Source organism: Dromiciops gliroides, chromosome 1 (assembly GCF_019393635.1).
Source record: "Dromiciops gliroides isolate mDroGli1 chromosome 1, mDroGli1.pri, whole genome shotgun sequence".
In the NCBI taxonomy this organism is placed as follows: domain Eukaryota; kingdom Metazoa; phylum Chordata; class Mammalia; order Microbiotheria; family Microbiotheriidae; genus Dromiciops; species Dromiciops gliroides.
This window is the reverse complement of record NC_057861.1, coordinates 347,505,409-347,649,587: the sequence shown is the minus strand read 5'-3', so window position 1 is coordinate 347,649,587 and position 144,179 is coordinate 347,505,409. Positions and strand designations below refer to the sequence as shown.

Here is a 144,179-nt window from a genome sequence, read left to right as displayed (position 1 = left end):
ACTACTAGAACCTTGGGAGGGAAGATATAGCCAATCTAGCTCTAAGAACACAACTCAATTAGAGTGGGAGTGAGGATAAGATGCCTTTTTTAACCTATAATGAACTATCCCCATTTTTTTTGTTTTGGTGAGGCAGTTGGGGTTAAGTGACTTGCCCAGGGTCACACAGCTAGTAAGTGTTAAGTGTCTGAGGCCGGATTTGAACTCAGATCCTCCTGAATCCAGGGCTGGTGCTCTATCCACTGGGACACCTAGCTGCGCGCCCCCCCCCCCCATTTATTTTTTTCTGTGCTTTTCTTGCAAGTCATTATTAATTTCTCCTGGACATAGGAAGAAAATCTCCCCACTTCTCACTTCCCCCAAAGAAACATCCCCTCTTCTATGCCCTTGCCTGTAAATCCATGGGAGAAAGTGAAAGCAAAGCTTGTCCATCTTGCTTTTGAAGACCACAGACTCTTCTAACAAGGGTCCATCCCTCTCATTCTTATTCATTAACCACTTTGGAGAAAGCTCCAATCCCTGGGAACCAGAGAGACTTCCTGTGTTCTCTCAAGGTACTAGGGTATATACTTACCTTCCATGAAAAGAGACTACTCAAATGATTCCAAACAAAGGGCCATGCCCTATAATTGCCTCAAAATGATTTGGGAATTCTTTGATCAATCTCTCTCATAGGAACCTCTCTCTAAGGAAAGGAAGGGATTTTGTTTCTGTGTTTGTGAAAATCTTGAGTTCCACGGGGGCCATCTTGAGTCTTTGATGCTGGCAAGATATGCTGATAGAGATGTCCACCAGAGAGTGAGAAGCATGATGATGGATATATAAATTTGAAACTTTTCTATATACAGATGACCATTGAAGACACAGATGTGGCTGAGATCCATGGGAAAGAGTATAGTAACTGTCTCAATAGGAAATATTAATTTGGCATGATGGGTTCTTTTGGAGCCTATGTTTCTCCTAGGGATCACTTCATTCTTTTCTAAATGTTCACAAACTACATGTTTAATGACCTTCTTTCCAGAATTGTACTACAAATAAGTGTTAAGCTCAATGGTCTTTAGTTTTCTAAATCTAATATAGCAACGAGAGGAGTCAGCTACAGGTCTGAGTCCCCTTCTCTTTTCCAAAGGTTTCCAAAAGAACCACTGGGATATTCTAGAAACTGGGGCCCATGATTCCAGGTAAAGGTGGGAGACAGAAAAATAACTGGAGAGACAGTGAGGTGCTTCCCATGAGCCCTGGGGCTAGGGGTTCTTCACCATTTTTATTATCATGGACTCTTTGGGCAGTCTAGTAAAGCCCATAGACTACTTTGTGGAATGTTTTTAAGAGCACAAAATGAAAAAGATAGGACCATAAAGGAAATCAGCTATTTTGAAATTCAGTTCTTAAAATGTTCACAAACCCCAGGTTAAGAACTCCTGCTTTAGCCCCAGTAGGATACATTAATGTGAGTGGGACATGTGCTCTCTGGTGCTAGCAGAGAAAGGAAATAAAGCATTATAAACAAGAGAGTGTTGAAGACAGAAATCCATTTGTGAGGTACAAGAGCTTTCTTCATATAAACTCAAGATGTCATACATGTGAAGTCTGAATCCATGGGAACTGACATGCAAAGAAGCCTTAGTGACTGAGGTAATATTTTTGAGCTGTAAAACTTGCCTAAAGTTCTCTTCTCATGAGAGCCAGCTGCTAAAAAGGAAGTTTCCTGGAAAAGACAGTGAGTAACTACTTGTTAGAGTCTGTAGGGAATGACAGAATGGAGGGGTGCAAATAGATACAATGAGGAAACCACAATTTCTGCTAGAAGTTAGAACTGGAGGGAAGGCAAATGGTGAGATGTGGGGGCTGGAAAGGAGATTAAATGAGGCTGCCAATATAATGGACACCACCTCGCTGGGAGCTGAGAACAGGAGGAGGAAAATCTGTTCAAGAAAGTTTCAGAGAATACTGATAGAGATAAGGGACCAGGATAAGCTTTTGGAAACAGACCAAAAAAAAAATGCTACACAGGTGGAGTAGCTATGGAAGGAAGCACCAATATGGAAGAGCAAACTCTAACTATCCCCTGATAGAGCCCTTCTCAAGTTAGTATCATAAGTTATTGATACTCCACAGGTTTCTGGAAAGGGGTTACACATTGGTACCTATCATTACTTCGATGGGCTCATAGGTGACTCCCTTGTGTTTCCATTAAGAGATAAATGAAATTTTGGGCTAAGCTATAAAGGGAAGTATCAAACACATTTTGGTAATGTTGCATCCCGAAGATCCAAGATCACCTGGAATGGGGCAATGAGCCAGAAAAGTGGGGGGAAAATTCCCCCTGAGTGTATCTGAGTTAGCTCTTTGTGTCAAGAGGGATACTGGCACAATGGTGACACCCATGCCTTGTCTTCTGACACCTCTTCATTCTCCAGATTTCTCAAGGACTAGTGAGAATTACTCTGAGGTTAAATATACAAGTTATTTTAGAGTAACATCAAATACCTTTACCTCCAAACCAGGGGTACAAGATTGTCCTGAGGCCATTTGGAATCTTATGCAAAGCCCTAAGGAAAAGTAACTTGTGGTAGGTTGCAGTCAGAATTGGCAGAGGTTATAGGGAATCTCTAGCCTACAATCAGTTGTATCTTCTTCAGGATAATGGGAGTGCTCTTGTTAATGTGGAGAACCTTCTTGGGAAAATTTTATTCTCATCTCTCATTTATTCTATATTATACCAGGGGGAATGATTCCCCAGGAGAATTTTTGAAAGGGCTTCAGGGTGGTTTTATCTTCTGGATATCCAGCATGGTTCTGTTCTTAGTTAATGCTTACTGTAACAATTGGAATGACGCCATCTGCTGGAGACTTACTGTAGAAAAGCTCTGCCATGAGGTGAAAGTCTCTGAGGGCAAGACCATGCGTCTTTTCTTTGGCATCAGGAAGTAACGTTTGCTTATGGGAGGAAGAAGGGGGAGCCTGGCACTCTCTCTTTTTTTCCTGTGGACTCTGGTGGAGAGCAGAGCTAGGAATGCTCTCTCCCTTTAATAGATAGATGAATGTAGGCCTTTTTCTCTTTACCAAATTCTTATTCTCCTTAATAAATGCTTAAAAGTCTAACTCTTGCTAAAGCTTATAATTTATTGGTGACCACTCATTAGATATTCTAGAAAGATTAGCTAGAATTTTAGCATTAACATTATTAATACATTCAATGTGTGGATGTGTGTTTTGGGGGATCCTAAATGAAAAAGAACACTTGAAAAGATTATGGAAGAAAGTAACTCTCTTGAGAAACTAGAAAGAGACATTAATCCAACCATTTTGGAGAGAAATTTTGAACTATGCCCAAAGGGCTATAAAACTACTTATCCCTTGACCCAGCAATACCACTACTAGGTCTGTATGCCAAAGAGATAAAAAAAAAAAAAAGGAAAAGGAACTATCTGTACAAAAATATTTATAGCAGATCTTTTATTTGTGGTGGCAAAAAATTGGAAATTGAAAGGATGTCAATCAATTGGGGAATAGCTGAAAAAGTTGTAGTATATGATTGTGATGGGATACTATTGTAAAATAAGAAATGATGACCAGAATGCTCTCAGAAAAACCTGGAAATACTTACATGAACTGATACAAAGTGAAATGAGCAGGGATCAGGGAAACATACACAATAACAGCAATATTGTATGATGATCTACTGTGAATTGATTTAGCTCTTCTCAGCAATCCAACAATCCAAAAAAATTTCAAAGGACTTATAATGAAAAATGCTATCTACCTCCAGAGGAAGAACTAATGGAGTCTAAATGCAGTTTGAAGCATATTTAAATTTTTTAAAGTTATTTTTGTTTTTCTGGTCTCTTTTGAAACATGACTAATGTGGAAATGTTTTGCATGACTGCACACATATAATCTATATCAAATTGCTTGACTTCTCAAGGAGTAGGAAGGGGAATGGAGGAAGTAGGGAGAGAATTTGTAACAACATTTTTTTTAAATGTTAAAATTTTTTGTTTACATGTAATTGAAAAAAATTAAATGTAAAAAAGAAAGATGCACTAGAAATATCTGTTTTCTTGAAATCCAAGTTCTTTTTGAGTATCAGAATAACAAATACTAAAGTGTTTGTTTTAATGTCAAAGACCTAGAAAACTTCAGTTGGGTTTAATCCCTTGCTGTTGAGCAAGTCAGTGATGATCTGAGGAAAAGTTATATAGAAGAGAGGAGAGAAAGATGAGAACTCTTTCTATATTTTCTTTGTCCACTTTCTGGACTGGAGCTAGGTAGAAATTGATAGAAAAGATAAGTGTGTGAAGGAGGTTAATTAAAGGAATTCTAGGTTCTACTCTATGAGGGTTTTTTTTTTTTTTGCTTTTGGTGAGGCAATTGGGGTTAAGTGACTTGCCCAGGGTCACACAGCTAGTAAGTGTCAAGTGTCTGAAGCTGGATTTGAACTCGGGTCTTCTTGAATCCAGGACTGGTGCTCTATCCACTACACCACCTAGTTGCCCCTTGCAGACTATTGTCTTTTTTTTTTGTAGGGCAATGAGGGTTAAGTGACTTGTCCAGGGTCACACAGCTAGTAAGTGTCAAGTGTCTGAGGCCGGATTTGAGCTCAGGTCCTCCTGAATCCAGGGCCAGTGCTTTATCCACTGCACAACTTAGCTACCCCTACTCTATGAGTTTTTATAGTGGTGAGCCTCTGGGACTTTGAGGTCATCTCTTCTGTGAATATGTCCATTGATTGGCGCCTTATTGAGATGCCACTGGAGTGATATTTATTGATTGGCAGGTCCACCCAATGAAGATTCCCATCCCACAAGAATCTAAGCCTACCTATTCATTCCCAGTCAATGAAAATCAGAGGATGTCTAGTTCTGTCAATGACCTGGAAATTGTCATGTCCCTATTCTCTATAGAAATATTCTCTCGGGGTAGCTAGGTGGTACAGTGAATAAAGCACTGGCCCTGGATTCAGGAGGACCTGAGTTCAAATCCAGCCTCGGACACTTGACACTTACTAGCTGTGTGACCCTGAGCAAGTCACTTAACCCTCATTGCCCTGCAAAAAAAAAAAAAAAGAAAAGAAAAATATCTTCTCAAAGTCCTACAAAAAGACTCATTATTCTGTAAATTAATCAGTTTTGCTCTCTTGATTATCTCCACTCTATCAACATAATGAAGAAAGGACAGTATTTGGAGGCATGAGCCTTTAGGGGAAGTGTCAATTCAGTCACTGTGTCCCAGTCACTGTGTTAAGCCCTAGTTATATAAAGAAAGGCAAGAACACTGATCCTCTCCTCAAGGAACTCACAATATAATGGGGAAGACAACATATAAATAAGCACACATAAGCTATAGACAGAGTAGATGTAAGGTAATCTTAGAGGGAAAGCATTGGCAACCATGGGGACTGGAAAAGACCTCGTGCAGAAGGTGGAATTTAAACTAAACCTTGAAGGAAGCCAAGGAGGCTAAGAGATAGTGAGGAAGATGAAAATTCTAGCATTCCAGTGCAAAAGCACAGAGTCTGTAGATGAGGTATTGTGTCTAAAGAACAGAAAACATTCCAATGAAGCTGGGAACCCTTCCTGGATAATAAAGTTTTGTTTATAATTCTTTGCTTTTAGAAAAGTCTCAGGGACTTTCCCAAGACCTGTTTGCCCTCCTTAGGAACAAGTTGATTATTCTCTTTAGTATTTGATTTCGCTGGGGAATTAGTTGGCTTGCAAAAAGCTTTATGGAGGTGAGCTAGGGGACAGTCTTGTTTTTGCTCTGTGTAGGACCACTTTTCCTATAGAGAAGAGACCTGAGGTGAGAGAGGACAGATGAAAGAGTGTAAGATGCCCAGGCAAGAATGGTCACAATTGTTGTGTCTGCCCAGAAATGCTTTTGAATGAGCTGTGTGTGGGCAGAAAAGAGACTGACTGCACCCTGTGTACCACGATATGTGAAGAAGTTCTCTGGCCAGAGCACATGATGTCTCTTGGATGTTTCTTCTACTCTGACAGACTAATAAACTGGAGCTCTGACAAGGATCATTTCCCAGGAATTTGCACATTAGAACAGAGAAACAAAATGCCAATGGTATGACATGTGTCCACCTGTTCTGGGTCTAACCCAATCAGATTCCTCCCCCATCTCTCTCATCAGGAAGTGCTGGCTCACATTTGAAATAAAAAAAAAGTGTCTTTGAGGAATTGGCAGAAAGACTAGGGGTGAGGGGGGAAGTACCTGAAGGCTGTGACCCCATGTAGGCAGGAAACACTGATTTATTGTTGCAGCCTAAGAGGAAGAAGATGCTCCCTGAGAAAGAGAGAGCCACTCTGTTGTCAAGGAATTGCCTTGGAAAAGGAGACAGACCATCCAGTTTTCCCTAAGGGTGATGGGAGCTCAGCTTGGTGGAGACTACTGGGTCAGAAACAACTGTAGCCTACAATCAAAGGATGTTTATGGTTGCCATGGAAAGAAATCCCTCTTTCCTTTCATCTTAACTACTCTCTGCACCCCACCTGTCAGAGGCATGGATACTAATGCCCTTCAATTAGGAAGGACAAGAAGTCATAGAAATAATTCACTGTCCTTTCTTGCCTAAGGAAAGGATTTATTAACAGAGGCTAGAGGTTGACATGAATTTTTATAAAGAAAAAAATTTATAAAGAAAATCAATCAATCACACACACACACATATGAATTTTTCCTCAATCTGCTGCTAGGCAGCTGCTTGATTTATTAGTCATCTCACCAGTTCTGGTATATAAAACTCTAACTCTCACTGTTCTTCAACTCTTTAATAGCTTTTCAGTCAGTGAACTGGAGAAAGTTCTGCCAACAGTTGGCCACAGCTGCTGAAGGTCAGAATGGAGAGATTCTACCACGATATGGTTGGTATATAAGTTAACTCCAACTCTAAGCCATGGTTTTGAAATTTCAAAGGTTGATATTTATGATGTGGCACAGAGTGACTCTTTTCCTTGCCCCTTCCCCTTTCAAATCTAATCTACACACAACTATTAAGGAGTTAGCATGTGCAAAACTTTGAAAGTGATACAGACCCCCCCCCCCCCCAAGATAATGGTTAAACTACTGTCTTATAGCCTGGGTGGAGAGATGAAATAATACATATAAAACAACAGGGTTAAGGTAGTGGAAAGAGTGTTGTGTCAGGACTCAAGAAACCTGTGATCTTATTCATTTTTTGGCTGTATGATCTTGGACAAACTCACTTTACTGTTCTGAGCCTCAGACACCATATTTGTAAAATAAAGGGACTGGATAAGATGACCCCCCTAACTAAATTCTCTGCCAGTTCCAAGAGTCTGTGATTCTAGGAATCATGTACTCAGTTGTGTGCTAGCAGCTCAAAATACAGTAAGATTTTGGAGCATATAACACATACTCTCATGGGGTGATTGGATCTGATGATTTCCTAATGTCCCTTTGAGGAGGTTCTACCTTTGGGGATGGACTACTAGCACTCAATTAGCTTTAGTAACAAAATATAATTAGCATTATATTAATTATCAGAGGCGTTAATATAGTTTGCAAAGTCTATGGATTTTTACTTTAGGGTTTTAGAAAAAAGTTGGAAGTCTGTGACCTTAAGGGATTCAAGCTGTGGGGGTCCCCATCTTCTTTAGAATCTAATATAGGATGAAGTATAAGATCAGCCAAGTCATTTTCTCTCAGTATCTAATGATGTGTTGAAAATTGCTACTATGTCACTTTTCTGAGGCTCTCTCCTAATATCAATAGCCCCTTACCACCCACCTGGGGAAGCACAAAACCTGCAGGATTTTAAGCAGTTTCTTCCTCCTTGCCCCCCCCATCCTGAATAATGATAGGTTTATCAGAAAAGAAGTGCTGTGCTGGGTATTTGATGTCATACTCATATTCAGGAACAAGAAGATGGATTGACAGGGTCCCAATCCAGAGAATTTGGTATTTCTGGCAAACAACTTAACAATTGGTGTAGAGTTAGGGAATTGAAAGAATTCCCTTTTAATCCTACTTCTAACATACTTGTGAACTTTCTGTGATAAACATGGAGAAGGTATTTCTTTCCTCCATTTAACCTTTTATCAGACCATCTATCTACCCATTCATTAACAAGAATGATTAACTGATTTTTGAAGTAACCAGATATCAGATTCTTAAATGCAGGTCCTGAGGGCTGTGGTGGATGGTATTGGGGAGAGGGGGCACTGTGAAATCTTGTGTCTGTGGAACCCACGCAAAATTACCCTTTTGGGTTTTTCCCTTTGTAGCTGGCAAAGCAGAGTGCTGGACTTGGAATCAGGAAGGCCTGAGTTCAAATCCCATCTTAGATACTGTTTGAGACTGTGTTTGAGATACTAGCAATATGACCATGGGTACGTCACTTTAACCTCTCTGTGCCTCAGTTTCCTTATCTATTAAATGGAGGAGTTTGATTTAATAATCTCCAAAGTTCCTTCCATCTCTAAATCTATGATCCTATAATCCTTACCCCTCACCTTCATTGATTCAGCTGTTCATTAGTAGGGTTAAAAGTTGGGGAAGGATGAAATTAAGTGTAGACAAGAGGAATAGAGCTAGAGACAAAATAGAGCTTGACCAGGGTGTTCTGATAAATGTTTAACAACTGGCTGTGCAGAAAAATTGTACCTTCAACACTATTCAGTTTAATCTGCATTATTAACATTTTCCATTACTTTCTTAAATGTAATCAACAAATAATAAATCACGGCCTGATTTATAGCATTCACCCATTTCCAAGATGTAAATTCCTTCACTGAAAATTTAACAGTAGGTTCTTGAGGCAGCAAACCCCCAACTGACTCAAACCAAAGAAGGGAAGCTGAATTAGGTGATACAGATGCAAACATCTGCAAAGCATCCCTCTTAAGCCTGGCTAGACTGCCAGTGTTCATCTGGACTAAACATTGTTTTTCTTTGCTGTCCAATGGAAAAGGGATTAATCTAGCACTAGAAACACATGTTTCCATGGTTATGCAGCAAATGCTAAAGTAAGTTGCTTGAGGGTAAAGATGGTTTAATTTTTGTCTTTGCATCCATGTGCCTGGCACATGTTAACTTGTTGATTGATTGATCAAGACATTAAAGGTTTCCAATCTTTTCAAAACCTGCTATCTCGTTCTTTTTAAGATGCATCATCTGATTGGCCCTTTAATAGCATTCAAACTTTTCTAAATGTTTTTTATAAACAACAATGCATCTTTGCCTCATCAAGCAGTGATTGGGGTGGAAGGTACTATGGGCCTTTCCAGGAAGATGGTTAACTCCAAGGATTCATTTCTCTTTCCTCAATATCAAAAATAAGACCAGAGTTGAGTCAGAGCCAATGGAAACCCTAAATCTCCTTGCTAGTTAGCAAATTATGAAATCAAAGTAGACAAAAGATAGTACAACATAGCAGGTTTGGCTGTAAGTGGTGGAGTTAGAAGCTTTTTATTTTAAAATTGCTTCACTACAACTAATTCATCGACTTATCATGAGTAAATAGACTGTTCTTCGCTCATGAAAATGTCCCAAATGACCCAGCATCATTAGGATATGGGCTTTGAGTGTGGCTTTTTTATGGTTGTTGTTATTGTTTTTGTTCAATTTGTTTTGTTTTGCTTTTGCCAGTGGTGTTGAATTTGCATTGAGTCATTCATCTTTTTTTGCCTTGAACATACTTAGAGATATTCAGATACAGGCACAGAAAGAAAGAGCCTGGCTAAGATAAAGTCAGTGTTTTTTAGTAGAGTGAAAATTTAGAGACAACCTTAGTGGATAGAGGACTGGCTTCAGCAGAAAAACTTGAGTTTGAATCTTGGGGTTTTTTTTGGTTTTTTTTTTTGTGGGGCAATGAGGATTAAGTGACTTGCCCAGGGTCACACAGCTAGTAAGTGTCAAGTGTCTGAAGCTGGATTTGAACTCAGGTCCTCCTGAATCCAAGGCCAGTGCTTTATCCACTGCACCACCTAGTTGCCCCTTGAGTTTGAATCTTGCTTCTGACATATGTCAATTAACCTTTTGGTGACCCAGGCAACTCTATAAGACAATGAGTTGCATTGGTAGAGGGCTTTCTCACCCTCTCCCCATCATGCAGCTCTTTACACCAAAAGTGATTCCTTGCCACATCAATACTCAATATGAGTAAATAGCAAACATGTGAGGCAACAAGACTGACATCACATCAATTAGCAATAAGACATGAGGTATACTGAGGAAGGTGATAATTGATGTTTACAAACAACTTTAAGGTTAAAAAAATGATTTACATACAATATTTTACCTTTCCCCTAAAAGTCCTGTGAAGTTAGGGCTAAATTTATTAACCTCTACTTTACAGATACCTGGAGCTCAGAGGGGTTAAAAGATTGCTCATGGTCACATGGCTAGTAAGAATTGGGTTAAATTTGAATTCTGAATCTTTCCTCTCTGCTTTTCTGGTGATAGTCCTAGTATATGCTGGCTGGATCATCTATACTATATGATATTAAGGGTTGGGCAGCATATTTTTTTGAGGGGGGGCATTGACAAGCTGAAATATATCTTGACAAGGGTGATCAGAGTATCAAGAAGCCTGGAGACCAGGCTTCAAGACAAGGTTCATATGAAGGATTCAGACATGTTCAGCCTGGAAAAAAGATTTGGAGTGGAGATAGAAGGCATTATAACTGCCCTAAAAGATGTGAAAGGCTGTCAGATGGCAGAGGGAGAAGGTAAACTCTTTTTGGATCCAGAGAACAGATAACTCAGAAGCAAAGAGTGAAAGTTGCAGAGAGGTAAATTTCATATGCATAGAAAAATGATTCTTAAGAAGCAATTAGAGGAGGTGGAACCAAGATGGCTAATTAGAGGCAGAAACCCAGCTGAGCTCTCCTGGAATTTTCTCCAAACAGCTTTAAGATAAAGTCTCATCAAATTTTGGAGTGGCATGCCCAACAAAAAGTCAGGGTGAGACATTTTTTCCAGCCTAAGATAACTTAGGAGATCCATAGGAGAGGGCTGTGACACCAAGGTAATGGCTGACCTGAGCACATGGACCCAGTGGCAACACTAGCTGTAGGCCTTGGAGCCAGCTATGATTGGGACAGTGGCAGCAGCTTCAGAAACTCTCAGGATAGAGGTTTTGAGGGGGTTGGACAAATGGTCAGAAAGTGATTGTAGGGAGCCCTTTTCTGGCACTAGGTGCAGGTGGCACTGATTGGTAACTCTATTGACCATAAGCAGTTTTGGGTCACAGTTATAGGGCAGAGAGGAGTGTTTGTGGTCAGTTACAAGGAAGCAGAGGACCTGGTCACAATTCCAGGGTGGAGAGAAGCACTAGTGCTTGTGGCTGTAGGGGAGCAGGAGCCCTTTCTGGATAAAGACCAGAACACAGACCAGGAAAATGGTAGCCACAGTTCTTCCTGGATCACACCATCTTGGAAGCAATGTAAATTATCAGACTTCTAGAACTAGTTCCAAAAGCAGCAGCACAAAAAAGCTTGAAGATTGGAACAGAGATTCCCTATCCCCAGGTTAGCAGAGCCCAACTTTAACATAAGGTTCAAAGTCAAGAAAAAGGAGCAAACAACAACAAAAATAAGAACTTGAACATAAAAAGCTACTACCATGGCCTGGAAGATCAAGACATAAACTCAAAAGCAAACAATAATGTAAACACAGTACAAGAAAGCCTCAGAGAGAAATGTTAATTGGACACAAGCTCAACAAGGATTCCTGAAAGTGTTTAAGAAAGAGATGAGTGATAGAAGAAAAAAAGTGGTAAGGAAAAAATTAGCATGATGCAAGAAAATTATGAAAAGAGAATTAACAACTTGATAAGAAAGGCACAAAAATACGGAAGAAAATAACACCTTCAAAACCAGAATTGGCCAAATGGTAAAAGGGGCACAAAAATCACTGAAGTAAAGAACTCCTTAAAAAGCAGAATAGGCCAAATGGAAAAAGAGGTACAAAAGTTCACTGAAGAAAATAATTCCATACAATGAGAATTGGGCAGATGGAAGCTGATGATTCCACAAGACATCAAGAAAAAATAAAACAAAGTCAAAAGAAGGGAAAAAAAGAAGAAAGTGTAATATCTCATCAGAAAAACAACTGACCTAGAAAATAGATTGAGGAGAAATAATTTAAGAATTATTGGAGAGTAGCTGCACAGTGGATAAAGCACAGGCACTGGATTCAGGAGGATTCAGGAGGACCAGAGTTCAAATCCAGCCTCAGACACTTGACACTTACTAGCTGTGTGACCCTGTGCAAGTCACTTAACCCCCATTGCCCCATTTTAAAAAAAAGAATTATTGGATTACCTGAAAGCCATGATCAAAGATCATCATAGACAGTAACAGCAATGTTGTAAAGATGATCAGTTGTGAAAGACTTGGCTCCTTCAATAGATGAAAAAAATGTTACCTCCAGAGAGAGAAATGATGAACTCTGAGTACAAATTGAAGTATAATGTTCTTACTTTCTTTATTTTTCTTGCTTTTTTTGCAATATGGCTAATATAGAAATATGTTTTGCATGCTTTCACATATATAAATGATATCCTATTGCTTACCTTCTCAGTGTGGGTGAGGGTTGGTAGGTAGAGAATTTGGAACTCAAAATTTAAAAAGAAAAGAATGTTAAAAAATAAATTGGGGGCAGCTAGGTGGCATAGGGGCAGCTAGGTGGCAAAGTGGATAAAGCACTGGCCATGAATTCAGGAGTACCTGAGTTCAAATCTGGCCTCAGACACTTGACACTTACTAGCTGTGTGAGCCTTAAGTCACTTAACCCCCATTGCCCTGCCCCACCAAAATTTTTTAAATTTAAAAAGATTTTTAAAAAGCAGTTGGAATAGTGACTCAACTGGGGATCTGTAAACTCAAACACATTTTTTCCATTTATTTTGAATTTAATTTTTTCCCTAAATTACATGTAAAATTTTTTTAATGTAAATTTTTAAAACTTTGTGTTCCAAATTCTCTTCCTCCCCCCATTCCCCCTTAAGAATGCAAACAATTCAATATAAGTTATACATGTGTAGTCATGCAAAACATTTTCACATTACTCAGGTTGTGAAAGAAAACAGACAAAAACCTTAAGAAAAAGGAACTAAAAATTATGCTTCAATCTGTATTCAGACACCATCAGTTCTTTCTCTGGAGATGGATTGCATTTGTCATGTCTTTCATTGTTGCCTTGGATCATTGTATTGCTGAAAATTGCTAACTCATTCACAACTGATCATCTTACAATATTGCTGTTACTTTGTATACAGTACATTTCACTTTGCATCAGCTCATGTAAGTGTTTCCAGGTTTTTCTGATAGCATCCTGCTCATCATTTCGTATAGCACAATAGTGTTCCATCATAATCTCATCCCAAAATTTGTTCAGCTGTTCCCCAATTGATGGGCATCTCCTCAATTTCAAATTCAACTTTTTGGTTTTTTATCTCTTTTTCGATACATACCTAGTAGTGGTATTACTAGGTCAAAGTGTATGCATGGTTTTATAATCCTTTGGCCATAGTTCCAAATTGCCACACAGAATGAATCAGTTTACAACTTCACCAAGAGTGCATTAATGTCTCATTTTCCTCATATCCTCTATAACATTTGTCATTTTCCTCTTCTGTCTTATTATCCAATTCAGTAGGTATAAGGTGGTACCCCTGAAATATTTTGACTGGCATCTCTCCTATCAATAGTGAGTTAGAGTATTTTTTCCCATATGGCTATAAGTAGTGTGATGAAATAATGGGATTTCACAGATACTCAAAGACCCACCTGAAGATTAATCTAGACTGATTGAATCAAATGAGAGTGATTAACTGCTGATTAGCCTACTTCAAGTTAATTGGATTGTAATCACACCTGGCTATCCCTTAAGAAGGTATTGTTCTCAGAAGCTAGACTGTGAACTCAACTTGAGAACTCCTTCAAAACCAATGGATTTGGATGACACCAACCAATCAGCTTGAAGCAGTGTGTAAGGACCACCTCTGTTCCAGACCTATAAAAAGCTTCCACAATCAGCTTGCTGGAGAGTTCCTGATTAAAGCAGGCTCTTGGAGGAAGACTTGAGGAAGAACCCAACCAGGCTGGAACTCTAGGCTAGATTGACCTTTTCTTAACTTTCTGAACTCCATGTTAATACCTGTATGCTTTAATAAATGTTTAATACCCAAAGACTGGTGCTGAAGCTTCTAATTTAAGGCGATCACACAATATAGATTTTAAACATCACAATTGCTTTAATTATTTCATTTGAAAATTTCATCTTTTGATCACCTATCAATTGGGGAATGCTCTTATTTTAACAAATTTGGCTCAGTTCTTTATGTGTTTGAGAAATGAGGCCTGTCAGACAAACTTGCTTCAATTTTTTTCCTAGTTGCTATTGCTAACTGTATTTCCCTACCCATGACACTCTTTTTTATCTTCTTTCACCCTGTTTCTCCTCAAAAGTATTTTGCTTCTAACTGTCCCCTCTCCCAATCTGCCCTCCCTTTTATCACCCCCCCCCATCACCTTCCCCATATACTTTTCTGCAGGGTAAGATATATTACCATACCAAATTGAATGTGTATGTTATTCCCTCTTTGAGCCACTTCTGATGAGTAAGGTTAACTTACACCCCACCACCTCCACCATCTTTCCCTCTACTGTATAAGCTTTTTCTTGTTTCTTTTATGTGGGATACTTTACTCCATTCCACCTCTCCTTTTCCCTTTCTCCCAGTGCATTCCTCTAACCCCTAAATTTTATTGTTTTAAAGATACCCCTTCCTATTCAACTCACAATTGTGCCTTCTGTCTAAATATACTCCATTCAGCTGCCCTAATAATGAGAAAGTTCTTATGAATTACAAGTATCATCTTCCAATGTAGAAATGTTAACCTTTTAATATCCCTTATGATTTCTTTTTTTCCTGTTTACTTTTTTATGCTTCTCTGGGGTCTTGTATTTGAAAGTCAAATTTTCTATTCAGCTCAGGTCTTTTCATCAAGAATGCCTAAAAGTCATCTCTTTTATTGAATTCCCATTTTCCCCCCTAAAGGATTATACACAGTTTTGCCGAGTAGGTAATCTCAGTTCCTTTGCTCTCTGAAATAGCATGTTCCAAGCCCTCCAATCCTTTAATGTAGAAGCTACTAGATCTTATGTTATCTTGACTGTGGTACCACAATATTTGAATTGCTTCCCTCTGACTGTGTGCAATATTTTCTCCTTGACCTGAGAGCTGTGGAATTTGGCTATAATATTCCTGGAAGTTTTCATTTTGGGATCTTTCTCAGGATGTGATTGGTGGATTCTTTCAATTTCTATTTTACCTTATGGGTCTAGAATATCAGGGAAGATTTCCCTGATAATTTCTTGAAAGATGATGTCTTGGCTCTTTTTTTGATCATGGCTTTTGGGTAGTCCAATAATTTTCAAATTATCTCTCCTGGATCTATTTTTCCAACGAGATAGTTCACATTGCCTTCTATTTTTTATTCTTTTGGTTTTGCTTTATTTTTTCTTGATTTCTCATAAAGTCATTAGCTTCCACTTGCTCAATCCTAATTTTTAAAGAATTACTTTCTTCAGAGAGCTTTTGTACCTCCTTTTCCATTTGGCCAATTTGGCTTTTCAAGAAATTCTTTTCCTTCTTGGCATTTTTTTTTGTTTTTTTGGTGAGGCAGTTGGGGTTAAGTGACTTGAAAGGGTCATCCTCATTGGCTTTTTGTACCTCTTTTACCATTTCGTCCAGTCTGTTTTTTAAGGCATTATTTTCTTCAGTATATTTTTGTGTCTCCTTTACCAAGCGGTTGACTTTTCTTTCATGATTTTCTTGCATCTCTTTCTTTTCTCTTTCCATTTTTTCCTCTACTTCTCTTACTTTATTTTCAAAGTCCTTTTTGAGTGCTTCTATGGCCTGAGACCAATTCATATTTTTCTTGGAAGCTTTGGTTGTAGGAGCTTTCACTTTGTTATGTTCTTCTGAGTGTGTATTTTGATCTTCCTTGTTTACCATAGAAACTTTTTGGGGTAGCATTCTTTTTCTGTTTGCTCATTTTCCCAGCCTACTTCTTGACTTTTAACTCACTGTTAAAGTGGGACACTGTTTCCAGGGTGGAGAGCACACTGTCCCAAGCTTTAGGGGGTTTGAGCAGCTGTTCTCTGAGATATTTCTAGGAATTTGTAAGTCCATAGTTCTTCCAAGGTGGTATGATTTTTTTCTCTGATGAAAGTATTTTATTTTCCAGTTACATGTAGAGATGGTTTTCAACATTTGTTTATATAAGATTTCCAATTTCCAATTTTCCTCCCTCCCCTCCTTCCCCCCTTCCCCTAGACAGCAGGTAATCTGATATAGGTTATATATATATATATATATATATATATATATATATATATATATATATATATATATATAATTAAACATATTTCAGCCTTAGTCACGTTAGAAGAGAAGAATCAGAGCACAAAAGGAAAAACCTCAAAAAAGAAAAACAACAGCACCAAAACCAAAAGAAATAGTATGGTTCAATCAGCATCCATATTACACAGTTCTTTTTTTTCCTAGATTTGGAGAGGCTTTTCCATCATGAGTCCTTTGGAACTTTCTTGTACCATGCATTGGTGAGAAGAATCTAGTCTATCACAGTTGATCAAAACATAATGTTGATGATACTGTGTATAATGTTCTTTTGGTTCTGCTCATCTCACTCATCATCAGTTCATGCAAGTCCGTCCAGGTTTCTCTGAACTCCTCCTGCTTATAGTTTCTTACAGCACAATAGAATTCCATTAGATTCATATACCACAACTTGTTCAGCCATTCCCCGATTGATGGGCAACTCCTCAATTTCAAGGTTGTATGATTTAAGGAGATGCATGTTTACTACTCTCCTGGCCTGTGCTCTGGTCTGCAAGCAACCACAGGCCTGCTTTTCTGCCCTGGAAGTTTAAACAGAGTCCTGTTCCACTATGGCTGCAAGCTCTTGTGTAACACACATATTTTGATAAATGTATTTCAGTATAATTGGTTTCCTATGTAATCCAATCTGTTTTACTTTATGTATTAAAAATATTCTGAGAAGGGATCCATAGGCTTCCCCAGACTACCAAAGGACTCCACGACACAAAAAAAGGTTAAGAAGCCTTGAATTAGGGTTACCCAGAAGTTGAATGGGCCTCCTTCCAGCATAATGAATATCCCATCCCTAATGTTCTTGAGTGGATGCGGGACCTCTTCTTGGGGATTTTGTAGAAGGGATTTCTGTTTAGGTATGGATTACACTTTGTGAACTCTTAAGATCCCTCCTCTCTATGAGATTCTGTGGTTCTGTGATAACTAAGGTGTTTGGGGATAGGGTTGTAGTTTTTGCTTATAGAATAGAGCAAAGATAAGTGATCTGTATTAAACCCTCTTCCCTGGATCTAAGTTAACTTTAGCCAACTGAGCTACCTCTCCACAGATGTCTATGTGTCATATTGGTCTTATCGTGTTTATCCTGCCCACTTCCTACCCCTTCCAATGCATAATTATTATTTGAGAAAGGATTGTGGAGATGGTAGCCCATTGAAATCATCCCCTGGATCTTTCTCATAATCATCCTCCACTTCTACACCCCGAGGAACTGTTTTCTCTAAGGTTCTTGTTTGGTTATTTCTCAAGTGGCTCTTTGGAGATGTTTCCCCTGTGCATATCCTTTTACCTGCTGGTGACATATAAACAACATGTTCTAGCACTACTCGTTTTTCAGCTTCATTGATTGTGGTTTGCTCAGCTTGTTTAGTCATCATGCCAGCCAAGCTCCTCCTCTCCCCCTTCCCCTACCTCTTCAGCTGTCACTGAGGCTTGAATTCTTAGGCTTTGTTTCTTCCTTAGCTAGCTTTTGCTCTGGCTTCAAAGCCTGGCTCCCTGAAGGGTGTTTGTGTTCTCGTTAGCTTTTAACTGTGCCTTTCTCTGAGTCTCTGGCATCCTTTGTACTTTTGTGATCAGTGTCAGAACTACACAGTCATTATTTGCATTTAGTTACTTTCTACCAACACAAAATACAATGAAGAAAGAAGCCACAGCTGGAACACCCATCAAGCTTTTCTGGGTTCCTTCCTAAGCAACATGGTGACCTGTGATTATGTTCCAAAGACTCTGGCCCCAGATCTGTGGGTATTTTTCAGTCAATGTGTCAATTTATGATCCTGTTCACTTCTACTAGAACATGAGACTTCTTTCAACTAATAGTAGGGAATCATAGATGGAATACTAATTGTTACTCAGGGAAAAAAGAGAAGGATACCATTGAAGCTTCATGGAGATGAGAGAGCAGAGTCTTCTAGTCTTTGTCTCTTTATTTACAGAGAGCAATTGAAAGTCCATTGTCCCCCTTGAGGCCAATAAGCTCTTAATAAAAACTTACACGAAACACGAAATAGAGATTTTTAACATGAGGATATAATTTGGCCTCAGAGATATTACTGACAGTTGGCAAGATGGAGCTCATGACAAGGCTATGACCATGGGAGTTGAAGTATATACTTTGTTAAAAGAAATATAATATGCATAATGAACTAATAATGTTAATACTGTAGAAGAATCTTGGGGGAGGTGAAGAGAGGGGATATAGTTATAATAGCTGATTCCAAAGTGATAATTAGTCCTAGATACCAATCATGATAGCTGCCTTCAAGTATTTGAAGGGTAAGCATCATGGAAGAAGGTTAAGGTTTTTTTTCCCCCCTGGTCATCATCAGAGGGCAGAACTAGGAACAACTGAGTGGACATTGCAGAAAGGTAGATTTAAACACTGTGTAAGGAAAAAACTTGCTAATATTCTAAAATCCAATAGGTTTCCCTTGAAAGGTAGTGGGTTCTCTATTATTGAATATGTTTAAGTAGAGGCTAAATGTGGGGCAATGAGAGTTAAGTGACTTGCCCAAGGCCACACGACTAGTGTCAAGTGTCTGAGGCCAGATTTGAACTCAGGTCCTCCTGAATCCAGGGCAGGTGCTTTATCCACTGAGCCACCTAGCTGCCCCCTCTTTATTCTTTTCTTAAAGATTTCCTGGAATGGAAGATCCATAACTTCAGTAGTCCATTTTAATGCTTTATTATAAATCTTCCATAGAAAACCTACCCAATATATTGAAAACCTAAATATTTTTCATTTCTATCTTTAGATACCAATGTACCATAAGGTGGTATAAATTATTATTTATCATTTATTATATAATTCAGTAAACTTATTCTCTTATTTGAACCTAATGTTATGTGACTAGAGAGTGTTTGAACTCAAAATGTCACTCTGACCTTAGTAACTCTCCAGGAATGCCAGAGATGGCTACAAGAAAATTTGGGTTCCCCCAGGTACTGTATTGACCAAAAATATTCTCGTTTGGGTCCTCATAACATTGTCTTGTTTTGGGTCCATCCAAGCTTTTGTTTGAGGTTCTCTTGTGTTTTGACTTTATCCAAATTTTAGTGAATGTTTACATTTATTGATGTACATCTCAATCTACCTTGCTTTCAAGTTGCCCTCTCAGCAAAATTATTTAATTTCATCTGTTTGGTTTATATGTGGGCATCTTTGCCTAAATCCCATATGATGTAAACTTCTTAGAGCCTAAGGAGAGGTTGCCATATGTCCTTTCTGCTTAGCTCTCCTCTACAAAATGACCTAATACATTTCTAAAACTATTTCAGATTTTGGGGTTTGTTCTCATGAACAACAGCTGTCCTTTTGTTTACCTTTCCTTCTTAATACATAGGGTCATAGACAATGAACTTAAAAGTACCTTAGAGGTCATCTAGTCCAACCCTCTCTCTTTACAAATGAGGAAACAGGGTCAGAGTTAAGTGACTCTCCCAAGGTTACCCAGGTAGAACTAAGATTTGAAACCAGGTCCTTAAACTCCAAAGTCAGTGCTCTCTTCGCTGCACCATGCAGCCTCCCCTTTTAATTGTTTTTTGTTTTGTTTTGTTTTGTTTTGTTTTTTGCAGGGCAATGAGGGTTAAGTGACTTGCCCAGAGTCACACAGCTAGTTAAGTGTCAAGTGTCTGAGGCCAGATTTGAACTCAGGTACTCTTGAATCCACTGCGCCATCCAGCCGCCCATCCCCCTTTAATTGTATGTTTATTTGATGATTACTTTTACTCCTTTCTGGCAAGTTGTCCAGTGTTATAATACTGCAATCTGCTTATATCTACCATAGACTTGAGTCATTGATCATTTTAATTACAATAAAGTAGAAAATTATAGAACACACTGATTACAACAGCAAGATGGTATTCCTGGTACTTGTTATCAATGGTGGATCAACACTTTGGACTCAGTGAATACACATTCGATAGATATTTTTAGTACTTACTATATTTTTGTGTTAACTTACCTGGGTCTCAGTCTCTTCATTTGTGCAATAAAATTGATCATCTCTAAGGCCTCTCCTTTAGGAGCATAGACACTATGGGATAGAGTAGGGAACTTGAAGTCAAGAAGATATGGGTTCAAATTTAGCTTAGGACACAGACTAGCTACAGAACTCTAGGCAAATCACTAACACCTCATAGCCTTAACTTCCTCATTGTACAGAAGTGAAATAATAATATAGACTATCCATATCTCCTAGGATTATTGAGAGGATCAAGTGAGATAGTGTATGTAAAGTACTTTGCTAATCTTGTTAAGAACTATATATCATCATCATATAAAAACAAATGTTGAAAACTATCTCTACATGTTAACTAGAAAATAATAAAATACTTTTATGATTAAAAAAAGAACTACATATCATCTTGGAGAAACTATCTGTTATATCTTTGTAATAGTAATCAGTATCTTGAAGATAACCCATAGCTTTCTCTTCTCTATATTAAGCAACCTTAGTTCCTTTAACTTACGTTAAAGGAATTGTTTTTTCTATTCCTTTAATCATCTTCTCTTCTTTGAATCTTTTCTAGTTCCTTCACATTCTTCTCAAAGTCCAGTGACCAAAAATATAAATACAGTACTCCAATAAAATTCTGACTGATGCTGAGAATAGAAAATTCATTACTCCTCAAACTTTGCATATTTGATTTATTTTAATATATCCCAGAATCATCCTAGGATTTTCCACAAAAATACTACTTTATTCACCTATGACCTTTAAAACTTTTTCCCCCTTTGATCTAATGCTTAATTGGATCCTTCCACTGAGTTTTTGGTAAATTTTTCTGTTCTTAAAAATACTGACTTGCATTCATCAAAGTTTGTAGAGCTGGAAGGGACTCTACAGGTCATCTGGTCCAACTCTTCATGTACATATTAGAAAACTGAAATCCAGAGAAGTTAAGTGACTTGGCCAGGGCGAAAAAGCAGTATTTGGTCCCACACCAACCCATTAACATATATTCCAAGCCATTAGTTAAGTATCTTTAGGAAGTCTAAATGAGTTAATTAATACAGAAACCAAAGTATTAAATGTATAATCCCTGGGCCACTGTAGGCCCAATATCTTATGAATCATTTTGTGCTCCTTAGAAGAATAATATTACTTCTCCTGTATCTCCCTTCTGATGTGTTCTTTATTCACTCCAAACATTTTAAATCCTAGGGTGAATACTATGATATGTTGTAGTAGATCAGAGGGCTCTGTTATTTACTATGTATGTAATCTTGGACATATTTCTCCATCTTTCTGAGTCTCAGTTTCCTTTTCTATAAAAGGAGGGAATCAAACTAGATGGCCTCTAACATTGTGTCTATATATATTTTTACTTCCTTCAGCCATCTTTCACTTTGCCAGATATCTCTGTGTATCATTTTTCATTTTCTTACCTCTTTCTTCTTCTTTCTTTTTTTCTCTCTCCCTGCCTCTCTCCACACACATACCATATACACGTGCCTCACACTATATGTAACTCCCAAATATATACTGGCATCCTCTCTCCAACACACATACATCTCCTTTTTGGTTTTCTAATCATTTTTCTTTCCATTAGTCTTCTCACATTTTATTTTTTAAGGAGGAAAATTATAGGAAATGTGTGCTTGATATTTTTTTTCTAAGATAGGGGAAAAAAAAAACAGAAATAGAATGTTAGGAAGCTCAAGTGGGCAATTTGGGCTTATTCTGTGAAAATCCTATCATCTTACCACCCACACAACCTCCTTTCCCTGCCAAGGTCTCTTTGTTATGACAGTGCCTGCTGGGCCCCATGTGCATTGCAGATCAAGGCCAGGCAACAGCAAGCTGTAGATGAACCTTTCATGGAGGCATCTTTTCCATACAGGGCACTAGGGAGTGGGGGTGGTGATTGGGGAGGAGAAAAAAAAAACACTTCCTTATGTTAATCTCTCCACTGCAGAGAAAAAGTAAATTATAGAGGATAGATACAGACAGAGACATTTTTAAAGTCTGGCTTATAGGGCTGGTTCATGATCTATTTGTGAGGGAGAAATGTCTGCTTTCTATTTTAATTCTGTCAGGCAAACTTAGGCCAGAATCTCTTTGCATGTATTATTACTGAATCCAGCCACCATTAGCTTCTTGTCTCCTGATGGTACTATTCCCAATGTGCACTTTGAATGGTGTACCTACCTTCATAACTCCTGAATGAATAATGTATGAAAGGCTACATGATATGATGGAAGGCATTCTAGACAAGCAGTCAAAAGATCTGGTCTCTAATGATGGCTTTATCACTTAGCTAGGTAGCCATGGGCAAGTCATGTAACTCTCGGTCTGTTTCTATACTTGTCCTGTCTGTCTATCACAGGATTAATGTGAGAAACAAATAAAATATTGTAGATGGAAGTCCTTTTTAAGTGGTTAAGCTCTCCACAAATGTATTATTAATGATAACCATATTAATAATATTCTGATGACAGATCATTCTCAAGGATGCATATTTTAAAGACAAACACAGGGGGCAGCTAGGTGGCGCAGTGGATAGAGCACCGGCCCTGGAGTCAGGAGTACCTGAGTTCAAATCCGGCCTCAGACACTTAACACTTACTAGCTGTGTGACCCTGGGCAAGTCACTTAACCCCAATTGCCTCACTAAAAAAAAAAAAAAAAAGACAAACACAAGTTTGTCAGCAACGTTAGAGACAGTCAAATTTCTCCTCATCTTGAGTATAAAAGCTGGCGACACATTTTGATTGTTTCAGAAATTAGTTGGTGTGGCATTTTAGGCCTGTACTGGCTAAGCTTTGAGAAGGAAAGTAATTAACATCACTAGAACCACCTACATTCTTTTTTCAAATGTAGTTCAGAGACTGCCAACCATTTAAGCTGAGATGATGTCTAGTTTCTTTTTTAATTGTTCCTATTCCAGTTTTCTCCTTAATTGAATGTATCTCTATCTCTATTTAACCATTCAGGATGACTACAAAATTCTCTATGTGGAAAGACAGTAATAGGAATGCTATAAGGTAGCTAAATTCTGCTGGGCAAAATGTGACTAGTGATTTGCTGTGATAAGAATGAACATGAAAAATTGAGAGCTAAGGAAAGTATTTATAACTATAGCAAAGGGCATACGATCTTTGTCTGGAGGAGGGAACAATGAATTGAAAGAAAATAGGAGTTACTAAGGAAGTGGAGAAGAGGGATTGAGAGGTGTCTGTAGCTTTCTGCATTGTTCTTTTTGAAGAAAGGTGGGTGTAACATGACCATATGAGATTACAACAGGATCAAGAAGGCCAGTGGAAGCAAGGCTGTTTCTAAGAAGGAAGCATTTCTGTCTGAGGACTGATGGTGATGAATTCATTCTGTTAGCTGTTTATTTCCCCTGGAAGCCAAAATATTTTCATATTACTAGTTCTTTTTATCTTCAGTTCTCCCGTTTAGTATTTGGCAAGTACACTGTGTGATTGTTAATAGGCAAGAGAGGAATGAGATTTAGTTAACTGAAAAGTCATCACCAGAAAGGTAGGTATTGTTGCAAGCAAGTGTTTGGATTATTTCTCTTTAATTGGAAGGGATGCCTTGCTTTAAAGTGAGTATCTGAAAATCCCTCAATAAAACATACATTTTGAGGGATGATTATTCACTTGGCTAGATGATATAAGGCAGGATTTCCTAAAATTACTCTTTTGGTAATGTAGAATTTGGCCTTTCCACTTGGTGGACTTTTATATACATATACTTTTATTTACATACACACACACACACACACACACACACACACACACACACACACACATATATATACACACACACATATATATGTAAATCTTTGTTTTTTGTTAAGCAGACTGATGACATCAGGTCAAGTGTTCCTCCAACCAGTTTACTTGACCTAGGCCAAGTCCCCTATCTGTCTCTTGGTATTTCTCTCATAGAATGGAGATGCCACTGTCTTTATCACAGGACCTTTGGAAGCAGTAACACACTAACATCTGTAAAACACTATGAAGTCTGGAGATGAAAGCTGATGCATAAAAACCTACCATCTGCCTTCCCCTAGGGGATATTGTGGAGATTAATGAGGGCATGTATATTGAATGCTTTGGACTTCCTGCATGGCAGGAGCTATCAGAGGATAAAGTATAATTACAGTAAGCACACTCCAAGGCAAGGTTCCAGTCACATCCCAGTTACCTGTGAGCCACAGAGTTCATAAGGTGCTTTTAGACAATTACTTGAAGATCCACTGATGACAGGATTGGGATCCAAGGAATACTTAGGTCCAAAGATCCACAGTGACAATGCCAAAGACATAGCAGCATCAAGGGTTAAGCAGATGATCAAGCACAAGGCTTGTTGTGTTTTCAAAGGATATTTTCTGTTGATTTCTGTGAATGTAAGGTCATGGTTAGATAATGTTGTGAAATCGGCTGTTTTCCTTTAGTTTCTTGTCTACTCTACTTCTATAACTTCTCTTTCTTAAATAATTTCCCTCCTGTCTATTGTCTTCTCTCCCATACCTTGGTGACCAGTAATGTGGTTATTAATTAGGGCCCAGTTAATAAAATCAGACCATAACCAATTATGTGTCCTACATCCCCATCCTTTAGCACTATTTTTATCACAGCTGAGAGTTTCCTTAAAATCTAGCACAAAAGGTAGTGAGTGCATATTATCCAAGTGAGAGGAAGTTTTTTTCTTCTTTCTTTTCAGTGTATCTTCTTGTATCTTTTCAGTGATTTTTATACTATTGGGTTCTGCTTGCCAGAAGGAAAACAGGTCTAAAGTAACTAACAGTACATTAATTTAATTTTATTCTTTCAAGAGGTATTTGTACCTCTGAAAAACTTTGGATAAATGCACATTAAAGAATGAAACTTTCCTGGTGGAATTTAAGACAGGTAAGCCAGTGGTGGAAATAATAAGGGAAAGGGGAGGGGAAAGGAGTTATCTCAGTGGGTTCAAATTAGAACCTGTAGGAAACTTTCTACTCATCAGATAATTTATTTATAGCTGAAAGGGACCTTAGAGGTCATCTGGTCTAGAGATATAAAATTTGAGGCCTGCAGGCCATACTTGACATACAAAACTCCTGAGTGAAGCCTGAAGCTGATTAAAATGTAATTGAGAAATGTTTAACAAAATAAATAAAAATATAATACATCATAGATAATGGTAATTTGTTGTTTTCTAAATGTGAGTGACAGGGATTCATTTCTATTTGAGTTGGACACGTGTGATCTAGTCCATCCCAATTATTTTACAGATGAATTAACTGAGACCAAGAGAGATTACATTGTCCAAGAACTAGATAGTAAATTGTAGTGACAGATTTCAAACCTTTTAAGTACAAATCCACTGAGATTTCCAATGCATTTCATCTACTCATTTCTTTGCTGAATGTTTCAAGATAAAAGCTCATATTTTAGGAAGGACATTAATAAGCTAGGGAATATGTGGAGGAGAGTAAGGACCTAGAGAGAATATCATATGAAATTTGGATGAAGGAACTAGATAAGTCTAGTCTGGAAAGGAGACTATTATGGGAGACAAGATAGCTATCTTCCCAGCATTTGAATGGCTGGCTTGCAGAAAACAATTTGTTTGGTTTGGCCCCAGATGGTAGAGTGAGGAGCAATGGATAGTTATTACAAAAAAGCAAATTTAGGCTTGATGTAAGGAAAAACTATAATGATTAGATCAACACAAAAGAAATGTGCTACCTCTGGAGGTAGTGAGCCCTCCTTATTAGGGATGTTCAAGCAAAGGCCAGATTTCTATAGAGGTGATTCTTGTTGGTTTGGGCTATGTGGATGTTAATGTTCCCTCCAACTCTGAAATTCTGTGATTCTTATTTCTGAACAGCAGCAGTTTGGACTCCTTCATTACTTGTTTTGAGCAAATAATTTGTATAATATTAATTTTTAAAAGAAGTATTTAACTCATGATCTTTAGGACTAGATTTTAAGGGAATGGGAAAGAAATTACTTGAGATATAATTTTTTTCCTACTCTGCTTGTTAGCTACATTTTAAAGTGGAAACATTATTTTAGATTATTTAAAAAAATCTAATGGGAAAAAGACATTTTTGAAATCTATCTATCCTACTACTAACAGCCAAGTTACTAAAAGACACAGAATGAATGGAAAATGTGAACAAATATACACATAAAGAAATGTTCTAATTATTTCTTTTTCTTCCTTCCTTTTTTTGATTTGTAGGCCAAAAGTGAATAGCAATTAAGACAATATGAAACCTGAATTAAACACTCTAAATATACCCTAAAATTTTAAGATTTTGGTGGTTAAATGAGTTTCTTTCTTTTTCTTGAGGAAAAGAGGTCAATATATTTGAATATTTCATGCTCTTGGCCTACTTATAATCATTAATTGTATCCTTGTTTCATTCACCAAGAGAGCTACTAATGGTCCCAATTTGGGGGCCCAATTAATAAAATCAGACCACAACCAATTTTATGCCCTACATCCCCATCCTTTAGCACTATTTTATCACAGCTAGATTTTTTAAATCTAGCATGAAAGGTAGTGAGTGCATATTATCCAAGTGAGAAAAGAAACTTCTCCTTTTTCCCCCCTCTTTTTGCATATTTTCAGTGAGGTAAAGGGTTCAGTGAAGTATTTATCTCTGCACAATGTATTTATGAACCATAGAATAATTTGTACTTCCTTCTAAGGCTGCATTGATTTAGGAGGTATGTGTGTGTACATACATCTGTATTTATAGTGTTATATATGTGTATATATATATAAAAAACTAAATGTGTATATATCCTAGATATCTATATATATTGATATAAAAATGCTTTCTCCATTAGCATTCATTAGATCAGGCCCACAGTTATATATGAATGAAAACTGTGATTTAAACAGGTATATGTTAAAGTTGTTGCTTCATCATAGTCTTAATTTATGGAAATTTATCTTGATGATTTGAATTAATAGATTGTCCATAGTTCAGGCACAAATTTATTTATTTATTTATTTTGTGGGGCAATGAGGGTTAAGTGACTTGTCCAAGGTCACACAGCTATCACATGCCAAGTGTCTGAGGCCGCATTTGAACTTAGGCCCTCCTGAATCCAGGGCCAGTGCTTTATCCATTGTGCCACCTAGCTGCCCCCCTCCCTGTTACAAATTTAGAAGTCAAAAATACTTGGTTCTATATCTATTAGGGTCTTGCTGAGGTCCTTTTCTCAGCAGCTCCTAGCTCCTCCTGCACCAATATGTCCATTCACAAAATAAGGGAAAGGTATTTCCTATCACCATCAAAGGAATGTGGGATGATAGAGATGTAGTTCTATCTAATATGCCACATAATCAAAGAGTTCTGGGAGCAATTAGATTTGTAGGAAGGGATTGTTGAAATTTGGAAGTTAAGTACATAGAGGAGGAATCTATGGCCTGCCTAAAAAAGAAAAAAAATTGGAAAGGACGAGTGGCATTTCAGTAATACATCATGATAACAATAACAGGAATTGAAGGACTCGATGGAAAAAAGAACATTATGAAAACAAAATAACAGAGGTTAATCGCAGAATAATAACGATAGAAGAGATTAGAGATTGGATTTTTTGTTAAGTTAAATTGGAAGAAAACTGGGGAAATAAGTGAAAATAAAATGAGAGTATATGAAAAGGCTTTGAAAACATTAATATTTCTGTCTAAATGCAAGATAGTAAGGTATTGTAACCATTTAGGTGGAATTAGACTATATTCAGCTATCACAAAGTCTTGGTTGCTTGGGATTAACAACATTTTAAAAATTGATGAATGTTTATTAATAAAATGGGAGGGTATTGGGCTGTATATAATTATAAAGTGCCTAAGTGAGTCACTTAAACTTTTGGAATCAGATACAGTCATCATCTGTGAAAAAGGGATGATGTCTGTGTACATCATTGTACATCATTGTACATCCTGAAGTAGTTACATAGCAAAGCTTTGTGGAATAAATGAAAACACTTTGGAAATTTTAAAGTGCTATGAAAATATAGGGAAAGGAAACCCTTCTCCTCTAAAGGCTATTACACAGAATGTACTTTCTACGTTTTAAAAAATTATTTCACTGAATGTCCAGAGACTAAGTGGGAGGAAACACACACATATACACATACAGTACACACATAAACTTATTGTGACTGAGATAATTCTTGAGAAATGCTGTGAGATGAACAGAAAACATGTCATAGGTTCCAAATATCATTAAAGCCTATTGTCTTCTTCTGCCAAGATTCCCATTAGCTGGCAGAGATAAGACTGGCACAGGCTGAGGAACCATGGGGATTTTTTATATTAATAGCAACAAAGGAGTCAGACATTTTCACCTTATAATTTTTTCCCACTCAGGGACAAGGCAAAATGAAATTTTAAGTAAAGTATGACATTCCCCTTAGCATGGGGACAGAACTCTAAGCTATTTCAAGGCTCCATTGCTGAGAGGCCTTTACTCTATTGAAAAAGGGAAAACTTTCCAATTCGTAAAATTTTATATTCATGGTCTCTAAATGAAGCAAACTGGACTAGTTTGTTAAAGCATAGTGCTTGGAAAGCAAAGACCATAGTTTTTATCCTTGTGGAGCTAATTGATTGAGAGAAAAACTCGTCCATTGCCATAGATTAAACACAGTCAACTACCACACAAATGTGTGCTAGTGTTTAGAAGAAGGGAAAAGAATGTGGATGATTTAGCACTGATCCATCACCAGGCTTGGTCAAATAACCGACAGAGCATGCCTTACTAATGGTGGGCAGATGGGTCAATATTGCCATATTCTTATATAAGGGTATTTATCCAGCTAACATCTAATCAACTATCCTATGGCTGATGCAGTTTTCCTCCTACTGTAAGAAAAGTCATCATTCTGACTGCACAGTCCATCTTGCATTATGATGGCAAATTAGGAAGTGGTTGGCTCAGTTTGGTAACATTGACAAAGCTTGAGAAAGTCATTCAGCAAATGCTATAAGACATAAAGAGTAGAATCTGTAGTATTAGTGTGAAGGTAATTATCCTCAGTTCCTTTTTCACCATTTGAGTTTAAAGTACGTGTATGGAAATTTAGCTACTTTTTAGTGTCGCTGCTATATATTTGTTTTCCCAAAGAAGTATTGTGCTAATTCAGTAATACATTACACTACAGTTTTGTGCTGAGTGCACAGTTTCAGTTTTGTTGAGAAACTTTAATGGGAATCTTTGGCAAACAAGTCTACAAATCTTTTTAACGCAAATGGCAGCTGAAGGAAAGGTCTTCTAAATCACGCAGACACTTAATTAGATTTGGTTCAGTTACATTTCATTGATTTTTATAGAGAATACCCGTGACATGCTTCAAAGCCTCCATTTGGCAAACCACAAATAAATTAAAGCACAAAAGATCATAGAGTATCACATGACAAAAAACACAGCAACAATGGACCACAAAAGATAACGAATGTCAGGAAAACAGGCAAAAACAACCGAATTTAAACCATGCAAGTATGTAACAAGTATTCAGCATCAAGTCATTTACTGGATTTATAATCTAAAATTTTAAATGCTTTCCCAAATTATCATTTTTCACTTTAGGAAACTGACCCTTGGTCTATTTGTCTTTCCTCATACATACACTCATATTTATATATGCACACTCTTCCTATATTACTTGCTACTGTTTTTTCCAAACTTCCTACTTAATGCCATATTCTTTTTTCCCCTTCACTGGGGGATGCAGATTAATAACTTTGGAAATAGCATACTCCAAAATTGCCAACGGAAATTATAGTTGAGATTCCCAGTCTTTACAACAATCCCACTAAGCTATATCAACATTCTACTACTGTAATTATGGTGAAACATTTGCAAAATCAAAAGTCCATCAAAAGACCAGGCAAGCAGAAATAAGACAAGCACATCTGAGTTATATCATCATTTCTATTTTAGCATGGTTAATGGTATCACCAATGATTTGCCCAAGATTTAGAGATGAAAAGTGTTGGTGTCCACAAAATATGACAGTTGAACTCATACATAAGTGCCGTAGGAGAAAACACAATTTTAAGTTGTAAATTGACATTACATACCCAAATGCTTAGAAACAAGACTAAAATTCAAAGTACAGTAATATCATACCCATGCTGTAAATTTCAAAGCATAACACAAGTAGCTAGTGACTTATTTACAAAAGCCACAATCATTGTATTGTCAGTCTTTAAATTACAAGTACATCTTTAAACACCTGGTAATTTCCTTTGACTTTGTTCTCTGAATAATAAGATGTAGGAAACTTTATTCCTTAGTTATATGTCTGTTTGTACAAACTATGATCACTTCAATGACTGCCCAAAGTGGGGCAATTTTGTATTAGTCTCTGAGTGACTTACATCTAGTTGCTCTAAAAACCTTTGTGAATTCTTGGACTAGAGATTTTTCTGCATGTAAAATCAATATAGATCAAAGTCCACTTCTATACAGATTTGAAATGAGAATGAGATGATGGTCTCAGTGCCTTCACAAATCAGTTTTGATTTTCAGCTTATTTCTTCCTTAGGATTTGAATAGAACAATATGCCACTTATTTAATTATTTGTTAATTGAAGGAATGGGAAAATGGATTTCAATATCCAAAGTTAAGTAATCTGCTATTTAGCAGTGGGAAATAGTAAATCTGTTTACTCCTTTAGTATATATTGTTATGTTGACCTCAAAAGAGGTTTGGGTACTCGGGGTCCAACAACTTAATTAATTTGTATGGCTCTGTTATGAGCTGCAAAAAATTCTATATCTCTTTTGAGTTTTACTTATAATTAAAAAACATTTATATATTAAGAAAACTTTGCTCATGTTTTATAGAACATTGACTAAAAGAGATGCCATAAACTTGGTCACCATTTGCTGCTTTCTTTAGTATTGACATTATCCAGCCTATCTGCTCAAGGCAGTAATCCCTCTGCTACTAAGGTAGTTTCTGAAGTTGTATTAAAAATGATTACAGAATAAATCAGTAACCTTTTCCTTTTAACCAAAAGATAATTTGTAAAGTTTAGGGGCTATCTCACATCTGATCACAGAACTAAATTGTTACAGTATTTCACTGTCTTTCAGAAGAAATAAAACCAAAATACAAATTTCTGTTTAAGATCATCTACTCAGGGTTCTAACACTGTCTAACTCCATCACACACTGAGTAGGGCATGCCATCTCTTATACCCTGTCTTTTCTAATTCACTTTTTTTTTTTTTGCGGGGCAATGAGGGTTAAGTGACTTGCCCAGGGTCACACAGCTAATAGTGTCAAGTGTCTGAGGCTGGATTTGAACTCAGGTTCTCCTGAATCCAAGGCCAGTACTTTATCCGCTGTGCCACCTAGCTGCCCCCTCTAATTCACTTTTGACAAGTGTGAAGTAATTTTGAATAACTCACAAATGTTGAAGGACGCTGCCTTTCTAATGATACCAAGAAATAAGTTTTTCAGTGTGATTCAGGTTTGAAAGGCTGAATGGACTCGATCTATATTTTCATTACAATCATAGGGCTCTTTCCCTCAGAAACTTTGTTTCTGCATGGTTAAAAAAATGACAGGACCCCATCATAAGTTCTGTTCAGGTAAGAATTTGTATCAGGTGTGGTATAATATGGGAGGCAGTATGGCCTAATGGATAAGGAATTGGCCTCACAGTCAGGAAGACTTGGATTAAAGTCCTACCCCTGACACATCCTGGCTGTGAGATTGGGCAGGTCACCTAATTTTTCAGTGCCCTAGATGATTCCCCAAGACTCTAAGTTGCAGAGAAGGTGCCCATCTGCGCTGGTAGATGAAATTCTGCATGGATAGCTCCCTATCCCAATGAAATCACATGTTTAAGAAGCATAATGTAATGCTTATCTAATGCAATGTAACAATAAACATAGTATAGTGAAAAACATTAAACCTGAAATCAGGAGAGAGACTTGTCTTTGAGCATCCCAGTTTTGCCACGGTGTGGCCTTTGGAAAATCACTTCTCCTTTCTGGGTTTTAGTTTCTTTATTTGTAAAATGGAGGTATTAAACGAGATGGTTTTTAAATTCTCTTCCAGCTATTACATTTCAAGAGAACAACATTTGGTAAAAACCCAATATTCCATAGTTAGCCTATAAGGTTCCTTCTTAGCTTTTTATTTATTTTTTATTTTTTGACAACAATCAAGTGTAGCTTAGAAAGCAGGATTTATTACTGTGCCCTGTCACAAGCATTACAATGGGATTCCACTGTGTCATTTTCTAGAAATGGCGGCAGTATTTTTCTGCGTATTAGTTATCAAGGTCATAGGGCCATAAATTTAGGGCCAGAAGGACTAGAAGCCATCTAGTCCAACTCCTTCATTTTCTAGATGAGGAAACTGAGGCCTAGAAGTGATTTCTTGAAGTCACAGAGATAGTTGGTGGCAGAATTATAATTTGAACTCGGCTTCTGACTTGAAATCCAATGTTATTTCCATCATAAAATGCTACTTCCCAAAGGTTACACAAATCCCTTTGCTTCTTCCCTGCTCTAGCCTGGAGAGCATATTGTTTGAACATGGATGTCAAAAGAATCTTTACCCTTGTCATGTTGTTTTCTGTGGAAGATCATTCAACCATGCCATGAGGGACTATTACTTCCCATTTTAGAATATGGTGGCATGATCAAACTACCTCACTCTCACCCCATCCAAGGAACATGGGAGTGAAACAATCAAATGCAACGTGTGGCTGAAGAAATGAAAGAGAAGAGAGTGCTGGTCTGTACCCTTCCCCAATCCCTCTTCTGGGAGGCTTTATACATCTAGAGCAGATTTACTTGAACCTATTTTCTAGTCAATGGGACAGAGAATTGAATTCATTACTAAAATACCCCTAAGTGTGCTACAGGGTCCAGGATTACTTTCAGAGGTAGTGTAGTCTAAGGTGAAAACAAACAAACAAACAAAAGGTCTAGGTTGGGATTTTGACAACCTTGGCCAACTGTAATTTAGTCTTGCTGTGCCTTGGCTTTCACATGTGTAATAAGAAGAATAACAGCTGCTTTTACTTGCTTCATGGGAATGTTGTTTGGATAAATAATAATAGCTCTACACTACCACATCTGACTTTATTTCCCTCTTCACCAACCTTTACCTTCTTCTAGTCACATCAAATTTCCATGATCCTCTAGGGACACCATCCTTATCTTCACTTCTATGGCTTTTACTATTGGCTGCAAAGGAGGAATATGAGTTTCAATGTGGTGGGAGGTGGGGAAGGGAGAGAGAAGGGACATATTTAGGTGAAGTGTCATCCGAAGGGACTTAGAGCTATATGAGACAACTGCCAGAAGTTTTGGGGGACCAGAACAAAAAAATGGGAGTTAAATGCTGAAAGGGAGGTAGCAGGATTTTCACCTAGGTCTGCACTCTACCTTCTCCTTCCCAAATGATGTATTTCCTCTCCTCTCTTCTAACCTTACCCTCTACCCCATCCCAGTCCCAGGACTCAAAACTTAGCCTAATGCTATTAGAACTTTAGCTCAGGTACAGAATGGGCTGGTATAGAAACCTAATCATCATTCAACTTTTGTTTCTTTCAGAAAATTCTTCCAAGTTTCAAATTGATTTAGAAATTAGCTTTCTCAGTGCAATCTGTTTTTAAGTTGGGGACTATCTGTACACAGCATTTGGCTGGCACTGGTGAGAGCATCCTGAAGATCAGAAAAATGGAGATCACACAGAGACAAATTATTGCAGTGGGAGGGAACTTGGTGTTCAGATGTACAAGTATAGTCATATTTGTGTCTGTGTGAGAGGGTTCCCCCCTCATTCTCCCAGTTTGGAATCTGTGGGGCTTACTGACAGCTACACCACATAAGTGAATGTATGGGGACTTTTTACCTAATGAAAATTTGAACCCACTATACTAGGCTTTCTTTTATGACCTATTTGAAGCAGGAATAACTTTCCCAAGTACTGCATTATTCCTGTTATTTGTGGGAACACCCCATCCTGCTTTCCTAGGGGTCTTTATCAGTGGGTAGAGTAAGAAGTCATCTCTTTCATAGGATGGTACAAAGTTTAATGTCAATGTTTGAAAAACTCTGGTTGGACCAGACAACCAGAACATGACCCATGGTAGTCATAAAAATGTTGTCAATAGCCAGGCTCAGCTCTTTTTGACTAACACTAACCACATTTGCCTATAGGCCAGAAAACCACACTCTACTCACAACTAAGTACACATATCCAGATCCTGGGAAAGGAAGGACAAAATAGAGAAAATTCATAAGTGTATTCTATTTTTAGAGCTAGAAGAGGCCTTAGAGATCATCCAATCCAATCTCTAAAACTTACAGAACAGAAAACTGAGGCCCAAAGCAGTTAAGTGTCCTGCCCGACTTTGGGTACTGCTAATAAAAAGCAAAGCCAGGATTCATACTCAGTGTCTTGGACTCCAGAGTGAATCCTATTCCCATTGTACCATACTGACTCCTAAGTTTTCTTGTTCAAACAAAAAATAAAATCTACTGCAGAACAAAGAAAACTACTTGTCTTCTATTCTAATGCTATTCCTTTATTTAAGGAAATAGCAGAAAAATTCTAATAAACTACAAAACAGGGATTCGTCTTAATTAAAATTCTTTCCAAGTCTGGAGTTAGGCTATCCAATAATAAAACTCCTGATTCCAAAGCATTTTTGTTTACCATTAAGAAAAAAAAATAACATAAAAGTTTCCAATGTTTAGGGGAGCAGCTATTTTCCAAATTTCAAAAATAATAAAATAGATACGTCATTCTGTTCCCCGCTTTTCATTCCTTGGTTCTCATTTGGCATACATCTGCTTATAGTAAGAATGCCACAAATGATGCTCTCCTCATAGAGGGCATAGTAAGTTCAGTACACATAGATCTTTCTCCTACACACCTCTGATTCACTTGGAAGGAAATTTGAGGCACTGATCATATACATGACCAGCGCATGGCATCATACCTGAAGGCAATGATGGAGGCAGAAATGGAGTCCAGATTTAGGACTTTCAACTATGTAATGAGCTTGATGGTTTGTACAATGCTGCCTCCTTTTTTACAAATCATAATGAAAATAATATGCAGAAAGAGGCTAGAAATCAAGCCTACTTCCCCTTTAATGTACACAATTATTGGACAAACGATGTTGAAGATAATGATCAAGATTCTGGGTTACAACTCGTCTTGCTTCATCATTTTGTACAGCATTCAGTTGGAAGCTTTGTACCTCAAGTAATCAATTTGAAGAACTGCTAAGATTTTTAAACAAAGTAATTGACAAGCATCGCAGAATTCTTGTGTTCAATTGTTGTTTCCTTGAATCAAGTCTTGGAATTTTGCATTAGGTCACAGCTTTCAGGAGTAATGGTTTCTTTTAATCTTAAAAAATTGCAACACTGAGAGGAAACCAAGGGGAAGAAACAACAACAAAAAAAGTTCATCATTGTTTTGTAGGGGATAATCCCTAAGCGAGAGAGGCAGCATGGTGCAGTGGATAGAGAGCAGACCTCTAAGTCAGAAAGACCTGGGTTCAAGTCTTGACTCTGATACATACCGGCTATGTGATCCTGGTCAAGTAACAACTTCTTAGGACCCCTGGCAATCCTTTCAAACTATAGGTTACAAGACAATTGTTGATCAGGATTGGTAGAGGGAGTTTCCTCTTTGGGAACTTTTTATACTGATGAAACAGATCCATATTTTTAAAAATCCTTGGCAAACATATATCTTATAGATTCTTTAAAACAAAAATCTAACATATAGTAATTGCATTACAATAAAGTCATCTTCATTACCTAACAACTCAAATGCCACCCCCTAAATTGTACTTTCCATATAGAGGATTTTACTGGAGAGGCTCAAATGTGACTTCCTTTAAGTTCATTATAATATACTTTCATACCTATCTTATAAGAAGCAAGTGCCTTTGAGCAGAAAACTGAACAGGGAAAATTTTCTCTCATTTTCTTCAAACAGAATAATCAGGACTTTTGACAACACTCAAGATAGTCACTTTTGGTCTGATAAAACAAGATGGTAGATTTTTTTTAATGAGAAAAATTTGAGCTTTCAAAAAGCAAAAACAGCAGTAGGAAACATGTGACTACCTGAAAGCAAAGACTGAATTTTGTTAGTCACCAAGCCACACTGGGTAGCTCATAACCATCTGTTCTTTGCAGCACTGTCTCGATGAACTTTAAAATCCTCAGACCAAATAAATGAGCTCCTCAGCAGCCAAAAATGCCTGAAGCATCATAAATAATTACTAAAAAGGATTCCCTCCCCCCAACCTTCCAACGCATGATAAAAATGCAATGGGCAACTGTTTAGAGAATTTGATCAAAAGCGCTGGCTTAAACACATAGGCTAGGATCATTATAGCAATGTGTTTTTGACAGGACTGCCTGTTATAATCAATCAGTATTTCTGGTATCAGGAATAAAAATGCTAACAGGGTAAATATTTTAAATGGAAGAGTATCCCCAAATGATTGAATTCTTGAAACAGTGGAACAGGTATGGGTGATTTTATTTAAAATGTGTCCAATGATATTTTCCATTTGGAATCACCATTTTAAACCTCTTTTCACAGATCGATATAAACATTATTTTTTGCTTTCTTTGAATTTTTTTTTAAAGAAAGTTCTAAGTAATTTAACAGAAGAGAAAAATGAAATCCCAAAGATTAAATAACAGGACATTTATATACAGCAGTGGGTTCTCTCACATATTGGGATCAAAATACATACAATGACTATTTGGTTAAAAAAAAATCCAGCCATGCAAATCATCTTACAATTCACTTATTTTTACTTTTTTGAAGCTCTGACTTTCACATCCACTGGCACATATTTTAAAATGTCATATTAACTTTTGTGAATGTAAATTGTCATACTTTTTTGTGTATGGTTTGCCAGTTGAAAACTGACAGGCAAACAAACAAATGTGCTATCATAGCAATACTGCATTACACCAGTAAAAGGAAAAAAACAAACCTATTATTCTACCATCAATTAATTAATTTGAATCCCATCCTGGAGTAGGGGTTGCACTTTTTATTGGAAATCTCACCAGTCTTTTTTCGGTTTGTCTGTGAACAACAGCATACCACAAAATTAGCATAGAGAGCACATTTTGACCAAATGGGCAAGTTCATCCTATAGATGATCTTGTACCATGAAGAACTGGCAATGTCAGAATTTTTTTTTCCTATGAGGCAAAAGGTCAGAGAGATCACAAATGAGGTCTAAATTTAGTCACAGCAGACCATAGCTCCACATAAAGACAAATCTTCAAGTTACGTTGATTTGCTAGAAAACAAAATGAAGATAAATAGCACAGCAAACATGTATCTGCAATGCACTGCTTCCCTATTAAAGATGAACAGCTTCATTTACATTGAAATGGACTGAGCAGAGATGGACAGATTTTCCATCTCTGCTCTTTGGTGCAGCTGTCATGGCAAGAAGGTGAAGACAATGTGGACTGTATGGGGGGGAGGGTGGATGAAAGGAAATGAAAGCGTCTCAACATTCACTCTAAAGTGACTTCAAGATGACCATTTATTATTGAAACATAATCCTAAACAGTATCTTTTCTACCCAACTCTCTCCCTCCCTCTTTCTCTTTCTGTAAACAATCTGTTCATAAATAACTTAAATGTCTCTTTGACATTCATGGTACAGTATCTAACAGAAGCTGACGTAGAAAAGGATGAGTGGATGTACAGCACTGAGGAGGAGATGTCATAGTATTTGTGTGTTTTGTTTTGTTTTGTTTTAATCGTCTAATGCAAGGTTTCGAATATCAGCCATCAGAGACCGGAGGGGTGACCCAACCATACTTTTCGTGAGTCTTCACCAAACTCTTAAACGTTGCTTCCGCTTCCTTGCGACTGAAGGACTTTTTTGATTTGCCGGCTTTTCTACAGATTCGACCCTGTATGAGACACACAGAGAGAGACAGAAACACACACACACACACACACACACACACACACACACACACACACAGACAGAGAGACAGAGAGACAGAGACAGACAGAGACACAGAGAAAGACAGAGAAAGACAGAGAGACATAGAGACAGGGAGAGAGACAGAGACAGAGAGAATCAGAGAAAGACAAAGAGACAGAAAAAGAGAAAGACGGGAACAGAGAGACAGAGACAGAGAAAGACAGGGAGACAGAGAGACAGAAACAGACAGAGACAGGGAGAGACAGAGATTTCATTTTAGTTTGATTGTTATATACATATATAAATACATCATATATATATACATATATATATGCCTGAGGCACTTTCTGATGTCTAAATATGTTTAGTTTAACAGCCACTAGAAACAACAGGAAATTTGTCATCCAGAATATAACCTTGAAAATCAGAACAATTAGCCTAAGTATGATAAAGAGAGGATTATTCAATTACCTATGAATCATTTAAGACAATGGTATCAAACTCAAATAGAAACAGAGGACATTAAGTCATACACAAAGATGGCTGTAGGCCAAATATTGATTTAGTTTTGAAATGTAGTATTATCTATATTTTATTGTATTTTTATTTGTTTTGTTAAATATTACCCAATTATATTTTAATCTGGTGCAGGCTTCATTCAGGAGTGTTGTGGGCTACATGTAGTCCATAGGTAACATTCTTGACACCTTTGATTTAAGTCATGGGGTAGGGAAAAGAAGGATTAGTGGGAATGGGGAGAAAAAAACTGTGTTCTGAGTTCATAATCAAATTTTAAAGATCCTGAAAACTTTTTTGTGTGTGTGATATTCTGATATCAGGGGGAAATACAGTAATCAAACAGAAGACTCTTAATCCTCCAGAGGCTGTTCTATTGGGCTAGAAATATCAAGAATTAATTCCTCTGGAGATAAGCTATTAAAATATTCTCTTTGGTTACAGAAACTTAATTTCTTTTTTCACTGTAATAGAGCCCCCCAAAGGATCATACTATTAATATGAGTCAATGGAGAATCCCAGGCTTCTTTGAAGTTGACTTTTCACCTTCCAAATGTTGTAAAGAATCAAATCTTTATATTGCTCTTTTGAACCAGCTCTGTTGGAGCCACTCCACCATGACTCTAACCAGGTTAGGGATAAATTGGGAGAAATGAGGCATAGAGAATCCTTATATTTTTATACATGAGGAAAAATGGAGAACCCACATAGTTGGGATCATCTCCACTTCTTGATTCTCCCTGTTGCAAGAAAAAAAAAACTACTTCTGTGACAACTCCAATTTAGCATCGGCAAAAGTTTGCCTTTTCAAAATAAAAGTCAATTCAGGGACATACATAAAAGAATAACTTAGTGGTCATTAACTTGAGTCCTGTTTGATAATATCAAACTTTCTTTTAATAATTTCTTATTTTTAAATTTAATCCAAAGAAATTTTCAAATGTCTTTTAATTAGTCTTATTGGTTACAAATTGAAGAAGATGGCAATTTGGGGGCCATATGCCTCCTTCCACTATAACACACTGAGCTCCAATGGAAGACATCTGCTATCTAATCAAATTGTCAGAGAGGAAGGTAAAGGACCAAGGCTAAGGTATTTCATAGTTCTATCTAATCAGAGGCTGAAGGAATCCTGGGAGGATCAGCCAACATTGGAGTGAATATGAAGGTTGATATAGGGACACTCAGAGAGTGAATCAGAAACTAGAGATCAGCCTGATTTACTGGTAATGGTTCAGATTGGAGCTGTGGTAAGGTAAAGCAAGATCTACCCAACCCTATGTCTTAACTAGAGGGCATAGTAATAATAATAGCTTACAATTATATAAAGCTACAAGTTTTACAAATTGTTTTACACATTTTGTTGTTGTTGTTCAATTGTTTCATTCATATCTGTCTCTTTGTGACCTCTTTTGGAGTTTTCTCAAAAGAGATACGAGAGCAGTTCACCTTTTCCTTCTCCAGCTCATTTTACAGATGATTAAACTGAGGAAAACAGGGTCAAGTGACTTGCCAGGGTCACAAAGTATCTGAGGGTGGATTTGAACTCAGGTCTTCCTGATTACAGGCCCGGCACTCTATCCACGGTGCTATGTAGCTACCTCAATTAATCCTTACTACAAACCTATATGGTATTTACTCCCATTTTATAGATGAGGAACAGAGGGTGAGAGGTTAAGCATCTTGCATAGGGTCACATAGCTAGTGAGCAGTTGGGGCAGAATTTGAAGTTCGGTTTTCTTAACTAGAAGTTCAGTGCTCTATCCATTATACCACTTAGCTTTCTAACATGCCTATATTCTGAACAAATGTTAATAAAATGCTGACTACAGGACCTTCCAATGTTTGAAAATGTGTTTACCTATTCAATTCACAGTTGAATTTGTATTTCTGTCTTTTCTACAGAGATAGTAGCAGGAGCTGCAAAGGATTAGAAGTCCCAGTTTTAGTCTTATTTTTTTAACTGGCTGTGGATAAGCCTTGTGTCTTAGTATTCTTATCAGCCAAATAAAGTTAATGATGTCATTAATATTCATTTAGGATTTTTTTTTGCATGTGTGAGCATCAAATAAGATCACAAATGCTGAAGTGATTAAAATGGATAAAAGTGTTATAGAAAAGTAAAACATTCTTATTACACCATACTCTGTTCTCATTTTTTTCTGCTATACTTATGTTACTATTTATAATGTTAACTGCTGTTAATTTTTTAGTATTATATTAGGATATTTATTATTAACAAGAGAAATAATAATTGAAATTATTATTGGAAATAATTTCTCTCAATTTGACTATTGCAAAAATCTTTTTAAAAATTAGATGTCACTTTTTATTTTGAATTTAGTGAATACCAAAAGAGAGAACATTTTCAAAGTAGAACAGAAAAGGAATATTACATATGAAATCTATTTTATACAACTTGCTCTTTCAAAAAGTATATAATAAATTCAACAGAGTGGTCAGGGGATAAGCACAATTTGGTGACTTTTTGGTCACAGTTCCGAATTGCTTTCCAGAATGCCTATTACCAATACATAACTACACGATAAGGACATTACTGTGTCTATATTCCCACAGCTTCTCCAACAATTATAATTCTTTCTTTCTTACATGCTACTCTCTTCCATCCAGCTACTAGACCAGCCTAACAGCTGTTCCTCAACATGACACTCAACCTCCCATTTCCATATTTTTTTTTTCTTGGCTGTCCTCTCTGCCTATCATACTTGGTCCTCTCACTTTAGTTTCCTTTAAGTTTCTGCTCAAATTCTATCTTCTCTTACAGGCCTTCCCAGGTTCCCCCCAGATGTTATTTCCTTTCCCTTTCAGATTACCTTTTGTCTACTCTTTATATAGCTTAAATTTACCTAGCTATTTACATGTTTTCTCCCCCGTTAAAATGTAAGCTCTTTGAGGGTAGGTACTGGGTTTTTGTTTGTTTGTTTTGTTTCGCTATTCTTTATATCTCCAAAATTTAACACAGTTTCTGGCACTTAGAAATTAAATAAAGCTTGCTGATTGATGGGCTGACGTATTTTACAAAGCACTTTCCTCATAGAAAACCTGTGAAATAAGTTGTGGGGAAAGTACATAATAGTACCATTTCACAGATGAAGGAAATGGGGCTAAAAGAATTTAGATGTTTTGTCTGGTCATAAAGTTAGGAAGCAACAAAGCTGGGACTTGAACTCATGTCTCTTGAGTCTGACTCCAGGTTTATTTGTCCGAAACCACACTGTGAAAAAGTACTATAAACTGTTAAATAAATAAATGATATTAAATATTAGCATGGTCTGAGTTCTTCCATTAAATATTTACAAATAAAATTTTTCTAACATAATGTAGACTCGATTTTAGACACTTAGTGGCAGAGAAAATATAAAGAATTCTTTCCATTTAGGTACAAAAATGGAAATTTAAGGTGATCTATATAATTAATTATAATAATACTGAAATAGTTCTGGAATAGTATATTTAGAGATGTTAGAAATGAAAAGACCTTTTGAAAATGATGTATATCAAAAACATCTAAGAATGCTGTCATTTGTGGCAAGGATAGATATCTTGCCTTACTCTTTGTGAAAGTACCAATTGTTTACCCAATAAAAGGTCAAACACATAAACAAACATCTCTTTATTATTCTTTCTTCTTTGGATGAAATGATGAAGATAGAACTACAACACTGAAGCTTCAGTCAATTTAGCCATCCGGATACAGAGTCTATTATAAACTGATTTGATATTGCAATTCATCTATTATACACAATTCTAAATACAAAACTGTGGTTTTTATCTTCTATGTCTTAGTATTCTGATATATACCAAACCTATCAGTTTGTTAGTGTTTTAAACCACAGAACTTCACAAAACTGTTCATTCTCCTTTCATTTAATAGTTAGCTCTTTTTATACTGTCCAGTGAAATGATTCTTTAAAACCTCTGCTTATTTCCTAGCTATCAATCTAACAAATTTGTCACTGAGACAAGTTATTGGAATCACCGATACTTTTGAAATATGCTACTATATTGACTTTTAGTCAAACAGGCCTGGTTTTTGTCATGACTATAGACCTTTTATCACTTGATCTTGTCATTTTTAACTTTGCCAAATGTTGGTTTACTCAGTTACAAAATAGAAAAAACAATATTTATACCAACTACTTGACAGAGTTGTTGTGGGGATGGAATAAGTGCTTTGGAACTATAAAATGCTACCCTAACTATGCTGTTCCAATAGCTGAATGTTACATTGACCACTGGGCAGCTAGTTGGCAAAGTAAATAGAGTTCTGGGCCTGGAATCAGGAAGACTACTCTTCCTGAGTCCAAATCTGGCTTCAGACATTTACTAGCTATGTAATCCTGAGCCAGTCACTTAACCCTGTTTGCCTCAGTTTCCCTACCTATAAAATGAGCCGGAGAAGGAAGCAGCAAACCACTGCAGTATCTTTACCAAGAAAAACCCAAGTGAGCTCACAAAGAGTTAGGCATGACTGAAAATCACTGAACAATAACACTGACCATGTCAGTGATGGGCTCTTCAGCACTTAGAAACTACACAAACTAGTAATGGTTGATATAAGCATTTGTAGGAATATACATTTAACTATGAGGAGCTCAATTAATCAAACAACAGGTCAGGGGACTCATATAATTTATTTTTCATTGATTTTTTTTCGTGAGGCAATTGGGGTTAAGTGACTTGTCCAGGCTCACACAGCTAGTAAGTGTTAAGTGTCTGAGGCCAGATTTGAGCTCAGGTCCTTCTAAATCCAGGGCCAGTGCTCTATCCCCTGCGCCACCTAGCTGCCCCCAATTCATATAATTTATAATAATAAACAAGAGCTGAATTGGCATGATAGAATTATTTTCCTTTGTTTTAATATTAAGCATTTTCCCTTTGAATTTTAGGCTCAGTCACATAAGCTAATTAGACAGATACATGTTCTCTTAAAGGCCTAGATTCCTATTCCCTACTTCAAGCCCACCTTCAAAAACCCAGGTAAAAATAATCACCATCCACAATCCCAGGCATCATCACCAGTTAGTAGCCCCCATTTTCTTGTGGGAGTGGCTATTCATTCCTTGAATACTAACAAAACTAGGGGATGTGCAAATGCCCAGAACAGCATCTTGGTTTACCTTAAAGACTTATAAGTCATGACAATGAAAAGTCCATTATGACAATGTAGCCACTAGTTATAGAGTCAACTGACTGTGCATCAGTCAGAGGTGAATGTAAAAGGTAGGCAATATGTTCAACCCCATGGGTGAAAAACTTGGCGACTTTACATTTTCAAACTTTTCAACAAATTGAATGTCTGGTGTGGGGACAACCAGACTATATGAAGACTATGCAACAATGCAATGACTTCTGGCAGATGTTTTAGGAAGTCTGATATTTAAAAAACAAAAAAATTTAAAAAAGAGCTTGACACAGAACTGTATGATTCAGAATTTAGAAACAACACTCAGACTGAGGCAATAAAAACAGCATTGGACTGGATCCCGAAGAACTTAAAGTATTAGTCTGGACTTGTCACCAATTTTTAACTGTGTGACCTCAATCAAATCATGCCCTCTATGCCTCAATTTCTTCATATCTAAAATTTTAGAATTGGATAACTTAGATGGGAGAGATAGACTGAGATGAGCTCTGAAGTTTATTCCAAATCATCTGATATTTTATGATTACATAACTGGCTATGACTCTCAAATATGTCACTATAATACTTTTCAATATTATAAACTTTATAACAATGATTGTGATAAGATTTGGTTGATATGTAATTTTTTAAAAGGTAGAGCTGGAAGGAACTTCATCTAATGGCCTAATTTGACCCTCCTGGGACAGATAAAGAAACTGTAGCTCAGTGAAATTTAGTGATTTGTCCAGGATCAAAAGCTAGTTAATAATTTTCTAGATATAGAAAAATCTAAGGTGTCGAATCATGTAATTAGTTTTGTCTCTGAAAGCGGTAGCTGGTAGCACAGAGATGGACCACTAGGCCTGAAGTCAAAAAGGCTTGCTTTGTGACCCTGAGCAAGTCACTTAACCCTTTCTTTGCATCAGTTTCCTCAACTGTCAAAAGAAGAAAATGATAATAGCACCTGCCACCCAAAGTGGTTGTGAGGAATAAATGACATAATATTTCTAAGAAAGTGATTACCATAGTGGGCTCATAGTAGATATTACATAAATGCTTACTCTTTTTCTCTTCCTGAAAGAATTCTCAGGGACTGAAATATATACAAACCACTTGCCCCCAAATTACTGGAAGAAGGCAAAGACACTCAAAATCAGCTAGTGAATAAGTATGATTGCAAACACAACGTATTGTTTTAGGCTATTTAAATTACACCATCATTCTCAAGAGAACTGAGAGGCTAATAAGTAGACTGATTTAAGAAAGAAAAACAAAATCACAACTGCTTCCAGAAATCAGTAGTTATTCTCTCTGGAGGTTCAACTTCCAAAACAAACAAAAGCAGAAAAACTTGGTTACTTTAGAAGAGATAACCCACAATTCTAAAAGAGATTAATCTCTGCTTCGGAAACAAAAGAAGACAAAAACAAAGAAAATCAAGTCAACTTCAAGGGAAAAAATACAAGGTCACCAACTAGTGGCAAGTCAATTAGGCAGCCAAGAGTATACTGGGAGGGAGAGTGGGGGAAGAGAAACCTGTGGAATTTATCCTTGTTGTCTTAAAGGGCCATTATCAAAAGTCTAGAGTGGAGGAAAAAATATAGAGATACAGTGAAAACTGGAAACCAACTGCAACTCTCAAGAAATGGATACTTTATTTTCTGAGCAAGGAAGTTAAGAGAGTCAGGCTATCAAGAAGATTTAAAGTACAAAATTCATCAAAACTCAGAGAAGGCCTGTGATTGGTTGACTTGCTTATTGAGGAATCCTGAACTTCAAAGGAATTCTGTAATAGGGGAGGAAAAAAACAACCAGCCAGCCAACTAACCAACCAACCATGAGTACTTAAGGGGAAAGCTGAGGAAAACAGTTAAGGAGTAAGATGATGAGCTCATAGACCTTCTAAAGAGAACTTTGTAGTCAAATGATTCTCTAAGCTCCTCCACTGACTAAATTCTTATTTAATCTCTTCCTTCAACTTCCAAAGTTCCTATCAGTTTATCTCATAGCTTTCTGATTTCCGAATCCCCTGGATTCACTATTACTGATGTAGAGACCTACTACTTGACTAAATGCCTCCTCCCCAATTTTAATTCCTAACCAGATCACCCCATATTCTCCCCCCAATCTGCCTTTACTCCCATTTGAAACTGTGTCTGGGCTATTTCATCATGCTCTTTGGAAGCCAGGTTGTATATGAAGGTGGAGTGAGAAGATGAGGAATCAAGGATGACACACCCAGGTGGGTTGTGAGCTGGGATGACTGGAAGCATGTTTCTACTACCTCTTCCTTTTGTGCCCTGTGATTCCATGACTATTCATCTCTTCTATGTCATGCATTCTTTTTGTTTTGTTTTGTTTTGCAGGGCAATGGGGGTTAAGTAACTTGCCCAGGGTCACACAGCTAGTGTCAAGTGTCTGAAGCCATATTTGAACTCAGGTACTCCTGAATCCAGAGCCGGTGCTTTATCCACTGCGCTATCTAGATGCCCCCATCATGCATTCTTAGTATTTTCCTCTCCTGCTACCTTCCCATCTGCCTACAAACATGTTCAAGCATAACTAGTTTTAAAAATAAAAAAGAAACAAACCTTTGACCCTATCCAGCTACCATTCCAATTCCATGTTGTTTTTCAATTCTTGATGCATATAGAAAAGATAGTCTGTATTTACCGTGTTGACTTTATACTATCTACTCACTCCATTAAGTCATGTAATCTGACTTCTATCTCTACCATGTCACTGAAGTTGACATCTCAATCATCACCAATCACCCCTTTATTGAAAAAATCTAATAGTATTGTCTTATTTCTAATTCTCTTTGACTTTTCTTTAGCATTTGAAACAGCCAATCATTCTTACCTCATGCAAAACCACACTTTCCTCATCCTCTTCCTATCTTTCTAGCCGTTCCTGTTTTTGTTTTCTTCAATAGTTTTTCTCCATTTTCTTCATCTCTTAACATAGATATTTCCCAAGGGTCTGCTGTCTACCCCTTTTTTTCTTACTTTGTTGGTCTTAAGATACTTTTGAGGCTTCAATTATCACCATTATTTGACTGGATTCTAGTTTCAAATCTCCAGCCCTGACTCTCCGGAGCTTTCAACCCACATTTATAACTGCCTGCTTAACATCTCTACTTGGACCTTGGACTGACATTTCCAACTCAATTGGTCACTCTATTTCCAGGCTTGCCACTTCTCTTTTGCCATCCATATTGCTGTAAGCTTTTTTCTCATATACAGATTTGATCATGTCACTATGCTGTTCAGAACTCTTCAGTGCTCTTCTATTGCCTATTTGTAAAATTTAAATTCTAGTTTAGGATTCACAATTTGTGTCCTTCCCTTTCCAAAGAGATTTAATTGTACTCCACATTACATATGCTTTGTTCAGATTAACTTTAATCTCTCCATTTTATATTTTTTGCCTTCTAGTTTGTAGGGGATGTTGTAAATAGGGTTCATGTTTTGGGGGACGAGGGGGTTGGATTGAACTAGATAATGTCTAATTATCTTCCAGTTTTAGAATCTAATTATTATTTTTACTTCCTACCTTCACCCCAAAAGACCTTCCTCATTTTTGCTTGTTGAAAAGCAAAATCATTTTTCACTATTCCCCCCTCTTCTTCATGAAGTTTTCCATTTCCCTCAGTTACAATCTTTTCTTTAACCTTAGATGAATAAGAAATAGTTCTAGCCTTCATGGACCTTACAATCTGATTAGAAGCAGAAAAGAAATAAAAAGTGTTTTGACTGTCAAGATGACAAATCAATTTGATCCATTTTTCTCCCTTTCAAACCAATGGTTTGGCATTTTACCTGTAGACTTTGTGTCCTGGATTTTTTATCTGGTATTAAAAAAAAAAACAAACCCACAAAATTATTGGTACAGGAACACAGTCAACCTAAAGTTCTCACTGTCAGAAATAATGAGCTATTTTTTTTTACCTAAAAGTTACATCTTCAGACTTCAAAGAATACTTTGAGACCTAAGTGAGAATAAGATATTCATGATAAATACACAATTCTATGGCAAAATTTACAAGTACATTATGTTGGATCTTCCTTTAGTTGAACATGTTAGAGTTTTATTGAGAGAGCTAAATCAGAAAATATAAGAATCCAGTACAATTTTCTCCAAGTATTTGACTATACATGTTACATATTCTTGGAAATATCTATTTGTGTATGTGTCCTCTACTCATTACGAACAAGAAGCTCCTTGAAGTTCAGGAATTTATTTTAGTTCATCTTTGTATCTGAAGTGCCCAGCAAAATGCTGGGCACATAGTCGGGGTGTTTAATAAATGTTGTTGAATGAATTTCCATTAAAGTCCCTTCAAAGTCTGAGCTTCTGGGTATTCCAAGGTTTTTCATTATAGATGTACTGTATTTTAAGCAGGATTCATTCATTCATTTAACCAATTATCATTTATTAAGCATGTAATATATACTAGGCTCTTTCAGATAAAAAGATGAAAATAAAACGGTCCCTAACTTGAAGGAGATGACTTCAGGTTGGGGGTAAGGGTAGAGAGACAGTGTGGAGGGAGGACACCATGAGCATAGAAAAATAAATACAAAAACAAAACACATACATAGTAATTTCCAGAGTAAGGATATTAGCAACTGGGGGAGTCATGATAGGCTTCACATAGAAGAGAGCACTTGAGCTAAGCTTAGAAGGAAGCTAGGGAGTCTATGAGGTAGAGGTGAGATCAGAGTACAGTCTAACAATGGTGAACAAGTCTGCAGATGAGAGAATGTCAAGTATAAGGGGCAATGAGTAGACTGGTTTGGCTGGGACAAGAGAGTGCATGAAAGAGTGATGAGTAATAAGGTTGGAGAAGTAGACTGATGCCATATTGTGAAGGGCTTTAAATGACAAGCAAAAGAGTTTAGTTTTGCTCCTAGAGGTGATAGGGAGCTACTATAGCTTCTTGAGTAGGGGGAATAACATGGTTAGATGTGTATTCTAGGAGTATCAATTTGCCAACTATGTGTAGGGTAGATTGGAGAGGGGAGAGATTGGAGTCAAGAAGACCAAGTAGGAAGTTATAAAAGTTAAATGATGTGGTTAATGATGGTTTGAAGTAGAATAGAAGCTGTATAAATGGAGGTAAGGGAATGCAAGTGTAAGACCTGGAAACTAATTATATATGGCAGGAGTATAGGGGGTGGTGAGAGACAAGGAAGAGCCAAGGATCACTTAGAAGTTGTGAACTTGGATGACAATGATTGTGGTGCCCTTCAGAGAAACAAAGAAGAGAGCAAAAGATGTGAATTTGGGGAAAAGTTACTGAATTCTGTTTTGGACACACTGAATTTGAGATGACTACAGAACGTCCACCTAGAAATGATTGCCTCAGAGAGACTGCAGGGTAGGACATACAGATCTGAGAATCATTTGCATATAGATCTTAGGTGAACCCGAGAGGGTGGGGCAGAGAGAGAGAGAGAGAGAGAGAGAGAGAGAGAGAGAGAGAGAGAGAGAGAGAGAGACAGAGTTGAAGCAAGCACAAATCTAAAGTTGAAAAATTTATGTTAATAAGATAAAGTACGTAGAGATGATCAGCTTTACAAAATGATTTTTTTTTCTAAAAGATTAAGATTTGAAAGATAATGTGATATAATGAATTGAAGGCTGGATTTGGAATTAAGAAAACCTGGGTTCAAGTCCTGCTTCCACATATACTAACTGAGGGATTATGGAAAAATTACTTAAAGTCTCAGTGCCTCAGGTTACTCCCTAAGACTGCAATTTAGCGATAAATTTGTTGATCTGAATCTGTGAAAGGAATTTTCACACTAGGGAATTCCTTACACTGATTAAATCATAAGTCCAGGCTCCAATTTCTGTGCTCTCTCCCCCTCCCCCCCAAACCTTTTCAAATTCTGTAGGGCCCTGGATTTTAATAGTGGTTTAGTTAACTGTGACATTAGACAAATCAGTTAACCTTTTGGGGCCTCAGTTTCCTCATATGTAAAATGAAGGCAAGGGAATATAAAGATCTAGACCAGTCTTCTCATTTTATACTATTTTTTTTTGGCCAGGCAATGAGGGTTAAGTGACTTGCCCAGGGTCACACAGCTAGTGTCAAGTGTCTGAGGCAAGATTTGAACTCAGGTCCTCCTGAATCTAGAGCTGGTGCTTTATCCACTGGGCTACCTAGCTGCCCCCATTTTATACTTCTTTAAGCTAGTTTCTTGTTAAAAAAAGCTATTCACCTATTATTTTATTTACTAGAGTTCTTTTAAATAGTGAGTTTTAATGCACTGAAAATATCACTTGACTAATAAGAATTTTATTTACATATAAATATCATGTAAACTGAAGCATCGTGGCATTATACATTATACTTACATTATAAACTGAATGGAAGCAAAGGTTGACTTCAGATTCTTCAATACACAACTATATATGTTTCCATATTTTCTTTCCTGAAATAGATTTATGGCAACCTATCTTTTACTATTTACTAAACTTACAATTAAAAAGAAAGTATTCTAAGAAAAAAGATGTCGCTCAGTTTTTTCACATGTAAAATGTGAAGAGATTTGACTAGATGATTTCAAATACAGCTAGGTAGCCTGGAATCAGGAAGACCTGGCTCTAGGCACGACATCTCTACATGCCTTAGTTTCTTCAACTGTAAAACAGGGCTAATGATATAATCGCACACAGCTTCCGGGCTGATGGGAAGGATCAAATGAGATAACATTTGTAAAGTGCTTACTTAGTCCAGTATCTGGTGCATAGCAACTAGGTTTTTAATGAATGCTTTTCCTGTTCCTCTTATGACACCGAGTTTTATACTGACCCCTACAATGGGAACATATTCTATTTTTAATAATGAGGTGATGATTTACCCCTAAAATGCAAATCCTTCAACATTATAAGGATTTATAGTAAGCTATTTTAAAAGTAATTCAAATTGCTCAAAATTAAAGTGCTGAGAAAAGTTTTCATATGAACTTTCAAAGCCAAAAGTTCTCTGGGTTTATGCCAATAGCATTTTAATTTAATTATGACTTTCAGAGTCAACATGATGTAGAGGGTAGCAACTTGGCCTACAAGTCAGGAAGACCTGAGTTTTCAGTCTTACCTCAGACAAACACATGCTCTCTGTATAACCCTAAACAAGACACAAAACCTCTGTGTCCTGTTGCAAATCACTAGAGGGAGTTTCTATACTGCTTGGTCCTTCTAGTAACAAAAATAACAAGTCTATTCCCCATCCCAGTCAAAAAAAAAAAAAAGTAAAATTTTCCTTTCCCTTAGTCTTTTATCTCTCAAGATTCTTTTACTTTGACATAAATAAAATGGATCCTGTGATTCTGAGATGCATTCACGGTACAAAGAGTCATATTTTAGGCTTGCTGTCAGGGAAATAATTGGAAGTTTTACAGATTGGCTGCCTCAGGCATGCATGAGAAGAAGCACTTAATAAGTACTTATTATTATATGCCAGGCTAGTGTTGCAGTCCTTGCCCTCAAGGACCTTCCATTTTAATAGGGTGTAGGAGAGAGTTTTGAACTGGAGGGTAAGTTGATCCACAGGGAAGGCAACTGACATGCCCTGTCCAAAAGCAGTGGTAAATATTGACTTGATTATTGTGTCCAGAACAAAACATGGTAAAGGTGGTTGGATATATATGTGTACAAGATGATCCAGGGTAGATGTCTGAATGGGATGTAAAGCATAGTGTGCTCTGATGCTGGCTAGATATACTGAGCTAAGTGAGCTTTCATTCACTGGCTCACAAATCAGAGAGTTTAGCCCCAGGGCAGGCATGCCAAAGCTGAATAGATTATTTCTTCCTGGCATGGTCTCCAGTAAGTCACTAAGTATCTGTAATCAATGGCTCAAAGCTACTTTTGGGGGGATACTGCAAAGGAAATTTCTGTTCAGGTACAAAACAGAAATGTATTACATGGCCTATGAGGTCCCTTTCAATTCTGAGATTTGGTGATTGAATGTCAATGACTATGTTAAGACCCCTTATATAAGGAGGGTGAGATGATGTTACATGGCATTATCTCCTCTTTTAGAGAGCATATGTGGGAGGAGAGATGAAAAAAGAGGGATAATGTTGGAAGACAGAACAGTTTTACCCATAGCTGTGCAGAAAGAAAAAGAATATTACCAGTAGAATGAGATGTGCTAAACACAGCAGTTCTGCATCTTCATGCCATCATCTTCCCTTTCTACTAAAAAGTACATATAGCCAAATTCAGATATTAATAAAGACTGTACATGATAGAAAACCATTCTTAATGTGTGGCAGATAATTTGCTTCCAATCATTCTAGAGAACTGTGCCTCTTTTTTTTCTATGGTATTTCACATTTTTTTTTATAACCTTCAGTAATCTATTAATCAGAACACTTAATTACACACTTCCGTTGTTCAGCATTGCTATAGGAAAAGTTTCAAGTCTTGTCATAAAACAGATAATAGTCATGGCAATGCAGTCTGAAGAAAGCCCCAAAGAAATAAAGGAGACCAAGAATGTCACCAGATAATGTGTCAGGAATCAAAGCTGGTAAATTAATCTGTCAAAACAGAGGGCAGTCACGCACCACTCTTCTCCCCCTCTATCATTAGCTTTTATGAGTTTGACAAAATAATTCCAAACTCACTTGCTCTAGAAGAATAAAACCAGAATGTAAAGCAAGATTTCCTCACTCTAGTAAGCTCACATAGGCAGCACCCATCAATTCTGGGGACACATTTCCAGGTAAGAGCATATACCTGTCTTCACTATTTAGCATTCAGCAGGAGAGTGCAGTTTCACTTCTGTCCCCAAACAATATTATCATAATAGTAGAAAAATGTGTTCACATGACTTGAACATCATTACCACAGTAATTTTAAAATACATCAGCTAAACTAAATAATTAGTTAGCGCTAATTAAATAGAACTAATTTGACTTGGGAATCATTAGCAGTCAGTGATTTGATTCATGGGAAAAATGAACTGCGAAATATATTAATATATAAGGGGGAGGAAATATTTACAACACGTATATCTAAAGATCTTAATAGTCTGGTGGTGATCTGTTTCCCAAAACATAGCAGTAACAGAATTATTTTGTAGGACAGCATTCATAAGACAGCTTTCTTAAAAGAACACAGAACTTAGAGTTCATTTAGTCCAAAGTCTTCATTTTCCAGAGGAAAAAATTTAGGCCCCAAAATGTTATATGACCTTACTGAAGGTCATTCAATTCTTAGTTTGTTTCTATTTTCTCTGCCATAGAGAATAACCTTTAGACTAGGGAAAAAAACAAATCAAAATGGTTAATAGAGAACTGACAAACAATACAGCTAAGGATTTGGGATATAAACATGTAGCTGGCCTAAATAAATTCAAGTCATTTGGCCAGATGAACTACACTGAAAGAACTGGCAGATATGACTGATAAACAATTATCAATGATGTTTTGTGACATCAGCAAGAATAGGAGACTCATTGTCTTTGTCCTCATTGACTTTGATTCCTCTGAGAATTCTAGAATGGATTATCAAAGAGATGGCTAATGAAGATCTAGAAAAGGAAGCAGTGATCATAAATAGCCCATGTGACCTCATCAAATTTGGGTGCCACAGTAGGAAGGTATACACCAAGGCTTGGTGGGCATGGGGTGGCCCACCCACTCCAGCTCTCCCTCCCCCCCCCCCACCATGTTTAGCGAAGCTTCTCTGGGATGCAGCACAGGGAGAGGAGAAGACCCCAACCCTGAGGCTGCAGGTGGGTGACCTCCCTTAAACAGTCTTTCTTCTTGGGGCCCACCCAGCCACTTGCTGTAAGAGGCTATGACCCCCAAGGTCTGAAGGGCCGTCTTCTCTGTATGGTGGGGAAGTCGGCTTAGTTTTTCCTGACAATCTCTCCCTGTAGAAGCTGGGGTAGAGTAGTGAACTGATCCAACCACCATAGAAAACAATTTGGAACAATGGACAAAGACCTATAAAACCCTGTGATCCAGAAATACTACTACTAAACTTAAGAGTTTCTAGAAGAGGACAATCAGCATGTTAAAGAGTCTCGAGTCCATTTCATGTGAGAATAAACTAAGGCACTAAGGTATGTTTAACCCAGAAGAAGACTCAAGGAGAAATAAGAGCTATGTTCAAGAATTATAAGGGTTGTCATATGAAAAGGAATTAGACTTGTTCTCTTTGGCCCCAGACAGAAATAGCAGCTCAAAATTTCAAAGAAGTAAATTGAGGATTGAAGGCAGAAAACAAAACAAAACAAAAAAACCACCAAAAAAAATCAACTTCCTAACAATTAGAGCTATCCATAAGTGGGAATGTCCGCATGGGGAGGAAGTGGGTTCCTCCCCCCACTGAAGTCTCCAAGTAAGGGTTACATGACTGTGTCAGAGAGATTGCAGTGGGTTGGACTAGATGTTCACTTATGTTCCTTCCAACTAAAAATTCTGTGATTCTGTGACCCCCAAATCCAGTGTTCTTTCTACTTTATATATAGAAACATGTAGTTCCAAAATAATTCCAATAGACATGAAATAATATCCATGAAAATTCAAGTAATGCCAACATCAGCTTGCCCTTAGTACCTGACTCCTTCCATCCTAGTGGAACAAATTCTTTTGGGCTAGATGAGACATTAAGATTTATTCTACTCACAGCCTTGTCCTTTGGGAGGCTCAAGAAAGTGATATTAGTGACAATTGTTTTCAGAATCCAAATAATTCCAAAAGGAATAGCCTAAAACTACCATTTTGTTTCATATTAGACATAGTACATTATGGGCTAGGTCAGAAGTGAGTAATCTTCTCTTGTCCTAATCTTTTGATGTTGATGATTCTTGGAATCTTTATTACTAAAGCCACATTTATTTCCCAAGATACAACCCTATGTACCAACATCTCACAATGTATAATAAAATAAGGTCAAAATATGTATATGATTTAAACATTAAGGATGATACCATAAGCAAATTAAGAGAGCAAGGAAGAATTGGAAAGCACAGGAATGACCCTCAATTGGGGAATAGCTAAACAAGCTGTGGTATATGCTTGTAATGGAATATTATTGTGTTATAAGAAATAACAAGCAGGATGATTTCAGAAAGATCTGCAAAGACTTATATGAACTGATATATGGTGAAGTGAGCAGAACCAGGGTTGTACACAGTGACAGCAACATTGTTCATGAAGAACTGGGAATGACTTAACTATTCTCAGCAATACAATGATCCAAGACAATCCCAAAGGACTAATACTATCCACCTCCAAAGAATATTGATTGAACACAGACTGAAGCATGCTATTTTTCACTTTATTTCTTTCAGTTTTTTCCTTTTATTTGAATTTTCTTATACAAGATGACTAATATGGCAATGTTTTACATAATTGCACATGTATAACCTATAGCTGAATGCTTACTACAGGGGAGAGAGGAGGGAAAGAGGGATAGAATTTGGAACTCAAAACTTTAAAAAAATGTTTATTAAAATTTAAAAAAAGATACAACCCTATACCTCTAGTTTTCAATTAGACATTTCCACATGGATGCTCTGGTGGTGACTGAACCTCAAGACATTAAAGTTGAAATACTGTCAACTTTCCTACCTAGCATTTCCTTCTGACTTCTCTATTTTTGGTAATGAATAGAGTGGCTATTCTTCCAGTCCTCCAGGGTCAAACACTGGGAGTCAAACTTAAAATTGCCCTAGGGCCATGCTATCCTAATTGGTGAATCAGCTAGTCAGCTCCAGACCACAGGCGTGTGTGGTCTTCACATTCTTATTTCCATCCTGTTTTCAGAGCTGCCTTTCCTCTTCCTCCCTCCCTGCGCCCCCACCCTACTCCAGTCCCACACCTCTTACTTTGGGAACAATAACTGATTATTATTATCGTTGATTCTATAAAAGGGATGTCAGCTGACTGCCCTATGATTTCATTTAGCATCCCTGTGGCTGACCGAACCAAAATATCCTTCCACCACTCCCTTTTCTTTATGGTCTCCCCGTACTAGAACCTAGAGTCCTTGAGAACAGGGTCTCTCTTGCTTTATATTTAGGTCCCCAGAATTTAGCACAGTACTTGGCATATAGTTAGTGCTCAATAAGTGCTTTTAATTAATTCATTCAATATTCTATGCAACATTTCCATTCCAACCAACTGGACTATTGACAAGATCCTTGAGAATTCCTTGCAGTTTCCTTTGTCTACACCTTTTGCATAGGTCATCTCTTTCTCCCTTCACCTTTTGGAATCTTGCCTATCTTCAAAACTCAGACCAAATCCTTTCTTTTTCATAAAAACTTTACTACTCAGTTTAGATATTCATTTGTTTGTTCATTCATTCCAGAAATATTGAGTCGTGATGTGCAAGGCACTAATGATTTCTCCCTCCTCAGATTCTTAGAGAATGTATTGTCTGTACATTTGTCACTCCCTTATTGTCCCACCTCAGAAACTAGCTATGTGATCTGGCAAGTCACTCAACCTCTCTCTGTTTTTCCCCCTCATTTGTAAAATAGCAGTAACAGTATCTGTAGTTCCCAGATCACAAGACAAATGAGGTAATAAATATAAAGCACCTCGCAAACTTTAGTATTATATAAATGCCATTTATTTCTATTCTAGAGATTTTTCATGTCTTCTCTCATTACCCTTGTTATAAAGTCCTCATGGTAGACACCATCTTGAACATCTTAAACACTTGATAAATATTTGTTAATGATGATGGGAGCATAGGGAATATGTTTGTTTTGTAATTAACCAAACACATGAACATTTTTCCTGAAATCTTTGTGATGGGTCCCAGATTTCTAAGATTTAAAAAACTATAATCTAGCTCTAAAATCTCTGCTTAAATCTACTCCTACACCAAAAACTAATCACTGGATGTCTCCATTTAGTTGTCCCATCAACAATTCAAACTTAGTATCTCCAAAATATCAACTTATCACCTAACCCCAAGAATCCACCTGTTTCCATGAAATTCAGTTCAGTATAATTCACTTCAATAAACATTGATTAAATGTTCAAGTTATTGTGTTAGGTGGTTGAGATACAAATACAAAATGATTCATGCTCTCAATCAGCTGATGTCCACTAAGGAAATTAAATACAATATGATCACAGATAAAGTAAGAGCCTTAGCAATGGAACACTAGGAAAGAGGCTTCAAGGAAAAGGTGGCACTTGAGCTGAGCAAAGTATTCTAAAAGGCAGAAATGTGCATTTTAGTTATGGGTGATAGTTTATGTGTATGCATGGTGGGAGGAGATGGAATGTTGGGTTCGAGGAACAGTTAGTTCAATTTGTCTGAAGAGTCATACTGTGGAGAGCCTTCAGTGTCAGACTGAGAAACTGTTAATTAATCCTAGGGGCAACAATAGGGAACCACTTAAGAATTTTTGAGTCAGAGAATGAAATGGTAAGACCTGTGCTTTAGGGATAAAAGAAAGGAAGGGAATGATGTGGCAGCTACTATGCTCCAGGCAGTGGGCTAAGTGCTTTTAAAATATTATCTCATTTGATAAAGTGTGTGTATAATCAGTTGGCAAAGGGGAGAGAGTAGAGGCAGGGAGACCAATTAGGAATATTATATTGTAGATAGAAAATTATAATGGCCTAAACTAGAATAGTGACGTTGTCATTGGAGAAAACAGGTGGGGTGCAAGAGATGTTGAAGATGCAGAATCAACAGGATTCAGTCATCGGTTGGATATGGTTTAGGGTGATCAGGCCTTTGTCTCAAGACACCACAATGTTGAGCTTGAGATGATGGAATTTGCATTCCATTAGGTAGACATAAATGAGCTTATTACTTAGTAAGAAAAGGAATGCTTCCAGATTTTTTTGCTTCCTTCTAATGACAACTAAGTGGTACAGTAGATAGAACCCTGGGCTTGGAGTCAGGAAGACATGAGTTCAATTCCTGCTTCAGATATCTAACTAGCTGTGTAACTCTGGGCAAGTCATCTGACTTCTGTCTGTCTCAATTTCCTCAACTGCAAAATGGGGATGATAATAGTACCTACCTCCCATGGTTGTTGGGAGAATCAAATAAGATAATAATTGTAAAGCTGCTTAGCACAGCACTAGGCACATAGCAGCCACTATGTAAATGCTTATTTCCTTCCTTCTCCAGGTGAGCTCCTCTGACAGAAGGATGGAGATTCTGGGACCCTGGCTTCTGTTAGAGGCCATGGGACATTAAGAGGCCAGTGGAAAACAGTGGACGGTACAGTGATGGGAAAGGAAACATGATGAGACTAGATCAGGAAAGTGCTCAGAAGGGAACTATTCTTGCAGTTGCTAGAGAATCAACACTTTTGTCATCAGATCTGCAGAGTCCACAGAAGTCACAGTGGCTGTGGAGGGTGAGAGAAATACTTTCTTCTCTATTTTTTGTCTTTTGCCATTTTTTAGCTCATGGCCTGATATAGCCCTTTTGCTTTAGAAGCAAAGGTTGGTCTCAGTAGTTTCCCCTGTTGCACAATTGCATCTTACTATTGTGATCCATGGGACCATAAGTGTATCTTTCTCTCCTGGGCCCATGTGATTCCCTGTTCTAAAAACCAACCATTCTACTCCTACCTCTCCATGGCTTCCCTCTAGGGGACCCAAGTCTGTCCCTTTCAAATCTGTGGCTTCTGTCCCAGTTCTTCTTGAGTCTCCTCCATGTTCAACATTGATTCACTGGTTCTCTTGACTGCTCCCTTTCAAAGCCCATATTCAAGGTCTGCAATAGTCTTGACTTAATCGGTTATTTTCAAAGGATGCACCCATGGCAAGAACAGTTCACAGAGAGTCAAGAAGATACCACCAAAGTCCCAAATGAGGTGACAATGGAAATATTCACACCTTGTACAGGGAGACATCTTCAACATCAGAGCAGGCTTCTTGTTTTAACCTTAAATTGATATTTTAGTATTTAAAAGTGTTATTGATGCTATGATTTTTTAAAAAACAACTATCACTTTTGGATATAACTGCCCTACCCCAGGTTGGCCTTTGACAGAGAAAATCAGTTCATTAAAAAATCTGTGCAGAAACTGCACCTGCCTTCTTATGAAACATGGCCCACCTATGGTCCTCTACTTGTCTAAGTTAAGGGGAATGTGTGTTTCATCATTGGTCCTCTGGGACCAAGAACCTACAAGATTTTTCAAAGTACTTTCTTATGTTCACTGCTCTATGAGTTGAAGGACCAGGTTTGTAAATGCAGATACTCGGTTTGACATGGGCCTTACAACTCTTTTGCTTCATTAGGTTTCCCTTTGCATGACATCTCTCACATGCTAACAGCTAGGAGATAGAGGATACATATCATGCCACTTTTTTTTTAACTTCAGGTTCCTGAAGTAAGAAATTGTCTTGACCTAGAATATCAACTAAAGAGCTATTTTCTTTCTTTTTTCCCCAGGTAGCAGCACACACATATAAATATATGTAAATAAAAACTTTCATTAACTAAACACCTCAGGCTAGACAAGAACCATTGCTTGCCTGAAGGTTTGTGTGAATGCCCAATTTTGATTGTTTTGTGCAGAGGCTGCTAATGAGGTGATAACAAGGTGCTAAGGCTGTGGATACAGAATAATATATCCAACTCAGCAAGAAAATAATTACTTCCTCACCTCTACTCCATTAGAATACTTGTAGGTGCTATGAAAAGGACCTGAGAAGTGACCAAAATCATGAGCATTAGTATATTTCATTAAGCTGTGGTGATTTTCATCCCAAGACTTTAACACCCTGGGAAAGTGTCCAATTATCTTAAGGGTGTCACAAAATTTTCCAAAACAAAATTAATTTTAATGTACTTTACTTTAAAAAATGTGTCAGAACTTTTTTTGGGGGTGGGATAGGGGTTATTGTGATTGAAAAAGTTGGAAACTAATGAACCAAATTTTCAGAACTATTTTGACATAACTAAGCAGGAAGAAACAAACCAATTTACTAACAGAGCAAGGGTTTGAATATGACTTAGGAGATTTGAGCTCTGTACTACATTCTATTATTGGTCTGACTATCCAACTGGCATTTGCCTTAGCATCTATACAATCAGTTTCATTATAATGCTTGTTTTGAAAATGCAAATTTGTTCCAATGAGATTGATGCATAAGGAAACAATTAAAACATAATTTGTATTTCAGGTCTGTTTATGCATGATTTTGTCCACAAGAAATAGGGAGATGCAGAAAACTACTTTTATACCACTGCTGTTAAGATTATAAAGCTGAAGGGATAAGATAGGGGAAAAAACAAACTTTTAAAACCCATAGACAGTACTGGAAATTTCAAAAATCACATACACTTAGAAGAGAAAAGCTAAGAAAGCTATCTCTAGGGCAGCCAATTTTAAAGTGAACACACTTCTACAACATGCTTAATATAGTGAATAGGTTTGCATGATGTTAGTAAAAATTATTACTGAGCATTTTGAGAATGGTTTTTAAAAATGTTAAGTGACTTTATTATGGACCACTTTCAATTACTAATTTTCTTTTTGGGGTAGGTCGGGGCAATGAGGGTTAAGTGACTTGCCCAGGGTCACACAGCTAGTAAATGTCAAGTGTCTGAGGTTGGATTTGAACTCAGGTCCTCCTGAATCCAGGGCTGGTGCTTTGTCCACTGCACCACCTAGCTACCCCCAAATACTAATTCTCAAAGAAAGGAAGTGACTATTTGAGGATTAACTTGCATTATTGTTTGATCAATCTGAAACCAAATTAAAATATAATTAGAAAATATGGAACAAAATAAAAATACAATATATCATAGATAATGTTAATTTGTGATTTTCTAAGTTAATATACAGCTGCAGAGATCCATTTCAATTTGAGTATGACACCATTGCTCTATAGGCTTAGTATAACATGCAGTAGAGGTAAGTAAGGGCTATCCTATTCAGCAAAGGAGTGGGTCTGGGAGAATTCTCTGTTCCAGAAGGCTTTGAGTACTTCCTCCTACAGGGTGAAGAGAACTTGGCCTCTGACACTGGGGTCAAAGCATCGGGTTCCAAAAGGATCTAATAAGATACTAAGAATAGGGATTATAATGGAAATACCAATTACAGCTTTTATCTATAATACATAATTATCATTTACCATTTTTGACAATTTAAGGCTAATGTGTCAGTTCACTGATAATCCCAAATCTAATTTCTGCTAAATTTGGCAAAAGTGGGGAACTTCAAGGAAACAGCCAGTTTTGCATGAAATATGCCATATACCATCCTGACACTATAATTTCTAGTCCATTTTCTGGAGTGATCTGTATCTGTAAAGGAAATATAAACACTGAGAAAATCACAGATCTTTTAAAGCATTGAAGTAATTATCTATCTGGCTATAATAACATGCCTGAAGCAGAACCATTTAAGTTATTTTAGCCATCTTTAATAAGACCAATTTAAATGGGTGCCCAGTCAGTCAATATAATTAGGCAGCAATTGACAGTGTAGGTAATCAAAAGCATGGTTCAACTATAATACAGATGCCTAGAGATCACATAAAGTTACAGGCTAGAAGTGAAGTGCATTTACAAGATGTATAAGGACAGAATGAATTATCTTGAATTAGACCTGGGTTAACAACAACCTATGACACTCATTGTAATAGTTAAGATAACTACTCAGCCTCAGTTTCCTCACTGGTAAAATGGGGGAAATAATTCCTTCTGCACCTACATGGCAGGGTTATTTTAAGTATCAAAGGAGATAAAGAATAAATACAATATTCTTTGCAAAGTTCAAAGTACCATATAAATGTCCATTTTTATTATGTCACTACCGCTTGCTCTCTTGCTATTTTTAAAAAAGCCTGTCTTTTGTCTCTCCTACTCTACTGAATCTATAGGAATCAAAAAGACTTCCACATTGTGTAGGAATTTGGATTAGATGCTGCCTCCAGCATTTTCTATGCTTTTGGATTTTGTGATTCTATGATTCAGGATGGCAAAGTACTTATAAAGAGCAAATTCTTGACTGAATTCTTCATCTGAAATGAAAAGACTGAACAAGAATATAAGGAAAAGCAAATCAAAGTTTTAAAAAATAACTGACTTTATAAGATGTTCTGAGAAATTAAATTAAGAAAAAACAGATTCTAGAAATGTGTTTTATTAATCACCTCTTTCAAATTAAGTCAGACTGGGAACTGATAGCATCTAAAAAGTACTGTTTTTAGACAGCTTGGGACATAGAGAACAATACTGGATATTATTTTGTCAGTCCTAAATGTAAAAGTTTACATTCATGTGATGGATCCTTAAAATTGAACCATGAATTTGCGTGTTCATAACTTACCTTTCACAACAAGAAAATTTCACAATGATGAATAATTTCTCTTTCAACCATTGCTATTTAATACCTCCTTTTCCAAAAGGATTTGCATTTAGATTTTAGATATTCAAGAATATTTAACTTCCTGCTGAAATTTCTTGTCACAAATTAACTCACTGATCCAACTATTATCCTGAGTAATGCTTGATTACAAGAATTGTAAAATGTGTCATAAACATTAGGTCATTGATATTTACACAAGCAATATATAATTATTAGAATTAGCAAGAGGAAGAACTAAGTCACAAATAAATAATCTGTTCAATGTCTCAGAATGTTAGTTTCCTAAGTGACACTGTATCCAGAAGATAATATTTTCAATCAGGGAAAAGTAACTCTAATTTTTAAGCCTTAAAAATTCAACCTTATCCATGGCAAAGCAACATTTAGACACCTTAATTTTCCTATCTTTAATGAGCTAATAGAAAATTTGGAGGTTTGGGCTTTTGAAAACAGATTTTCAGTTAACTCTCCCATCTTCTCTAATATTAAGGGCCCTACTCAGTGTAGAGTAACATACTCAGTAATATTTTCATGAAGAGCAAACTAATTAAATTCTTTGTTCCATGTTCTTTCATATTATACAAACTCAATTTTACAAATTAGGTTTCCCAATTTCGTTTGTTAGAATTTTTATAGAGGTGAGTCTTAAGATACGACCATATGGGGGCAGCTAGTTGGCGCAGTGGTTAAAGCACTGGCCCTGGATTCAGGAGGACCTGAGTTCAAATCTGGCCTCAGACACTTGACACTTACTAGCTGTGTGACCCTGGGCAAGTCACTTAACCCCCATTGCCCTGCAAAAAAACAAAAAAAAAGATACGACCATATACTAGGATCATACTTTATCTGGGTTCCCCATGGTAAAATTGTTCCATCATGATCTACATTTGCTTGTTTACCATAAGATTCCAAGAGAGAAGTGTTATAAATAATGTGAATCTTATACTATTGAGTTCCTAATAAATTGAATCCAAAACTTATTGTCGAAATAAAGGTATCTGACAAGGCACATGAAATTAGTCCAACCATTCTAGAAAGTAAATTACTAAACAAAATTTACTAAAATTACTAAAATACCCAAACTCTTTGACCCAGAGATCCTCCTGGCTAGATATTTACCCCAAGTAGGTCAAAGGCAGATATACATATAAGCCAAATATTCACAGAAACATTTTTTGATGGGAGGGGGTAGTGAAGAATTCTAAACAAAGTAGATACTTATTGCCTGGGAATGACTAAACAAATTATGCATTGTTTATGACCCACAGAGAAATGATGGATTCAGAGAAGCATAGGAAGATTTATATGAACTGAAACAGAGGAAACAAGCCAAAGCAAGAAAAATTATAAACAATTCCTATAATGAGGTAAATGGAAAAAAAAAACCCACAAGAAAATGAACCAAATCCTGTATATGTATAAGGACAAATCTTGATCCTGGCTTTCTTTGCTGGAGTAGATGACTACAAAGTATATAAGCTTAGACTTGGTTGATGTGGTTGTGAATTGCTTCTTTTTTTCTTTGTTTTTTATTAGAAGGAATGGCTTGCTAGGTGGGGAAGGGAAAAGGACATATTCAGGAATGATAATGAAAGAAAATGAAAGATATAAATGATAAAACACAAACATTTCTTTTTTTTGTATTTAAGAAACAAACTATGTGATGATATTATTTTAGATAGAGTATAGTTCCTGAATCTAAAAATTAGAAATTAATTCCTATTTCATAACAATATCATAAGTATAAAAACATTTTAAATTAAAACTCCCTTTGCATAGCATTGTTTTTCCCATCACAAAGAAAAGATTTTTTTAACAAAAATATAAAGCTTAATTTAAAAAGAATCTGCATTGATTTTATTTGAAAAGTTGTTAATTTTTATCTACTCCCTAACATCAATAATGATTTCCTGGGAAAATTGACTTCATACAATATTTGTGTTAGAAGTCAAAGAATAGACATTTGAAAAACCAAGATATAAAAAAAATGCTTTATAATGGTGTGTGTTTATTATTCAAATCAGGGTTTCAAACAGTGGACAGAGTTAATGAGAAGGAAATGTTCCTTTCTGTCACAGTAATAAAAAGTAGTATGTCACAGTATTTTTTAGAAGTAGGAATCTTATTATTGTCTGACATTAGTGAAAAATCTCACTTTACATAAACTAATTTTCTTATTTAGGATCTATTTCCCAAAGGAGCTATGTGCACCATGGCCAGCAAAAGCACAATTTTATGAAAATATGCAAGTAATGATAATATATAGGTTGTAGTGGTTCAGTTATCACATTCATCATGACATTTCTAAAAGTGGTTACTATACTACCTTTATTTCTTCTTCTTTTAACAATTTTCCCAATTTCCCTAGGCCTTAGTTCCCTCATCTTTAGTAGAAGAATTAGATTAGATGACCTCCAAATCTAAAATTCTAATTAACTTCCATTAGGTCTATATTCTCATGCATCTGTATAGGTAAATGTATAAATGTCTCACTTGGAAGACAATGCTGAAAAACATTTATTTTCCTTCAGTAACAAAGTCATAGCTCTGCTGCATTTTCCTTCAGAGGAGATTTGGTATAGTGGAAAGAACCCCAGTCTAGGAGTTTAGGGACCTGCGTATGGGTCTCCAGTTTTACTGTTTACTGAGAGTTGATACTGACACTCATTTTTCTCCTTGTAAAATGGAAATAATAATACTTGCGTGTACTTCCCTCAGGAGTGTTGTGATGAAAGTACTTCCTAAGCTTTAAATTACTATATAAATATGATTAATTTTTGCTAACCCTCAGAAGTAAAAAAGGAAGGAAAGAAGACAAAAAGCATTAATGCCTGCTATGTGCCAGGCACTGTGCTAAGTACTTTACAAATATTATCTCATTCAATCATCACAATAACCCCTGGGAGGTAGGAATTATTATCTTCATATTACAGTTGAGAAAACTGAAGCAGACAGAGATTAAGTCACTTGTCCAGGGTCACACTGCTAGTGAATGTCAGAGACTATAGTGATACCTAGAATTTTAGGATCCTAAGTCTTTCCACCAGATTTTTCTAAAATTTTGGTACCAGTCACCCCTTCAGGCAACCTACCTAAACTCCTACTCAGTATGAAAGGAAATTAATTCTAGGATTTAACCATGTATTTGCACATATGAAATAAAGGAGATTAATTTCAATAGGATAAAATACTTATTTACCAAACATTCCTTGTGCTTCTCAAAAAGCATATTCCTCATGATGGTTTTCCCACCAAAGCCACACTGAAGGGTGAAACATGACATAAAATATAAAAATCCAAAGAGAAACTAGCAGACAGGCCATATGGTATGGTGGGCAGAACACAAGCCAGGGAGTCAGGAGGCCTAGTTTCTAATACCAATTCATCCACTAGTTAACTACATGAGTTTTCCATTTGGCTTAACATCTGTGATTTCAAAATATTAGGGATGTAAGGGACCTTAGAGATTATTTTATCTAATCATTTCATCTTAGAGAGGAGGAAAATGATGCCAAGAGAAGTGAGGTGATTTGTCCAGGTCATATGGCTACTTTGTAGAAGAATTTGGTAGAAGATGCTGGAATATTATTGTGCTCTATAATCAGTATTATAGGGTTTGCAAGGACACATATTTAGAGAAAAAATCACTTCATTCAATGGGAACCATTGCTTAAGTCTATGGAACCCAATTAAGGATTGAAAAGTCACATATAGGGGCAGCTAGGTGGTACAGTGGATAGAGCATTGGCCCTGGAGTCAGGAGCACCTGAGTTCAAATCCGACCTCAGACACTTAACACTTACTACTTACTAGCTGTGTGACCCTGGGCAAGTCACTTAACCCCAATTGCTTCACCAAAAAAAAAAAAGAAAGAAAAGTTACATATAGAGATGGAAAGAACAGATTTTTCTAGTAATAAAGCTCAAACTTGAAATAAGGGTGAAAAAATACAGATTTTTTTTAAATAGAAGACATTAAAAGGTCATCTTTGAAATCAATACTAGGTATCAGTATAAAGGAAAACAAATGGAAAGCTAAATGTTTTATATAAAGTTCTTTAAATTTCTTTTAAATTTTTCAACAAAGTAAAAATCAGATGTGTCTGTTATTGGTAATTCAAGAAAAGTAAACTGCTATATGATGCTCATTCAAAACCTCTTTAAAGCTAGCCATTACTAAAAGTACTGCCTAGTGCATTGCTGATGCCTGGCTATGGAAATATTTTAGGGACATTCTATTAAGAATAACAAAAAAATCAATTCTATTTTTAAAATGAGTAAGCAACAGTATTTAGAGAGAAATATGGCAAAACCTCAATTACTTGGAATGTCCAGGGACTAGAATACTTTTGTTAGTTGAATATTATTATTTACTGAGGGTTAACTAGAAAAATCAGAAATTTAAAAAAAAATTTCTTCTTGAAAATACTTTGAACCTGTCCAGTTTCCTCCTGTTGTGTGTACTGAATGAGATTATTTTTTTTTCTTGCTGATTTCAGTACCTTGCAGTGTCCTTGGGCTATAATTCTGAACATCACCTCTCATTATAATATACTCTAGGTATAAGAAATTGACCTGAATACATATCAGCCTAAGGAAATACACGGAAAATTCTGGGTTTGAAAATATAAAACACCAAAATTCTTAACATAAGCCTATTTTTTATGTGACTCTGAGAAAATAAGCAAAGAAAATTCTATTTAATTGATAACTGAGTTTCACCAAATCCTGCTTACTTTTTGAAAAGTGGGATAATTAAAAACTGTTAACATTATGAGCCAATAATAAATCTAGTTCATATGTATATAATAGTACTAGTTCTTACGCATTAGGATTTATAAAGTGCTTTCCTAACGATCTTGTGAAGATGCATCATCATATAAATATTATACCCATCTTATAGATGAGGAAATGAAACCCAGGAGTAGTGAAGTGACTTTACATCTAATAAATATCAGAGTTTGACTCCATATGCAACAATCTATTCTCTATATCCTGCTGTCTCTCAAATACTGCTTTGCTTACACAGGTTCAATCTGGAATAATGATGATTATTTTGATAAACATTTTCATGCTAGGTATATTAATATGGAGATGTAAGCTAGTGTGTCTCATTTTGTATTGACTTTTTGTTTATTTTGTATCATACTATATTTTGTAATAATAATAATTAATAATAAGACAACTAGGTCATGCAGTAGATATAACACTAGGCCTGGAGTCAGGAAGACCTGAATTCAAATTCAGCATCAGATACTTAATAGTTGTGTGACCCATGACCAAGTTATTTAACCTCTGTCTATCTCAGTTTTTGCAAGACTAACAATAGCACCTGCCTCCCAGGGTTATTGTGAAGATCAAATGAGATAATATTTGTAAAGCATTTAGCACAGTGCCTGGCACAAAAGTTGCAGTAAATTGAAGTCACTACTGATTACCACTTTGCTCTAAAGAAATATTTCAAATAAGTAATAGGCAGATCTCTTAAAAATGCTATGTCTGGATGAATATTTTACAGAAATTGTAAATAACAGAGATGCCACTAGTATATCAAAACAATAGCTTCTGGTTATATAATTTGAATTCTAATATGAATTCTTTCCATTTCAATGAAAGAAATTAACTTGTAGAAAAGGGATTGGGAAGGGAACAACCACCTAAGAACTAAGTTAATTGCTGCTACTTTAGCAATCTCACTTAGTTATCTAAAACACCATAAGGGGTGAGTTTGGGAATAATGTTGTATATAATTAGTGATAGATTATATATTTCATTAATCAAACACAGGATAAAGGGATAAAGTTACAGGTTTTCCTTTCCTGCAAACTTATTGGTAATCAGGATGCTGCTCTGCACTGAACTTTATTAAAATAGAGTTTGCAAGGAAAGCAGAATGATTTTTTTTTTAATCAGACTTCAGCTTTATAAGTATCCAAGTATTCTTCTGTGTAAGAAATGGAGCCCCAGTTGTCCTGGAACACTAAGGGAATGTGACGGCTGATTCAGCTTTCTCTGACAAAGCCCTTCAGAACCCTTTAAAAAATGAGAATGCGTGTACTAAATTTAGTCATGTTAGAATTGATTGGAAGATAGTTCCCATTTCTGTTTCTACTTACATAAGAAACATCTCCATATCATAGTTTTAGACATTTCGTAGGAGATGTGTGCATTTTACGCCAAGTTGCCCAGCACCTCCATTTCCATTATGTAGCATTCCTAAGCATGTGTCAAATTCACGTTTGCAGCTGCAAAACTGGAACATGGCAAAGAACTGGAATCACAGTTCATCTTTCACTGAAAGGAAATGCTAAGAGTCATCCTTCCTCAGGCCTTTTCAGAAGGCCTGATTCATAATGGTCATCAAGGCCAAGTCTATACTTTCCAACCATATTTGTTCCTAAGTAGTTGTTTTCAAGGAACAAAAAACAAAACAAAACAAAACCCACCACTTAGTCCCTTGTGGTTAAATGGACCAACAATGTCATGGAATACCTCCTTTCAACTGAGTGCTAGGTGATCTGAAAATCAAGGGTTGACTACAGACAGTAGGGTCAACTTAAGGTCAGCATGCTAACAGGAGAGGAGGTGGCAGACAGCAGGCTGACACTGTTTTGCTTGTGTACATGACAGCAAAGAAACATGATGGCCCAAAACGTCCTGTTAATTTGTTGGCAATGCCTTGGCTTAGAAGAAACATTTTTTATGATCATCTGTTCAGAGGGCTCATTCTTTCTCATTAAGGCACTGTTAACACTGTGCTTGTATTCTTCACTCAAAGTGTGTTTGTCATAAAATGACAGTGTCTAAAATAAAAATATGGAACCCACTCCTGGGATTTTCCAGAGGGTCTGGTTTTAAAAGGTTGGTTTTCTCAAACTGAATTTTAATACTCATAAATTTCCCTCTAGGCTAGACTAAAACACTTTCCTGAATAGTCTCAATCTCTAAAAAAATATTGTGACCTTATTGCCTAGGAGCAGTAAAAATTATTTTTTTTTAAAGTGGAAGGGGCAATAAATGGAGGAAATACAAATGAGGCCCAATGATCACCATTATAATTATTATTATCATACAGAAAATAAATTACATATTCATATATCCAGAGTGTTGTCAAAGGCTTGATACAGTATTAAAATTTAAAATGGCACTAACACTTTGGGGATATCCTCAATATATAAACTGATGATTTTAACAATATATTTTATACATTTCATTAAAAGGATCTAGGTGCTTCTAAAAATTCTTCACTAAAGTCCTTTTCCAATGAATGAACATGGTGACTGGGTTCTCAAAGGCTATACTAGTTAAGTGTAAGCTGTAGCAGGTCCTATCAAGACAGAAAAACTTCTAGTGATGGATTGTGTGTCTGTCACCTGAGGGCCTAGCTAAGCTTAAAGAGGACCCAAAGATGATGAAATGATTGACCATAGAAGACTGTGTCTGTGTTAAGTTATAGATCAGTTATGAACTGCAAGAGGACAGTATTCACACTGAGAAAAGTATAGGTCTTTGACTTAATGACATAATCATATTTAAAATATATTATTACTTTCAAAATAATTTTGTTTTAGTCACACAAATCAAGCCTTGTTTATCTTGAAGACAACTGAATGCCACTGTATTTCTCTAAGATCTAAAATCTTTCTTCATACCTCCCTAGGACAGAAACAGTGTCTGTGCCTAGAATTCTTTTAGTATTCAACATTTTTATTTTATGGTTATATATTATGAAAATTACTAAATGAAATCAGACAGGGAATTCTAATAATGGCCTTAAAGCAAAGACTAGTTTACTCTGAATTATTTGTATAAATATGGTCAGGTAGAGCAACTTGATAATCCAATTCTTTGTTGGTTCTTTGAGACTGTTTTCAAACTCATAGTAAGGCCAAGTGCAGCCACTCAACAAATATGAATTGTTCAAGGTTTATAGCATTATAGAATACTAGAGAATGAAGGTTAGTTCTAAATGGAAGGGAGGAGGAGGAAAAGAAGAAAAAGGAGAAGGAGGAGGAGAAAAGATAGTGATGGTGGTGGTGGTGGTGATGATAAGATTGATGCTATTTTTGTGGTGCTCATTCATTCTGGCATCATTACCTTAGTAAAAAGCAAAAGTGTAGTACCAGAATACACAATATAATCTGATGTAGACACAAAGATCCTATTGGGAAATGGGTTATTTATGTTATTCACTTTACCTCTTTTTGTTTGTTTGTTTGGGGTTTTTCGCAGGGCAATGAGGGTTAAGTGACTTGCCAAGGGTCACACAGCTAGTAAGTGTCAAGTGTCTGAGGTCTGATTTGAATTCAGGTCCTTCTGAATTCAGGGCAGGTGCTTTATCCACTGCACCACCTAGCTGCCCCCACTTAATCTCTTAAAAGGCATTTTACTTACACTAATATTTTCTGTGGAAAGAACAGAATGGAGAAACTCCAATCTGCAAAAAATTAGAGAAAATTTTGCATCTTTTTTTTTTTACTTTATGAGGTACATCTATCATATAAATGACTTGCTATTTATCATTATCTAAATGTAGACAATCTATCACATTTGCTGGTCTATATAAGATGCCGAATTGAACTAATTCCAAGTAAACTGGAGCAATTTTTATTGGCTTTTCCATCATGCTTTTCTCTATGAGAAGAAACTGTCATGTTTAAAATTTAATTCTTGACTATTTGGGGTTCTTAATTGAAGTCCATGAGGTGGGTTGCAGGTGCCAAACAATAAGTAGAGACTGTTGTTATGAACCCTAAACCACAGCGAAAAGTGGCATCTAGGGTGTTCCTCTCTAAGCACCTTCTCCAACCCCTCCCTCCCTCGAAAATCATAAATGCACAATTCATGCATTCATACACATTCCAAAGGTCATCCCTGTGAGAAAAACACCTTTGCATGATCAAAGATGGTTAGGCTTATGTGAAAATAGAATAAGCCAATGGGTTCCATGGCTCTGGTATGGTCCTTCTGTCCTCGGTGGACATATAGCCACTGACCTGTATGTCTAAATAATGTTTTTTTGCGATAATTTTTTTCCTTTCAAATTCAGTAAATATACAAAATAGAACTATTCCTGCCCTCAAGGAGTTTACAACCTAGGAGAGGGATAGGACTAGTATACAATTTAGGATGTGGATAAGAGTAAAAGGGAGTGTTCAAACAGGTGATGGAGGAGTATCTGAGGAGGAATAAGTTTTAGTAGTGGGGAAGGAACTATAAGAAAAGCTTTCATTGAGGAGGTGGCTCCTGAGCTGACTTTTGAAAGAAGAAAAAGATTTTAACAAGTAGCAATAAACTTGGAACAACCACTCATAGTCTGGTTTGACTGGAACTCAGAGTATGCTTAAAGGGGCAGGGTAAAGTAAAAGAGGCTGAAAAGGTAGATTGGATCACATTTTTAGAAAGTTTTAAATATCAGGCTAAAGAATTTGTATTCATAATGTAAGCAGCTGGGAGATACTAAAGATTTTTCAACCAGGGTATGACATGATTACACTTGTCTTTTTACCATATTTACCATATCCTCTGTTGAGGATTAATTTTTCCTAAGACTGGTGAGACTGGTAGCAAGGAGGCTGGTTAGTCTATTACACTGATTCCCCTGAGAAAAGTAAAGCCTTAAACTAAGGGAGTCACAGTGGAAATGGAAAGGAGGGAATGAATGGGAGGGATGTTGTTGACATAGAATTGAAACCTGATTGAATATAGGGGATAAGACATTTGGAGAAGTCAAAGATGACTTTAGGTTTCCAGGCTGTGGAGCTGGCAGGATGGTGGTGTCATCAACACTAACAGAAGGGTCAGAATAGGGATATGTTTAGGAGGGAAATGATGAATGTAGTTTTGGACTTGGCTAAATATGAAGTACTGGTGGGACATTCAGGTGGAGATATTCAGAAGGCAATTGGAGGTAAAGAACTAGAGACTTAGATTTGGGTGGCATGAGCAAAATGTTCTTGCAACTTCAGAACCTGTTAGCAATTCTTAGCCACATTTCTCAGGCATTATTTCAAAAAAGGGCTGAACCTTACCCCCCTAGACCTTGCTATTAAACATAACTGAGGCAAATGTCTCACTGCTGACAATTCTGTCTTTCCTCCTCAAATATGTTTAAAGTTTCTTCTGATCCTTTTTTACTCTCACCTTTTCCTGTTATCTTTATTCCCTGTTTTCCTCCTCCCTTTATCTCTATTACCTGTTTCATAGGCCACTGGCTTCCATTGATACCTGTTCGGTCCCATTAGAGATATTAAAAACTAAAGAATTTGCTTATTTTTGTGTTGTTTAGTGCATACTTTGACAAAAAAATTCACAGTATGACCAGGAAAGGTGAGTTGGTCATTTAGCAAAAATGAGACAGATAACAGAGCCCTCAAAGTGGTAGACTAGCACCCAAAGATACTAAAACAATGCTTCTTAGCCTGAGGTCCATTAATTAAAAATATTTTATAACTGTATTTCATTATAACTAGTTTCATATGTGGTCCTGTGTATTTTATTTTATGTGTTTAAGACATTATTACAAGAGGCGGTATGTGGACTTTACCATTCTTACAAAGGAGTCCATGAGACAAAAAAGAACTGCTGAAAATTGATGGGTTTAAGTAAATTGCACAGATTCTCTAAAATATGAGCAAGAATCAAAGAGAATCAGGAAACACAAGGAAACTATATCCACATCAGTTACAGAAATTCCAAAACACATGATATTACAGATCCCTCAAAGCATGAGCCAAGCCATTGTTTGTTCCTCCAAAATGGCTTAGTAGGAAACATTTCCCTTCCCTTTTTCCCATTCCCTTCTTCTTTTTCTGTCCTTTTGCTACATCTTCTTTTTCCTTGCCTATCACCCTAATCTTGTCTCTTCTCTCCATCTTTCCAATTAGGAATAGATTTTTACTTTCCTATGCCCTGATAGCATAGTAGGATGTTTATTACTTTACAGAGAAGACACCAACAATGTTTCCACGTCCCTCCCCTCCCCCCAAAAAAAGTTGTTATTGTCTATTCTTGGAATCTGTGGGGGTGAGCAAGTTAATATTCTGTTTCCCATTCTTTTCATAATAATTATCATTCTTAATGAAACAAGTATTGTTCAGGAGACAGTGCAGGGTCCATTGGTGACATATGTGTGATGCTCTACAATGGAAGAATTGAAGTCATTCACAGATCATACATTTACATCTGGAAGCTCCATTCTTTCCTTGGGTTTTCAGAGAATAGAAAAAAACCAATTGTGTCCAGCTAAAAAGAACATGATGTTATACCACTGAATCAAAGTATGGCAATATGGAGAGTCGGCTGGCATTCTGACACTAAGTCTGTCTCCCTATCTCATAAATCTGTGTCAATTGGCTTATTTGTATAAACTCTAGTTTGACCTAGCATATAGGTTGGTGTGAACTCCAATGAGAACTTTATCTTGGTCTTACACATATTCTTGTGAACTCTTATCACAGCCACTCATGTCTCTGTTTGGGCAAACCTCCAAAGCCACAGAAATTGGATGAGGCTTTTCATTTTTCATTAGGCAAATAGGAGCTTAATTTTATACACACACATGCAGGCGCATATGTATATGTGTATATACATGTATGTATATGTGTACATGTATATACATACATATGTATGTATATATACATTGTGTATAATATATATTTACAAATTCTTATAGAAGTAAATATTGTCCTCCACAAAAAATGTAAGCTTTGGAGAGGCATTGTGCTACAGAGAAAAAAGATATCTGGCTCTTGAATTAAGTCATTGAGGCAAAAAGCACTTAGGGACACAAAGACAAAAAGATATTCCCTGCTGTCAAGAAACATACATTCTAATGAAGAACATAATATGTGAATAAAGATGTACAGATAAGATATAAACAAAGTATATAGAAGGTCATCTCAAAAAGAATCAGAAAAGACCTTGAGACCCTAAGTATCAGCCTAATGACATTTAAAGGACAAGACAGATGTGAATTCTAGCCCAGTTCCCCCTGTCTCTGAGCACAAGAGAGCAGGTAAGCTTCTGGCCCCAACCTTTTCCTTCCTCTCCTGGCAGGAAAAAAAGTCTCCGTTGGAGAATGGTGGGAGAAGAAGAAGCTAGAGATAGCTATTCTGTCTCCCTTGGAGCCACACAATTACACCCACGCTGTCTTTGCATGAGATGCTGCTGCCACCATCAAGCATCTGACTTCCCTGCTTTTTGTAATCCCAATTCTGTAATCTGGTGAAACTGATCCTCTGGGGGTAAAGGTGAGGCTTGGATGTTCCTGAGGCCCCAGACATGAAAGAATCTCCTGAAACCAATAGTTCTAAACCAAGAAAACCACCCACCTTATTTATCCACACAACTACAGATCAAATGAAGAGAAGAATTATAAACCTAACCAAGGAGTTTCCCAGGCCAGAAGTGATGGTGCCTGAGTGTGTCTGTGGACTAATAAACAAATTTGAATTTGAGGATGGTATCACTGGCATATGGACTTCTTTTTGTTTGTTTGTTTGTTTTGTGGGGCAATGAGGGTTAAGTGACTTGCCCAGAGTCACACAGCTAGTAAGTGTCAAGTGTCTGAAGTTGGATGTGAACTCAGGTCCTCCTGAATCCAAGGCCAGTGCTTTATCTACTGTGTCACCTAGCTGCCCCAGCATATTGACTTCTTAATGGTTAGGTCAACTTTTTTAAACTTCATCTTCTTTTGGTATATTTTATTTACTTTATAAGTGTTTAAGAAGTAACAAAAAAGCTTTTCAATGATTATTTTATATACATATGAGGAAATAACGAATCTGCATGTGTCCGGTCAAAATTTCTGATGAAAAAAATCTTATATTTAGAAAAACATCGGGGCAGCTAGATGGCGCAGTGGATAGAGCACCGGCCCTGGAGTCAGGAGTACCTGAATTCAAATCCGGCCTCAGACACTTAACACTTACTAGCTGTGTGACCCTGGGCAAGTCACTTAACCCCAATTGCCTCACTAAAAAAAAAAAAAAAAAGGAAAAAAAAGAAAAACATCAAAGGGAATTATTTTGAGGAATCAATGCTAGATAAAAAAGGAGATTTCATTCACTAAAAATGTGCTTATATTATCTCTTTATTTGTTAATTTAATTGGCTGAAATATGGAACTAATATAAACACTTATTATCTAATGAATAAAATGTCATGTTCCCTGTCTTTTATTTTTTAAAAGAGATACTTTAGATTTTCTTAAATAAAGATCATCTAGGGGCAGCTAGGTGGTGCAGTGGATAGAGCACTAATCCTGGATTCAGGAGTACCTGAGTTCAAATCTGGCCTCAGACCCTTGACACTTACTAGCTGTGTGACCCTGGACAAGTCACTTAACCCCAATTGCCTCACCAAAAGAAATAATAAGAAGGAAGGAAGGAAGGAAGGAAGGAAGGAAGGAAGGAAGGAAGGAAGGAAGGAAGGAAGGAAGGAAGAAAGAAAGAAAGAAAGAAAGAAAGAAAGAAAGAAAGAAAGAAAGAAAGAAAGAAAGAAAGAAAGAAAGAAAGAAAGAAAGAAAGAAAGAAAGATCATCTAGAAATCTGGTTCAAATTGGTAATAGAATCTTCTTCCTAAAAGTCCTGGACCAGACTATGCCTATCTTGAACTGGATTGTTATTTAATTTTGATTTCTTGCTCATAACACTTCCATAGCATGGGCCCTGTAGCATCAAAATTAATAGGGCAAGCAAGACACCACTTATTTGCTTCTCCAACTACATGTGCTTTACAAATGAAAATAACAGTAACTACAACTCACATCTGAATAGAATTTTAAGGCACACAAAGGGCTTTCCTCATAACCACCATGTGAAGGAAGTAGTCAAGTATTATTTTGCCTAAGATCACACACTAAATCTGAGTAAGGAATCAAATCCAGTTCTCCTGGTTGAGTCTAACACCATGCCTTACTAAATATTTTGCATTCCATTACACAAGTTACAAAATGCTAAACTAACATCTCCTAGTTTTCTTCTCTCCCACACAGAAGTCATAGAATATGAATTGCAATCAAGGTCCCTAATAAGATTGGTAAGCACTTTCCTAATGACTCTATAAGGCAGTATCTTCTAGAGCTGAAAGAATCAGTGACAGAGGGACAGCTCGATCAAAGATGTCCAGCATCCTTATTCTTCCTTTTACTGCTTAAATATGGGTAATTTACATGAAAAGGAAGATGGTCTAGTCTACTGTAGGTACATTGTGATTTACCTTTTGGTATTGGTGTGGTCCTGTTTAATCATTAATGGTTAAACCCATCTAACCACACCTTAAGAATCTTCACATGGGATCGGGGTGGAGTGTATTCTTAGGTTCATCAGCTCAAGTCTGGTTTACTCTAATAAAGGGAAAGGGAAAGTTGTAAGAAAGAAGTCATTATTAAAATATCTGCAATACATTTGATAAGAGGCAGAATCATATGGTGGCTGACTGTAGTCCACTAGCATTTATTAAGTGTTTCCTATGTGCCAGGCACTGTGTTAGTGTCAGAAGACCAGGGTTCAAATGCTGCCTTTTAATACGTGATTGCTGAGTGATCATGGTGCCCCCAAGGTACTTTCTACAACTACAAGAAACAAAGAAGTTGCCAATATGCATCAATTGAGGGAATTCCCTATGATTTCCACCCCCAACCTGCCAGTCCTTCTACAAAGTCCAATGTACCTTTTTTTTTTTAAGTGAGGCAATTGGGGTTAAGTGACTTGCCCAGGGTCACACAGCTAGTAAGTGTCAAGTGTCTGAGGCCAGATTTGAACTCAGGTACTCCTGACTTCAGGGCCAGTGCTCTATCCACTGTGCCACCTAGCTGCCCCACAATGTAGCTTTGAAAAAAATAACAAACTTTTGCAACACAATTATGATGATATATTGGAAAATTAAGTAAAATTTCTAGGATATTCTAGAATTTGGAATTGGAAAACCTTAAAGATCATCAGGACTTATTGTGTCATGGACCCTTTTGGTGGTCTGGAAAAAACTATGAACCCTGTCTCAGAATAAGTTTTTTTTAAATAAATAAAATAAAATACATAGGGTCAGAAAGAAAACCAATTATATTGAAATTCAATTGTCAAAGGAATTTTTTATAAAAGTTCACAGATCCCAGGTTAAGAAACTTTGATTTTACCCTTCTTCTTCTGGGAGACAGCTAGGTGGCATGGTGGATAGAGTACTAGGTCTGGAGTTAGGAAGATCTGAGTTCAAATCCAGTCACACACTTGCTAGCTGTGTGACTCTGGGCAAGTCACTTAATGTCTGCTTGCTTCACCACTCTAAAATGGTGATAATAATAGTAGCTGCCTCAAAGGGTTCTTGTGAGTATACAATGAGATAGTATTTGTAAAGGGCTTGGCATGTAGGAGGAACTTTATACAATTAATCCTATTTTATAAAGCAGGAAAGTGAGGCTTGGAGAGATCATCACCTGCTCAATAGGTGGTATTGTTTTTTGAAGACCATAGCATTGGGGTAATGCTATGACTTGCAGTGAATTAGGTTTAAGTGAGTGAGGGCTGTGCAAGGTAGGTCACCAACCTCACTCTCTCCTCCAGAGCCATATGGGTCCAGTGGAAAGATATCTATCAGGACAACTAGAGATGGCCCTGGATGTTTTAAGGCAATTGGGGTTCAATGACTTGCCCAGGGTCACATAACTAGTAAGTGAGTTGAGATTTGAACTCAGATCCTCCCAACTTCAGGCCCAGTGCTCTATCCACTGCACTATCTAGATGTCCCTCTCAATAGGTAGTAAGTGGTAGAACTGTGTTGTTCAGAAATAGAAGGGAGATTGAAATCACCTCAGGCAAAAATGTGTGCTGGAGTGTATGCTCTTTAATAACAAAGCGTTTAACTTCAGGAAAACACACTGAAAAATAATCAGCACAATAGTGGATCTATCTGCTCAGTGTGTCACTTGCATTCTTTACAACATAACAAACTTTATAGCAGTACTTAAGGCAACATTTACCTGGCTCATAAACTAATTTTGACATTTTTTTTTTAAACTCCAGTTGAAAGTAAAAGGAACTTTCCTACCTTAGGGATATAAAAGGCAGGCTTTGCCTGGCTGAATGAAGAACACTTGGGGAGTTTCATAGTCAGGATCATAAATTTGTGATATTTTAATATGCCTGAACAGTGGTGCCATCATTGAGAGCTTCATAGTCAGATTCAAACACCCGGGAGAAATGATTACCTCCAAACCATTCAGAATTCTTTGGGACCCTGCTTTTGCCCTTACCAGAGAAAGGATCAGAACCAAAGAATAATAGAAGCTTATATGTGGAAGGTATTTTGGAGGTCTCTTAGCCCAAGCTCTCATTCAATGCAAGAACCACTCTACCGTATCCCTCACTGATGGTTCTCTACCTCTGCTTGAATTCTTCTTAGTAATGGGGGCTCATTACTTTGCAAGGCAGTCTGATCAACAGCATAATGGTTCTAATTGTTGGACAACTCTTTCTTATCAGAGACCTGTTTAATAGAGAATTCAAGCAGAAGAGGATGATTATTTCAAATACATTTACCTTGAACTGTTATCTTTTAAAGGCAAGGGTATTCTACTAAGATTCTATGTTATTCTAATAAGGAATTGTTAATCTGGGATCGGTAAACTTATTTCCCCTTTTCAATATTTTGGTAACTGTATATCAATATAATTGTTTTCCTTTCTAACTCTAGGTATTAAGTTTTACACATTTAAAAACATAATTATGACACTGGTCAGTAGACACACATAAAAAGATGAGAACCGGGGGCAGCTAGGTGGTGCAGTGGATAGAGCACCAGCCCTGGAGTCAGGAGTACCTGAGTTCAAATTCGGCCTCAGACACTTAACACTTACTAGCTGTGTTACCTTGGGCAAGTCACTTAACCCCAATTGCCTCACTAAAAAAAAAAAAAAGAAAAAAAAAAAAGATGAGAACCTCTGTTCTAAAGTGTGACTGACCAAAGTGCTATAACAGGTTTGATTGGACTGTAAAACATTTTGAACATACTTTGTGTTGCTATTTCACAATATCTTTTAAAGGAGCATACTGATTTTCACAAAATGTGGTACATTATTAAGGGTATTTAGAGTTTGCTATGGAGGTCTGCCCTAAACCTTATTACAAGATGGTTGCAAATAAGTTTACAAATGGATATCATATTCTGCAATTTTTAATGAGTACTGCTAACATTTGTCACAATAACATTCACTAAGATACTTATTTACTATTTCAGTATAAAGGAAAATTCTGGTGATCTATACTAAGGTATGTAGCAGTTTCCTGAAACTAAAGTTTACATTAGAAGCTAAATAGAAATAGTTCCTAAATGTCACAGGATCTCAAAATGGAAGGTACTTTGAGATCGTCCAGTTTTAAGACCCTGATTTTACTGATAAGAGAACTGAGATCTAAAGAAGGTAACACATATAACAAGTAGCAGACCCAAAATTTGAACCCAGATCATTGGGGTCCAAATACTCTACTCTTTCTATTATAGCAATGAATGCTTGACTATTCATAGAACTGTATGTGAACAGGAATCAATTTCTGGTCATTAAAATTGATTGACTATTTGGAGGCAGCTAGGTGACACACTGGATAAAGCACCAGCCCTGGATTCAGGAGGTCCTGAGTTCAAATCCGGCCTCAGACACTTGACACTAGCTGTGTGACAATTACTAGCAAGTCACTTAACCCTCATTGCCCCGCAAAAAAAAAAAAAAAATGATTGACTATAAAAAAGAGAGAAAATGCAACTCCAAGTAGAAGAGATTACCAACAAAAAGTTACTGCAATTTGAGACCCCTGACAGATTGCTGTTTCTGATGTAACTTATGATCATATCCTCTATTGCAAAGATCACCTACCAAAAGTATGAACACCTCATGTCTTGACTCTGTAGGTACCAAAAATGGACAAATTTTCTCATTTAAGGAACAGAAGGGGATATGGGCAGAATATGCACATCACTCATCAAAGGATATACTGACAGGCTGCATGTTGAACATTTTCAGAGCTATCATTTAACTGTCATTTTATTTTCTATGTGTTTGATTTATCTATAAATTTATTGAGAATCACTGTGTTGATGATTATCAATTCAGTTTTTAATCTCAGATCTTGTTCTTGTGCATTGTCCTGGCCTGTCCTCTCAGCTTCTAGCTTCTCTTTCCCCATAACAGTGAGGCTTTGATCTTCTTACTCAGGTTGGATGCCAATTTCCGTCATCCCCTGACCACAAGGCCCCACCTTCTCTTTTACTTGCTTTGGACACATTGAAAGTGACATCAATATGAGAGGGCCCACAACTTAAATACTGAGTGACCCCGGACATACCACAACCACACTGATATAGTTTTCTCATTTTTAAAATGGGGGTCATATAATGTCTACCCTGTCTGACCCACAGTGTTCCACAGCCTGAATCTGTGGAAGATCACTATATCTGGGGTCCAGAGGATCTAGGTCGAAGGTCTGACTCTAGCATTTAAAAACCTATGCCACATAGGGTGTAAACAACACTTTAACTACCTGGGTCTCAGTTTCCTTATCTGTAAAAGGAGGATTTGGATTAGATGACCTCAAAAGTCTCCTTCATTTCTATATCTCTGTCTATAAATCGTGAAAGCTCAAAGAACTGCATAGATAAAAGGTAGTGTAATAATGACAACAACTAGAATTTCTATTTCACTGAATTTAAAGTTTGCAAAATACAGATATCAGCTCGCATGTTCATCATAACAATCCTGCCAAGTAGGTGCTTTTATCATCCCCATTTATCCACTGAGGAAACTAAGGCAGACAGAGGTGAATTGACTTGCCCAGGGTCATATAGTTAGTATCTGAGGGTGGATTTGAACTTAGTTCTTCTGGACTCTAGACCTATCATTCTATCCACTGTACCACCTAGCAGCTGCTTAATTACAGCTAACATTTATACAGTGCTTTAAGATTTGCAAAGTGCTTCATCTATTAACTCCTTTAATCCTCACAATAACCTTGTGAGGTAGGTGTTATTATAAGACTCCCTCCCATTTTACATATGGGGGAACTGAGGTACAGAGAGGGTAAGTGACTTACTTAGAGCCACACAGCTAGAGAATGTCTGAGGCAGGATTCAAAATCAGGTCTTCCTGACTCCAAGTGTTGCACCTCTATCCACTGCACCAGCATATATATATATATATATATATATATATATATATATATATATATATATATATATATATATATATATATTTTAGTGAGGCAATTGGGGTCAAATGACTTGCCTAAGGTCACACAGCTAATAAGTGTTAAGTGTCTGAGGCCGGATTTGAACTCAGGTACTCCTGACTCCAGGGCCGGTGCTCTATCCACTGCGCCACCTAGCTGCCCCTTCCTATATTATATTGTATTGTATTATATTGTGTTGTATTGTATTGTATTTATTATATGCCTTTATTGTATGTTGCTCAATCATTTTTCGGTCATTTCTGACTCTTTATGACCCCCATTAGGGGTTTTCTTTGCAAAAATACTGGAGTTGTTGGCCATTTCCTTCAGCTCATTTTATAGATAAGAAAAATGAGGCTAAAAAGGTTAAGTGGCTTGGCCAGGGTCACACAGCTCAGACACAGTAAGTGTTTAAGGCAAGATTTGAACTCAGGAAGATGAGTCTTGCTAACCTAAGGCCTGGCACTCTTTCCACTGTGCCACCTAGCTGCCCCTTTATTGTATAAAATGAGTATAGTATAATCAGATAGAAGATTTTACCATTATCAACAACTACCAGAAACCTCTTGATTGCTCTAAATGTCAGTATTGCTGCAATTCCTTCCTGTTGCTAAAGGCTGTAATAGTAACTCTTATTCTTTGATAGACGTGTATGAATCCAGTTTTGTGCAGATAAAGACATACTTTTTGGTTTTATATCTTTTCAATTACATATTCTGATCTAGTAGAAAACTATATCATTCCCATCCTACCACTCACAAGATAGTGAAGAGAAATCCACTCTGTTCACAAACTTATTGTTCATTGAGTGTTGCCTAAGTTGTTATAATACTTGATATCAGGGATGTGCACCACTGGTGATCATAAACAAGAGTCAAAATGTACTTACATTCAATGGTCTTGAGCTCAGATGTTATTTGGGCATTCAATTTCTGAGAGAAAAACTAAGGCAAAGCTTTTATTTCTTTAAGTTGTGGGAAAAACCTAAAGCTTCCTTTCTGATAATTTTTTTGGGCAGGGCAATGAGGATTAAGCGACTTGCCCAGAGTCATACAACTAGTAAGTGTCAAGTGTCTGAGGCTGGATTTGAACTCAGGTCCTACCCGAATCCAGGGCCGGTGCTTTATCCACTGCACCACCTAGCTGCCCCCTGATAATATGATTGATAGACTATTTAATACTAATCAACATGGTACAACCAATAATTTATCAATTTTTTTATGGTTGCTTAAATTATTTTTATTTATAAATTGCAAATATATTTTAATTTGCAGGTGACTGCACAGCCTATATTTTAGAAAACTATTGGCTTTATATTAGATTATACTGTATGATGATATATTTATGGTTAAGAAGAAGAAAAGGCTATGGAGAACTATAAAGAGAGTGGTATGATGTTGGGACAGAAAGAGGGACAATGGGTTTCCAGATGATCAACTAATTACCCAGGAAGCTGTTAAGTATTATATTTACTATATATAAAATGCTAATTTCCAAATGGATCTGAAGCTTTACAAGGTGAAATGGTCTACTTGAAAATCATGCACTTAGAAATATGATGTCCACACCAATGATCTTGCATGTTACATTTCCAGACCATTTCTAAGAAAATCCTTTGACCTCACTGGGGAAAAAATAATGACATCTGTAAACTGGAATTAAAATATATGATTAAGTCAGGCAAAGTAGCACTTCCCAAGCATAAGAGATGGGTAAAGAAATTGCTGCTGTCTCATTATTATATTTTTTTTTCAGGGCAATGAGGGTTAAGTGACTTGCCCAGGGTCACACTGCTGGTAAGTGTTAAGTGTCTTAGGCCAGATTTGAACTCAGGTACTCCTAAATCCAGGGCCGGTGCTCTATCCACTGTACCCACCTGGCTTCCCCCTTATTATTATTATTATTATTTTGGTGAGGCAATTGGGGTTAAGTGACTTGCCCAAGGTCACACAGCTAGTAAGTGTCAAGTGTCTGAGCCTGGATTTGAACTCACATCCTCCTGACTCCAGGTAGCTGCCCCTGTCTCATTATTTTTGTGAGGAGTTTGTGGATAAGGTTTTTGAAAACAAAAACAATATTGAAATGGTAAAAAATTAATGTAATCTAAATGTCTAATTTTAGCTATGGTTTAAATTATGCTGGGACATAAGAAACAAAAACAAGTTTCTATCAGAGGAAGACTCCATTCTTTTTGTTTGTTTGTTTGTTTGTTTTTGTTTTGGGGTTGTTGTTTTTTTTTGGGGGGGGGCAATGAGCATTAAATGACTTGCCCAGGGTCACACAGCTAGTAAGTAACAAGTGTCTGAGGCCGGACTTGAACTCAAGTCCTCCTGAATCCAGGGCTGGTGCTTTATCCACTGTGCCACTTAGCTTCCCCCGACTCCATTCTTTTTGAATTTCATTATAATAGATTAATCTTTAAATCAATTAATATCTTTATGGCTCATCCAATGGTCTATGACATGTGGCATCCAAAAACAGTCACGTACACGTCTTTCTTCTTTTTTACCTCATGCTGACTAAGTTTTATGCATTATATCCATCTCATAAGAAAGTCATTTTCAAAATAATGCCCCAATTGTTATAATTATATACAGTAATTAATTTTAATAATTGTGTACAATGTATAATATTTCACATTTAACCTTGCTATTGAGATTATTTAAAATAGGTTTTCTACTAGGTAAATATTTGGTAATTTACATAGCTCTTCATTCTGATCTATGATAGAGTTAATCTTTAACTTATGGGAAGTATGAGTAGATAATGCATCCAAAAAATGCTTTTCCCCAGAATTTTTTCAAGTAATTTTGTATATTTTTATGGATCTGTGATATCACAGATGTAGTTACTCCTATCTATGGTATAGGTTATATCAACCACACATTTAAGTATGATATAAAATAGTATTTGTTAATATGTTGATAAGATTTTGACCTTTTTTATATAGTCAGAAGAGGAATTCTTAAGAAATACATCATCTTGGGCAGTGAATGAGTAGGTACAATTTCCTGAAATCAGAAAGAGTTGTCCCACTAATCTCAAGCCCCTGTATTCACTCAAAGGAACATAGAAACAGTAACTGATTGACCAGCACAAGGCCAGTTTTCAGATAAAGCATATGGGTTGCTTGAGATGCATAATCATGAAAAAACTCCTTACATTAATCTTTAGACCTGACAGGGTTTCTGATCAGTATAACCTACATCCTTAGGAGTCTCTAAGCAACAGGTAGTGGTAGTCCAGCTTCCCAGATATGCAGAGCTAGTCACAATGCAATAAAGTTTCCTCACAAGACAGAAATTGAACTAGACCCATAATTGAATAGAGAGGAAACTGAGCTAGATCCAGAATTGAGTCACAAGATGGCGTTAGTGTGGTTCATTCAATTCCCACAATGCCCTCAGAACTCAGTTAAGATTTAAGATCAATAGCTTGTCCACATAAATGGAAAAATCAAGTTTAGAAATAATTTCTGATGGCAGTATCTTAATATCTAGATTTTATTTCTCAGTTGACCAACTAATTAAGCTATGTTGTAAATGTTTATATTATGGAAGATTTTCAATTAGATTGCCTGATGTTTCATCATCATGGATGCTAATATATGGATTTCCATATTGCACTTATTGGATTGCCTTATTGCACTATGGCCTACTTCATCAATGAGTATCCCTATTAGCAACCATTGCCTGCTTCAGACAGTCTCCCCTACAGTTTATTCTAATTCTTTGCCTTCTTTATCATTCCTCTGACACAAATTGTATATGCTGTTTCCTTCATCTTATATCCTTGAACCCATCACTCAACATTCCCAATTTCCCTTTTGTAGGTATTCCATTGGATAGATAAGTAGTAGGATAGACATCATTGGAAAGAGGGACAAGATGTTCTCTATAGGAAAACTAAGCTTGGAACTGTGTTAATAAGGTAAGTGATATCCAACAGAGGTAGAATATGCATAAGCTAAACCTCTGAGGTATCTTCAGGCATTATCCCTAGAATGGTAGCAGAGACAGGACTAACTTGGGAGGTTGAGGCAGCCACCTGACTATTAAAAAAAAGGATTTTTTGTGAGTTGCCAATCCACTAAATGTTTCTGGGTAGAAGTGGAAAAATTTGGGTCCAAAAATATAGACTGTGTGGAAATGTTTCTGTCATATTGTGTTCTTTTGGAAAGGTCTAATTTTCCATATTTTAGCAATAAAAAAAGCAATGAAATAACTTAGAAAAGAAGCTTCTGTATAGAGTTTTCTTTTATAGATTTTATTTTAGAGCCAATTTCTAAACTATCCAGCTACATATTATCTACTTTATGGATTTTTCACAGGAATATTTTAATCATACTTGCTTCTCTTCATCACCTAGTATGTATTGAATCCAAGTGTCCTCTTTCTATTGATAAGATAGTGTTTCCTTAAGCAAATGCACACCAATTATATTAGTTTCACTAAAATAATTAGTGAAATAAATCAAAGATAAAAACCCAAGCTAAACATAAACTATTTAGGGATTACCAACTTTTTTGAACTCCCTACAACAATGTTTCCTTCCATGTATCCAATGTTCCTTTCCATGTCTCTAATGAAGTTTTGAATGAACCTTCATTATTGCCTTACCCCAAAGTTCACATTCTTTCCTGGCATAAGGAAGTTGCCCAGGGATCAATGACCTGAATTTGTCTTGTATTTTTCCACAACAGTGCTTAAAGTTTGTTAGGTAATGTGAAGGTGTTGGTGAAGAGAAGAATAGGAATTTTGGAGATGTTGGGAAGGGTGGGTGGTCAGAATGGAAGTGTAAAGAAAAAGTTAGTTGGAAATTAGTTGAAAACTTCCTTGGTAGATTTAATTCCTTTCCCTCTCCTCTATATTTTCTTTCTTTTTATCCATTTGTTTCCCTTTCCCTCTTTCTCTAGACTCCAAATGGTAAATACATAGGAAGCTGGTAGAGGGCAAAGAAAAACACAGGTGTATTCCCCTCCCTTCTCTAGACCTGCATATTACTCATTGAATCAAATATTTACCAGCAAAAAAGCTATCAGAGATGTGACTAGCATTCAAGAATGGTTCTTAGGTCACCACAGCTTTCACTATTAAGGACTGCCATCATTCATCTCTGGCAATCCAGTCAAGAGACATCCCTGCAGCACTGAAGCAGTGTCTTTCAATTCTTTTCCTATTGCATGTATTCTGCAGTTGGAAGAAGGCTGTCTCACTATTCAGCTGCAGCTATTTCTGAGGTTGAGAAAAGAGAGGCCAGAAAAGAGGCCAGAAAGGCTGAAAAGTACGTCAGGTCTGAACTTAATTTGGGCTGCTCACTATCAATCTACTACTCATATTAGTATTTTCTATTAGGATAATACTGTGAGTTTACTACTCACACTAGTATTTTCTTTTTTTTAATAAAGAATGATGCCACCAGAAAAATTATTGCTTTGAAAATAAAAAATGTATGCATAAATATATTAACTTGAATGAGAACAATTATAAATCTCAATTTTTCACTCACACCTTCAGTCTCCTCTAAAGGAAATTAAAAATCAATTTAAAAGTAAGTTACTACTATTAACTATTTGTTAGAGAAAGCAACCACTAGAGACTTAGTGATGTCAGAATACTCAGTTAGCTGGTAACTATTTTTAGGATGTAAAGTCCTATCTGCATTTTTATGCCTGCCCTACTTGATACAAGAACAAGTAGCTATTTTTCTCCCAAACAGTCAAGCTTATAGATACCACAACCTGCAGAGTCATCAGTTAGCTGGTAATTAACTTTGTCCCCTACACTGAAGTAAAGAACAAAATGACACATAGTGACTCATAAAAAGCCCTAGCAAAAATCAACATCATGTCGGAACCAGAAATATATTTTTAAAAAATCAATTCACTCACCTTTACCATCAACATGTTTATAATTGTCTATTCTATTGTCTCCTAATAAAGTCAAAATAAAGTGATTTATCATGATGACATTGTGCTAATATACAATGTCTTTATTCATGTTAATTTCATAACCATGTCATAAATAATATGTCATTTCTATAGATTAGATTCCGATTGACTAAATAAAGTAAAAGTTGGATCCTTAAAGATTCAAATGTCAATTGCAATTGGTTAACATTCTATGATTTGCATAAATCTTAAAGTCTACTCCTTTCTCTTTCCTATTAGATTATACCTAATTTACAAAACCATAAATAAAATAGTACAGTGCCTTCTTTGGGGACAATAATCACTACTCTGGAAAAATATTGAAGAAATGATGTTTCTTGCTGGCTCTTCATTCAAAGACACATTGCACATGGTAGGAATTACTTAACACACTTATATTGATCTTAGTGATCCATATCATTAAATGAAACTGAACAACGGACATCAAACTCTATGAAAATCTCTGGCAGCATTCCAGTTTCCTTTGTTCAAAAACTACAGAAATTAATATAAATTAATAATAACTGACCTGGAATCACTGACTTCAAAGAGTAAAATCTGCAAAGTTTTAAAGTACCCTTTACTTCTTAGTTTCCTTGCTTACTGGTGAATAGTATATTTCTACTATGTGCACAAAATTGACCAGAAGGGTCATGATTGATAGAAGACTGAGACAATTCAAAAAAATCAGTCTGGCTTTTCTCCATTAGTAACCTGATGCTACATTTCACTTCATGACAAAACTATCACAGGTCAGCCAAAATTATTGTTGATCATCTGTGTCATTTGTTAGGTATTTCCATTAAAATGCCAAGTTCTAATAAAGGTTTGTCTTCATTTGGTACATGATTCTGGGACTGGCTGGGGCATGACTATGGCCAGTGATCAGATCATGACCAGTTCTTGTCTACTGGAATGTTTGATCATCAAACTGTCTAATCATCTCAACTGGTTAACTGAGTTGATTTGGCCATACAAATGGGTTATTATTATCATAAAGTAGGGGGAAATTTATCATTGCATGATTTGAATTAATCTATGTCAGTTCAAATAACTATACTGATGCGATTTATTTACTTCTGTCATCTTAAAGACTGAATCCCATAGCAATAAAATCTGTTTCATTTGTAAAGAACATACATATTGAGTTGCATGCACAAGCTCTTAAAATATCAATACCAATTTATATATATATTTAAATTATGTACCTGAAAGTCTTTAAAAATATAATTTTGTGAACACAGATTAATCAATATTCATTAAATATTCAGTATCCACAACATGCAAGATATTTTTCTAGGTTCCACAATATTTATTCATTTTGAGGGGAAAATATGGAAATTGTAATGATCTTTAAGAAGTTGTGAGGTGGAATGAAAGTTTTGCTATTAATCATGTGATCCTGAACAAGTCACTCACAATCTACCTGAGCCTCATCTTCCTCATATGTAAAGTAGGAAAAATTATATTTGTCCTATCTACCCCTCATGGTTGTTGTAAGGAGATCCCTTTTATAGAAATACTATGGAAATCTGTTCTTCTAGCTAAAATCAAAACACTATCTTAATTTATGATTTATGGTCTTCGAATAATTGAGGCAGCCCTGGACTAGTGGAGAGAAATCTGGGTTCAAGTGTTTTCTTTTTTCTTTTTCTTCTTCCCCCCCGCCCCCCGAAACACACTATGCACTTAATAAATGCTCATTGACTTGATTTCAGGTCTCACCTTTGACATATATTGGTGTGTGACCCTGGATAAGTCATTTAAGATTTAGTGCTTTGGGCAATTAAGACCACAAGTTTCAGTAAAAGTGTCATCTCTCATTAATAAAGGGAGTTTTGTCCTCTGAGCCTTCCCTATACCAATGTAATCACAGGTCTAGTCTGGATTCTTGTCCCTATCCATTAATTATCACTCTTCTGATTCCCAAATGCTTGAGGTGTTGCCTAAAAAGAAGAGTTAAGTTTACTGTAGAAAGTAAGATACAAATAAACAAGGTATGGACATTAACATTCTTAAATAGTTTAAGTTACTGAATAGTATACAAGTTATATTAGTGGTAAACAATATCAAACAATAAACTGCAATACATTTCCAGAGACCACATTTTTAAAACTAAGTGAAAACCACTATAAAAAAGAAGCAACAATAGTTTTGTCATGTGACAAGTTTAAAATTTCTAATTTGAAAACCAAACATTTTAAACTAAATTTAATGAAAGATATTTTCATGACAATGTTAGCATTGAAAATGGCATAAAAAATAAACACAAAGCATTCTTCATGCGTTTCTATACTGGGCCTGATATAGAAGCATAATATTTCTAAAGTTCTTAAGAATCCAGAAAATTATGCCATCTAGTTACAAAAACTGATGTTATCTAATTTTCATAACCTAAGTTTGATGAATTCTAAAGAAAGGACACAGCTTTTTAACAACCCTTTGTTTTACCAATTACTGTATTAATAATACTATGGACTTTTCTATACATACTCATGAGGGCTTTTGGCTAATCTAGTGTACTCTTCACTATCCATGGGAATTTAGTCAGTAATTACAGCCATATTGATTGAATGGTCTCAGAAATGTGGGATGCAATACTGCAATAATGCTTATGTAATCTGTCACATTATCAAAACTCTTTCAAGGCATGGAACCCTGGATGACTAATTGTCATTTATTTCTTCAAAGACTTTTAGCCACTTACACATGAATCTTTAAAGTTTTACGTTTACCATGAAAATTTATTTCCCACGCAATTTGTAATATTCTCAGAGAGCTGGAGGCCAACAAAATTAACATGGAGAAATAAAAAAATAAAATTAGGATTAAAAACTGTTTTGAAGGCTTTGAGCTGTATCCAGATATTTTATACACTAAAACTGAGGTTAAATAATATGAGGATGCTTACCAAAGTATGCCTGGATGCAGGGAATTAGGTCCAATTAAGTACATAATCTCTCATTGACTATTACAGTATAATTAAACACCTTTAAATATTTCTACCAATGACATCATGCTAGCTACCAACTATTTATGCCTTTTTAAAAATTTTATTTTTTTTATTCATTCACTGCTCACTGTATGCAGATACATATCTGGTTATTTTACAACGTTCTTAGTACAAATAGAACTATTGCTAGCACTTAACAGGAATATGTGAAACTATTGTTTAAAACAATAAGAAAAATCTCTTAGTGAGAAAAAAATAATTTTCATTTCTAAGAAAATAAAGCCATCCCTATGTCCCACTTCTCAGAAACCTTTACCATGACTAATGAAAAGAAGTGCCAGCTTTTTTTTCCCAGAGTTCTGATGAAAGGTTAGGGTACAAGTAATGCAGGTATTTCTATTAGGTATTCATCCACAAAAGTATACCATTTTTTAAAAAAATTGACTCCTTTGGTTAGTTGCCTCTCAAAATCCTTCCTATTAAACCATGTACTTCTATATTCCCTTATATCATTTAACTCTAGAATTAATAATCTGCTACTGGTATTATTTCCTGTATTAGTTAAACATATACTTGGAGAAAACTGAGTCCCATCTTAGTTTTTATTCAAGGAATATGAGAAAAACAAAATCTAGAAGAGACGGAATGCAACTTCTAAATGTGTAGCTTCATTAAAAACAACAGATCTACTATGAATCAAGGAGTCTTTTTTTTTTTTTTTTTTGCTTAGAATGTTATTTGTGTAGAATTCCAGGTACTCTCTCTGCAACCTGATCCTCTATAAGACAGAGAGAGAGAGAGCCAACAGGAGCAGAGTCAAACAGTATGGTAAGGATTGGGGGAATCTGTAAAACCACCAAACTGGGGCCTAAACAACATTCATTTTACATGACTCAAAAATAAATGAAAAATTGTGTTAATTAATGTATATACAGTCAAATGAACAGTTAACAAACATCAATACATAACCCTACACTACATGAAGGGAAAATGATTTCCCACTCACTGTAGCAGTGAATGTGAAGGTGAAGGTTAAGAAGGTTGCAGAACACCTCTCAAAAGATACACTCATTGAATTGCCATACAATCATTGCCCTAGTTTTTTTCTTTTAGGTAAATCACCTAACCAGGATTTCATAGGTAAAATTATGCCACTCAAACAGCATGTCCCAGTTTTAGGTATTTAGTGAAAACCTTTCATCAGTACAAAAGATTTTACCCTTCTTAGGATACAGAGGGAACAAAATATAGAGGAATAAAGAGGAAAGAGAGAGGCTGTGGAAATCTGCTTTAAGGTGATGATCCATTGAGAAGCAAAGATCCAAAAAGCGTCAGGAAAAGAGAATCTAAAGAGCAGAAAGAAAAGGAAGGCATTTTCTTATTTCAATTAATTTAACAGCTTTATGGGTTATCCCAGATCAAGACTTTCATCACTAACTTCCTAATGATATTTCCGGTTAGCAAAATGTTCACCTTTGGGAGGCACCAGATTTCGCTCAGAATGAGTGAGAAAAGAAACCAGATTGATTAGTCCTTACTTACCACGGATTTTATCCCCAAATCTGCAAATGGCTCCATCTGAAATGTTTTCTAGAAGGAACAGATTTCCTGGGGACTGCTAAATTATAGTTTTATTCCTCACAGATTTTAAAAGACAGAGACGGTCAAAAACAGAGACAAAGACAGAGAGGCAGAGATAGGGAGACAGACATATTTAAGGAGATAGACAGAAAGATACAGAGACTGACAAAGAAACAGAGTCAGAGACATAGATACCAACAGACAAGACAGACACATACGGAATGACAGACAGGTAGATCACGCATAATATAGTGTATGGCCCATACACGAAGGAATTGGGGAGAGGTAGATTTATAATTAGTGGACAGCCTCCTTTGGTATCTAGTTTTAAAAGAAAGGCTGAAGCTGACTCAACTCAAGTTTGGAAATGGGAGGGGGGGAAGGTGAGAGGGGAAGTTCTAGGAGGTCGTCTCCAAATGGAGGCTGACTGAGGTACCCTCATGAAAAGCGGGATGCCGAATCTCCCCTCCGATGACCTCCCCTGGCAGGTCAGAAGCAGGGAGCCGACCGTAGGTGATAGAAAAGGCTTCCAACTCTCTTTCCCCTCTCTCCTTGTCGGCCAGTGTCTAGTGTTCCCAAGTGCTGCCCCCTTAGCCGCCCCAGCCCCCTGCCCTTGAAGGGGCCCTCTCTCGTCCCACAGATAGCCCAGTGGGTCTCTCCCCCTGAGTCCCATGCCCCAGCCTCCGCCTTCCCAAGCCATTTCCAGCGTCCTCCCTTCTTACCTGGCCCTTCACAAGGCTGGCCGCGAACTGCCTCATGACAGCCTCGACTGTGTAGGCGCTGGACCAGCCCCGGGGGGTGAGCAACTCCATGCAGATGGCTCCCCCGTCCAGCACATAGCCGTTCTCCAGCCGGGGACTAAGCACCCGCATGAAGGGCGGCGAGAAGGGGAAGTTGTCTGGGAAGGTAAGGTTGAGCAGGATGAACTCGGTGTTGGTCTCTTTCATGTCCTGCCACAACACCGAGTCCTTGTCCACCTGGTGCAGCTTCACGTTCCAGTCGTAGAGGCTCTCGTCCACCAGCTCCACCGAGATGAAGCGGTCGCTCAGCCGGGAGATGTCCTGCAGCTCCTTCATCAGCCGCCGGCTCCTCACCTGGGTACCGGGCTGCCCCCGCCCCATCGGCGCCAGGCTGCCGGCCGCCGGGGTCTGGGCCACCTGCGAGGAGCCTTTCCCGCCGCCGCCGCCGCCGCTGCGGCCGCCGCCCCCGCCCTGCTGCTTGGATTCCTTAGTAGACTGGTTCTCCCTGGCGCTCGCCTGCTTCTCCTTGTGGACCCCGGCGCTGGACTGCTGCTGCTGCTGCTGCTGCTGCTGCTGGTCCTTGTTGGCCAGCTCCAGCGCTCGCTTGTTCTTGGAGTGCCCCGGGCTGCCTTCGCTGCCGCCGCCGCTGCAGCCACCCCCTCCTCCCTGAGCATTCTGCTGTTGCTGCTGCTTGTTACTGTGGTTCTTCTGGTTGCTTTTGCCCCTCAGCGAGGAGCCGCCGCCGCCGCCGCCGCGGCCGTGCTGGCTGCTGCTGTGGAGGTGGTTGTGATGATGTTTGGGGTCCTCCGTGTCCCGGTTGTGCAGCCGGATGAGCCCGATTTTCCGGAGCAGAGTGGCCATCTTAATCTTCTTCCGTGGCTCGGGCGAGCCGGGAGAAAAGCACCCACTCTTTCCTAGACGCAGGCGACTGACTTGACTTCTCCGGATGCCGACTAGGAGCGATCTGCTCCAGCAGCGGACTCCGCGCTAAACCAGTGGAGCTGGGGAGGATGAGGCGAAGGGAGGCGCACACGCGGCGCTGCGCTGAGGGGCGGGGACGCGGAGCTGGAGGACAGGCGGGAGGCGAGAAGCTGGACGTCTGGCTGCCTTGGCTGCCGCCGCCGCCGCCGCTGCTATAGGACAACTTGCGTCTTGTCTCTCCGCTCTCGGCTGCTGGTCAGGAAAGCGGCTCGCTCTGCGGGGCTCGGGCGCCCAGGGGAGGAAGGCTGGAGCGGGGACTCCTGGGGCTGCGCAGGAGATGGGGGCCGGCTGTGGTGGTTCCCTCAGAGGCTGCCTCTCCCCACATTCAGAGCTGTCAGCATTGCAGCATCTGAGCTAGCAGGACAGGCTCTCTTCGGGTTATTTATTACCACGGTCATATGATTATCCCTCTTCTCTCCTCCCTTCTATTTCTTTCCCTCTTCTGAGGGGAGAGATAGAGGGGGCTGCTGTACTGCAAGCGAGGAGTCTCTGCCTCTCGGGGCACTCAGAGGTTGATCAATCGCTGAGCTGCCTAGGAGCGAAGGAGGATGGGGGCGAGGGGTGAGAAGGGGGTTGGGGGGGGAGTGTTGCTGAGCGGGGGCGGGGGGTGCAGAGATGGTCGTGCTATCTCTTAGTCTCTGCAGCGGCTAAAAGCAGGTTTCCTGGTTCCTAATTCCTGACTCTTTGTTGTTCCGGCTTCCGAGAGAGCAGATCTCGGGAGTGAGTGAGCTGGAGGATGGGAGGGAGACTGCGGGCAAACGCTGCCGTGGCAGGGTTGGGTGGGGGAGAGGGGGAAGATTCCGGGGCTGTTCTCCCTCCTCCTTCAAAGTCGCGCCTCGTTCTGCTGGGTGTCCGCCGGGACAGCCAGACTCCTGGGATCACGCGATCTCCTGGATGAAAGGAAGAGATGGGCAGGCAGGGTAGCTTATTTCAGCCCCGGGGGCCGCCGCGTTCGTCTGGAAAGCCTAGCTGCGTGTGTGCCGACTTCTCGGCTCTGGCAGGGATCTCTGCTGCTTCTACTGAGACGCCGCCGCCGCCGCCGCTGCCCCTGCTGCTGCTGCCCGTGCGGCTGCTGACATTGCAGAGGCAGCAGCTCTGTCTGTGCCCTGTGCCTCGCTGAGGCGGAGGCACTATAGAGGCAGAGGAGGGGAGGGGAGGAGCAGGGAGGGAGGAGTCGGCCGAGTAGCAGTTCACATATAGGCTGCCTCTGGGAAGCGGTAGCAAGAGTAGCAGCCACCACCATCCCATCCCATCCCATCTCATCCCATTCCATTCCATTCCATTCCATTCCATTCCATTCCATTCCATTCCATTCCATTCCATTCCATTCCATTCCATTCCATTCCATTCCATTCCATTCCATTCCATTCCATCCCATCCCATCCCATCCTATCCCTTTCCTTCCCATCCCATCCCTTCCCATCCCATCCCATCCCATCCCATTCCATCCCATCCCATCCCACCCCAACCTACCATGGCCACCACTACCACCACTACCGTCTCCGACTGGAGGAGAAGGAAAATATGTCCCGCAAAGCGCTTCAATTACTTGCTGCGCTGTATCCCCAACCGAAGCACTCAACCGGAGCCTAACCGGAATCTCCATAGAGGGAATAACAGGGGCAGGCCAGACACTTAAGAAAAATCCTAACTCGAGTTTCCTAAAATCCCGGAACACAATACCCAGAAAGGGGAGGAGTGATGGGGAGCAGGGGTGAGAGTGGAGGTCAGCTGTCAAAGGCATAGAGACATTCAGAGTAGAAAACCCCGGCTCACCAGTGGTTCCCAAGCTCATAGCATTGGACTTCACTTAACCTAGTTAGAAAAATCAGAAAGGGAAAGGCATGTCGTGAGAGGACTTTAAACAACCTGTTCATTGATTCCCCCTATCTCATATGGTGCAATACAGTTCCGAATAGCAGGTTCAACAGCCCCAAATTATCGGGGGGGGGTGGGGACACTGAAATAAGAGTTTTATGAGAATTGATTAAAGAATCAATCGGATCGGACTGGGGAGTGAATATGCTGGGAAGTATGTCCACCACAATTTTATTAAATAAAATCCCTTTCAAGTCATTACTTGATGAAAGAATAAATTTGTTACAGGAATTCATGTCCCTGCCCCCACCTCATGCTGCATCCTGAAGAGATCTGCACTGCTTTCTGAAGATTAGTCTAGCGATTGGGAAGGTACTGCTAGACTGACTCTTCATTGTAAGCCATTTCAGAATGACTGCAGAAAGCAAACTAACAACGGACTCCTTCCCTGGTAAATACATATCATCAGCCTAAGGTTTAGAATCATTAAATGAACACTTTTGATTTAAGTAACACATTTCAAGAAATTTTGGAGACATCCTCTTCCACTTTTAATATGTCCTACCCATTCAGCTACTCTCAGTCTATTAAATTTCATTTTTGTCCACTGGAATTTCAGGTATGAACTGCATTTTTATAGGTACTTGAGATTACCTGTAAAATGAAGGAATGTATAGGAAATCTCCACATATATCTCCAGTATTTTCACAACTACCGATTACATGTCAAATTGCCTATGCACCAGTCTGCTTAATAAAATTACTTAATAATGAACTACAATACTAACTATGGAAGCATAGTACAGGCAGTATCATAGAGAGCAAATAGGATTAGAGGTCCAAATTTGATTAGGATTTTTCACAGTTTGTGGAAGCTGGACTATAAATAAACTGCTGTAATACAGTATTGGTTTCTTAAGTGCTGTGGCATTGAATTTTTTTAAAAAACCTTGTTGCTATTTTCACTCCCCTCCCCCATTATTTAAATAGCCAGCTCCCCAGACTATCTGCTCAAGTCAATGAAAGAAGCCATACCGATATGCAAATCTTAAGATTCTGTGTTTCAGTTTTTTCAAGCATTCTAAAATAAGAGATGGTCACAATAATTTTAATTAACAAAAACATCAATGACATAATTTTAAAACATTTATTAAGTACCCAATGTGCCACAGTAAAAGAATTACATTTCCTGTTTGGTCTTCACCCTATAACATTTTATGCCCCCTCCCCATTAGATTGTGTACTCATTGAGGACAGGGAATGTCTTTTACCCCTTTTTGTATTCCCAGCATTTTTCTCCTTGACAGTTAACTTACTCTCTCAGGAAACAAGTCCTCTTACTCCTTTTCTCTTTGTGCCTCACTAGTCTCTCTCAACATGACATTTAACTCTCTCCAGATGAAAATTAAACTGTCTTAATTCATTAAACTGAGGTTACAATTACATCATATCTTTTCTCAGAATATCTTAAATATATCCACCCAACATTATTCTCTTATTCCAGAAGAGACATATTCTTTGAATATTATTTTCTTAGTAACAAATCTAGACTCCAGCAATATATTTTTCTCAGATGGTTCAGGAATATTTATGCAGTTTAATCAGACACAGAGTTATTAAGTATCTACTATATGTAGGCACCACAATAGTAGTCTTTAAAGAACCTTGAAATTAACTTCAATATAGCTGTAATAGGAAGACTGCTCAATGAGGGTCCAGTCCTTAGACCATCTGCAGTTTTTCCCTTCCTGTTGGTATATAAAATTTATTACATTCCCTCCATGGTTCTAGTCTAACATGTGGAGGTTTCATTTGGGATAAGCTTTGGACCCTTTGAATTTTCATATATCTATTAAAGAAATCCTCCTCCCAAGAATCTTTATTGTATACCCCAGTTTTCAGTATCTTCTAGAGAAAAATTAACATTTTTTCTCCCTTGTTTTGACTATAATTTTACAGCTTTCTGATATTTTTCCTTCTAAGTCAGAACAATTCCATTGTGATAGCTTTTGCTTATTTGAATGCTTAAGTATTAATATCTCTCTATCGATTTGTTTAATATTACTTGTTGCCTTGCAATTTACCTTGAGCACAGTACAATAGCTTATAAGCATTCTTTTTTTTCTCCATTTCAAACAGACCTAGGCTACTTGCCATACTGTGAGGCACTTATAGATTTCAGGTGCCTATATGACTACTGTGAGATACTTATGGATCCCACTGACCTATAAATCCTTACTATTAACCCTAAATGCTAATACCTTTTTGAAACCCACATGTGGTTAGGGCTTATTTGATCATGTTTTCTTTTTTTTTCAGACTTATTCTACTTTTCATATTGTCTAGTGAATTTGGAATTAATTTGGATTGCCTTGTAGTTGAGATTCATTAGGGAAATGTAGTGCCTTCTCTGGTATAAGGGCCCAGAGGAAATGGGTTTGAATATCCATTACCCATGGTAAGAATCCCATGAAGGAATTTAATTGTGTTTTGTGTTAAAGGTGACTTGAAGATTTTTGTCTGGACCTCTAACTGAATTCCATGAATTGAGGATATGAACAATGATTTTAAAATGTACTGCATCAGGGTTGCTGAGGATACCAAATTTTTAAAGAGGAAAGAGTATATTGGGGGGCAGCTAGGTGGCGCAGTGGATAAAGCACTGGCCTTAGATTCAGGAGTACCTGAGTTCAAATCCGGCCTCAGACACTTGACTTACTAGCTGTGTGACCCTGGGCAAGTCACTTAACCCCCATTGCCCAGGAAAAAAAAGAAGAAAAAAAAAGAGTATATTGGGGGAAAGGGGAGGGAGGAATAGGGACTAGTCAATGAGAACCCAATCCTTAGAACATGTATGAATTTGTTCCGCCTGGTTGGTAATATAGAACATGCATAATATTTCTTGCCTAGTTCTGATCCAGCATATGGAGACTTTTTGAACCTCCTTCTGGCCATGAGTGACCACCAGGCTAGTACTATAGTGATGAATTCTTCTAGTTGGCCGAGAAGCCAGAACTAAGGGTGCATGAAAAAAGACTTCAGCGTATGATTTCTCTACCTCTTCCCAGGCACTTTTGAGTAAGAAGGAATATTTCAAGCTACTTAATGAGGGAGGGGCACAGGAAAACTGCATACTACCTCCCTAGCTGCCATGTGTTTATGAACACATGGTACTTTTATTTCTCTTTTTGTTTATTCTTTCCTGATCTTAACTGAATGACTATTTTGAGACAGAAACACCTAGGGGACCAGTGAGACTAGGAGATCTATCAAAGCCATCTCAAGTCTGATCATCTGCTTGGTTTTGATCTAGGCTCATTAGGATCATTTTCTTGATTCTTACCTCCACAGGACTTTCTCAGTTGTCCCTTCCCCAACCGTACTCTCAGTCAAATAGGCAGAGGTTCATTCAGTGACAAGGACTAACTCAGTTTCAGCCCCTTGCTCAGGGGCAATTCCCTGGGTAAACAATAAAAGACCTGCTTCCCCTATTGGAAAAGCTGGCCCTAGTAATATCTACATGAAACAAAACCATTTAGTCAATTCAGTAAGAAATCTGATAAATGCAGTATATTTAGCAGGCACAGGCAATTAATATAGGTGAAAAAAAAGCCATCTAAGGCCAAATTACAATATACTTGGCTGAGTCTCAAATATGACTTGGCTTAATGTTTTGTAAACTTTTTTTTAAAATTAAGAATCACTTAGGGGGGCAGCTAGGTGGCGCAGTGGATAAAGCACCAGCCCTGGATTCAGAAGTACCTGAGTTCAAATTCTGCCTCACACGCTTGACATTTACTATCTGTACAACCCTGGGCAAGTCACTTAGCCCTCATTGTCTCACACACACACACAAAAGAATCACTTAAATGAAGCAAAAGACCTTGTGTACCACCTACCATCTCCATTCCTATTTCCCACTGTAACACAAAGTCTCAATTGAATTATTAATTCCTCTCTCTCCCTCATGTAAACTCTTAGAGGCCAGGGTCTATTTTCACATTTGTCTTTATATCCCCAGTAGAGTGCCTGGCAATGCTTGTTGAATGATTGAATGCTTTTAATAAAACAAAGTGGTACCTGGTTTTTAAATAAGCATTTAAAACCAACGATTTATCACACCAGATGAAAAGTATAGAGGTTAAAAACTTTAAATTCTGATTTTGACTTGTGGAATGAGACAGGTCTGGACTTCCCATCTTCTGCCTTATTAGATTTTCTAACACCCTCTTGTTTATCAATGTCCTCTTTAAATCTTCAAGCCCAGAAATGAACACAATGCTTCAGATGAGGTCTGCCAACAGCAGAGTACTATGGGGCCATCACCTTCCTATTTCCTGGAAGCTAAGCTCCTCTTAATGCAGCTAAAGATAGCTTTTGGGGGCTGCTACATTTGTACTTCTGACCCGTATGGAATATGCAGTCCACTCTAACCCTTGAATCATTTTTAGAACAACTGCTGTCTAATTATGCTTCAACTGTCATACGTAGGAAGTAGATTTTTTTGTGTACTCAAGTGAAAGATTTTACATTTATCCCTATTTAAATTCTATCCAATACTCTAACTTGTAAAGTCTTGTTAGGAACCTGACTCTTTCATCTTATCCCTCCCAGCTTATGTCATCTGCAAATCTGATGAGCATATCATCTATGCTTTTATCCAAATCATTTATAAATATGTTAAACTACACAGGGCCAACCACATATACTTTGAAAAGCAGAGCCAAGATGGTGCAGAAAACTCAGGAAGTTGCCTAAGGTCTCCCCAGTTTCCCTCAAAATAACTTTAAATCAAGCTTCAAAATGAATTCTGGAGTGAAATAACCCACAAAAGGATAGGGTGAAACAATTTTCCAGCCTAAGACAACTTAGAAGGACTGTAGTAAAGGAGCATGTGTCTCACTTGGGTAAAAGGGAAGCACAGCCCAGCATAGGCAATATCCTGGCAAGCCAGTGGGAGGCTCCTAGCCCCAGAATCGATCAGCAACTGAGGCTCCATGTCCTGACTCAGCAGGTCAGTAGTATAGCAGGGCAGCTGTGAGGCTTCCAGCCTTAGTGCATCAGGTGAAATTCCAGCCCTTTGACCCCCCCAATACAATAGGCTCAACTAGGCCAGATGACCCCAGGTTAGTGGACTTACTGCCAGCTCCTGAGATCCCAGCACAAAAAGCTTGGGACAATGTCCTCTGTACCCCAGGAGCAGAACTCAACTTTAAATGTCACAAAAATAGGCTGGAAAATGAGCAAACAACAACAACAACAAGAAGCCCTGACCATAAAAAATTATTATGGTGACAAGGAAGATCAAAACACAAACTCAGAAGAGGACAACAATGTCAAAACACTCACATGCAAAGCCTCAAAGAGAAATACAAATTGGTCTCAAGCCCAAAAAGTCCTCCTAGAAGAGCTCAAAAAGCATTTTAACAATCAGAGAGGTAGAAGAAAAATTGGGAAAAGAAATGAGAGTGATTCAAGAGGATCATGAAAAAAGAAGCAATAGCATGGAAAAAGAAAACTCTTTAAAAAGTAGAATTGGCCAAATGGAAAAGGAGGTACAAAAGCTTACTGAAGAAGATAATTTCTTAAAAATTAGAATTGGGCATGTGGAAGCTAATGACTCTCTGAGACACCAAAAATCAATAAAACTAAATCAAAAGAATGAAAAAAATAGAAGAAAATATAAAATACCTCGTTGGAAAAACAACTGACTTGGAAAATAGATGCAAGAGAGATGATTTAAAAATTATTGGACTACCTAAAAGCCATGATTATTTTTTAAAAAAAGGCCTAGACAGAATCTTTCAAGAAATTAGCAAAGAAAAATGTCCTGATATTCAAGACCCACAGGGTAAAATAGTAGTTGAAAGAATCCACTGATAACCCCCTGAAAGAGATTACAAAATAAAAACTCACAGAAATATTATAGCCAAATTTGAGAACTCTCAGGTCAAGGAGAAAATATTTCAAACAGTCAGAAAGAAACAATTCAAATACCAAGGAGTCACAGTCAGGATTAAATAGGATTTAGCAGCTTCTACATTAAAGAATCAGAGGGCCTGGAATATGATATTACAGAAGGCAAAGGAGCTTGGATTACATTCAAGAATCAACTACCCAGCAAAACTGAGCATGATCTTTCAGGGGGAAAAATGGTCATTCAATGAAATCAGGGGTTTTCAACCTTCCCTGATGAAAAGACCAGAGCTGAATAGAAAATTCAATTTTCAAATACAAGACTCAAGAGAAGTATAAAAAGGTAAACATGGAAGAAAAAAAATGTTATTCAATAAAGTTAAACTGTTTACAAGCTTACATGGGAAGATGATACTTATAATTCTTTTTTTTTTTTTTTAGTGAGGCAATTGGGGTTAAGTGACTTGCCCAGGGTCACACAGCTAGTAAGTGTTAAGTGTCTGAGGCTGGATTTGAATTCAGGTACTCCTGACTCCAGGGCTTGTGCTCTATCCACTGCGCCGATACTTATAATATAAGCTTCAAAATGAATTCTGGAGTGAAATAACCCACAAAAGGATAGGGTGAAACAATTTTCCAGCCTAAGACAACTTAGAAGGACTGTAGTAAAGGAGCATGTGTCTCACTTGGGTAAAAGGGAAGCACAGCCCAGCATAGGCAATATCCTGGCAAGCCAGTGGGAGGCTCCTAGCCCCAGAATCGATCAGCAACTGAGGCTCCATGTCCTGACTCAGCAGGTCAGTAGTATAGCAGGGCAGCTGTGAGGCTTCCAGCCTTAGTGCATCAGGTGAAATTCCAGCTGCCCCGATACTTATAATTCTTAAAAACTGTATCTCTATTAAGGCAGTTAGACTGAGTATATATAGACAATGGGTATGGATATAAGTTGATTTTGATGGGATAATATAAAAAATGAAGGGGTACAAAAGAGGATTGCACTGGGAGAAAAGGGAAGGGAGAGACAGAATGGGATAAATTCTATTACATGAAGAGGCATGAAATACCTATTACAGTAGAGTGAAAGAAGGGAGGGGGGTTAGCATTATTTATACCTTACTCTCATCAGATTTGGCTTAAATAGGGAATAAAATATGAACTCAGATGGGTATAGAAATCTATTTTACCCTATAGGGAAGTAGGAGTGGAGGAAGACAAGAAAACAGGACGGGGGTGGGGGTGGGGTGATGGAAGGGAGGACAGATTGAGGGAGGTGATGGACCGGGTGAAAGGAAAGAGAGAGAGAAAAGTATAAATGGGAAAAATAGGATGGAGGGAAAGACACAGTTAGTAATCATAACTGCGAATGTGAATGGAAGCAGATAGCAGAATGGATTAAAAACCATAATCCTACAATATGTTCTTTGCAAAAAACACATTTGAAGCAGAGAGATATACACATAGGGCAAAGGTAAAGGGATGGATCAGAATATATTAGCTTCAGCCAAAACAAAAAAGCAGGGTAAGAATCATGATTTCAGACAATGCAAAAGCAAAACTAGATCCTAATTAAGAGATAAGGAAGTAAACTATAGCTTGCTGAAATGTACCACAGACAATGAAGTCATATCAATACTACACATATATGCACCAAATGGTATAGCATCTACATTTTTGAAGAAGTTGAATGAGTTACAGGAAGAAATAGATAATAAAACTACACTAATGAGGGACCTCAACTTTCCCCACTCAGAACTAGATAAATCTAACCAAAAAGTAAACAATAAAAAAGTTAAGGAGGTGAATACCATTCTGGAAAGGTTAGATATGATAGATCTCTAGAGAAAATTGAATGGAAAAAGAAAGAAATTTATCTTTTTCTCAGCTGTACATGGCACCTATGCAAAAATTGACCATTGGGACATAAAAACCTCACAACCAGATACAGAAAAGCAGAAATAGAAAATTCATCCTTTTAGGATCGTAATGAAAAAAAAAATGTATCCAATAATGGACAAAGGAAAGAGATGAAAAATGAATTGAATATTAAATAATCTAATACAAAAATAAATGAGTCCAAGAACAAATCATAGAAACAATTGATAATTTCATTAAAGAAAATGACAACAATGAGACAACATACCAAAATTTATGGGATGCAGGCAAAGCAGTACTTAGGGGAAGATTTTTTTATCTCTAATTGCTTACATCAATAAAATAGAGAAAAATCAGATCAATGAATTGGGCACGGAACTAAAAAACTATAAAAAGAACAAATTAAAAATCCCCAATTAAACACCAAATTGGAAATCCTGAAAATAATAGGAGAGGTTAATAAAGATGAAAATAAGAAAACCATTTAACTAATGAGTAAAACTAGAAACTGGTTTTACAAAAATACCAATAAAACAGAGAAACCATTGGTTAATTTGATTAAAAAAGGAAAGAAGAAAACCTAATTACAAGCATCAAAAATGAAAGGGAGAATTCACCACCAGTGAAGAGCAAATTAGAACAATAATTAGAAACTATTTTGTCCAACTGTATGCCAATAAAGCTGACAATCTAAGTGAAATGGATAAATCTCTACAAAAATATAAATTACCCAGATTAACAGAAATAATAAAATACTTAAATAACCCAAACTTGGAAAAAGAACTTGAACAAATCATCAGTGAAATCCCTATGAAAAATACCTCCAGGACTAGTTGGGTTCACAAGTGAATTCTACCAAATATTTAAAGAACAATTGATTCCAATACTATATAAACCATTTGGGAAAATAGGTGAAGTAGTTCTACCAAATTCCTTTTATGATACATGATATATGGTGCTGATAGCTAAACCAGGAGAAAGAAAATTATAGGCCAATTTCCCTAATTAATATTGATGCAAAAATTTAAATAAAATATTGGCAAAGAGATTACAATAATATATTAAAAGGATAATACACTATGACCAGGTGGGATATATACCAGGAATGCAGGGCTGTGTCAATATAAGGAAAACTACCAGCCTTACTGACCATATCAATAACAAAGTCAATATCTCAATAGATGCTGAAAAAGCCTTTGACAAAATACAGCACCCATTCCTATTAAAAACACTAGAAAGCATAGGAATAATGGAGCTTACCTTAAAATAATAAGGAATATTTATCTAAAACCACAAACAGACATTATCTGTAATAGAGATAAGCTAGAAACCTTCCTAATACAATCAGCAAAGGTGCTCATTATCACCTTTATTATTTAATATTGTACTAGAAACATTAGCTATTGCAATAAGAGAAGAAAAAGAAATTAAAGGAATTAGAATAGTCAATGAGGAAACAACACTATAATTCTTTGGAGAAAATCCTAGAAAATCAATTAGAAAACTATTTGAATTCATTAAAATTTTTTGGCAAATTTTCAGGATACAAAGCAAACCCACATAAATTGTCAGCATTTCTATATATTACAAACAAAGTCCAGCAGTAAGAGGTAGAAAGAGAAATGCTATTTAAAATTAACTGTAGAAATTATAAAATACTTGGGAGTCTACCTGTCAAGATATATCCAGGCACTACATGAACACAATTACAGAACACTTTTCACACAAATATAGTCAGATCTAAATAATTGGAAAAGTATTCATTGCTCATGGGTAGTCTGAGCCAATCCAATAAAAATGACAATTCTACCTAAATCAATCTATTTATTCAGTGCCACGCCAATCAAACTACCAAAATATTATTTTGTAGAGCTAGAAAAGATAATAACAAAATTCATCTGGAAGAACAACAGCTCAAGGATTTCAAGGGAATCAATGAAAAATGCAAAAGAAGGTGGTCTGATCATGTCAGATTTCAAACTGTATTATAAAGTGGTAATTATCAAAACAATCTGGTTCTGGCTAAGAAATAGAGTGGTGGAACAATGGAATAGGTTAGGTACTAATTACATTATATTAAATGACCATAGTAATCTACCATATGATAAAACAAAAGATCCAAGTTCTTTTTGGGGAAAAACCTCATTATTTGACAAAAACTGCTGGGAAAACTGGAAAACAGTATGGCAGAAGCTAGGTATAGACTAACATCTCACACCATATAGGAAGATAAGGTCAAAATGGATACATGATTTACGCACTATGGGTGATACCATAAACAAATTAAGAGAGCATGGAGTAGTTTATCTGTTACATTTATGAATAAGGAAAGAATTCGGGACTAAAGAAGATATAGAGAGCATTATAAAATATAAAATAGATAATTTTGATGATATCAAAATAAAAGGCCTTTGCACAAATACAACCAATGCAACCAAAATTATAAGAAAAGCAGGAAACTGGGAAAAAATTTGCAACAAGTATCTCTGATAAATGTCTCATTTCTCACATATATAGAGAGGTGAGTCAAATTTACAAAAGTACAAACCATTCCCCAATTGATAAATGGCCAAAGGATATGAACAAGAAGTTTTTAGACAAATTGAAACAACTCTGAGGTACCACCTCACACCCATAAGATTGGCTAATATGACAAAAGAAGGAAAATGTTGGATGTTGGAAGGGATGTGGGAAAACTGGGATGCTAATCCACTGTTGCTAGAGTTTTGAACTGATTCAACCATTCTTGAGAACAATTTGGAATTATGGTCAAAGGGTTATAAAACTGTGCATACCCTTTGATTTAGCAATATCACTCCTAGGTCTATATCTTGAAGACATCCAAAAAAGTGAAAAGGACCTATCTGTACAAAAATATTTATAGCAGCTCTTTTTGTGGTGGCTAAGAATTGGACATCAAAGGGATGCCCATCAATTGGGGAATGGCTAAACAACCTATGGTAGATGATTGTAATGGAATATTATTGTAATATAAGAAATGACAAGCAGGATGATTTTAGAAAAAACCTGGAAAGAATTACATGAGCTGATGCACAGTGAAATGAACAGAACCAGGAGAACATTGTCCACAGCGACAGCAACACTCTACAGTGAAGAACTGTGAATGACTTAACTATTCTCAGCAATACAATGATGTAAGACAATTCCAAAGGACTAACCATGAAACATACTATCTGACTCTAGAGAACCAACTGATATTGTTTGAATAGAGGTGAAACATGCTATTTTTCAATTTCTTTTTTTCATTTTTTCTCTTTATTGAAGTCTTCTTGTACAAAATGGATAATATGGAATTATTTTACACAATTGCACATATTATTTTACATAATTGTATAACCTATATCTGATTGCTTACCATCTCGGGGAGGGTTAGGGAGGGGAGGAAAGGAGACAGGGAAGAACCAAATTTGGAACTCAAAACTTTAAAAAAAAATTTAAAAAAAGAGAAAAATCTTCAACTAAATACCAAATAGGAAATCCTAAAAATCAAAGGAGAGATTAATAAAATTTAAAGTATGAAAACCATTGAATTAAATAAAAATAGGAGCTGATTTTACAGAGAAAAAAAACAAAAGAAATAGTTAAATCTTTGGCTAATAATTTGATTAAAAAAATAAAGAAAAGCAAACTACCAGTATCAAAAATGAAAAGGGTAAATTCACCACCAATGAAGAGAAAATTAAAGCAATAATTATGAGCTATTTTGCCCAATTATATGCCAATAAATCTGACAATCTAAGTGAAATGGATCAATATTTACAAAAATATAAATTGTCCAGATTAACAGAAGAGGAAATAAAATACCTAAATAATCTCATTTTAGAAAAAGAAATTGAACAAGTTATCAATGAACTTCCTAAGAAAAAAAATCCCCTGGGCCAATGGTTTTACAATAGAATTCTACCAAACATTTAAAGAACAATTAATTTCAATACTATATAAACTATTTGAAAAAATAGGTGAAGTCTTACCAAATTCCTTTTATAACATAAATATTTTGCTCACAACTAAACCAGGAAGAGCCAAAACAGAGAAAGAAAACTATAGACCAATTTCTATAATGAATGTTGTTGCAAAAATTTTAAATAAAATATTAGCAAGGAGATTACAACACTATATCACTAGTGCCATACACTAGGACCAGGTGGAATTTATACCAGGAAAGTAGATCTGGTTCAATATTAGGAGAACTATTAGCATAATTGACCATATCAATAACAAAACCAACAGAAATCATATGACTATCTCAACAAATAAAGGGTTTTGTTTTTGTTTTGTTTTTGTTTTTATTTTTGTTTTACAAAATACAGTATTAAAAACACTAGAGAGCATAGGAATGAATGGAACTTTCCTTTGAATGATTAGTAGCATCTATCTACAACCATTGGAAAGCATTATCTGTAATGAGGATAAGCTAGAAGCTTTCCCAATAAGATCAGGTGTGAAACAAGAATGCCCATTATCACCACTATTATTAAATATTGTATTAGAAATGTTAACTTTAGCAATAAAAGAAAAAGAAATTGAAGGAATTAGAATAGGCAATGAGGAAACAGAAGTAACACTCTTTGCAGATGATGTGATGGTATACTTAGAGAATCCTAGAGAATCAATAATAATATATACTTTGTGAGAACCAGGACCCCACCCCCTAGCAAACATGTGGCTTGGCTTGGTATCTCGAAGTCGTCACTATTCATAGAATCACCTATCAGTCATGTCAATCAATGCTACCAGCCAATTAGCTTGGAGCTGTGTGTGGGGACCTCTCCTCTTCTGGTCCTGCAGGGAGCATCTGCTCAGGAAGATGGAGGATCTTCCTTTTCGGTTCCTAGGACTGCTGGCAGTGGAAGAAAAACTTGGGAGAAGAAGGAGGCCAGGCTGAATTCATCTCTCCTCTAGGGTAGCTAGGCTTTTTCTTTCTGGACTCCACATGTTCTTTCTCTCTCTTTTGCTAACTTCTAATATACTTTAATAAATGCTTAATGCCCAAAGACTGATGCTATAAGCTTCTAATTTAAGGCAACCACACATTAGACTTTAGTCATAACAGTTAGATTTTAAACATCACAACTTGGAGGATGCTTCAATGAATTCTTCTTCCCACTTTGGTATTGGGCCATTAACAACTACTCTTTGAATCCACCCACTCCAGTTTTGAATATACTTGATTATATTATCATCTACTGTGCATGTCTCTATCTTCTCCACAAGAACAGAATAAGATGTATTGTCAAAAACTTTTCTGAAATCTAAGTAGTATTTCCCTCATATATTAATTTTGTAATTTTGTAAAAAAGCAATTAATTAAAGATTAATCTGGTATTGTCTGTTGGTAATGAAGTCATACTGATTCTTTAGAATCACAGCAACTTTTTTTTTTTACACATCCACCAATCATCTCTGTAATGACACTGTCTCAGCAATCACATCAGTCCTTTCTTTCAGAACCTGAGGATTTAGTTCATTTGGACCAAGTGAATCAAATTAATTAAGACCAATTAGGCTTTCTCTTACTATGTCCTTACTTACCCTGGTTATTTATCTCAATAGTTATTTTTGTATTGTCATTTTGAAGTGTAAAAGTCATTCTCCTTTGCAGATTAAACAAACCAAATAAGAGTTGAGTAGTTCTTCCTTCTTTCTGTTGTCAGTTCTCACCATGCTATCTATCCCAAGCAAAGGTCTTATCCTTTTATCATTCCTGCCTTTTTTTTCTCCCAATATAGATTAAAATTCTTTGCTTTGTTTTTAGTTTCCCTCAATAGTGTTAGCTTATTCTGAGATTTAGGATCCTTAACATTATTTTTACAGTAACATGCTGTATTCTTGTATTCATATTCTGTTACTTGGTTTTGTTACTAGCTTCTATACATTTTTATTTCTTTTTTACTCATTTGCCAATGATTAGCCTACTTTCTCTCTCTAATTCCTTCTGGACTGGGCCTCCAAGATGCTTGGTACTAGGTTTAGATTTAGGAATACCCGATTCCACTTTCACCACAGACACATACTAGCTCTGTCACCCTAGGCAAATAATTTAATCTCTATGGGCCTGTTTGGTCATCTGTAAAATTAGAGAGTTGAACTAAATGGCCCCAGAGGATTTTTAGCCCTAAATCTAAGATCATTTGAATCTAATAATAAACTCTTTTCAACCCAACTATCCAATCTTTTTCTCCCATTACTCTCCTGCCTCTTTGATTGGAAGATGCAGCTATGACCTCTAAGCTCCCATTTAAGGAGAGAGCCAGCTCAGACATCTCATTTCTTACCTGGCTGAATTACTTTGGGACTTCTCTGACTGACTTCTCCACCATGCCCCTGCATCAGGTACTGTCTCCCCTTTCCTTCCCCTATCTTTTTCTAGCTTCTTTCTGTGTGTTGTCTTCCCCCTTAGATTATGAGCTCCTCTATAGCAGGGACTGTCTTTTTTCATATTTGTATCCCAAGTGCTTAGGATAATGCATGGCATGTAGAAGACTCATAATAATGTTTATTGACTACTGACTGTTGACCCTATGCTCCCCTCATATAACACTCTATTATCTGTCATCTTCTTTCATGGTATCCTCTGGAATACCTATTTGATGATGAACAAACCTCCTTTCATTTTAAACTGCTTTCTTTCTTCCTCCTTCCATCTTATGGCACCCACTGAGACCCAGCTCCTTGCCTTTTCCCTTCAGAACACTGCATTCTTGTCCACCCTTTCCAGAACTGAGTGCATTTTCACTCTTACCCCTTCCCCATTCTCTAGTCAGAGCAACACCTCATTGCCATTTTCAGACTTTCCCACTTCTATATCACTCAGCAACCTCTCTGCCTTTGAAATTCATACAATCCAAATTTGTTGTTTAATCCAGACTCTAATAGCTGGTATTTACCAACTCTCAGGAAGCTATTCTTTCTTCTTTCTCGATGAGTTTAGTGCCTGTTTCACAATCTTTTCCATTCTTACTCCTGCCCTCATTCTAAGGGACCTCAATTTATCAATCAACAAGCCCTTATTAAGCATTTACTATGTGATCTGGATTTACTACTGAGATCTGGAGATATGAAGAAAAGAAAAACCCCAAACCCTCAACCAGTCCCTGTTCTCAAGGAGTTTACATTCTAATGAGGAAAACATGTAAATAAATAGGTATATGTAAGATATATAGAGAGTAGATAAACAGTAACCTTAGAATGGTAAATACTATCAGCTGGAGAGACTGAATGAGAAAAGCCTCTTGCAGAAGGTGACATTGAGTTGAGTCCTGAAGAAGAACAAGCCTTTTATGAAGCAAAAGTGAGGAGATGAGACTGTCAAGGCACATAGTCAGAAGATGGAGCATGTATGCAAGGAACAGCATATAGGGCAGCATAACTAAAAAGGTAGAAATGGCCCAGATTGTGAAGAGCTTTACATACCTGAGAGAAATGATTATTAAATAATCAATTATTGAGGAGATTTAGGACTTTTCCCCCTTCCTAGATCCTCATTCCAGCATCTGAAGGACATTATTGATGGATGAGTTTGCCCAAATCTTTAGGGTATGTATCTTTTGATCCTGGGTGGGAGTTGTTGTCCTATGCAACTAGACAACCTTACAAAGAATTTAACCTAAAATGAATTCTGGCCCATTGTGTTTCACTCAGGCAAGTTTGGGCAAGGGTTAGATCCTTTGTCTAGATTGCCTGAGGTGGTGGTGATGGTAGGCTGAAGTAGAGTGATCAAAGTGACTTTCCCTAGCCCTTCATTAGAATAGTTCCACCTCTCATTATAATATTGACTCTTCTAATTAATCGGGTTTTGTTGTTGTTTGTTTTTTGCTGGGCAATGAGGGTTAAGTGATTTGTCCAGGGTCACTCAGCTAGTAAGTGTCAAGTGTCTGAGGCTGGATTTGAACTCAGGTCCTCCTGAATCCAGGGCCAGTGTTTTATCTACTGCACCACTTAGCTGCCCCACTTCTTATTTCATTCATTCATTCATTCATTCATTCATTCATTCATTCATTCATTCATTCATTCCTCTATCTATCTATCTATCTATCTATCTATCTATCTATCTATCTATCTATCTATCTATCTATTTAATTTTTTTGCAGGGCAATGAGGGTTAAGTGACTTGCCCAGAATCACACAACTAGTAATTGTCAAGTGTCTGAGGTCAGATTTGAACTCAGGTCGTCTTGAATCCAGAGCCAGTGGTCTATCCACTGTGCCACCTAGCTACCCTGCCCCACTTCTTATTAATTGTTAACTGGTCACAGTTTATTGCCACCCTCAGGAATACCCAGTCTTCCAAGGGCATATAAGTGTTGAATGGGTTCCATGAGGGGTCTTTGGCATTCAAGAGTACAACTAACCCCTTTTATTAATTATTTGCTAGCATGATTAACAAAATTATTAGTTACTCAGAAACTATGCCTCTTGAACTTTTTATCTCATTACAAAACCAAGAACTTTATACATATTCTGGAAACAATAGGAGCCAGTGGAATTTATGGAATAGGAAAATGACATGGTCACACTTGTGCTTTAGGAAAAATCATTGTGGCAGCTATATGAATCATGGTTTAGAGTCAGGAGATACTTGAGGCCAATTAGAAACTTAAGTGCTATCTCCTGCAGGACTGTCTCAGTCCTACCTGTCCCTTCCACTCTAAGTCTACCTTCCATCTGAGGTATATGGAATCTTCAGGAAGCAGTAGCATGTTTGGTGCTAGGGCTTGTCAAGCCCTTTTTGGGGCTGCAAATCCATCTTTGGTGCACATTTTTACCCAATTCTCACCTGTGGCACCAAGAAGCTGTAGCATGCACAGCAGCCACACCACAGTAAAACCATCTTGGCACATGGGCTAAACCAGGTTGAGGGTAACCAATAGGTCTCAAACTCACTGGTGACTTAGCGGGATGTTTAATAAAAGGATGTGAAGACTTCCCACTGTGGAATGGGAAGATGAGAACACATTGTTCCAACAGCCATGAAGGCAGCTGAAGTGGGTACTCTGAAGCACTTAGAGCCTGGGCGGACATTGAAGATGGCAAGGTCACCCACTGCATCCTACCCCGTGACTAGTCAGCTTGACTTTTGTCCTGCCACTGGACTCTGGAAAAGAAAGTAAGGCTAACAGTTTTGTGTAACTCTGCCTCACTTAAATCTAATTCATGGGCAAGCCAAGACATCACTCCATGATGTCCTTCAAAAACGAAGGACTAGCAACAACAACCATCACCACCACCTCTACTTTGTATTTATCTTATACATCCCAATTTATGAGTATGTTGTCTTTCCCATTAGAATATAAGCTTCATGGTGTCATGGACTGTGATTGCCTTTGTATCTCCATACTTAGCACAGTACCCTGATCATAGTAAACAATGAATGGATATCTATTGATCGATTGACTAATTGGAGGACCCTTTGAAGCCACAAATATTACACTTGTAAAATCACTGACATTATTGGCATCTTTCCAGTTTCCTTATGTACATGGCTAAATAAAGGAAAAGAAGGCACTAGGAATGACACTCAGAATTGAAAAGTCCATGTTTCCTATGGAAATTTAAGTGTAGTTTCAAATAAAGAAAACTAAGTCATGCATATCTGAAAATGAAAATACTTCATTCCAGGAAGCTCCCTAGAGAAAGTACTTCTCATTTCTTTTGCCCCTTCTGAACTTCACCCAGAGTATACAAAATTACCTCCTGCCTGGTTATACAGAGGCACAAAATGATTGACAACTAATGCTAAGTGGCAAAAAAGTAGATTTGTTCTGTCAGCTTTAACTGTTTTGGTTCTTTTAATGAAATATCTAAATATAGGTCCATATTGCTATACATTTAAAGTACTGGAAATTCTTTCTTCTCTCTCATAGTTGAGGAATATTGTGTTAGCCAAACAATATTTTAGTTTTTAGTTACTACATATATTTTACAGGGATTATCAGATACACTTAATCCTAAATCTGTAGTGAAGATAATTTAATATGTGAGCAGGTGTAGGTGTTACAGTGGATGGAGCGCTGGACTTGGAATCAGGAAGATCTGAGTTCAAATCCAGCCTAAGACACTTATTACCAGTGTAACCCTAGGCAAGTCACTTAATACTGTTTGCCTCATTTTCTCATCTATGAAATAGGGGTAATGATGATGATGATGATAATAATAATAATAGCACCTACCTCCCAGGATTATTATGAGGATTAAATGAGCTAATAATTGCAAAGTGTTTAGCACCATGTGTAGTAAGTACTATATAAATGTTAGCTATTATTATTAATTCTTTATTTATAATTCAGAAGGAGAATGAGACTCTTACATTGATTCAAGATCCTGGAAAGAGCTCTGGAATTTCAGTCAAAAACCCTAGTTTCAAGTCCTGGTTACTCATATAGGTCACTCATTCTTTCTTAGCCTCCACTTCATCATGGAAAACACTTTGTAAACTGAAAAGTGAGCATAAGGAAAGTCTCAAAGATCATCTTCCAGATCAATTTTGATCAGTTTCATACTAAGGAGTCACATATGTTATAAATTAAAAACATTATAGATATTTCACGGCACCATGGACTTGTTAGTTAGAACATTACAGTTAATGAAATGACAAATGAGAGGGAGTTTCCTCTAGGCAGTACTCACCAGTCTTTATTCTAGGGCAAACCTCGTCATTTCTTGAACAAGTCACTAATGAAGATGTTTTAAATATCTTGATGTTTAGAAATCCTAATGCAAACTAAGGATGTCCCCCAAAGACTAGGGCCCTTTTTATTCTTTATTTTTTTGGGGGAGGGCGGGGCAATGAGGGTTAAGTGACTTGCCCAGGGTCACACAGCTAGTAAGTGTCAAGTGTCTGAGGCCAGATTTGAACTCTGGTCCTCCTGAATCCAGGGCTAGTGCTTTATCCACTGTGCCACCCAGCTGCCCCCTGACTAGGGCCCTTTTTAAAAAAAATACTGAATAGTGGCCATATCTCCTCAGAGATTCTACTAGAAGATAAGAAGATACCTCTACTCTTACTTCCAGAAAACAGAGGTCTCAGGAATCTAATCAATTACCTATGTTGTACATGCTAGGGATGAGGAAAGAGAAACCTGAGGATTCACAACCTTCAAGACTACCTGGTGTATGCTTCTTCCTCACAAATTATAGCATGATTTAGCAGACTGTATAGACGAGAAGACTTGGCTTTAAATCTCATCTCAGACATCTGCTGGCTATGTGAACCTGTGCAAGTCACCTTGCCTGAGTCTTTAACTCCAAGAGAAGCTCTAAATCTACTATCCTATGACCTAAGATCATATGTCACCAACTTCTGAATGATCTATTTGGTGTTGTTAATATGAATATATATGGATCACCTGGATTTGATGGAGGTACTTTATTATCCAAAAGTATTTTGGGTTAATAGGAGCAAAATGTCCTTCAACTGAACTCCAAACTGAACCCAGATAGCTAGTGGATAAAAGACCCTACCTAGTGACTTCTTTTTCCTCAGGATTGTACGTCCCTATCTTATGGTAACATCTGGGCATCCTCATCCTTGCCAAACCCTTTATTGGAATCCCGTAGTCTTATCATGATGGTTCTATATTTCCTACATATTTGTTATAACTGAAATTGTTAAACTACTTTTTGCTTCTGGGTTGATTTCTGTATCATACTATTGGAACTGACAATGCCCTGTAATCAGTGGATTAAAACCATATATACCCTCAGAAATGGGGAGTCCCCCGAGCTTCTCTCTCTCTCTTTTTTTTTTTTTTTGGTGAGGCAATTGGGGTTAAGTGACTTGCCCAGGGTCACACAGCTAGTAAGTGTTAAGTGTCTGAGGCCAGATTTGAACTCAGGTACTCCTGAATCCAGGGCCAGTGCTCTATCCACTGTGCCACCTAGCTGCCCCCCGAGCTTCTCTCTTAAGAGGGAAGTCTCCATATAATCATGTTGTGTTATCTTTCTTCTTGGATAAAATATTAAATTGATATGTTTTTTCTGTCTGTCTCTGATCTGTTTTTTAGGAGGAGAGGTATAGCTATCATGTTCTTTCTACTTGGTAGGAGACATTACAAGATATTATAATTTCTCTGATCTGTTTATTAATTTTGTAGGAGAAATTAAAGATTATTTCTCTGATCTGTTTGTAGGAGACATGCAGATACAAAAACTATATTTGAATATTCGACAGTTTGGAGGGCAAAAATTAAGGTAAGTTGAGTAAATATTGATTCTTTTTTGTGACATAGGAAACTCAGAGACATGACGATGCTGAGGACAGAACATCCTGAGAGTACTTGCATATCTCAGAAAGGTCTACTAGTATAGTGGTGCAGCCCTGGGAAACTTATCTAGTATCAGAAACTTACGTGTTAATAAAATGGAAAATGAGATAATTGGTTTTAAGAAAATTGGGAGATGTGGCAGCTAGGTGGCACAGTGGATAAAGCACTGGCCCTGGATTCAGGAGAACCTGAGTTAAAAATCTGGCCTCAGACACCTGACATTCACTAACTGTGTGACCCTGGGCAAATCACTTAACTCTCATTGCCCCACAAAAAGAGAGAAAGAAAATAAAATAAAATTGGGAGATGATCAGATAGCCCATCTTATTTTTATAAATAATATGTCTTTTCATACATTATTATCATTAATCTCAAAGTTGAAGGGAGTTATTAGGTTGTTATCATCATAATCTAATTAATAATTAATTGCTCTGATAAAATGGTCTACATAAATCTAGTCCTTGACATTGAAGACTGAGACTGGTGCACATGTCCAGGACATACATGTAAAACAGGAACATTAAGCCAGCTTGTGAATGTCCAGTAAGAATTTCTATCATCCACATTTCAAAGGTGAATGCATTTCAAGAGTGAGAGAGAAGAGTTGAGCCTAGTCTAAGCATGTAGTTGGGGTGGGGAGCAAGAAGTATTTATGGGATTTCTAAGTTCAGATGGTCAGGGCGAGAGGAACAACCAGCTCTTCTTTAAGCAATTTGGGAAGGTATGTATTCCCATGCCAAATAAACCTTTCAAGCAGCCTGCAAAAGCAAACATGTTGCATAACAAACTTCTTGAAAGCATGGCAGGAAAGAACACCAGGATTACAAAACACATGTCGATTTATTTCCTGAGAGGAAACACGGCACATGTAACATGGAGCATGTACTTCAAATCAGGATTTGATGTGGGAAAATAGGGACCATAATATAGCCCTCTTTTCTCTATTGCTACAACACTAATTATCCTTTTTGCTTATCTGCATTCTTTGGACTTTGGGACAAGACAAGAAGAGGAAATACAAGGAAGAAAAATAGTTAAGATTAGAAAGAGAGAAGTGTGAGTGTGAGGGGAGATCTGAGAGAACAGCAGGAAATGGAAGAGATAGATGGGTCATTTAGGGTGCTTCGTGGCTGCTCAAAAGTAAGTAGTGTCAAAAAAGGAAAATACAGCCTTGCGACTGCCTTCCTCGTCCAATAGCTACCCTTACGTTAAGTCTGCTTGCCTAAAATCTAATCTTTGGAAGTAAAGGATTGAACACTTAGAGAATATTTTCTTTATATTTCCAAGATTTTGTCTTAAAAGGTATACAGCAGGCCTTCTGTGAATCTTGGTTGAAATTGTCTGCTTTAGCTACATGCTATTTCCACCATAGTACTAGAGAAATGTTCAAGAAAGGAAGGTAGTATCATTTTGGGATGCATTTTTTTTTTCTCCGAAAGTGATCATATTGAGTTTAGGCATTCTAGGCCCAATTCTCCTTCCTTTTAGGACCTCATGCATCTGTGTGTACATAGGCCTCCTTTGAATGTATGGGAATTATATGCAGAGAGAGATAAGCAAGGTTGAGCGTAAAGGGAAGAGATTCAGACCCAAGTTTAGAGGAAAGTTAAAACCTCAGAGTAATTTTTTTTTTTTTTTTTTTGGTGAGGCAGTTGGGGTTAAGTGACTTGCCCAGGGTCACACAGCCAGTAAGTGATAATTGTCTGAGGCCGGATTTGAACTCAGGTCCTCCTGACTCCAGGGCTGGTCCTCTATCCACTGTGCCACCTAGCTGCCCCTAGAGTAACTTTTATAATATGCTCAAAAGGGGTATGCTTACTTTCTAATCATTATACTGCCTTTAACTTAAGAGTTAGGATTGATAATTTTCCTATTTCCTCTGCAAGTTTGTTATTTTAATGACTAGTCAAGAATGCAGTATTCAATATCAACAAAGCTAGTGAAATATATTTTATAAATATTTATATTTTGGAATAAGTGAATTTCAGCATATATAATATACCTCACAACTTATCAGTTACTTCCTCTGTGTCCCCTTTAGTTTTCTCTCTGTCCTAAAGTGATTAGAATGTTCATACCTTTTTGATCTAGAGGTTCCATTGCTAGGCATATCCCACAAGGAGATCATTGACATAACAAAAATTGCCTATACACCAAAATATTTATGGTGGTATTTTTAGTGGTAACAAAGAATTGAAAACAAAGTAGATGTTCATTGATTGAGGAATGGCTAAACAAATTATGGTTCATGAATGTAATTTAATATTATTGGGCTGTAAGAAAAGAAATATGACTAGAAAAAATAGAAAGACATACATGCAATGAAGTAAAATGTAGTAAGCAGAGCCAGAAAAACAATGTACATAATAGCTACAACAAAATTAATCACCACAAAATAATCCAAAGTTAATACTGCAAAAATATAAAGAACAAGCAAGGCTCCAAAGAAGTCGTATGAGAATACCCATTCCCCATTCCTTTGCAGAGGTTTGGAGGGACATGGTATTTGGAGTGTAACATTACATGTAATGCTAATTTTTTCCACTGTGTTGATCTGTATTGCTGATTTTTCTTTCTTTCTTTCTTTCTTTCTTTCTTTCTTTCTTTCTTTCTTTCTTTCTTTCTCTTCCTTTCTTCCTCCCTTCCTTCCTTCCTTCCTTCCTTCCTTCCTTCCTTCCTTCCTTCCTTTCTTTCTTTCTTTCTTTCTTTCTTTCTTTCTTTCTTTCTTTCTTTCTTTCTTTCTTTCTTTCTTTCTTTCTTTCTTTCTTTCTTTCTTTCTTCCTTCCTTCCTTCCTTCCTTCCTTCCTTCCTTCCCTCTTTCCTTTCCTTTCCTTTCCTTTCCTTTCCTTTCCTTTCCTTTCCTTTCCTTTCCTTTCCTTTCCTTTCCTTTCCTTTCCTCTCCTCTCCTCTCCTCTCCTCTCCTCTCCTCTCCTCTCCTCTCCTCTCCTCTCCTCTCCTCTCCTCTCCTCTCCTCTCCTCTCCTCTCCTCTCCTCTCCTCTCCTCTCCTCTCCTCTCCTCTCCTCTCCTCTCCTCTCCTTTCTGTCTGTCTGTCTTTCTTTTTTTCCTTTCTCCTCTGCTTTAAAGGATGGTTTTCTGGAAAGGCAAAGGAAATCTAGGTTATGTAAAAACAAAAGATATCAATAAAATCTATTTTTGAATGGAAATGGAGAGAGGAAAAACAATCAAACTGAGTGTAAAAAATTTATAATAACCAAGCTAGATCTCACAGAAGTGAGAAGACACTGTTCCTGCCCCTTTGCAGAAATGGGGCTCCATGGATGTGCAATATGGTATATGATGTTAGGTTTTTTTTGATGTGTTAATTGTTTTTACTTAATTTCCTCCTTCCTCTTTATAAATTATTTTTCATAAAGGATGGCTTTTTTGAGACAGAAGGGGAAAGGTAGGTGATGTAAAAATAAAATGGATCAATAATCAGCATCACAACTAGCATTTATATGGTGCTTAACATTTGCCAATTGCTTTACAAATATTTTATCCTCACAACAATGCTGAGGAGTAGTTGTATTATTATTTGCATTTTAAGGAATGAGGAAATTAAGACAGACAGCCATCAAGTATTATGTGACTTACCCATAGTCACATAACTAGTAGGTGAATGAGACTGGATTTGAACTTGTCTTCTAGGCCCAGTACTTTATTCATTATACCATCTAGTTGTTCACTCCTATAAAACCTATTAATTTTACATTTCTCCTTGTTCACTTTTCCCTGTATATCTATAATATGTATTCTGTAGATCCCTCTCCTAGAGCCTCACCTAGTACATCATTCCCTTCAGGGGCTTGAAGGGTTGGAGTATATTTACTGCCAATAGCTTGGGCCCCCACTAGCTGTATTTCCCCTCCCATTTTTCTTTCTTTTTCTTTTTTTAAAAGTATTTTATTATTTTCCAGTTACATATAAGGATAGTTTTCAACATTTGTTTTCACAGGATTTTTAGTTCCAAATTTTTTCTCCCACCCTCCCTTCCCTCCCTCCTACCCAAGAAGAAAGCAGTCTGATATACGTTGTATATGTACATTTACATTAAACATATTTCTACATTAGTCATCTTATGAAAGAAGAATCAGAGCAAAAGGGTAAAACTCAAAAAAGAAGGAAAAAAACAGTCCAAAAGTAGAAACAGTGTGGTTCAATATGTATTCATAACTCACAGTTCTTTTTTCTGGATATTGAGAACATTTTCTATCATGAATTCTTTGAAACTGTTTTGGATTGTTGCACTGCTGAGAAGAGCCAAGTCTATCCCCTCCCATTTTTCAAGAGCTTGACTACTATCCCAGTTCCATTTAACCATTTAAGAACAGTTACCTTTTGCAAAGAAATATTTACTTCAGGAATATTATAGCCAAATTCCAGAGCTTCCAGGTCAAAGAGAAAATATTGCAAGTAGCAAGAAAGAAATAATTCAAATACTACGGAGCCATGGTCAAGATAACACAAGCTCTAGCAGCTTCTACATTAAAGTATCAGGGGGCATGGATATGATATTCTGGAGGGCAAAGGAATTGAGATTACAACCAAGAATTACCTATCCAGAAAAACTGTGTGTAATCATGTAATCTTTCAGGGGAAAAAATAGGACTTCAATGAAAAGAGGACTTTTAGGCATTCGTGATGATAAGACCTGAACTAAATAGAAAATTTGACTTTCGAATACAAGAACCTAGAGAAACATAAAAAAGTAAACAGGAAAAAGAAATCATGAGGGATGTTAAAAGGTTAAACTGTTTACATTCCTACACAGAAAGATGATACTTCTAACTCATAAGAACTTTCTCAGTATTAGGGCAGCTGAAAGGAATAAATTTAGACAGAGAGCACAGATGGGAATTGATTATGAAGGGATTATATTTGTAAAGTATTTACTTAAATAATATGGAAAGAACAAAAAATGCACAAATAATTCATCCAACATAATCACCTCTATCCTATCTTGGTATCTGGGGCAGGGAGTAGAGCTCAGTCTCAATATTTGGCTGAGTTCCTACATAGCATTAATTTCACCAAGTTCATGTCCAGGTGAGTCCTTCCATTGGGCTGGAGTACTGAAGGACATTCCCAAAAACTGCTTCTTGATTCTCAAGGCATCAATGGCTTTGCACTCAGCTTGGATTCCGTAAGCCCACTCTCCTGGCTATTGAAACTCTCATTGTCAGAGATTCTACTTTCTGCCCCTAAAACAGAAAAAAAAGTAAGACTGAAAAGGCCAAGGAATTCTGCTTCTTAGGGACCATATGACCCCAGAAGACGAAAGAGCCATACCAAATGTTGTCACACCATCAGAACATGACTGAAGCCAGTGAGATGAAGAGCAGCAAGGAGCCTCCCCTTCACCATGTGTGTTAGATGAATGGAATCAATCACTTCACTGACACACAGTCTTTCCAACATTAGTCCCTTCCCCATCATCACAATTCTCTCAGAAGCTATTTCCCCAGAGTCCTCCATATAGAGGGATGCCATTAAAGACTGTCTGGGCATGCTCCAGAATCCCATTACATATCTATGTGAGCATTTTACTTTTTAAATTGTTATAATGTCTATTCTCATGTTCTGGTTCTACTTTTACTCTGGTTCATATGGGTTTTTTCTATGCATATGAATGAATAGATGGAAAAAATGTATTAAGCCATTGCTATGTGTTTGGCATTGTGCTAAAAACTAAGAATTAAAAAAAAAGTTAAGACATCCCCTGATCTCCTGGAGCTTACATTCTAATAGAGCAAGATAATAGGTAAAGGAGAGTAGCAGCTAGGGAGGAGTGTTTTGACTTAAGTGACATTAATGGTGAATGGAGAGACATAAGAGAGTTAATTGACACGCTTTCAAGTAGCAATAAAAAGACTGGCTTTGGGGCAGCTAGGTGGCGCAGTAGATAAAGCACCGGCCCTGGATTCAGGAGTACCTGGGTTCAAATCCGGCCTCAGACACTTGACACTTACTAGCTGTGTGACCCTGGGCAAGTCACTTAACCCCCATTGCACCACAAAAAAAAAAAAAAAAGACTGGCTTGATTATGGTTCCCAGAGGAAGAGGTAAAAACTGGCGGTGTGGCGATATGTAGGGTGGTCCTCGGAGGTCTAGGGTTCCAGAGAATGAAGCAGCAGAATTCCTATCTCCTCCTGCCTCCCTGGATTCACATAGGCTGTGCTGTCATTGTGCTGGAAGGAATTCTCTAATTTTCTCTTTCCTTAACAGGTAACATTTCTCCATGAAGCCTTATCCCTTCTAGCTAAAAGTGATTTCTCCCACCTCTAATTTTCCTGAGTGTCTAATAATATACTTATATTTACATAAGGCTTTAAGGTTTGGAAAGCATTTTTTTGACATTTCATTTGATGAAATAATCCTGGGAGGTAGGTAGTCAGTCAGTCAATAAGCATTTATTAATTATTTACAATGTGTCAGGCACTGTGCTTAGCACTGGGGATTCAAAGAAAGGCAAAAACCGGGTCTGGGTGCTCACAGAGTTCAAATTCTAATAGAGAAGAAAATATACAAATGACTATATCTTTATAAAATATATACAAAGTACATGGAAAGTTATCTCAGAGGGGAGACATTAGCAGTAAGGAGGACATGGAAAAGTCTCTTGCAGTGGGTGGGACTTGGGTCTTGAAGGAAGCCAGGAGGCAGAGGTCAGGAGAGACAACAGTACAAGAATAAGAAAAAAAGCCAGTAAGTCATGAGTAAGGAAGAGCAAGGTCGGTGTTGGTTGATCACTGAGTATGTGGAAGGTAGTGAAATGTAAGAATAGAAAGATAGGTAAGGTCAAAGTTGTGAAGGGCTTTCAACACCAACCTGAGGATTTTATATTTGATGCTGAAGGTATTAGGGAGCCACTGTAAGTTTACTGAGTAGAGAGGTGTCACAATTAGAAAAATCATTTTGATAGTTGAGTGGAAGATGAACTGGAATAATATTAATGTAATTAACAAATACTAAATGCAATGCAATGTGGAAGCCAAAAGGGTTGAAGCCATCTTATACTACATTAAGAGAGGGATGGTGTATAGAATAAGGAAGAGGATAAGTCCTTTGTTCTATGCCTTGGCCAGACATCATCTGGAGCCCTGTGTTGATTTGGTTCTGGGTGCCACAACTTAGGAAGGACATCAACAAACTGAAGGTTGTCCATGGGAGGGTGGCCAGCAGGGTGAAAGTTCATAAGGCTATGTTATATGAAAATCAACTTAAGGAACTAGGGGTATTTAGCTTGGAGAAGAAATGACTTGGGACATGATAGCTTTCCTTTTTTTCTTTTTTTTTTTTTTAAGTGAGGCAATTGGGGTTAAGTTACTTGCCCAGGGTCACACAGCTAGTAAGTGTTAAGTGTCTGAGGCCGGATTTGAACTCAGGTACTCCTGACTTCAGGGCCGGTGCTCTATCCACTGTGCCACCTAGCTGTCCCTCCTGATAGCTTTCTTAAAGAATTTACTAACAAGTGGAAAAGGAATTTTATTCACTTGGCCTCAAAAGGGCAGAATTAAGAATAATGGATAGAAATAGAGAAATTCGATATGAGGGGAATGTTTTTTTGTTTCAATTTGAACTATTTCAAGGTGAGATGGGCTCCTTCAGGAGATAACAGATCCCTTCTCAGTACAAGTTTTAAAGCAGAGGCTGTATATGTAACTGTTTTCCAGGATGTTTCAGAAAGAATTATTATTCAAGTATGGATTAGGTGAGATAACTAAGGTGTGACTGGGGGGAAACAACAATCAATGGAGAAGTGGTCTTACATTTGAAGAAACTAATCTAAACCCAGAGATGGGAAGACTGAATCCTGTGGATTCTGCTTATGATGTTAAAAAATAAACAAAAAACAACATATATTTATATCTTCATCTTACTATAGATAGATAGTTCTTTTCTTTTCTTTATTTGTGTTCCAGAAGAACCTAGAAGGAGCATTAATATAATACATGTTCGGGGGCAGCTAGATGGCACAGTGGATAAAGCACCGGCCCTGGATGCAGGAGGACCTGAGTTCAAATTCGGCCTCAGACCCTTGATACTTTCTAGCTGTGTGACCCTGGGCAAGCCACTTAACCCTCATTTCCCCACCAAAAAATAAAAATAAAATAAAAAAATATATAATACATGTTCATTTTGAATGGAAATCCTACTTACAGACTGATGTTGAGGGCATTACACTTATTAATGAACTTTTTGTACAAATGTTAAAAGTCTCTTTGAATTCTTTTAAAAGAAATTCACTATAGAGGCATTCTTTAGTTATCTGCAAAGACATAGCCTGCACATCTTAATGCGGGAGGTGTGTGTTTGTCTTAGTAGCTATTTACAGGAGTCAGAATGATGCCAAGGAAAACAAAACTCAAGCTTGGCCCCAAGGCTGAGCTGGGCTGGTTTTGGAGTGGGCTGATAATAGGGCTGAGGAGGAGATCCACTGAAGTATTTGTAATCCTTGTGTCAGAGACTCCATGATGACCAAAAGATACATGTATACTTTGGGGGATTTAGGAATTTCCTCACTCTCTTGACTTGGGGTCTGGTTTAGGGATGGGTGGAAGAAATGTATGCATCCAGCATCGCCACACCACTCCCAACCCACCAGTATACCAGACTGATTAACTACATACTTCTAGGCATGTGGTCCATAATGTTACAGAATGAGGTCTATTAAAAAGAGGAAAACAAAGCAAATCTTAGAAAATAAACTCTTAGAAAATAAATATACCGTTCCCTAAGCAACCCTCTCCCTAAGACTTGCCTAGCAGTCTTATCTGTTGTATTTACAACTAAACAAGGTAGCCAATATCATCTCCCCCTATAGTTCTGGTGGTATTAGGCAACTCTCCTTTTTGAGAAGTTTTGAGCAGTTCTGCCTGACTCCCAGAGGACATCACTGGATTTGTTCTCCTACCTGGCTCCACCTGTGTCTCCCAGGAGATCATACTGGTCCTGCTTTAAGGCAAAAAGCCTTGCATCAGGAAATTCAGTCTGAGCATAGGCATGACAACAGTGTGAGCCAGGTGTTCCAGGACACCTGGGCACACCTGGCTAATATTCTTTTGGGGGAGGGGGCAATGAGGGTTAAGTGACTTGCCCAGGGTCACACAGCTAGTGTCAAATGTCTGAGGCTGGATTTGAACTCAGGTCCTCCTGAATCCAGGGCCAGTGTTTTATCCACTGAGCCACCCAGCTGCACCTCTGGCTAATATTCTATACATACCTATGCCTATAAGAGGAACTGGGACCAAAGCCAAGAGAAGCTAAAAGGAGTGATGGAAGAAGCCCACCCCCCCTTTTCATTCCCCCTCATCCCTACCACGGTGGCTAGACAAATCCAGGCTTTCTCTTTTTGTGTTCTGGTGCTGGTACCAGGATGCATACTCTCTAGAGGAAGTGAGCAGAAACACAAGTATGCCTGTTCCTGGGGTATTTGTATGGGTCAGTGGTTGGGTACCTGGATACAAAGCCTACCATAAAGAGGAACTAAGCACTGAATCTATGGATTCAGCTTAAGATCTGATTAGGCTCTTCTCTGTACAGGCCTGCTTACTCCCCCATCCTTGGGAAGGGGTGCTGTAAGTATGCCCTGGAATGTGTTATAAGGTAATTGTGAGGATCAAATAAGCTAATATGGAGAGAACTTTAAATTATAAAGCACTCTACAATTGTAAGTCACTATCACTAACCAAAGCCAGAACCTATGACATTGCTTCTCAGGAGGAAAGAGCGCCTTCAAATATTTATAGAGATCACCCCCTCCCCCACCACACATGTACCTGGATCTCTAATGACTAGAGAAATTCTATTGCCAGCTTGAGTCATCTTTGCCATTTGAGCTGGATTTCACACTGCCAAAGCAGTCGTCAATTTTTAGTTTTAAAAGAGAGATGCGAAGACAATCATAATGCAGCATTAGTTTCCAACACTCACCTCTGGGCTCTATTACCATCTAAACTGGATATTATTGCACCTTGAAAGGACAAATCAGTGCTGATTATGCTGCACTAGGATGCTGTCGTGACTGCCGTTTGGAAGGCAGCATCGATGCTGTCGGTTCTGTCATGTTCTGAGTTCATGCATTGCCCTGATATCCAGGGCTTGGGTTTTAATGAAGAGCTCATTCTTCTGTGTGTCATATAAGCACCTGTCATAAGCCGATCACTCTGGAAGAGAGACCATGGCATGCTGTCGTATAAATCAGAGGGGGCTGAACAGTAAACGAACACATTGCTTAACTAAGATTAAGCGATAATCGAATGAAAAAGAAAAGAGAAAAAAATGAATGTCAGTCAAATGTCCTGAATATTTTGATAGCACACAGAGGTCATAATTAAGGCACATTGCTGTTACCATAGCACTAAGATTATAGAATTAGATATGTTCTCACAGTTCTTACAGGCTTTTTGTGTAGCTGAATGAAAATGAATTGTTTTAGAGTATGTGGAGTGGGCTGGAGAGAACAAACAGTAATTTAAGGGACAAAAGACATTTTTAGGTTGACTGCTCAGTGGTTGGTCAGGTGGTGGCCCCAACTGTATTCACTTTTTCCTTTAGCTTAAACCTATTTTTGTTATCATATTAGAAATTAAAAGTTTTATTCGGGATTGCCCTGCAAAAATAAAAATTTATTCAAATTTTGAGATTTTTGTTTCTACCAGTAGAAACTACTATAGGCATATAGATATAGCACTGGCACTTCTGGGTAGTCTTATGTATAAATATCACCCCAAATATATGCTATATAATACAACAGAAAACATGGATAGTTTAGTATGTATGCCTACTCTCATGTCAGTATTTAGAAATGTGATACCTTATGACACACATTGATATCAAACATTTATCAGGATGTGCCCCCTTTTCTCTTTTTTGACCTTTCTGGCAGATTTGCAGCGTCCTTCACTGAAAACAGCTCTGAAATGAACAAGTTACGAAAGCATAACATGTTTGTTCTATTGACAGATAAGGAGAGACAATACAGCTTTCTGATTCTCTGGTTCTATCAGATATGACTGTTTGGGACTTGCTCCAGTCTGATGTTTGTCCTGTTAAATCATCTGCTAGATCTTCACATTACCTACTCCCTGAGAATAAAATCGGCATCTCTGGAGAAGCATTAACCCTTGCAGGTCTGGACGTAAGGTACCACTTAGTCACTTGCCACAGCAGTCTCTGAAATTGTCTTCTATTGGCCAAAAGCCAAAAAAAAAAACTTAAATGGCTTTCAGAAAGTAAAAGTAGACAATCTGGTGAAATGGTGAAGCTGGTCTGAAAGCAAGAATGGGTTTTATCCATTTCTCTTTGAATCACCTTTTCTAAGATGGATATATTAACTTAGTGCTTCATTTTTACCCTTTGAGAGTCTAGCAGAATGATTCGACAAGCACTGAGAAGTTGAGGCCTTTCCCTCTCGTGACTTGTACCATTTGCTGTCTTTCATCTGCCCTTGTGGTTTCCCCAGAGTTCGTTTCTGTAGGGTTGACTGTCTACTCAGTGGGACAATTGGATGCTCCTGGGTTTTAACTCCATTTCCCACCTCAGGTTCCTGAGGAACAATTTTATCTGGGGATCTAGTTTAAGGAATCCTTGGCAGCAAGCAAAAAGATACCTAGAATACAAACATGAATCAGGTATGGACAGAAGGAATGCTAAACAAAAAAGAATCATAGAATGCTTCAAATCAGTTGATGATATCCAAGTCTCACCTAGACAGTTGCAAATAACTTCTTTGCAAGGGCTGCATTTTCATTTGACTTCCAACGAGGACAGCCTGATCTCCCACAGTGAGCTCATTCTTTCTGGTGATTCCTCTCTTTTGGTTGGTGACTCTTTGCCTCTGGGCAAGTCTGACTTTGCTATCCTTGGCACTGCCACTGGTCTGGTAGGTGATGGAGACCTTGCTGCTTCAGTATCAAGAAAGGGGAAGACACATTCCGTCTGTTCAAGATGTCATAGGGCCCTATACCAAAGGCAAGAAGACACAAATGGGAGCTAGTAATTCTTGGTTATATCAATTTTGAGTCAGAATTTTATTCAATTAAAAAATCTTTAAGCAGCTACTACATGCAAGACACTGTTAGCCAAAGGGGAAGCAAGATGAAATATAACACTCCTAAACTCAATTCCTAAACTCAAGAATCTTGTAGTTTAATAGGAAGGAGAATCAAACATGTATATAAATAAATATAAGATGCTGTGTGATAAGAGCAAAGGAAGAATCTACACAATAAGCTAGAAGAAAATGTAAGGAAGCTGGGATCTGAAAATGTATTTAGGAAGGTCATACTCATAACTAGTCTAATTCAATTAAATTCAGTTCAACCAATAAGCACAGAAACACTGTGCTAAATCCTGACAGAGTATACTGCTTCTATACTTCTGTGGATTTAGGATCTCCTTGATGTGAATATTCCTTCTAATAGCTCAATTCCCAACCCATCCGCACCTTCTAATCATGTGTGACTTGGGTCCATATCCTTCCGTAATTCCTCCATCAACATTCCTTCCCCTTACCTACTTCTATGAAAATGTTCAGATGAGTGTGTTATATGGCACATATTCAAGTAACTATAATACAAAATAAAGCAATACAAATGCATTAGTGAGGTGCAAAAGAAAGTGTTGAATATGAGTGGGTAAAAGGTCATTATTACCAACTTCAGAAACTAGAGAAGGTTTTGTAGCAGAGGTGGCCTTTGAGTTGGGCTTTAAAGAATGGGTAAGAATTCAGCAGGCCAAGAGGGAGAGGAAGTACATTACCAGTGCCACTAATAGCATGGATAAAGATATGGAGATGGAAAAATGCAGTGTGTTAGAGGAATAAAGAGTAATCCAAGATCAGGGGTGAAACAGGGATGTCCATTATCACCTTTATTATTTAATATTGTACTAGAAATGTTAGCTTTAGCAATCAGAGAAGAAAAAGGAATTAAAGGAATTATAATAGGCAAGGAGGAAACAAAACTATCACTCTTTGCAGATGATATGATGGTATACTTAGAGAATCAACTCAAAAATTACTTGAAACAGTGAACAACTTTAGCAAAGTAGCAGAATATAAAATAAATCCACATAAACTGAACTGATGATGAGTAAGATGAGCAGAGCCAGAAGAACATTGTACACTGTGTGTTGATCAACTGTGATAGACTAGATTCTTCTCACCAATACAACAGTAAAGAAAGTTCCAAAGGACTCATGATGGAAAAGGCTCTCCAAATCCAGAAAAAGAAAAAGAACTGTAGAATATGGATGCTGATTGAATCATACTATTTCTTTTGGTTTTGGTACTGTTGTATTTCTTTTTTGAGATCTTTTCCTTTTTGCTCTGATTCTTCTCTTATAACATGACTAATGAAGAAATATGTTTAATGTTATTATATATATAGTGAGGGTCAAAATTGGATATATGGAGCATTAATCTCCCCTTTGAACTTTCCCTTTTGTATATACCTACCAGACCAATAAGAAAAGGAGCCTCTGAGCTTTAGTTCATAAAGGATCAGGTTTTATTGCTTGGGAAATTAATTAGACCACAAAGGTGAAACCAATTAGGGAAATAAGGAAGTAGAAATACAGATGGACAGTCTTAACTCTAAGCTTAGTCTATGTGATCCCAGAGATTAAGCTAGTTCAAAGGAATCTAGGGTTTTTTTTCATAAAACTCACCAATCCCAAACTGCCCGCCAGGTTGAGAATCAGCACACCCAAGACTGAGCATGAAACACACCACCAGGAGCTGAGTGCTGCCAGAGACTGCTCTTGAGGCCGAAAGATCTCGACCTTTTGAGCACCCCACCCACTGGAAGTTGCCTCCCTTCTAGTGGAGTTTTCCTCTCCAAAAGGGGAGGTCCTTCAAAAGCTGCTTAGTAGCATGCCCAGTCTCAGGTTGGGCCAGGTATGGCCTCTCCCAAATGATTCAGCTAAAATTTTTGATATTAATTTTTACCACAAATATTTTTACCACAATATATATGTGTGTGTATATATATATAACCTATATCAGATTACCTGCTGTCTAGGGGAGAGAGGAAGGGAGGGGAGGGAGGGAGAAAAATTTTAAATTTGAAATCTTACAAAAACAAACATTGAAAAGTATCTCTACATGTAACTGGAAAATAATAAAATACTTTTATTTTTAAAAAAGAGTAATCCAATACACATTGAGTGTAACAAACATAGAAGGTAGAAGTATAAAATAAGCAGGGGAGTCCTGGACACAGATACAATCAACGAGGAAGGGCAGTTGTTAAATTTTTAGTGTGAGCATTTGTACTTCAGAAATTGGTAAATGATACAAATTGGGTGGGGCATGATTTATTGTTTTGTTGATTATCTAGACTTAAGAAAGTGATAGGAAAATGTTAATAAAGCATATTATACTTAAAAGTATATCCTGGGCTTTCTTTTGGGGTGGAGGGATAGTTATTAAAAGTCTACTAGCACACCCTTGGAAATAAATTCACTTCAACAGATATTTACCAGCCATCTACTCTCTGCAAAGCATTATGCTAAGCTTGGAGATACAAAGGTAAATCAACAAGATACTTCCTGCCTTCAAGGAGCACACATTCCATTACATATTCACTGATCCCAGAAAAAGAATCTCAGGGAATGGAATCAAGGACAAAGTTTGAGAAATTAGCCTTTTCCTGAGCACTTTCCAAAGAAAAGAATGGATGATGCTGTGCAGAAGTTGAGAAACCACCAATAAGATGGCCTTAGTCTTCTCCATTTTTATTGTCTCCTTTTATCAAGAAAGAGCAAAAGAGCAAGATGGTAGGAGAAATGTACTTAAAATCTTACCCTCTGAATCTCATTACTATGCATTTTCATCTTCCCCAAGAAAACATTCTATTTTTATTATGTTTTGCTTTTTCTCAGTCAGCAATATCTTCTTTGAGAAACTAAAAGATTTTCTTCAGAGCTGTTTTAGCCTCTGTTGAATAAGTAATTAGGCAATTTTAAAAGATAGATAACACCTACTTGATACAGATAACTTAAACTGATGAGACATGGACTGTATATTTTTTAAAATGCAATTACAGCCTGCCTGATAAAAAAGAATAACTGTTGAAATTGAAGTTTATCGCACAGTTTTGTAATTAGGATGCATCTGACCAAAATAATATCCTTATTGGGATTCGTGGACAATTTTTCCCCCATATTTAATATGAAAATACACAATGATTCTTTTTGATTAGAGAAATGCATACTGCTGCCTTTCATGGAATAATTTATGACTATACGCATAGTATATATACATACATATATGTGCATTTATGTACAATAAAAATAAATTATTCCATGAAGGACCACAGTCTAAATTTCTTTCCCCATACCTTCTCCTTTAGCCCCAAGGATATTATAAATGAGAGAACTAATTAAGGTCAAAGAGGGTTAATTTTTGATTGGCATCAGTCATTGTATTCACTGTCAAATTCCATTTACTGCAAAAGACTCACTTCTCTCTTGTCAATTGAGATGGCTGGATGTCTCTCTAGGACCCATACTCTCCCTCTACCCATTACTCCAGAGCTTTGTCAACTGCTCTGCAGAGGAATATAAGAGCAGGTGCTTCTCTGTTATCCATTGGTTTATCCCAGGTGATACTTGGGCTACCTTCCCTTTTCCTGCAGCAACTGCTTCCCCCATCTCCAGATCAGGTGGCATTCATCAATCCATTACTTGAATTCAAAAGCAATTTTAATGAGCCTTGATAGAAAGGGAAAATAAAAACCTTGTTTTCATTTCTTTTTTAAAAATCCATTTACACTACTTGCTAAGAACCAAGGTGGACCCTGCACAAAATGGAGAATCCCCATCATTTTCCCTAGACATTCAGACCACCTTAGTTGGCTGATTAAATCAGTGAACATTAAAATGTAAATGATTAGGCAAATTATCTTGATCTCTAGAGAAGGCATCTGCCCTCAAAAGGGGTATTTTATCTCTTCCAATTGGTAGAATGAACAGAAATAATATTTCTTGAAAAGGGTATTCTGGTGGTCTTAGCTTATCTTAGAAACAAGACTCTATTCTATTCTCTCTCATCCTCTTCCCAAAACCAGTCCAACCAGGAGGTAAAATACATGGAATCAATACAGTGTAGTAGCAAATAGATCCTCTCCCTCCCACCTTCCATGCCTTTGTTAGTGGTTTTGTTTGTCATGTGTCTCAGTGAAAACAAAAATGGAAAAAAAAAATCATGGAAGGGAGGAAAAGGGATTTGTGACACTGATGAGCTCCTGTATTTTGATAACTATAAACAATTCAAGAAATAATTTAATGTAATTCAACATATATTTAGGACTAATCATTTAGACCTGGAAAAGTATTCCCTCATCTTTCAACGGTTCCAGCCTCCTCATTCTAAAGATGAAGAGACTAAGGCCCAGAGAGGTTAAGTCACTTGAGCAAAATCACAGGTAGTAAAGGTCAGAACTAGGATTGAAACCCAAGTCTTGCAACTCCAAATTTAGCATTTTTTGTGTCACTCTACGTCTGCCTTTCATTTCAAGTCATTAAAGCACTAATCCTCCATCAGCTTTCTACTTTGAGGCTTCTTCCTGTCATATAAGTGACTCTTAATCCTCAAAAGCAAGTGAAACACATGCTTTGACAAGACCTAACAAAAGGATAGAGCAAGGTCCTGGCCAGAGATTGTGTAACTGCAGCCAGATGACCAGTTTATATAAATTTGGAGAGGATTATTCCCTGAAGGTTGGCCACTGCAGGATGATTATTTTAGGTTATAGCAACCTCACAAAAATTTTTTTTCTAAAGTGAAGGGGGCTATTTATACCAATGAATTTATTGACTCTTGAAGAAGATATAGATAGATAGATAGATAGAATGAATGAACATTCACTGAACACTTACTATGTGCCAGACACTGCTAAGTACTGAAAATGCAAATACAAACAAACAAGACAATTGCTGACCTCAAGGAGCTTACATTCTAATGGGAGAAGACAACATAAAAAAGGGGTGCTGGAAAGGGAAGGAATGTGTGGATGGAAGATATGCTGCCATGGTCTGGAGATGGCAGGGAAGTGAGGTAAAAGACATGAATCTGGACAAAGAGAAAGCAGAAGTCCACCTATGAAAATCAAGAGTGACTTCAGAATCCGAGTTTCTGATAGGGAGGGGATGTGATGCAGGAAGACTACAGTAGAGGCCACCCAGTCTGGAGATGCCTCAGAAGTGAAGCAAAAGCCTCTTGACTCATGGCCCTGTGCATAATTTTCTCCCTTTTGGGGAGTCTCCTCCAAGTTCCCTTCAATAAAAAGTGATTTCTTACTCAGCTGGGCCGACTCCTTTCAGGGCAAAGTATCTCAACTCATAGGTCATTCATGACAGGGCTGGTCAAATAAGTCACTCAGCTGCTGAGTCAGCTCCCCACTAAACTTGGACTTGGTTGCTGCTGCTACCAGCTTCAGTTGCCTGTGGTAGGCTCCTCCGATGATTGCAATGAAAAGTATTTAATATCTGATAATTGCTTATTAAGTTTCCTTTCCAGTGGTACGTACATTTTAACAGAGGACTCTATGGATACAATGAACCAAACTAAAAGGAATGACATTTCTAATGATGGAACTTCAGGCACACTAGCAGGCCAATGGGAGACATGCTTTTTAACTTAAGAAATTTCTTTTCAGTCTTCAAATCACAAAATATGGGTAGCCACTGAGATTTTACTTATATGTGAAGAATGTCTTTGCCCCAAACCATATTAACTAATTGATATCTGCCTTCAATTAGAAACATAAATAGGAATTCTTGCTTGTAGGGCAAATTCATTTGGGGAGGAGATTGAAATTTACAAATCAAACACCAATTTGGAGTACTCATGCAAAAGGGTGTCATACGAATCTAAATATTATATTATTCCATTCCCCATCTTATTCAACTGCTTTTGCTTTGAGTACAGGAATGGGGGCCATGGCACTGGGAGAATATGGGGGTGATAGATTATATCCAGAGCAACAACACCTTTGGGGTACCCAGTACATCCAAGGGCACATCAAGGTCTGGCAGGTCAAGTGAATTTTCCTCCCACCCAATGCTCTGGTATCAGATCAACACCACTCTCCTTATACCCTTCCTTTAACACACTTCCACTCAAATTGAGATGCCCAGGACCTTTTGTTCTGTTTTGTAGTGATGTTGAGGGCTTGTACCATTAGGAATACAAATAGGGGCCTGCATATAAAGTGTAACATGTTAGAACTTTGGCATATTTCCACTATCACAATGCTTGGGTTCAAAATAAACAGGGCATCCAGAGGTCTGGGAACTGCTTTACTGGGAAACAGCATAGTGTGTAGGGTGAACCAAGGGCTACTAGATTATCTGTGTCACCTGACTCAAGGCAGAGGAAACTTGCCCAGGTACAAGGAGGTACAGCTGGCTTCAAACAGCTTGCTGGGCATTTCCCACCTACAGAAGGACACAGGGTCATTCAGAACCAAAATCAACTCATTTTCAAAGAAGCATTAATATAAATGCCAAGTTGCCTCCTACTTGGGAAGCAGACAAATAAAACTATAAACTCATTAGAAGATATTAGACATCCTAAGTCTGAGAACTTCTTACTAGTGATTTTGAAGGGCAAAGCAAAACATTAGAATTAGGTCTTTCTCCCTTCTTTAGGTAGGATTTATTTATTTGGCTTTATTCAAGTCAAAAGGTAATGGCCACAAGGATTTCAAATGTACTTTTAATGTTTCTCTTCTGTAGACAGGGACCATCAAGCTGTCTACTAGGGCTACCTATATATGGACAGGTATCTATAATGGGCCATTGACCATAATAGCATTAGTTGGCATATGGGAAAAAAAGAGAATATACATGTGTAGTCTAAAAATTACAATATACTTTGAGTATATATACTACATCTAGAGAAGATAATATATACACTGTGGTATGAATTTGTCATTCACTCAGCATTGTCTAGCCACTTATGCAAATCAAAATCTGTATTAGGAAGCAGAAAAATGAGGCTATTTTCCTGGCTTTGAAAAAATAATGTTAGCTTCCCAGTTTTCAAGTTTTTTAGTGGCTAGTCCCTGACCCCATAAAACTAGGTGGTGTAGTAGATAGAGTAGTGCCCTTGAAGTCAGGAAAGCAGAGTTCATAGCCCTTTCTCAGACACTTACTAGGTTCGTGTGACCCTAGGCAAGGCACTTAGATAACTGTATCAATTTCCTCATACATAAAATAGGGATAATGTTAGCACCTACCTTTCAGGGTTGTTGTAAGGATGAGATAATAATTATAAAATGCTTTTCAAACCTTAGAGTGCTATATAAATTCTAGCTATTATTATAAAGTTTGCATTCTATGATAGTTTGATTCATACATAGAAAATGTTCAAAGGGACATCTGGAGCTTTTTTTTTTTTAAGAGGGAAAACATCTCCTTCCTCCCTTCTCTTAAAAAGGAAGCTTTGAGTGTACCTCTTTAAATCTTAGCATTAGCACCTTTCTCCAGTTTTATTCTGAGACATCCTACCCTTTTAAAGGACTCTGATTGATTCAGCTTTCAGGTAACCAAGGTGTTACTATATAAAGGGCTATTTTAACAGGTCAAAGTGAGTTCTACCTTTGGCATGCAGTTTTCAATGACAACAACAAAAGAAAAAAACACAAAGTGACCTTAGTAGGTTAGATGGATATTCCAAGCCACAAATACCCTTTTCCTTGGAAACCCTGTACTTGCCTCCCATTTTCAGTTGCTCATCATTTTCCTAAAAATAAAGATTTATGGATGCAACTCTCCACTTTCAATCCCATTGCAAACGCAAATTACTTTTGGTTCATCTGAGGTAAATGAGCTCAGCTGTTGGTTAATTTTGCAGGTGTGAAACAGGCTTCTCTTTTAACCCTTTTACTTTCTCCCCACTGGCTCTGTACAAGTTTACAATGACTAAATTTCCAAAGTAAAATTTGTCAGGGCAATAATACACCAACCCAGAAAAAACAAATTTGATTTTTCAGTTTATTCTTTCTAAAAATTTTAAAATCATAGCTCTTCATACTGGCAATATTAATACATTTTATAAGTTACAAAAGTTTTTTTTAAGACTTCATGGTGGGGCTACAGCTAGGGTGGCATAGTGGATAAGCACAGGCCCTGGATTCAGGCGGACCTGAATTCAAATTCTTGCCTCAGACAACTTGATACTTACTAGCTGTGTGACTCTGGACAAGTCCACTCTAACCTATCATTGCCCCCACCAAACAAATAATAGAAAATAAAAACTTTATGTGTATTCTTTTTGTGGAGTTAAAATATGGTAGTATGATATCTACTATCCGTGTTATGTTAACAATGTCGTGCTCTTGATCCTAACCCAGAAGGTTGGTGCATGATAACTAGTGAGGTTAAAGTCCAGAGTTCATTCCTTATAAGACTTATTCAATGCCCTTATTTATGCCTTATTAAAGGGCATCACCATCCTTTATTGTCACAGAATGCTAGACTAATCCCTGCAAGTCATCTCAAAAATGTATACCATTGGTTTAACAGGGGAATTAACCCAGAGAGTGACAATGGTTTAGCATAAATCCATTGCTGCTCCCAAGAGAAAAACTAATTAAAGCACCTGCCCTGAGGGAAGAGGCAAGGTCAGCAGTATTGACTATCTGTACTATCTCTGTAAAAGATAGCACATGTATCTGTGTTGACTACAGAGTACACTCATAGAATTATAAATCCTATACTTGAAATGACCTTAGAGATTGTCTATTTTGGTCTCCACTGAAAGTATGTTGTTGTTCAGTCATGTCTGACTCCTTGTGGCCCCATTTAAGGTTTTCTTGGTAAAGGTATTGGAGTGATTTGCCATTTCCTTTTCCAGCTCATTTTACAAATGAGGAAACTGAAGCAGACAAGGCTAAATGACTTGTTCATGGTCACACAGTTAGTCTCTGAGGCCAGATTTGAACTTAGGAAGATGAGTCTTTCTGACTCTGCAGCCTGGTGCTCTATGCACTTGATCACCTAGTTTCCCTACCTAAAACATGAATTCTCTCTAATCTTGCCCACTTAATTAACCCCTTTGTCCCAACTTTATTTCATTTACAAAGGCATATTCCTAAATATTTCATGGATTACCCAGATCATGAAAAGCAGTTAGTTGGGAAGCCCACCAATTAGTTCATTAGTATGTGAACCTTGAGCAGACCTGGCAGATGAACAATTAGCTGGGCCCAGAATTGAAAGAAGGAAGACTGGGTTGGCATGCATTTCTGAAACTTTGCAGCACCTCCAACCCTTGAGCTGCTTTTGGACACAAAAATCCATCTTTAACATCACTCTTTGCTCTCTGATACTTATGACTGAGAATCACAGGACACCATGATCTTTAAAGAAACAAATTTGGTGATGACCCAGATAGCAATGGAGAGACCCATGAAAGACATTAGTAAGCTTTTGAATAGTAATAATAGGAATAGGCTAGAATTTATAGAGAGCTTTAGGATTTGAAAAGCCACTTTCTAAATTATCTCACTTCATCATAAAGATGTGTGTAAAAATGCCATGAAATTTATTATCAAGGAAATCTATGATGGAAGAAGAGGTGAGTCAGTCATGTGATAGGACCAAAGGATATCAGATGGATGCGACAAGTGCCGTACTGGTAAACTGAATAACTTAGAAGTCCTGTTGCATATTGGTCTGATCTTCTATGGAGAATATATGGGAGAATGTGAAAAAGAATTTTACAAAGTGTGGAAGGTACTACAGGGTTATGATATACATAGCTAAAGGGAGTGTCTAGAGGAATGAGGTCATATATTATCCCTGGAAATTTTCAAGTTTCCCACCCATATTATCTGGGGAGAAGGAAAGAGTTCCAGTCCCAGAATTATTGACATATTAAATGACAACAATAGAATGGTAGCACCAGAAGGGAACTCAGAGATCATATGTTTCAATCCTTCTTCATTTTACAGATGAAGAAACTGAAAGCCAGGGTGAATTTGTCCATTGTCACAGGGCTTGTTAATAGAATCCCACATGGCAATGATTTTCCTACTGGGACCTCACTTTACACTTTCCTTTGAAATCTCGTAATATACTTGCTATGGAGGAGTGTAATATCACTGCAATGGGTACACCCTGATATTGACCTATTTTTTCTTTGTTTCTACCAATGAGAATTTCATCCTGGCACTGATGCTGTTTACTTGTAAGGAAGGAGTGAGTTCATAGATTGTGGAATTTAGAGGTACAAGGGTCTACAGAGATCATCTAGTCCAACTCCTTCATTTTACACAAAAAATTTAAGGCCAAAGAGTTTTAAGTAAATTCTCCGAGGTCACACATGCAGAAAGTGGAGACCTGTCAGTGACCCTTGGTCCTATAACTTCAGATCTACCATCATTCCCTTTGCATCATATTGCCTCGGGCCACTCATATCTTGGGATCCGCAGCTGACACTACATTGAAGATCCCTGAATTTTTTGTTCTTTCCATTGTACATCAGTTTGTTCACTTTTATATCATACTCCTCGGTTTCTGCTGACTTTATTTGGTATCAGTACATCATCTTCCCATGCTTCCCCATATTCTTCTACTTCGTCAATTTCTATATAGCTGAAAGTGAGAAGTTAAGGATGTCATTGAAGTCATGCTCTTGGATGACAAGGAGGATAAAGCTGCCCTTGACAGTAACAGGAAGTTTAGAAGAGAGAGATAATGAATTCTGCTCCAGATTTATTGAGTTTGAGATACTTGCAGGACATATGGTCTGATATAAACGAAAGGTAAAGTGGTACTAAGATAACACTAGACAGATTATTTAGGACTAGGAATCACCTGCCCAAAGATGATAATTAAGTCATGGGAATTCATGTTCCAAAATACTTGGGGAGAAAAGGGAATAAAACTATTCCTTTTGACTGTTTAAATGCTGTTCCTTTCTTGCCTTGTAACATGATGAGCAATACCGAGGCTTAAATTAACTTTAGAACTTTTCAATTTTTTTTTAAACTGGTGTGGATCAAGTGAATCAAGATAGTAACTCACTGTCCAATGTTCTCAAAAGTCAAACCAATGTCTGAGAGGATCCAGAGACAATGGGCTCTACGGGGCAGAAAAAATGATAGAGAGACTCAGTGCTTGTAGATGTAGCTCTTAGGGAGTTATCTCATCATAAAGGGTAACCCATGGTAGGCCTGCCTGTGGGGCTAATAAGAACCATAGCTTTGTACATATATAATCAGCCCATAAATATGGACAATTAGAGCTGGAAGTGTCCTTAGAGAATGCCTAGGTCCAATCTCATCATTTTACAGAAGGTGAAGCCCAGAGATATGAATCAAATTTCCGCAGATTAGGGTTAGACCTCAAACCCAGCTCATTCACAGCCCATCAGCCCAATGTTTGTTTTTTTGGTTTTTTTTGTTGTTGTTCTTGGGTTTTTCTTTTTTTTTTCCAGGGCAATGAGGGTTAAGTGATTTGCCTAGGGTCACACAGTCAGTAAGTGTCAAGTGTCTGAGGCCCCTATTTGAACTCAGGTCCTCCTGAATCCAGGGCTAGTGCTTTTAACCCTGTACCACCTAGCTGCCCCTCCAATGTTTGTTCTACTGCTTCAGTAGCCCACTGATATCTATGCAGAGGTCTAAGACTATTGCCTCTTCACTCTCCTTGACACACACACCATAGCCAGTATTTTTGTGCACATTATCCTCCAAGGGAGCTGCTCTTTAAATTTATTTAACTTGATTGATAGGTATAACAATGTAGGGAGTGTAGGTTAAGGACACAGTGACTTTTGTCCATTGCAAAACCATAGAAAGGACAACACTGATGGTAGTGATGGTCTGAGGCACAGGCTCTGTCTATGAACAAGTTACTTGCCTCCCTGAGTCCCAGTTTTCGTCATATGTACATAAGGGGGTTGACTAGCCTTACAGCTCCAATTTATGATCCTGTGATATGTGGTAGGAGTTCAAGTAATGAGTTTTTGCACTACACTACACCGAAGATATAAGTTCAAAGGTCGAATCAAGTAGAAGTAGGAGGGTACTGACAGGAGTTTATGTGCTAGGTCCTTCCTGAGCGCTCCCCCACCCCAAATAAAGATTGGTAAGAAAATATCTGTTTTTTATTATGAAGCGCTTTACCACGATTTCTATATCACCAACCCATTGTTGTCCCATGACACACACACATTCACTATATAGGCACATAAGTGTGAATGTATAATACTTAACCAGTAATTATTGAAGGACAATGGGAATACATTATCCTCACTTTTATCAATTGTAATGTCCCTATACTCTGATAAAACTGAAATTTGCTAGCCTTCTGGGCATATAAAATGCTCATTTTTAAAAATCATGCTTCTGTCTGATTAATAAGGGGAATCCTATCAAGGGTAGAGGGAACAAGAAAGAAATAAAGCAGTGATGTCGCCTTATATTTTTTAAGAAGATGCTTCTCAGGGGCAGCTAGGTGGCACAGTGGATAGAGCACCGGCCCTGGATTCAGGAGTACCTGAGTTCAAATCTGGCCTGGCCTTGGACACTTGACACTTACTAGCTGTGTGACCCTAGGCAAGTCACTTAACCCCCATTGCCCCGCAAAAAGAAAAAAAAAAAAGAAAAAGAAAAAAGAATGTATTTTCTTAGGCCCAGAAAATCTGTATATTTTAGAAATAGAAAACAAATGAATGTATGGGTTGTATTTATGGTGGCTTAAGTATGTATTCTAGAAGAAAAAAGTCCATAAGGTTGGCTAGTATGTATTTAGCATCTGAAATACAAAAGTAAAATATATTCCCACTTTTCTTCAATAATTACTGGTTATATATACACACAGACACGTATATGTCTATATAGTGAATGTGTGCATATCATGGGACAACAGTGCGTTGGTAGAATAGCAATTATTTCCGTCTGCAGCTCATTTTACAGATGAAGAAACTGAGGCAAACAGAGTTTAATGATTTGGTCAGGATCACATAGCTAGTAAGTGTCTGAGGCTGCATTTGTACTCAGGGGCTTCCTAACTTTCTCTAGGCCCCACACCCTATCCACCTGTGCTATCTAGCTGCCCAACTCCATCATTTTACAGGTGAAGAAACTGGGTCCAAGAGAAGTTAGGTGGGCTTGTGTAAGGTCACACCTGGGATAAGTCATAGAGGCGGAATTTGAACTCAGGTCTTCTGACCTCCAAAATGAGCCTTCTGTATCACAAGAAAATGCAAACAATCTAAAGTGTGGAGTTAAATTGCCATTCTTTACTTTTTTATTAGTTTTGTCTATAGACAGAATAGCCTTCTTGAAGGCTAGGAACGTGTTTTGCTTTAGTGTGGCAGCTGAATTTTTTTAAAGAGTAGTTTTAAAATATGTCTATGACATCATGTCCTTTAACAATGTATGGTATAATTATATGATATATCCGTGTACTGTAAAATGCAAGGCTAGAAAAAACATATAATTGGTAAATTGATGTCTACTACCTGTGTATAATTATCTGCCTCTCCTTTGGTTCACACTATATATATACACTGGGTGAGAAGATGTCTGGATTGTTGCTGTCTTTGCTGAAATGAAATAATAATGATTAATATGCCAAACTACAATGTCGTAGTAAAGAAAACAGTGAATTTTATTGCTTGGATGTTTTCACTTCTGGTCTGATGTAATATGAATGAATTTAACCAATGCTACTTGCATATTTTGATATTGATTTGCCTTCTTCAACTGATTGGTTGTTGTTTTTGTACTAGATCATTTTGTCCTCATGATGTCATTATTTCAAGACTTTGGAAAGAATGGCTAGATTAGGGAAATGAATCTGGAACTTGAAAACATGACCGATTTCTAAGATTTTCTCCAGAATTTAGAAATACTGCCTCTGTGAATTATTTGATTTAGGTTCCGGGATTTCCTGGTCTTATTGTTTTCTAATTTAAGGCTAGATTAAGAGTTTAAGAGACTAACAATGATGTAGAGGTAAGATTTGGTGTGAAATCTTTGCGCTTTCTGCAAAATGGAGGTTTGGACTGAAACTTGGTGACAAAGAATTTAGTTCCGAGATGGTCCATTTTCTAAAGTCATTTGTGCTTGTGGCATTATTTATGTTGCCAATCTCACAAATTGAAATGGTACACATAGAGAAGGAAAGAACCCATTGGGTTGGACTCTTTACAGAACAGGCAATCTGGCCTAGAGAGATTCAATGACTTGCCAGAGGTCACCGAGGTAGTAAGTAGCAAAGCCAGAATTTGAGCCCCATACCTCTGACAATCCATCCAGTGTTCTTTCCATTCCACTATGCTGTCTGTCTAGTGTAGCCTAATTCTAGCCACTGTTCCAGTTAACAGAGACAGAAATGTACAGTAGAAAGAATGTTGGATTTGGAGTCGAGGGACCTGAGTTCAAAAACTGGCTCCACTACTTTTACCCTGGGTGGCCTTAGTGAAATAATTTAACCTCTTTAGATCCCAGTTCCTTCATCTGTAAAATGAGGGGGATTGACTGGATTACTTTTTAAAATTAGTTTATTTATTTATTTATTTTTGTGGGATAATGAGGGTTAAGTGACTTTGCCCAGGGTTACATAGCTAGTAAGTGTCACGTGTCTGAGGCAGGATTTGAACTCTGACCCTTCTGAATCCAGGCCGGTGCTTATCCACTGCACCACCTAGCTGCCCCTGACTGGGTAACTTCTAAGGCCTCTTCCAACTCTAAATCTAACTGGACTGATTCTATAAGAACTTTTATTAAACATATTTTTTTTCCTCTTTAGCCCTCTCCAATTATGTCACACCTATTAGGGAGTTGTCTTAGGTTTTCTGATAAATGTATTAGGTCCATCCTGGAGTTAGTAGCAACCTTCTACCAGATAATTATTGCTGTACTGATCAGAGATGATGCATCAGAGATTAATACCTGAATATTTCACTTGGGTCCTCTCTGACTCTTCCTGGCACCCTCAATAGCCAGTCCCTTAAGAGAATCCCACAGATTAGTTTGTCCTTTATTCCACACCAAGGTTTGAGATGCAATTCAATTCATTTCTTTTTTCTCTTTTCTTTTCTTTTTTTTTTGTGGGGCAATGAGGGTTAAGTGACTTGTCCAGGGTCACACAGCTAGTATGTGTCAAGTGTTTGAAGCCGGATTTGAACTCAGGTCCTCCTGAATCCAGGGCCAGTACTTTCAACAAATGTCTGTTAAATGTGCAATCTACACTAAGGGCTAGGAAGGGGAGGGCAGTAATCAAGAAAAAAAGCATAATTCCAGTCACTAGGTGCTTATATTCTATTGGGAGATACAGCAGGTACATAGACAGTATAATAGGAGGTAGAGATCTAGGGGCAAAGGAGATATCTAGATAAGGTGTCTGAAGAATATGTGAGGAAGGATAGTAGGAAAGGCTTGGCAGAGGAGGGGGAAGATAATGAATGTGAAAGATAAAGATTAAAAGGAATACATTCCAGTATATTGAGGACAGCCCTGCTGAAAGGATTTCCCTCTTCACCTCAACCTCTTGGAATCCCAGGTCCACTTCAAACCTCCACTCAAGTACTCCCTTTTTCAGGAGGACTTCCCTGTTTCTCCCAACTGTTAGTGCCCTCCCCACTCAGAAATCACTTTGTGTGGAGCCAAGACAATTCCAGAGGAGCTATGACTTGCTCAGGGTCACATAGCTAGTAAGTGTGCGAGCCTAGATTTGAACTCATGAAGATGTGTCTTTATGATTCCAAACCCAGAGCTGCTATCTACTGTGCCACCTAGCTGTCCCAGGGTCACCCTAGTGTGACAAAACAGAAGAAAAGAATGTGAGTACCAAGGAGTTACAGTCAGAATCACACACAATTTAGCAGCTACCACTATAAAGCACTGGAAAACTTGGAATGTGATATTCTAGAAGCTTTATAGCTAAGAATAATTTACCCAGTGGAACTGAGTATAATGCTATTGGGGGAAACTGGACTTTTAAAGAAATATAGAGAACTTCTGAGCATTCCTGATGAAAAGGACCATAGTTGTAGAGAAACTTTGAAGTTCAAGTACAAGAGTGAAGAGAAACATGAAAAAGATAAACAAGAATGAATAATGCTAAAAGACTAAACAAGGGTAAACTGCTTACATTCAAATATGGGGAGATGATACATTTGTCTCCTTTAATCCTGTCATCATCATGGTTCAAAGAAGGAGTTCATTTAGACAACTTCCTGGAAGAGTCTGTTACAAATTGAAGATCTTAAGAGTGAAAAGAGAGGGAGGAAGAAATACAGTGAGACAGAGAAGGGAAAATGGGGAAGGAAAAGAAACATAGAGGAAATTATCTTACATAATCAGGATACAGAGGTAGGCATCAATACTAAGAAGGAGCAGGGAGTCAAGAAGGAGCAGCTCACATTTAAACCTTACTATCATCTGAACTGGTCAAAAGAAGGAAACATATACATGCAGACACAGAGTTGGGTACAAAAAATGCATTTCACTCAACAGGAAAATAGGAAGAAAGGGGGGAAATGGGGGAGGAACATTAAAGAGAGGATAGATTAAGCGAGGGAATAGTCCCAAGCAAAA

The 144,179-nt window shown here is 37.4% G+C and overlaps 1 protein-coding gene across 1 annotated transcript; it reads right to left on the bottom strand.

Moving 5' to 3' along the window:
• Window positions 1–30,276: 30,276 nt before the first annotated feature.
• Window positions 30,277–94,285, bottom strand: UBE2QL1 (ubiquitin conjugating enzyme E2 Q family like 1). Its single transcript, XM_043984427.1, has 2 exons — window positions 92,729–94,285; window positions 30,277–38,312 (listed from the first exon to the last, which is right to left on the bottom strand). Exons 1-2 carry the CDS (start codon window positions 93,605–93,607, stop codon window positions 38,181–38,183), a joined length of 1,011 nt encoding a protein of 336 aa, XP_043840362.1. The 5' UTR covers window positions 93,608–94,285; the 3' UTR covers window positions 30,277–38,180.
• Window positions 94,286–144,179: the final 49,894 nt, after the last annotated feature.

Coding starts and splice junctions, on each gene's coding strand:
- UBE2QL1 (XM_043984427.1), bottom strand. CDS start 93,607: ATGGCCACTCTGCTCCGGAAAATCGGGCTCATCCGGCTGCACAACCGG. Junction 38,313..92,728: donor CCAGCCTTGTGAAGGGCCAG/GTAAGAAGGGAG, acceptor TGTCTCATACAG/GGTCGAATCTGTAGAAAAGC.